Source organism: Platichthys flesus, chromosome 4 (genome assembly GCF_949316205.1).
Source record: "Platichthys flesus chromosome 4, fPlaFle2.1, whole genome shotgun sequence".
NCBI classification, from domain to species: Eukaryota; Metazoa; Chordata; class Actinopteri; order Pleuronectiformes; family Pleuronectidae; genus Platichthys; species Platichthys flesus.
Window position 1 is genome coordinate 11218207 of NC_084948.1, and position 123816 is coordinate 11342022.

Below are 123816 nucleotides of genomic sequence, written 5' to 3' on the forward strand. Positions count from 1 at the left end.
TAATTTGACATTTACTCTGACTTTTTAGTACGGTGTGGCCTGGGGGGGGGGGGGGGGGGGGTTAGAGTGGTCGTCCTCCAACAAGAAGGTTGGTGGTTCAATCCTCACTCTTCCCCACCTGCATGCCGAAGTGTCCTTGGGCAAGTTACTGAACCTCTAAACCGCCCCTCGTAGATGTTGAATTCACTAATTGTAAGTCGCTTTGGATAAAAGTGTCTGCCAAATGACACAAAATGTGTCCTATCTGCTAACATGGAGCAAGCAGGGTTTATGACCTTTATTGCAGCCAGGCACCAGGGGGTGATCGAGACTCTTCAACTTCACTTTTGAGGAGCAGTCATGTCGGCCATCTTAACACACTGTTAATACATATGTTTTTTATGTCTTTTAGAAGGATGGGATTTATCTCAGTTTCTCTATTTTTCTTAAAGTGTTTTCAAGGTTAATGCTATGCTAACTTCGTTTCTTAATTATCGTATGAAAAAGCACATTTCCCAAGCTATTGCTTGGGAAATAACATTCTTGTGACCTTTCATTCAAATTGATGCAGCTCACATCCTTTTTCATGACAAAGCATACAATATTCCGCTCCTGTTGGATCAGTCAGTGACAAGACGTATCATCTGCTTGAAAAAACACCACATCATCACAATATGGTCACTCACACACCGCAAATATGGAAAATACATTATTTAGATCAATTTTGTTTCTCCCCGGGTGCAGATTTTGGTGCAGAATGTCCGACTCGTCGACGTGCAGCAGGTCTCAAACATCAACCCTTCAGGCCAACCTTCACACCTCTGAGCCCTCTGAGACGTCCTGCCAGCAGATGGCAGAATCACAGGTACTGAGCAGCTCTTTGAAATGCACGTTTAAAAAATGGAAGTTACTTGTGAGTAGTGTTGAATATTCATTGAGAAACAGTCTTTGCTTTCCAGGATCCGATATGTTCACCTACCATTTATTTAAGGATATATTGCATTCATTATTTAAAAGAAAATTAATCTTTATTTATATTTTTGGGAAATATTGTTCGCTTAGGTGAGTTTATTGTTAGGTATAGTAAATATAAAACTACAACCCAACAAATTGCGTCCAAAAGTAAAATAAATCTGCTCACCAACACCTCCGGAGCTTAATAATTAACATTTTATATTGCATGTGTTTAATTCATGTGAAAACAATATTCGGTGTATATGACAGAAGTTTGCTTGTATTGGAAAGCAGCTTTTTATATTTGTTTCCAAAGGGGGAAAGAAAAGAATAACAAAACAAATTTTTTTTATGGTTGAGATCAGTATAAATTGAATTATATTATATAAAAAATAAGTATAAACTGTATCCCCCATGTTAATGATCACACCACAGACAACTAAGGTCAGGGACGTCTGCTTCACTCAGCAGGACGCCTTCACCCTGAGGACCGCAGCTGTGAACAGGAGGCACAGCGCTGATGGCATCATGGGTTCAGGGTCAGCCGTGGGCATAGGTCCCGTCGATTCCGACCGATTCCACCCATACCGCCGACAGTACGGGGATGGAGCATTGCCGACCGCAAGTTGCCTCCAGCAGTGCTCTTCTTCCTTCAGCTGTCTGCATGAGGGGTTCAGTCCAGACCCAAGTTCACCGGGGTCCAGCAGTGAGGGGCCACCACCACCCTGGGACCAATACAACAGCAGCATTCAGGTTCCTGGTCTTATGTGCTATAACTCACCTGGTATATAGAATCCAAGGATGTTGACTTCTACAAAGTTGAACATTTTCTCTTACTTGTAGATTTCGTACCCAGAGCTACCTGCTGTACCAGTGGAGCCCTCCTGCTTCCTGTCTCAGACTTACCCATCTTACAGCTCATCCAGGCCTCTACCACAGGTGAGTGAGCGATCATACATGCACACTTGGCTGCTGCAGAAGATGGAACGTATGTGATGAACAATAACTCAAGTGGCAGGTACATTGGTTTTCTTTCACGGTTTAAAAATATAACAGTTATTGATGAAAGACATTATAATGGCAGATGTTGTTCTGTTGTAAGAAAAGGGTGTTATAATTGATTATAGTTGATTTTATTGATTATAATAAACATACACTCAGTTAAAGCTTTATTGTGGCAGTTTATATATCAATATATATATATGAGTAAATCTAAGCTAATGAAAGAAAATGTCAAGGAAATATCTGAGCCCCATATCTGTATTTTATCAACTTCTGGTCATGATATGAATATGTGTGCGTGTGTATGTGTCTGCTTGTGTGTTCTCTGCAGGTCTCGTCCAGACCCTACTCTGACAATGAGCCACCCAACAGCTCCAAATATTCTCTCCAAAGTCTCTCCACTCAATCTCATCAGGAGGTCATCACTCAGTCCCTCTTCCCTAAACCCATCTACTCTTACAGGTGAAACTGCATCACACAATATATATATTTAACTCTCTAACAATTAAAGCATCAATCAATTAAAATGCTAATTAGAGAAATTCTTCTTCATCACTGCAGTATCCTGATCTTTATGGCTCTGAAGAGTAGTAAAACAGGAAGTCTGCCCGTCAGTGAGATCTACAGCTTCATGACGGAACACTTCCCATATTTCAAGGTACCACAACATGTATTTATTTTTCTAACCACACACACTGAATCTAACTAAGTTTGGACATTCATATTGTCTAAATCTGTCCAGTATTTCAATATATCTTATCATGTATTATTAGCATAACTATTAAACTAGGTTAATCCCATTGAGATGTGAATCTGAGATTATCTGAGATTATCTTGACTACACCTGGTTGTTGCACTGTTTGTCAAACATGTTTCCTCTCACAAACCTGTCGGACTTTGAACGTTATCTGGTCATAGCATTGTCAGTTCTCCTCTGAAGATGTTAGAGCTCAGATTTGGTTTTAACACTGTTTACTTTAATTTCCATTTACCTGTTTCCAAGCAAACCCCTATTTTTATGCAGTAGCACAAAAATTATGTTTCAAAATGAAAAAATTAGTGTTCTCAACCATTTTGATTACTGTCATAAACAAGCCGCAAACATGGTTGAAGTAACATTTTTTTTGTTAAAAAACTAAATCTAAAAATGCTAAAAAGGCACTCAGAGATAGCATACCTCTTTTAAGGCTAACGCTCTATCTGACCATATTAAAGAAACAGAAACATTCTTGGATTCAAGGATTTATTCCTATCTGCTCTGAAAGTCTGAAATAATTGTCTGAAGTCTGATATAATTGTCATAATAAGGACCTCCATCACTTGTCAACTTAAAATACTTCACACAGATAGGATCAGATCAGACTCAAGGCTTCCAAACAAAATACAAGTTGTCATATTTGTGCTAAGACTCAACCCAGAACAGACCAAACAAACCTAAAGCAGTACTACCAAGGTAAAAGTGTCCCATGTATGTACAGTATGATAACAGTCAGCACGGACCTGTAGCTGGAGCCAAGGTTAAATATATTATGTTACGTGTATTGAGTTGATTCTATGGGTTGATCTGAGGCCAGTGGGCCCTGTGTCATGAGTGCAGGATTTACACTGACTGAATTTGTATCTGTTTAAGAGGAGCTCTGTGTGTGTACTTGTTTTTGTTACCTCTGTAGGACCTTTTCCGATATAAACACTGACCTTGTCAGGACCAGCACACATCATGGGGACCATGAAGTTATAATGACACAGGTGGGACTGTCTTAATAAGGCAAATGTTAGTTTTGGAGGCCCTTGTTAAGGTTTGGTGTATGATGGGAATTGCGGTTATGTTAAGGTTAGAATTAGGGTTAGGTAAAGTTTAAGGAAAGGGTGTTGTTAGGCTGTACTCAATGAATGGAAGTCAATGCAAAGTCCTAACAAGGATAGCTACACAAATTTGCGTGTGTGCATGTGTTTGCACAAGTGGTTTCTCTGGTTTGGTAGATGAAGGGCTGATGTTCATGTTTGTAGTGTTTTGCTCAAGCCACATCTCTGTTGTAGCTGACATTAATTACCCCCATGAAATGATTTATGGCACTGTGCAGTGTGCAGCACCTGCAGCTGGGTGGCTCTGGACCAACTGGACAGAAGCCTGTAAAGGCGTGAGGCTGGTATGTTAATTGGGATGAAGGGCTTGTTTTGTGTCGCTCTAATGTCACCAGCATGTGTTAGCTACGTGAGTGTACTGTATGTAGGCAAGCTTTGTGACCAATCAGAAAATCAAGCCTTATCAATAGAACTTATCATTCTATTTCTATCCAATAAATTCTGTATATATTCCACCGTAATGATGCCTTTGATATCCACAGTTCTAATCATTTCATTTAGTCGAGATGGTAGATTAAAACTCATCATAAATCCACAAACCTATGATTTAATTATGGTGAAGAATTCATCTGCGGTGTCAGACCTTGGTTTGAACCCTCAGTCGTCACAAACGCGGTAGATTTAGCAAAGGAGTCAAGATATCTACAAATCTGTTCATATTCACATCTGGAAGGAGCTCAAAGAGTTGCCACCGATGTTTTATTCAAGAAGGCACCTTATTGATGGCTGCTTTCCAAACAGCTGCCTGTGACCTTGAGCACAGGCTGCAGAGCCATAAAATACACTTGACACATGACAGACTGACACTCACTGGAGGAAAGTCAGGTGGATTTAGCAAAGGCTTTGAGATTCATTGAAATAACTTTATGAATATTGTCGAGTTTGTGTGAGTTCAGTTAGGTTCAGAGCACACTTGCTATGGCACGCACACATAAATCATTGCAGATTGCAGGAAAATGAATACATGTTTTAATGTTGCCTCAGGGGAGGGCATGGTGCTGGTTTCTGTCAGTTTGTGAGAGTGCTCGGATTTGACTCATAGTCAGTGAAACACGGTCAGATTAAGGGTGAACCTGCAACAAGGCTGGACGCTTTGTTCATGAATCCTAAACAATCATAAGAGAATGATAAACATTTACATCAAATAAAAAAAAGAAAGATGATAGTGATTTTAATAATTTTAAAAAAAATGTAACGGTTTTAAAGGTTTGCTTGAATTTTTTTCCATGTTTGTGAAAAACATGACAAAGGGTTAACAGGTTCAAGTTCATCAGTGAGAGAACATTCTGGTTGACATTTTCTCAGACATTTTTTATGGAAAACTAGAATGCCAATCAAAAGAGTGCATATCCTCCAAGGCCGTATAGCCGGGAATTCATTCAGTTCTCTAAATGTGTTTGATATTTTTAGTTAAGGGCCATGAATTATTCTCTTAAAAAAAAAAAAAACGATCTAAAAAGAAACCGGGATCTGCCTCCTGCTCCGGATCCAAACCAATATTGAATAGATTCTTCCCTGACCCATACCACATCCTTCCACCAAGTTTTGTGGTAATCCGTCCAGTACTTTTTGCATAAGCCTGCTCATTGACTGATGTGAGTTTTTTGCCAACTGGTTTTTCTTCCTTACTGGTTCTTCAATGAAGTATCTGGTCATTACAAAGCTTGAGAGCTGTTTCTTTAACCTGTTTCATCCTCATCTGCGGCACTAAAACCTTCCCCTCCCCCGTCGTTCAGACAGCTCCCGATGGTTGGAAGAACTCAGTGCGTCACAACCTCTCCCTGAACAAGTGCTTTGAGAAGGTGGAGAACAAAAATGGGAACTCGTCCCGTAAAGGCTGTCTGTGGGCCCTCAATCCTGCCAAGGTGGTGAAGATGCAGGAGGAGCTGCACAAGTGGCGGCGCAAAGACCCCATCACTGTTCGCAGAAGCATGGCGAAGCCAGGTGGAACCCTTAAATACACTGAACAGCAAATCTATTACAGAAACTGAAAGTGAATGTTTAGAATTCAACATGATAAAGAATGATTTTTACCATGAATTCATCTCAGTGTGAGATTAAAGTCTAAAAAATGCACTTTACAGATGTTTTAATAAAACTGAATCTAATTGAACCTTGATTTGATCCTCACTTTTCTCTGCAGACGACCTTGATCGTCTTGTGGGAGAGAGACCAGACAAGCTCAGATCTTTACCTCCTTACACCAGCTCATCCCTCTTATCCAGAGGGACTCCATTTTACAGCACCTCCTCGTCTTCTTGCAGCCCGGCCCAGCTCCGACCGCCCTGCCAACCTGTGCGGCGTCCACATTACAACCATATCTTACCGCAGCAGCCCCGCTTCATCCCCCCCACATCAGCTTACCCCGGCAGCTCATTTGCCCTGTGCTCGCCCTGTGGACTGCAACCTGCAGCTAGAGGCCTGAACTCATCCCAAACAGAGAAGATGCCACCGGTTTATAATTCTGCTCTGCAGGCTGATTACAGTGTTGGCCCCAGGAGTATGCAGGACTTACTGTTGGAGGGAGATGCCAGTTATGATATTGACACGTTTAACTCCTGTCTGACTGACCTGCAGCTGCAAGGTATGACAGTGTCACAGAAAACCAAACATTCACATTATCAGAGAATAAAAGCTCACAGGTAGAGTCTGTTTGTGCAGCCTGATTTAAGATCACTTAAAAATCGTTGACATTTGACCCCCAAAAGCTAATGAGTTCTACTTTGAGTCCAATTGAATGTTTGAACCAAACTTGGATAAATTCCCTCAAATGATCCTAAGATGGTGTATTCACAAAAGCGTGATTTGTAGGGTCACTTTGAACTTTACGTTTGACTTTCAAACAAGAAATTCTAATCAGTTCATCGAGGGGGGCCGAATTTTCTCAAGGCATTCCATAGAAATCTTGTTCACAAGGTAGAAAATGTGTTTTGAGAGGTCACAAGAAAACTTGACTTTTGTCAGATTATGTTTGTGTTCATTGCTCTATATGACAAACTTCAGTTCTCCCTGTCTGATGCATGTTGCACAGGGAGCAACATGCCCAGGGATGCATGTTGCTGACGGTTTCTCCTGTCAACTCTTCACAGGGTTTCCTTGTTCTGAAAGACTCATTACCGGTAGTGATTGACTCAGTTGTTATTTTGGGTCTTGAATCTTTTTGTGCAATGTATGTAGTATATTGATGGTATCTTGGTTTGATTGTTTTTGTATAAATAGTATTGTTATTTTGTATGAAATATTGGAAAGAAAATGCTGATTGTTTGACAATTTGATCCAGAAGTTCCTCCCTGAACAAATTTTAAGATTAAATAATATTTGGATGAGGACATTTAGATAATTTTCGGGAATATGAAATAGTTTTGACCTTTATCCTTCAACAGCGAAATAATTAATTTCTGTGAACTCAGCATTTTGTCTTTTTGTTTTGTTTTAATACTTTCCAAAACACACCTTCCCTCTTTGGTTTCAGGACACCTCTGGGAGGAGTTTAGGGAGGACACCCTGATGTCAGATCCACAAGTTACCGCTGCATTGCTGTCCACCCCCCCTGTCCTGCAGGAGCCCCACATCCACACCGGCCGCCTGCAGGTGATGCTGCCTGTGGGGCAGACGTCACAGGTGACTGCTGTGGGTCGATGTAAAGCAGAGTATGATGACGAGGATGCCGGAGGTGACCAAAGCTTGGAGCAGCATGGACTTCATCCTGTGGCTTATTCAGGGGTGGAGAACATGGCTGGCTATCTGACCTCTTGTACCACATCCATCTCCTTAATGTAAAGACCTGACGGCGGATCATTGTCCCTGAGAACTGATATTTAACAGAATGTGAAAAATTATAACAAGCAGCTCTGTGCCAAAGTATTAGTCTGGTTCTCTGTGGAGGAAATGATGTAAACATATTCACTGTTCACATTCACAAAAATATCTCTTGTTACAGTTTTTCAATTTCAATTTTTTTCCCCCATTCTGTTTATTTACAAGAGATGATATATGGTTAATTAGCTAATGATATACAATATAATTGTAATAAAGTTCCTTATTGAATATGTTGTTAAATTAGTTTGTGAATTTAGTTATTTATTTACCTTTTATAAGCCTCATTGTCACATTGTTATACAAATGTTTCATTATTTTAGATTTTAAACTCATTTAAAAAAAACGTTGTCATGTGTAAATAAATGTTCCTATCATATTAAATATAATTATCACTTGTATAGTTTGCCCTTTATTTTTGGTCAGTTCCTTGATATCAGATTTATTTAATGTCAGGGTTTAGTTTTAACATATCAGAGTTTAAAAACACAAACACAAAACATGTTAATTACAGATTAAGACCCATTTATTCATCCCAAACACATGCACAGACATGCAAAGGCACACTCATGCAATTAGGGAAATTTAATCTCTGCTTTTGACCCATCTGGTGCAGGACACACAGAGCAGTGAGGGACCATGTACGGCGCTCAGGGAGCAGATGTTGGGGGAGTAAGGTGCCTTGCTCAGGGACACAGGGTAGGGAGACTCTTGGATTTTTGGACAGATCAATCCAGGTTCATCTTCTGTTGTCTCTCCGTGGGGTCGAACCAGAGACGAACCAGAGACCTTCTCTGCCCATAGTCCGTTTCTGCCACTAGACCACCGCCTCTCCTGAGGACGTCCTTTTCTAAAGCACCTTCAAAACAACTGACAAACCAGCAGTAACCGCAGTTAACACAACAATCAGTCTCTGATTAGACGGCTTCTCATTAAATACATTCAATATGATATTCTATTAAAAGCCTACCTGTGTTTATTTTGATATATGTGACATTACTGAGTCCAGTGTCATTGGATCGGTAGAAAACGCTTGTAGAAGTCGACTTGTCCTCAGTGTAATAGGACTGTTCTTACAGAAGATGGCAGCAGAGACAATTGGTTTTTCCTTCGTTATGACGCCTGATTAACGCTGAGGTAAAACCCATTCAATTACATTAGGTAAAATATATTACCTTAAAGTCTTTGGGTTATAATTAGTCCTACAGATTCAGGCTGTTAGACCTCAGGTTCTGATGAGACTCTCCAAGACCAAGAATCATGTTTAATTAATACATTAATTAAATGGGTTAAGGTTAATGAGACAATACAGCCCTTAAGGCCAGTTTATACAGCTTGTGAATATTAGATATTGCATTCATATCCATATTCATAGATTCTGGATTGTTTAATGGGGAGAAGAAGAAGACATTTAAATATATTTATAAATAAGGCAATTACAGATTTTTTTTTATTTTTATTTCTTTTTTTTTGTATTTAAACATGTCCGAAAGGTTTTGTAACTTGAATCCACGTTTTGGCGGCGAAACAATATTAACTGGACAACATCTGGCAACTCAGTTATTTTGTTATAAATATATTTATATATATATATTGTCTGTTCAGCATGACTTTTAACTCATTGTTTATTTATCTTGTTCTAAGTTTCATCCTTTGTTGAAAGAAAACACAACGTATGTAAAATCTTTGAAAAAAATCCCATATTTATTGCAGTGATGGTATCTCGGCTGTCAAAACTTTACATACTTTTTTTAATTTAAAACATTTATCATAAAATATACATAGTGCTTCAGTACTACAGAGAACATACTGATTATCAAAATTGATATCAGACCTTTGACTTTTGACTAATGAATGTTTTCTGACACTTCAAAATGGCTATCTATTTAAAAAATACTCCTGACGTTAGTAGTAGTACTATGAACCAGAGGAGGTAAAACAAATGACACATTAACAAAGACAAAGTACACATCTCTGTTTGTCATTCGACTGAACAATGACAACGCTCACAGTAGGAGGACTGAATCATTTGGAAGAGAATAACGTCTACAAATCTGAGAAGCTTCAGGAGTAAAAATGTAATGAGATTCTATACAAACTATATAAATATACTGTACATCCAAATGGATGATTAAACTTTTTTTTATCTCAATTTAAACTCTCTCTTTGTCTCGTGGTGTAATTCAGGACAAATATTGTCTCCTCATCCTTTTCACATTCACGACTATGAAAACACACAACATGTAAATGAATCCTAGTTTGCCTAATGATCAAGTGTAGCCCACATAAACACACTGAAATCGACAGCATGTACAGACACTGCATGTGTTTACTGCCCACACAGACACATGTGCACACAGACACACACACACACACGCACACACGCGCACACAAACGCACGCGTGCACACACATACATCTCACACACACACACACACACACACACAAACACACATACACTCATGCAAACTGTTGATAAAACTGGCAGAATTCAATGTTCCTGCAAAAGAGAGGGAGAAACTTGACTGAATACCTGAATTAGAATAGCATGTTAAAGTAACAGGAGCGAGACGAGAGTGGTTTGTCCAACAGCTGTGGTCAGACGTGGTGCCTGGATCATGGAAAATGTCTAGAACAGAGGGGGAGTGAAAGGGTGGAGGGTGGGGTGCCTTCCTAAGGCCCCCCACTGTAGGAGTAATCCGCCTTGTTGTGCATCACCAGCTTGTTGTCCACAAAGTAGAAGCTGTCAGACTGCGTCTCGTAAGGGTGCAGGATCATCTCTCGCACTGTCAGAGAAGAAGTACACAACCACATCAAATCCTGTTAGATCTGCTAAAGCATCTACGCGTGGGTGTATTTGTCTCTTGTGATTCTTCGGTGTGTTTGTGTGTGTGTGTGTGTGTGTGTCACACTCACTGATTTCCTCTGACAGTGCGGGGAACTCGTAGATATGCTCGCATGTGTTCTTGCTGCTGGGCATGCAGAAGCCAAACTCGAAATCAAAGCTCTTGAGCAGCTGATTGCGGAAGTAGTGTCTTTCGATCATGCGGAAGTTGTTGATGGGGGTGTCGCCCACTGTGAACTCCACCCTGCAGAGACACAGGGGGAGAAATGAAAATGTAAATCTGTGTTGTAAATAGGCAGCGCAAAGGTCAGGTGAACTTTACAGGTTACTGACAACTTCCATCACTTCAAAGTGATATATGGGTATCGAAGCAACATCATTTCAACAAAGTCCATCAGATTAAGAAATATGATCAGTCAGATGATCACACACATTAAGTGTTAACCTTTAAAAACACAATAACCCACCTTTGGGTTAAAGAACTATCGCACCCCAAAAAAATAGAAAGTTATAGTACATGACGTATTGCATCATGCACTTTACCCATAATGCCATGCAAAAAGCGGTTACTAACTGCAAAGATATTTTATGGTATTTAGCTTTAAAAAATACTAGCACTGCTCTTGGTGTGTTTTGGTCTTCCATCAATCCTTACACAATATTAATAGATTATATAGAAGGTAATATATCGCTTGGAAGTCACCATTATCACTGCAACAACTTATGAATTGGTTCGGATTTGTGACAGTGGTTCTAAATTGCCTTCAGAAAAAAAGGTACTTTGCTGCACATTTTATTTTTCTGTTTTTATGCCAGCATAAAGGCCACATTTTATTTAGACAGCGGACAATGGACAGTGGACAATGCAATTAAATGGGGACAGAGAGGACAGGTGAGCTAGCATTATGTTTGTGTCCTTTTAAGTTTGGTTCAGTATAACTTAGACTAGTTCTAAATGTGTAAAAGTTGAAGTCATTACTAACTGGTAAAATGAGAAGAATTGTAAGTGTTTATATCTGTGATCAGTGCTCTACAGGATTGCCCTGTTTCTGACCTCAGCAGCTGTTTGATTTGGTCAAACAGCATTCGCTATGCAGACCAGAGTGTGTGCATCTTCAAAGTTGTTTTCATGGTTTAATTTTCCTTCCAGAATGGTTTCCTGGAGTTAACCCAGCTTTTAAATAAAAGTTTTTCACGAATTGTGCTGCTTTGCTTTTTCTCCATCATTGGCTAAAAGTCCAGTGTTTAGAACACGTCAGTGGTGAGGGCAGTGTTTAGAAAAACTGGATTTATACTTAATCTATCTTTAAAAAAATGGTGGGGGGAAAATATAATGTTTTTCTTTAGGGAACACGTGTGACTAAAGCATGTCCACAGACTGAGTGGGTAAGTCGAACCATGAAAACAACCAACAGTTTTATTTTTTTGCCTCAATTTGTTTCTTTCTTCAGCCAATCTGACATAATCTTAATGAAGTCACTGTACATAACAACTCATTATTATTAACTAAACTTAGTGAATACAACTTCTGACAAAATTGACAAAAAGACTTTGAAAAATTGACCTTTAAATTGATCCCCCAGACAACAATCGACATGTATCCTTTCTGAGGTGCTGCTAATGATATCTTCAATATACACTGATGATTTTGATTAGATCTAGATGAGTTAGTTGTTGGTTTAGAATGAAATCTGCAGTCAGAGAAGAAGTCAAATGAAAACAGCACTCAGGAGTTCTGACAGTTATTTGCTGCCTGACTCAGGAGGTGGGCTGTTCTGTGTGTTCACACTCATCATCGTCAGCCCGTCGCCACACACTGAAGCCCACACGCCTCCTACATCTGCTGTGAGTCTTCTGTCAGAGCAGCAGGGGTTGAAAGGACACTATTGCATCCCAGTGCTCGTTCAAGGACATTGGTCTCAAGTCTTCATCTCTCGTGTGGAGGGAACAAACACACAGTGAACTTACGTGGCTCCAACCTGTCGCAACTGCAGGAAGGCTGGGGTGAACTGGTATCGCACGAAACGGCCGGCGTTGGGGTCACAATGCTTTTTATCTCCTGCTAAACAGAAAGAAAGAAAAGCATTTAAACAAAATCAAACTTCTCCGAATCCTTCATTTGGTTAATTTCATCAGGGGAGATAAATATGGCTATAGCTCACTGTACATGCAGTCAATATTAAGTTGACAAGAAAATAAATTCATTACCAATACTATTATTGTTGTATTAGCATATCCTTTACAAGGCCATCGGACAAGGAAAATATCCAACAAAACTATTTAAAATAATGTTTTGAAGCCTTCATTAACTAAACCTGGAAAAGATTTGTTGCAATTTGTGCGTCAGGTTTTGCAGCTGACCTGGTGTTGGAGGTTTAGTGATCTCAAACAGGACTGTCCCTGTTTCCATGTCACGGATCTTAAACCTGGTGAAGTCGATCATGTGGACGTTTTCTTCTGGAGAACAAAGATAATCTGCAAAACAAAAAAAAAAGAGAGAAAAGCAGCCTTTAGACTGTATACATGGACACAAATATATTACACACTAAACACACTTTGAATAAAGCAAACTTTATATCAAGCAGCATCTGTCCATTTATAAATTTGCACTAAAGATGCCTCTGTGACCTTTTTTTGATTTCTCACCTCTGTGACTTCACAATCCAGGAAAACAATTTCCCTCATATCAGCTTTTTCTCTATGCCTAAAAATGTTTACGTCAGTTACAGAGGCTAGACACTTTACATTCTTAAACCCTTGATTTTAATGTGGAAAAAACCCTTTAATGGGAAACAATAGACAAATTCAGAAGAGGAACAGAGGAGGGCTCTCTCTGCAGGATCAACAGAAATTACACGGTATCAAGTATACACAGCCCATATTTACTGCAATATAACGCAACATATTCACGTGTTATGGTGGTGGTAGAATTATGTACATACTGTGTGAATGGTGGTTTCATTTGTTTATTATTTGACTTTTGAATTGAATGTTTTTTTGAAGAATTACATTTGTAATCTGAAACTTCCAACATTTCATATCAGCACATGCTTCCCCTCTTGACTCTTGAATTTGAGAAATGGACCGTTTGCAGTATACCGGCGTTACAGTCGCTTTAACTTTACTTTTCTCTGAATGATTTTTAATTAAACAACAGATCGTCAGGTCCAGTGAACACAAACACTGTGGAAGAGTGTATCAGTATCCTGAGCCGAGGGACAGATTTGTCGCTGCTGACACTGAATGCGTGTGTTTGTGTGTGTGCGTGTGTGTGTGTGTGTGTGTGATGACCAGTTGGTCCATGTGATGGTAAAAAACAATAAGCCTCTTAGGCCTAATCCTGCCCCGTTGGGAGGGTAGTGTCTCACCCATGCTTACAGAGAAAGAGAGAGAGAGAGAGAGTACGCACCCCCCCTCTCTCTCTCACACACACACACTATCTCATTAGGGTTATTATTGGCAGTCTATGTTGCATAAGCCTTGAAGAGACTTTCTTACGGCTACTTTCACATGTAACACGTTAAAAAAAGACAAACGCGGAACATTAACTGAGGTCAAACGTTATACAGACTTTAACACAAACACACATGGAAGGTGATTCGTGTATTTCTGTGCAAGCATATGGTCATAACTACATCTTCTTCTGTTTCTGAGGGTTAGGGAGCAGATGGGCCACACCGGCTTTAGCCACCTGCTTGAAGATATTTATAGACCTTTTCATAGACTACAGTACACGGTAGCTGACACCTTGTACAAAAATGTCGCTCTTGTGAAACAGCGCTATTTAGAGCTCACAGCGGATGGCATATTTTGAGTGCTTGTGTAAAAGACAGATGAATAGAAACAAAAAAGTTGATCACAGAGATACTACAGCAACAATGTCTCGTTCTTGGGCTGTGACAGTCATGCAAAGAAAATGCAACTTATTTATTGGATCATTTAAATGCTAATATATTATTTACATAAGAGGTGGAGCCAGGCTTCATCGCTGTCCACCTACAGGCATGACTTTACAAACCTTATTACCATGTTAAAGCAACAGAGCATTGAGAGTGTGCTGATCCATGCCGCACCACAAAAACGGATCTAAGTAATTTTATTTATAGAGCGGCTTTCAAAAGGAGAATATCACAGAGCTTCACAATAAAAATAAAGAGACAGATCGAAAACTTGAGCTTCAAGTCAATTTGCACTGAGGTTCTGCTGTGATGCACAGCTGGTCAGCAGGTTGATTGGATGTATAAATCATGACTATTTATTCAAATGTATTTTGTATAAATCTCTCTGATGCTTATAAGACCTGTTATACAAAGGTGAAGTATATTATGTCTTCTTAACTTGTGCAATCATGGTTTTTATGTCTGGATGGTCACTCACAAGAAAATATTTAAGTAACTTTGGACAAGAAATGTCCAAAACTAAAATTATTCCTATTTGTATGTAAAAGCACTGCATGAACACTTGCTGCTGTTGCAGACACTGCAGCGTGGACAGGCCTCCTCCCTGGTGATGAGTTCATGTTAATGTACTGTCGATATGAGCGCAGTGTTTCCATGGTGAACGTCACAAGACTGGTCAAGAGATTTGCACGTAAAGCTGCTCCGGCTCAAAAACGCAGTCTCCTTATGTTGCTTTCCAAACAGCAGTAAGAGGGTTAGCGGGCCGCCACTTGATGTAGTGCCCTCTAGTGCCAGTTCATTTGATGTGAGGCGCTTATCTGCTCCGAGAATATATCTATAAGCCTACTGTTTGTCCGGGACCGTGTATTTTTCTATAGCAACAGCAAGAAAAAATAATTCACACGCTATTTATAGAGTGACTGCATGTGGCCTGAGTCACTGCAGAGTTAGTTTAAAGTGACCAGAATCAATTAAGACTAGAAGATAGTAACAAATTCATCAAATACTACGATTAATACATGTTAATACTGTACCAAACTACTTTCTACAGCTAACACATATCGACACTGCATGTCTGTTCACCACTAAGAGCACTAATATAAACACTACATGCATATATTTAATATGTAAATGGTTGAAGAGTCTCCATTTCCTCCCACTATCCAGAAACAAAGCCAAAATATCCCTGATCTGAACCATCTTGCACATTCAGAGCCAGATAGAATCAAATAACTAATCAAAGGATAAAAAAAACACTTTGAGAAACATCAGTGTGATAAGAAACTAAAAGAAGGGTTAGGTTTAGAAACCATATTTGAGGAACGTTTATGTGACGTTTACGATGACTTTTTATTTTGGTCCACGTCCCATTAAGTAACATGGGGGAGGCAGGATTTATTACCTAAACTGCAGTCTGCCACCAGGAGGAGGGCAATCGATACACTTTTGTCCAAATTTTTTGAGAACTGTCATGTCATCCAACTTTATATACAGTCTTTCCCATTTAAACACTTTCTCACAGCACCAGTGTTCATCCCTGAACCACATAGTCATGAATAAGAAATCTTCTCTCTCACTGTAAATTACAGTCTGCCAATAGATAATTAAAATCTGTTGGCTCTGTGCTCTGAATACATCTCGCGTAGCTATCAGTGAGCTCGCCCTCTCTGTGGGCAGATGACCGCGGGATGTATTTTGTGAATCAGACAATACTACTTGCCAAACCTGCTGAAAAAGACAGATGGAGCGTTTAATCTATTAGCACACCCAACAAAGTCACTTTCACGTAGTCCACTTCAAGAAATCCCACATAATCACATCACACCCACAGTAACATGAAGCTCAACACAACACAAACCCTCTCTGAAAACGTCTACCACTGAATCTGACCAATGTAGCCTCTTCGATAGGCTGATCAGTTTTTTAATTCCCGACCAAGGCCTTCTGTCAGTGATAACAGATCTCTATAGTCTTCCAGTTGGGGTCGTTTAGCAAATGTATAAGCACAATTGCGGCAAAATAGTTCCATTTATCAAATTGTAGATTTTACATTTTTGAAAAGATACAACACAGAGGAATCCAACACACACTTCATTAATTGACACATGATCAATGGCAGAATCTAAATGTAATCAATGGAAACAATATCTTACTCATGGGATTTTGATTGCGGAAATATTTTTCACTAAGAAATAGGTGTAAATTATCAAAGCTAATGACAAAAATCATGTTGTATCTAAACATGACTGTGATACTGAGAATAATTGAAAGACATCATATGGAAGCTTTTCATTAGGAACATAGGATGTAAGCTGGAAATGTGGGTGAAGAAACTGAGAAATAATTCCAGAAGCCGACAGAATTAAAAATCACACTCTATGAAGAATTGTTAAAAGAAGAGTGTGATAGTTTGTGAAACTTGCTTGTACTTGTTCGAGAAAACAGATCGCACCTTCGTGTCTGTTTGTCCTGTAAAGGGCTACAGCCAGCAGCCAGTTAGCATAACTTAGCCTAGCTATGAAATAGTCCACACAAAACCACAACCTGCTCTTGTTTTAGTTTTTTTATGGATTAAACAAATGAGATGTGTCAAGTTGTAAGTGTTAGTGCAATTCCAGTCTTAATGCTGGCTAAAAGCTGTATGTTCATATTGTCTTTACCACTGTTCCTTGAGTAAAGATGTTTTTTTTCTTCTTTTTTTAGTTACTTCCACTTTTATTTTGTTGTCTCCTATTTCAGAATACTTTACTTCCAATCGTTATCTTATTTCCCCTGGGTCCCACTGATTGTTTGCCCATGTCATTTTTACTTGTTTCTTGTTTTCTCCTGTATTTATACCAATTCACTGATCTACCAGAAATTTCTACTGTGGTCATTCTTTAAGTTAACGGCAAAGCTTTGTTTTGGACTCGCCTTAAGTCTCTGTGTCTTTGGAAACCTTTTCATGGTCGTGTTTTTACCTCCTTATACTAAACATTCTCGTAAAGACTGTTTTAAAACTTTCATCCTGTCTCAGAGTCCTTTCTTCTACCTTGCAACGGGAAAACCATACTGCAGACATTATTGCCATATTTTCTGTTCCTCTAACAGAAAAATACAATATAATGCTAGAAGGAATTAACCATTCAAATCTGCCGCAATGAATCACAATGTCTTGAAATGATCAGGGTAGATTGACTCCAGTACAATATTCAAAAACACCAAGCTAAACACGTTCGTATCCCATTTCTTTCTGTCTTTTTTCCTTTCTTCTTTCATATGCACAACACACACACACACACACACAAAATGCTCCACTTCACTTCCTTCAACACTGTCGCCTAGCAACGCTCCTTCTGATAGCACGCCAGCTCGATTAGTCCGTCTTGTTGCTTCCCCTCATCCACCTGGCTGCTCTGCAACAACAGGGTGCAGCAGCGAATCAAAGGAGCGTATCTTGGGTTCGACATCAGTGGTATGCAAATTGGAAATGTTCCTCGTCTGACACTTGATGAGCGTCGGCAGGCTATACCTGAGGCCTAGTATAGACAGTATAGATTGGAGGCAGAATATTAAGATATGTTTATATTATTGGATGGATTACAATATTCTTAACTGTTCCTGTGAAGAAAAAGATATAGACTCTCAGCACAGGTGATCTGACAGCATTAAAAACTACGGTCCTTCTACTCTCACTCCGAGGAGGATTGTTCAATTCTAGGTTTACTTTTTACGTCCTAACCTGATTTCGACTTGTTGATTTCTTGCATTAGAAACGATTTTTTATGAGGTTGCAAATATTGGATCATCTGTGTCAACACCAAAGTCATGGCAACAAAAACCAAAAGCAGATTTCTGTCAAATTTAACTCTAAACATAAATAACGTCCTGAAAAGATGTGTTTGGCAGCAGCCCCCATAGGGAGTAAAATTAGCACCGGGTCTTGAGTCATGATGTGTTCCTGTATTCAGATACTCGGAGTCTTTCTGACACCAAAGTGGCATTCATGAAGAGCAAGCCAGCTGCCACTTATAGCTCCTTAATCCCAGAGATTAGCCCGGAGTTACAGACTTTCAGCCACAGGGATTGACTTCACATGCCTTATTCTTTCCGTTTGACTTTGTGGTCCCGATCGGTGCCGAGAATATGTTGAATTAATGCCACAACATGAGGAAACACAATACAGGCATGTTGACTTCACATTAAAATAATTTATAGCTGCAGGCGGCTATAGTGACGTGAGCATTAAACCTTGTCCACATTGTGATATATAGTGCACCTGTGTATGGCAGGTTGTTTCATGTCTCCCTGTTCATATCACCTGTAGGCAAACTGGCAACTGGTGAGGTTCATGCAGAGGCTGCTCTCTGAGCAGCTGAATGCAGATTAGATTCTTATCTCTTGTTGCTCTCTGGCCTGTACCACAGAGCGGAAAAATAAAATAACGTACCTGGTTTTATAAGTCTAATCTAAACTTTGAAACATAGGGCCATTGATGAAAGAACAAAAAAAAACTTTGCTTGAGTCAACCTAAAACCAATAGTTAGACTCTCTGGCTATACGTTTATTAACTCTCTTGCTACGTGAGAAGATCAACATGACTTTCGAATCTGTCTTCTAAATATAAACTAGACACTCGAAATCTCCCTAAATCTCCCTGTCTCCTTCCTTGTCATTTCCACCGACATGATGCTTAGGTTGGACAGCTTGCTGCTTTATATAATGAAGGACAATTTTACATCTCCCCAAAAGTGAGACCAAATTGCAGCCTGGTGGGTGGCTACATTATAGGTCATAAACCCTGCCTCCTACACATTAGTTGATGAGACATGAACTAAAGAAAAAAGAAAAATTACTCGTCAAAAATATTAATATATACCTCAGAAATTAGTTATTTGATGCGATAATAACCGGGTGATACGTCATGATTGAAAGTCCAGACTGACTCGTGATTGGTCGAGTATGATTGGATGACATCTCAATTATGTGACCTCCGGTTCAATACTGAGCAGACTCAGGTACAAGGTGGCTACGTTCATATGTGGAATATTTTGGCTTCGTATCTGAGGGAGTGAAGAATGTAACATACCTCCAGGGTTTGATAGATCTGTTAATGAGGTGCATTGTTGAACCCCTATTCCCATCAAATCACGTGACAAAAGTTTCAAGCACTTATGTTAGCAGCGAAGTGGTTGAATGCTAATGTCAGCTTTTGTCAAATAGCTAATAGCTGATGGCTAACAAGCTAATGTGCCATATGTGTTGCTTTTAACCTTGAAGCATTGTTCAATTTCCCTCCAGACTCTCACATTGCAATGTCTTTTCTGTGGTTGATGAATAGGGGAACAGTTCATTTGTAATTATTTCTCTGTAGATTCTGTTGATACGATTATTTTTGTTATCTTCCTGCATGAAAAAATAAGACAAATATATTGAGATAATTAATAATCTTCGCCTGAATTTAACTGTACTCAAGGATCTGTTGGGTTTGTAATAATTAGGGTTATGTACTGTGGAGCACTTCATGTAACAGTAGCACGCTACAGAGTGTGTGTGCTTCAGGTGAACCCCATGACACCACTTCATTACAGAGTATTATCTAATCTCTGTGTCTGCCGGCACACACAGACACACACACACGCACATGCACACACACACACACACACACACAAACAAACACGCACACACTGATCTCTGTCACATTCAGGGTCAGACTTTGAGAGGAACCTTGAGGGACATCAATGATTTGTCTGTCTCACTTCAGATCACGCCTCATTTATGGACATGGTCAAAACGACTTCTGAGACACAGGTGCAGAATAAAAAGAGTTTCATTGAAATCCTATCATCTTAGTCATTTCATTTAACAATTTGAATTCTACATGAATTAAATGCAAACCCTAACCCGCCAGGAAATAATAAGCAATATATAAATAAATTAATGTGTGAAGTGAGGTCCCACCAACAACCAAAGAATTTCAGGTGCTCTGGTTTCCTACAATATACACGTCCAGTAGCCCTGAACAAACATCTGATTTTTTTATGTTTGCATCGATGTATGTTTTTATGAAGTCTCTAAATTTGATTCCGGGAGACAACGGTTCCTTGTGTGAGTCTTCTTTTTAAATGAATACGTCAAGGGCACCAAGCTCTGCAGGAAATAGAAAAATAGAAAATAGAGTAGGATTCTCTCTTTTTAGTGTCATCACTGTTTAATTTGAAATGTTTTGGCCATAGTAAAAACACATCACCTTCAATATGTATGTTTCTGGCCGGTGGTCTAAACCACTCGCTCCCAGTATGGGATGTACCCAAGGACCCATAAAATGATCTCAGGGGACATGATAGTATTAATGAAAAGCAGTAAACAAGATTTACACCTTTGCTGATGCTCTTCTAATCATTGGTGTTTTGTGATCGCTGTCTGGGCACTCTAACCCTTTTTTTTTGGGGGGGGGGTATCATTCTTTAGGCGATCTGGTCACAACCTATGGAAATGTAGCAGCAGTAAAGTTAGAAAACCATTGGCTTAGACTATAGCATCAAAGCATATGGAACTGTTGAAAATGCCATGAATATGTATATTTGTTTGTAAGTATGTATGTATGTTGGTATGTATGTACTCTATCTCTATCTATCTATCTATCTATCTATCTATCTATCTATCTATCTATCTATCTATCTATCTATCTATCTATCTATCTATCTATCTATCCATCTATCTATATAATGCTCTCTCTCTAACTCTCTATCACTCTACATCTTTCCATATTTCCATATATCAATAAATATCTATTTATCCGTCTCTTAATATTTCTGTATCTCTTTACAGCCTTATATATCTACCTTTATCTTTATCTCTCTCTATGTATTCAACTTTCCATATATATCTATCTCTATATGTTTATGATTATAATGCACCTTTCCAATGATACATTTATAATATTTGCCAGATAGCTACCTTATGATCTGACGAGCGTGTGTCTCTCAAGTGGATGTAACAAGCTTCTCTCTCTCTCTCTTTCTCTCTCTCTCTCTCTCTCTCTCTCTCTCTCTCTCTCTCTCTCTCTCTCTCTCTCTATGTCAAATCACTCTGAAAGAACAACCTTGTGACAGCTGTGTGAATTTCAGATTAACTACCGGCCACACCAATCAATTTTAATTAAAGCTGCCTCTATTGTGATGGTAGAAATCACAGAGCTGAGACCCCATCCAGCGCAGAACAAGGGCCGATCTGTGTCCCTGACTTATTAAGGCCAAATAATTGATGAGCTATTAGTGTAGAAGCAACCTTTAAGTCAAATATACAGCACATCAGGAGTTCAAATGTGGTATCCCATTACAGAATAACAATTAATGTTTCATATACTGTATGGTATCTGTTCCAAGAAAGCATTTTAGTGATGCTGTTGTTTAAGTGGGAATGGACAAAAAGGAACTGCTGAAATATTTATTTCAACAATGAGCAACACTATCAAGGCCTTTGAGAACAGTCTGTCAATCTTATTTCTGTTTCATATGAGTGATTGTGTCTCGCTCCTCTCTATGATCACAGGCTTTTGCCCCATCTTCAAGTTTGGCCACTATGAACATCTACAAATATCTTATTTTTCTTTTAGATTTAAGAATTCAATTTGTTGGGACCTTGACATACACTATAGAGATGAAACATACAAAAATTGAATAACAGCACCACCCCCACAGGACTACCCTGACAACTTAGTAAACTGCTTGGTAATGTATTTAAGGAAAGGGGGTTAATACTATTATAATTATTGATATGAAAAATGGCAAATTATCAGTTTATTGTTTACATGATGGATGAGTTATGATACGCAGCCAGCAAACAAACAGAAACACTGTCACTGCCAAATACATCTTATGTTCGTAACTGTTATCATGTGACCTTAAAATACATAGAATTACAATTACTATAATACCTTTATTTTATGTATTATAAATAATATATGATTAATATTTTACAGTTAAGTCAAACAAACAACAGTTTGATGTGAATATTTGTGGAACTCAGGAGCAGTGATCGACAAAAATGACGGTCTTGTTAGAAAAATGCTAACAAGGCCATGGGGGATACATTGATACATTCAAAGTATAAACACACTTTAATTTATTTATGAGTAATTCATTGATTAATTAATAGACACAGTGAAATGTATATGTCCTATATTATTTTATGTCCTAAATTGTGTACATTGGGAGAAACATCAAATACTATATGAGTATATATGAGAGACTCATTTCTGATTATTGGTTATTTTTAAGTTTAATAGCAATAATTGCTTTATGTAGCTCAACCTTATACACTTCTCTCCATCTGCAGACCAGTTATGAGGAGCTCTAAGTTTGTTATGAGTAAATCTTTATTTTTACGTTTGAATCCCCCAATTGACAGACTAAACCGCATTGTTAGAGCATTTTTTGTGATATTACTTTTAGCCATTTTTTTATTTATCAAAACATTCTGACTGCTCTCCTCAGTCCACTTCAATGCAAACACAATATTACATGATGGTTGAGAGATAAAAAAAATTCTCCCAACAAAATGACCCAGAAATGCAAATGCAAAACTAAAATTATTGTTATTGCTGATTGTAACTGAGAATTATTTCTATTTCAAACTTCTGTTGTCCGAGGAGAATTATTGTAATTCTCTGCATTATAAGGTCACAAATTGACAGTTATGAACATAAGATACATTTGGCATTGACAGTGTTTCTGTTTGTTTGCCTGGCTGCGTATCATACTGTAAATTATCCATCATGTAAACGGATAATGTGTGATTTTTTACATCAGAGCGGCTCTTCTCATCTGCCTGGATTATAATTCTCCTACCTCTCTGCCTGTGTGACAATGACGCGCTGCGCCTTGCTTATCAGCACTGAACCACCGTGACAAACTGGAGCCAGCCTGCACCAAAATGGTGGTACAGTATTTACCTCCCAAAAGCACAACTGGAAAAGTCATTTACCAACAACAATATGCTTTCCCTTGCAGCAGAAAATGATGAGTCTGAATTGTGCGACACTCAACGCTTCTCTCTGTGGTGTACACCGCTTGTATGGTCTGCCATTTAAAATGGCAGACATCCAGCTACGGTTCAAATCACCAGAAATGACATCGGAGACATGTGACAGATGCCAGCTTTGACCATTAAGGATTTATTTTAGTGGATATTACATTTACTGCTGTCAAAAGCCAAAATAAGATATGTGACTATGGCTGCATTTTAATGTGACCTGCAAGGTCATTAATTACCTGAGGTGCATCTTGTCATTGCAGGATGCTGTGTTACAGCCGTCCTGACATAATCCAGATTACATGTCAGTGGAGAGCAGAGATTACTGCACCATCATGAGTAATTTAGGTTTTATCACACTGATGCAGCACTGATGCAGCAGCGGTTATAAAAAATAGTTTTTATTATTGAGTAATTGAAAATGAATGCAAATCAATTTTTGCAGTATCAGAAAATGACAACAACTTTTCTGTGTCGTTAATGTATTTAATCAGTCCATCCATCAATTTCGGAGTAAAGGCAAATGCAAATATTTACATATTTTGTTTAAGTGGGTTTTTTAGTTTAAGAGCATAGGATTCAGAATAGCATTCAACATTGAAATAAAGGTTGACTACAATATTTTTCAGAACTTTAATACCAACTCATACCCTGATGATAGACTTTACACAAATTTAATGACCAAGATATTGGGTGAGGTTGAAAGCTCCCAAAAACGTTAATTCGATTTTGTGATTTAGGATTTTATTTTAAATTTAATTGTAAAGTAATGTTTTCTTAGTGATCTATACTAGTACATTGGCTGCTATGCTCATTATTGGACAAATTAAGAAGACTACACAAAATATTTTATTTATGGTAAATGATTGGGTAATGACACTTCCACAATATTTACAAAATGCATTAGTCTGACTGGACTTAATTAGCAAGATTCCACAAGCAATTCACCAATTATAACAGCAATCAGAAGAAAGTCATCCGTGTAACACTATATGATATTATGAAGTATGTCATGAATTGTAGTACTCATGAATTTTAGTACTCATGTAGTACTCATGAAACGAATAATAATAATAATAATAATAATAATGATAATAATAATAATAATAATAATAATAATAATAATAATAATAATAACAATATTAAATGGTATTTTACTGTTTCATTCTAGAGACACCTTACTATATATCATCAGTTAACAAATTAATAAAACCAAGAGTTAAAGTAGGATTAGAAGGAACACACCTAATAAATATGCAGCATATGTAACATGAGAACATGCTAAAATGCAAAGACACCTAGGGTCATGTCTGAACACAAGGTTGGACACAACTCTGCTGATTTTGGTGCTTGAAACCTGATCTACCTGAGTTACTCGCTGTCCTGTTTCCAAGAGCTAACGTGGGAACAGATACCATCATATATCAAACAACGTGCTGATGGTTTTATTCTCTTGTGTTTGTTACTCGTCTGTGAGGAGCTATAATCGGCAGGTCACATCTCTGGCCACCTGTTACCTCACAGCCACAGGTGCCTTGAGGAGAGACGAGGATGTGGCGAGTGCCAGGATGGTTTTTTTGGGCCAGGATTTGTGAAGCACACACATACACACACACACCTTCAATTTCTTTCCATGCCCACACACTCAGCACACAGAGATGCAAACCCCAACAAACACATGTAATCATACAGGAGCACTGATTGTAACCTGAACTCAGGTAAGGTCAATAAACTGTTCTCCTTATTAACAGAGGATTATGGGTAATGTTGTCGGGTCAGACTTTTAACCCATAGCTGTTCATTGACTTCCTCTTCTTCTAATCTATAGAGACTCATTGATGACCTTTCAGACTGTGTCGCTGTCCATGGTATCTATGTCAGCTTCCTCTGCACAGCCAATACAAACAGGACAAATACGCACAGAGTGTATATGTTAGTGTCAGGACACAGGGATAGGAAGCAGCAGCAGATGGGTGACATTAATCAGGCTTCAACTACAGTATCAGTCTCAGCAGGTTACACTCACTCTTGGTGATCTTCTGGAGCCCCAGCACGTCATCGGGCGTTATTACGGTATTTCTGCGCAGCTCTTCTTCGGTTGTAACCGGGATCCCCATGTCTGCTGAGATGCAGCCCTGCTGCACTTTCATGTCCAGCGGAAGAGGTGCTGTTTGAGTCGGCGAGCGACCTGACGGGGAGCCGGGAGATATGCTGGAGATGAAGATGATGGTGATGGTGATGATGATGCTCTCTCGGCGTCGTTCGCCGCAGGAGCCGATTTTACTTGCGTCGGGGCTTCTGGTGACGCGCAGGCTAATACTCTGCGCAGCGAACAGGCTCTGTGTGGCTACAAGAATAACTCATTCTCCGTGCCGCCTCCTCCTCCTCCTCCTCCTCCTCCCTCCCTCGATCCGGTAAAAGATAAAAATCAGCCCTTAGCTTTCCTCCTCCCTCCCTCCCTCCCTCGACCAAGGCTCATCGGCTCTCTCACAAGCTATTTAATCCAAATCCTGTGGCTTTAAACCGACCAGAGGTGCATGGCAGACACGACTGCGCGCATCGTCATCTGCACATACACACACACACACACACACACACACACACACACACACACACACACATACACATTCAGTGTCTTTCCATACTCACACACTCAGCACACAGAGATGCAACCTCTACAAACACATGTAGGCAAACAAACAGGAACACTGATATTAACCTCAGGTGAAGTCAATAAACTGTTCTCCTCATTAGCAGAGGATTATGGGTAATGTAGTTGGGACAGAATTTACTCGTTACTCAATGCTACCAACTTTATACAAGAAGTGTCCTCTAGATGGGAAAAATTGAGAAGAGATCCCCATGTACAGAAATAAATAGATGTCAGCTTCACTTTACTCCATAAACCTCAGTTTAATAAAATATCCTGGGCCTTGAATTGTGTCCATGTTGCATGCTTTTTATTTACAGTCTATGGTTGCATGTCTCAACATGTAAGCTATCATCACGTGGTCTGTTCTTTTTAAAACAGATTTAACGTTAATCACTTGTTGGCCACTAGGGGCAGTAGAACAACCTGCTAATCAACTTTTATATATTAAGTTATTATAAAAAACCTGTTACCCACAGTGAACAAACTATCATTTTTGGGGTGAAATGTTTCTCTTCCTGATGGATGGATAATAACATTTACCATTCTTCATTTCCTTATTTTGGTCTCCACCAGCTCCTGATGGATCCCCGGCCTAGCTCCACCTGTTAATTATTTCACTATATTCACCAGCTTCTTTTGTTGCCAACAGCGACACAAGAAATATCTGTACATCCTCATGCTCCCACAACCCTTTTAGTTACCTCCTAAGTAACGTTTCAGGCACAGGGCCCAAGACATTACCCAAATACACAAATATTAATCAAAAGTAGGTCAACACACCTTATCGATCAAGTTTGGATATGCTTGCTTTCATGAACTGTCTAAAAACAACTGCCTGACATGTCTGGCCACAACTTTTGACCAGAGCTAAGGACCGTTATGTCCTTTTAGAGAAAACAGAAAAAAGGAAAATGAGACAAATTTCCAGGTATGATATTTTTATTTCATTTTTTCTAATGGAAAGTTGCTTTCCAGATGCCAGCATCCCTGAGAAAGTGTAAAATCCTCTGGACAGCCCCATCAATGAGCTGAAACAGGCCAGCCATAAGGATATTCACATCTGCAACACACAACCCTGCAAGGCCACCTTTCTGTTGTTTAATCACAGGCTGGCCAGTACCCTCCTCGAGACACTGAGGTGAGGCTTGTGCTCTGTGTTGGGGAGATAGCGCCACCTATAGCCTGGTAACCTTACTACAGGGCATGCGCCGAGCTGAGAGCTGTTCATGGTTGAACTTTGTAAGGTGTGATATGATCTGTGTGTCCCTTAACTCTCTAAAGTCTGTGGATCTCACGAGCAGGAGATGATGAACAGGCTTATTGGCATCATTTCAGCATTAACTGAGGCGAATAAATAAAAATAAAATCAAAGGTTTGTAGGTGTGGTTGCGAATAGCCTTGAAACAAACTAATAAAACACAAACTATGACCTTAAATCTACTCATCCCCTTTATTCCCCCGTTCATAAATAGGCAGAATTGTATAATCTTAATGAGGTCTGTAGACAGAGAGCATTGCTACTGATTTTACCAGTGTTACAGTTACTCTGGAGGTCTGTGAAAATCAGAACATTATCCCGAACAGAATCATTCTCGATGGCACATACTCCCAAATCCTACCAGTAAAAGCAATAACAATATTCAAAAGCCATTAACTTGTATTAGCTAAGCGGCTCTTGAAGAATCTCCAAGGGATGGTTAGCAGTGTGGCTAGCCAGACCCCTTGCTATTCCCTTCGCCCACAGTCTGTTGGACCCCTCTTTATGCGGTCATCTCGAAGCAGCCCCTGCGATGCGTCTGCATGTCCCTCACCCTGCGGATGGACTGGATCTGGGGTTGGTGGGCCCCCCACTCATTCCAGTGCTTGTAAGGGCCCATTTCGTAGACGTATTGGTAGCCACGGTAGCCAGGGTACTGGTAGCCCACCCAGCTGTGTGGGGAAGAAGAGAGAAGTCGATGTAAACCACGAGACTATAATTATGTTGACCCAAATGTGGCCATGGAGGTTATGTTTCCCCCCCTGTCTCTTTGTCTGTTTGTTTGTAAGCAAGATGAAGTTGAAGAAAACCAAAAGTTCCATAAAACATCACATTTTGAGTGTGGGAAGTTTTGTGCAGCTTAGAAGTTAAATTTGTATAATCTTATCTCTCACCTATTTCTTCTGCTAATCTTCATAGTTAACGTTATACAGGTTCAAATGATCTCGGTTATGTCTCCTTAATGAAATTAAACTTTAAAATACGTGTGTATCACTTTAAATCTCTCTCGTAAACTAAAGAGAGGAGAGAAGATGTGACTTACGTTCCACCAGTGACCTGAATGCTGGCAACACGGTCCTGGAAGCCGTAGGACCACAGGCTGGGAATATCCTCGTCACACACCTCCATCTTACGACCCTCGAAGTTTGTGCTTTCATACAGGCAAATCTTATGGTCCTGGGGGTCCTGAGAAAAAAAAAACATTACTTTGTCACCATTTAAATTACGGACACTGTAGATGTTGATGTTGGTGTTTAAAGAGAATAATCTAACTCTTGTTTTAGAGACCAAGGCCAAACCTCTGGGGGTAAGAAATTTAATACTATTTTATTTATTAATATTTTAACAAACGTCACATAGAAATATAACGGCACAAACATTTGAATGTTATATGATAATAAAAGTTTTAGTCAAAAAATAAAAGACAGTGGCTTGGACCAATAATTACAAATGTCCCTAAAGCCATTAAAAACCCTGTCCTCCATACCAATAAAAGATGGACGAGAGAATAGATGGATGTGAGATGCAGAAATAGACAGGAAAATGCAGCACAAATATGTATATACTTCAAATCCTGCAGATCGAACTCTACTCACCATGCGGACGGGCCTGACTGACATAAAGCGGTCACACCTGTGGCTGTTGGACCAGGTGTCCCAGCGAGGGTACTCTCCCTTCTCCAGGATGAACATCTCCCCGGTCAAGTTCTGCTGCTCATAACCCACCCAGCTGGAAACACAGGTATTTTACTTTTAATCTCATGAGAAAAACAAATAGAAAGTTGTAACTTATATGGATGGAAATTTTGGTGGCTTACGGTCCATTCTCCACCCTGATGGAGCCAATCTTCTCAAGACCCTTCTCAGCCAGTTTACGACACTCTGCGGACAGGTCGATCTTACGACCCTGGAAGTTCTCGTGTTCATAGAGGTACATCTGAGTAATAGAAACAAGAAAAATGCTTTTATTTCTGTAGTCTTAATTAGTCCTTGTAGTTCTTGGAATCTGTTATAGTGTTACCTTTGAACTGCGCAGCCCGATGGTAGAGTGGCTGCCAATGCTACCTTGAGCCCCTGAGTGAGACATGATCAGTTCTGGAGAAAGCAGAGGCAAAAAAGTCAGAGGTCAGTCTATGTACTACAACACAGTATATGTGGCATTTAAAAGAAAATATTTCGGGAACAAGGATTCCTCTTGTTTGTAAGAGTCACTGGAAAGCTGCTTCTTTTACTCAAGTCAACATTTAAATTCAATCATCAACATCAAAGCTGCCTGAAGGCGCTCAGCAAATGTCATGGAGTGATGAACAACTTCATATTTAAATGTTATGAATGTCAATATGAAGATAGTCATGACTCTAACATAGCCTGAATGAAAGTAGTACTTGCATACAAACAAAATGTAACACAATATGCTCAACATAAAAAATAAAGGACAAGAATTCAAATAGCAAAAGAAAAAAGAAAAAAGAAAAGGATAGAAATATTTTTATAAAATGAGGATTATATAATGAAATCCTGAGAGAAAATGTGTATTAACAGGAAACTAATCAGAAAGTTATAAAAAAACTTAATTCAAAAGTATATGCATCATCATAAAAACAGGCAAAAATATAAATTAATAGACAAATAAATAAATAGATCAAATTAAACTGAAATTCAATAATATCAACTTAACGAAGGCTTTAAAGATCTGAGTTTCACTGTCCTCTCTAGTTAAAAGATTTTAGTCAATTTCACCTCTGACCACACCCAACGTCAGTGATGGTGTAACCACGCCCGAATGTGATGTCACAATGTACTGACACGCCCTGGACTACACGTTTACGAATCAGAACACATACGATTTACAAGGGTTTACGATTAAATCATTTTGTAAATAGCCCATTTCAACGTTTTTTCTCCTTGATGCACCAAATATAAATCTTGAGGATTTCTTTTTTTCCACAGAATAAAATGTGAAAATGAAAATGAAGAAAAGCTAAAAATCCTCTAGTATATGCAAGCATTGGTAGCAATATGTTGTCTGTATATCCAGTCAAAGTAAAGATTCCCAGTATAAACTCTGACATCGTTTCCTTTAAATTAGAGCAGGAATACTCAACCTTTCAACAAATAAACATCCATCCATCCATCTCTGGATCTCTTGCATTAATTCTACATCGGGACATGAGAGCAGCTCTAGACCTTAAAAATCACACCCTACTGCATTTTACATCATCTCAGTTCAAAGTCAAGTTTCAAGAGGAATCAATCCCTGTCAGGTTCTATTAGTCCAAAGACTGTGTTTACAGTAAAACCAAAATTTCCCCATAAACCAGTGATTTTACAGTTCTAAAAGAGTTAAAAGACCTGAGAGTGGAGACTTACACTTACAACAGCAGGTTGAAATGGACCGAGCGTTGGAGAAAGTGATTGACGCAGGCGTTGTGAGGGAGGTAATATATATATACATATTCACGTCCAGGCCAAGTCTAGTGAGGCAGGATTCTGGTTCCTGATTGGCTGCGAGCTGTTTAGAGCGTGGTCCAGGGGTTAGAGGTCGCGCTGCTTATTTGTGAAAGAGTTTTGCTGACTCTGCTGACTGTTTTGTTGTCCAACACCATTGTGGGGGACAGAGGGACAGTCACTGCCATCAGCAGAAAGCTTGCTTGGCTTTACACTATACCACTTTCACCTCTCTCACACACATGCACACACACAGAGTTGCCAACGCTCTCACCGTCTGTTCCTAACTTTATTTATTAATTGTTTATATATTTTCTCCCTCTTCTATTTTCATTTGTTCTGCAGTTTGCCTGTTATCTCTGTTTTTTTCTTCACCTCCATATTCTCTCCGTTTCTCTTGATCCTTGCTGCCGCTGCTCCAAGCCTTTGAGCCACTGAGTGTATGTAATGTGCTGACTGCAGGAACGACATCCATCTCTCTATTGTTTGGAGGAAGCGAGTGCTGGACGCTCTTTTGCTCATTACAGGCTGTATCCACATATGCACATTTCACATGTACATGCACATTGACATGCATACATAGTAAAATATGGTTTTCGGAATAATTGTGACCAAAGGGCCACAGATTCCTCTATAAGCAAGGCAAAACATTCAGATTTGCCTGCATGACTGTTTGCTTTGTGCTCTAATGATTGATTTTCCATGTTGGGTATAATGAAATTTGTGTTATTATATTTTCAAATGTTTGCAGACAAATATTACTAGATGATTTCTCTCAAATGGAACTTCATATGCAGCTCTCAAATGAAAGTCTGTGGGCAAATGATCACAGGATGAACTTTTTAAAAGAATTATTAGAGCATAGAACAAGAATCCAGAGGAAATATCATATTTTGTTTTTCCCAGAACAAAGAAAATAGCCAATGTCTCTTCTTATTCTAATAATTTACCCACTAAGGAAGTATAGAATCATTGTCAAAAAGACAATTTCATTGTCAAAAAGACAATTTCATTGCTACTGATCAAACCATTTTTGATACATTTTGTGGTTCATACAGGCCTGAGGCATTTGTGTTAAAAACGAGAGCAGCGGGACATTTAATTAGGTCAATGTTTTTGATTTTTGTCGCAAGGATTACGAGATTTCCTTATCTTTGCAAAACAAACTACTTTTCCAGTGACAACATTAGTATTTGTGTAGTATTGCTGGTCTACAGCGAATATAATGTAGCCTATGAAATATCAAAATAATAATAACAAACACTATATGTGTATGTGATGTATATGTAGCTGTGCAATATTTGTAAATAATGATAATGAGTTGTTTTAATATAAAATAATGTTGTTGTTTATTTAAAGTTTTGTTAAATTTGATATTAGTCTACAAAAGTCAACAGTTTAGAAGATATGGTAAACTTTCTATAAAATACAAGTTGAATGCACTTTCACAATAATTTTGCCCAAGGACTCTTTTAATCACAGTTATGTTATTTCAATAGAAAAGAAAGCATCACTTTATGTTAGTTTTACTGTTTAATGATGAGTCATATAATAGGCTGGTACTTAGGTCATTCATCACTAGCTAAATGTTTAGGTGTGCGTGTTTCTTTGTGTTCACTGAATGTCCCTTTGCATGTCCATCTGCACGACAGTGTGTGTGTGCATGACTGAGCGTGTGTGACCATAGGAGTCAGTGAAAAGGTGACAGGACCAGAGATGTGGGGTCAGTAGTGGTGGACATGAAATCGGAGACGGAACCTATGGCACAATGTGGGAAGAACTTTATGATACCACTTCTAAAATACAGGATTGTTGTGTAGACATTAGTCAAGGACATTTTTGGATCCAAATATCTTAAATGTTCTGTATGTCTCTTCCTTTTCTGTTTTCTTTTATACACACTGAGTCACTGTTTTTTATTTCACACCGAACCCAATGGCAGGAAAATCCACATGTGTGATGATCTGTTTCCTGCACCAGGCCGTTCCAGGACTTGGTCCTGCCCACTGGTCATGGCCCATTTGGAACATGTGCTTATCTGCACTGGGCACGGTGCCCTGAGTCCAGTACCACTGCAGCGAACTAAAGCCCAGCAGCTCAGCGATAAACAATGAGTGGACCAGCAATGTGCTGACTCCTGCCCTGAACCACGGGCCTGCTGCTCCTCAGTACCAGCAGGTATAAATAGCTCCACTTTCTCCGGGGCCAGGACATCGTTTTTGTGGAGCCCCCCTGTGCGCACTGAGCAGATATTCTTTGGGGGCGGTCAGGTAAGCCCTCCATCTCAATCCATTCATCATCCTGTTGACCATTGTCTCTTTACGTTTGTGGGTCTTTTGTCATTGTTTGTTCTGCTGAGCCACATACATGTATAGACTAAGGTCAGACATACTGACCGTGCACTAGGAGAACAAACATGCATTGTGCATGCATCAATGGCTGGCTCCAACAAGTGTGAGCGTTTAGTCGGCCACAAGAGAGCTTTTACACAGATATACACATGCAACCGGTCATGTGTATATCTGTTATATAGATTATAAATAATAATAAATGTGTGCTAAAGCTGTAACATCAGGTGGTACATCTATTTATATAGGCATACACACAGATCTGGGAGAGAATCATACATGCTTGGCAATAAATGATAAATATAAGCTGAGATGCATTATTTGTTGAGGAGATGATAGGTTGTGTTTGAACTGTGTAATATTTGTATTTATCTTCTCATCGCTCTTTACTCTGAAGGTAAAGAAGCGCTGAGAAACACAACAATATGGCTCTCAATAATCCCCACCCACTGGGACCATGGAAGGTGAGTCCTGTCATGAATGACTGACAAAATCAAAGATTAACAAATGTAAATTTCACATCTGGCCTGATTGTGTCCATGATGATGTGTGCCTCTGTGCATACACCAGTGTGTGCGTGTGGCATGTGGAAGCTACATGAATGCATTTGTGTCCCCTTCCCACCAGATCACAGTTTATGACCAGGAGAACTTCCAGGGTAAGCGTCTGGAGTTTACTTCAGCGTGCCAGAACATCATGGAGTGTGGCGTGGACAACATCCGCTCGCTGAAGGTGGAATGTGGAGCGTGAGTCCATCAAAATGCCAGGCAGAAAATTTGGCAAATATACCTCTCAGTGATGTATGTTTGAAAAATGCAGCACATGAACTACCTACTGTGTGGGTGTTAAGATATGATATAGGAACACCCACTCAATATCTGATAATTTGTATATTTTTGTTATAAATTTCCCAATGATCCAATGATGCTGTCCAGATGTCGTTTTATATACTGTTTGTCTGCTTGCCTGGGACAGCTGGGCAGGATATGAGCACTCCAGTTTCTGTGGACAGCAGTTTGTCTTGGAGAGAGGAGAATATCCTCACTGGGAGTCTTGGAGCGGCAGCAACGCCTACCACATTGAGAGGATGATGTCCTTCCGCCCCATCTGCTCTGCTGTGAGTGTCCGTCTCAATTCAACAGCTTCTGTTTTCCTCCATCTCACTTGTTGTCGGACTTGTGACTTGTCAAATCCCACTTGAGTTCAAATGTTCTTTATTTGATGGATCAAACTGACTCATTCGGGATGAGAGCCCTGGTTTCTAAAGAGTGACGAATGCTTTTCACAGCTGTATTGCAGTGTTATCTTATGAACTATTCCACACCCCACCAAATTAGATTTATAGTTAATATACAATATTTTGGTGAAAAATCTATGTTAGAACTTTCTGATGTTTTTTATTTTTAAGATGATTAACACAGAAACATAATAACAGGTAAAAATCTAATGATCCTAACCCTCTGGAGAAAATATTCAAAAGTATTTGTAGCATCAACTGAGCCATAATTTGATCCTCATTGGGGATCTATGATATATTGGCGTTCACTGTCCGATTATCAGAAACACTTTTCCCAACAAAGGGGTTGAGTTTAGGATCACACGCAGCACCGTCTCACTCCAGCTACCTTCCACAAAACAAACACAGTGTAACCATTGCAGTTTTTTTCTGTGAATAACTCTGACTAACTCTATCTTTACATAGCACCACAAGGAGTCCAAGATGGTGCTGTTTGAGAAGGAGAACTTCATGGGACGCCAGTGGGAGGTAAACGATGACTACCCGTCTCTGCAGGCCATGGGCTGGGGCAACAACGAAATTGGATCCATGCAAGTTCAGAGCGGCGCGTAAGTCTAAACCTCTGTATACGGATCCCACCCCCACAGGGTTCTGAAACGTGAATACTGATTTAGATGGATAGAATGGTAAATTATAACCCACTTCATCCATATGGCTTTGTGATGGAAAGCTTGGTTTCTATTGTTTACACACATACTTTATATATTTGAGGACGCTCATTGACATTCCCTGGCCCCTGACCCTAACATTAACCATTACATCTAAATGCATATCCTCAACCATTACCTTAACATTGAACTTATTATAACCTGAACGTTACAGCTAAATCTTAATCCTCCAACTGCCCAATGAATTTGTAAATGCATATAAAATATCTTGATTTAATAAATAAATTATGTCATCATTTTTTGATTATTTATGTTTCAGAAACATTATCTTCAGGTTCGTCTTTAAAATTGCACAGTTATATGCTAAATTTTTTTTCAGCTTATTCATTTTACACATGAAATTCTCATATCTTGTCATGATACTTACAATGACATTTGGGTTTTTCCCTGTGGTATTTATGAAATATATCCTACCATGTGCTATAAGATGACATTGTTTAATATAAGATTTAGCAGTTGGTTTAATAACATTGATAAGGGCAGTTTTTGGATAATAATTTATATCAAAAAGCTGTGAAGATATGCTTAGTTCCAATACATCCATATAAAATAACTGATCCAACCTCAGTTTGTCTTTTCACCTTTCATATTTCACATGAGTGAGATACTTTCATCAAAGTGGATTTCAAATCATGTACACCTCCCTCACTGTGTAAATCACACGTTTATCACAAATCTCCTCCTCCCTCTCTCCTCCTCCAGCTGGGTGTGCTACCAGTTTCCAGGTTACCGTGGTTACCAGTACATCATGGAGTGCGATCGTCATGGCGGCGAGTACAAACACTACAGAGAGTGGGGCTCCCATGCTCAGTCCTTCCAGGTGCAGTCGGTGCGTCGAATCCAGCAATGAGACCTGCTGCCTCCTCCTCCCCCGCAACTGCTCGCTCTTTACCTCCTCCACCACCTCTTCCTCGTTCTCTTCCTCCCTTCACCCAGTCATTCCAGCACTTTCTGGTCCTTTACCATCGAGATGTTAACAGCACTTTTGTTTTGTTCTGTTGCCAAATGAAAATGATATGAAAAGAATTAAGAAAGCCACCAAAGAGAAGTTCCTAACTGATGCCCCTCTGAGGAGAGAAGACGTGGGAATTAAAGCCTTCGTGGCGGCAGCAGGGTGGTGATGTCACTCAGAGGACCGAGATGAGTAAACATGGAGCAACCAGTGATCCATAAAGAAAGAATTGGCAACTTGAAATAAACAGAAATACAACACTCTGCTGCTAAACTCCATGATGCTCAGTTGTGATTTATTTCCTTATTTGTAGCTTTTGTGAAGTTTTATGTTTAAATACATTCACACTAGGCCTCTAGAATTTGTTGCTACTATTTACAGTCAAGATGTTCACATAATATGATGTTTTTTATGAAGTGTTAGCATTTGCTTCATACCTTAAACATAACAAGAGCTTCACAAGTGCTTTTTAATCCTTATATCATATAATGTGCATTTCCACACACAAAATTAAAGCACACACCTACAGCAATGTAGTTGGTTAAAATGTAATTGGTTACTGGTTAATTATTAGAAGTCAAGCACAGCAGTTATTTTGTGAGAATATGTCATCTGATACCATTGTGACAGAGAATAAACACTTAAATACTTTATCGACCTTTAATGTAATTGTCAAAATGCAAACAACTTAGAGGTATTGTAGTTCCTCCACCCGTTCACACAACAAAAACCATTATGGAGCTGGGCATTCCTTATAATATCTAACAGCATAACATAACAATAAGGAAACCACTGAAACAACACTGAAATTCACGCAGGCACTTATGGTTAAATCTGAGTAAACAATGGGCCATTAGTGAGCTTAATCAGTAACTACTTCATTATTCTTTAAACCGAACAAATTACACGCCACAAGGGAGACTTTAGTTTACTTTAATCTCTTTCTTTTAGTCTCTGGGGTGACTCAATGCTAAGTGCCGAATTATTGAGTGTATGGAGCTAGAAAAACTTGCTTGTACAAGTATAGGGGATATATTAGTATGTTGTGATTGATATTATAATGTAAGGCCGAATAGTGAGAGGAAAAGGTTAAAAAAGAAGGTTCAAACAATAAGAGACACTACCCAGGCCTGAGGCTTGTTTCTTTGCTTTATTTGATTTATTCTCATCCCTCATAATGCAACAGGGGGAAAGGATTTGCCCTGAGGCTACAGAAAAAGCCATGAAAATAATGCAATTAATTACAATTAGAAACCGACAGAATAAGTGTTTACTATGATGTTGAATTTTGAAATTGTAATTAATCTTTCAATAGTGCCAAAGTGTGTTTATCTTATTCTGCAAAGAAACAGGAGAAAGTTTGAGATTTAAAATGATTAATATAAGTTAACTGTACAGATTAGTGGCTGTGATAGCAAAGGCAGAAATTTGTTTCACCATAACAGTAAGCCAACTCAAAGTCAAGTTTCAAGTTGTATTTGTCACATGTAAGTAAACACAGGGTTGATGGTAGAATGAAAAGAGTTTAGTGGGCTGGACAAAAGACCAATTTTCAAAAAATAGAAGAAGAATACAATACTATAAACATTAGTGGCGGCAAATGTGGGAAGATTAATTGCAACAATTTATATAAGTGATCAATACTTTAATTAAGTTTTAAGATTAAATGGAAATAAAAACTACTGATACCCAGCTCCTCAAATATGAATATTTGTTCAAATAAACCTGTTTAAGTTTTGATTGTAATGAAGCAGGGACTCGGAACCTAATAGGGGAAATACTATTAGGCATATTGATGCTATTTAAAGCTATTTTGTAGAATAAATAACAAATTGTGTAAACAATAAAAAAAATGTAACCACTAACTTACAAGCTTTTTTTTGACTAGGCTAGTTAAGAAATGACAAAAATGGAAGTCAGCAGGCCAATAGAAGCTAAAAAGTTGCGGTATTGAAATGTAAGTGTCTTTTGCAAACCAATGCTAGGTACTCTACGTGAAAGTAATGAAGTACTAAAGGTTCAGTTTGTAGCGTTTAAGGACATCTAGTGTTGAAGTTGCATGTTGCAGCTGAACACCGCTCAATTTACCCTCCTGTTTGGACTAGAGCAAAAAACATGGTGGCCTCTGTAGAGAGGACCTACTCCAAATGTAAATATTAAGTATTTAAACATAAAGAGCCCATTCAGGGGGTAAAGAAGACAACAATTTGTGACATTTAGATGAGTAAACACAAGTGAAAACAACACTACGATTATTTCCCCTTTAACTAAATCCTAAACACTGGGATTAAGTGGGTTCTTGTAATTAAATATGGACCAAACATAAAATGGAGTAAACTGGGGCGGTATGACCTGGGCGTACTTGACAGATTAGCTACTCCAGTTACATTTGAGGGCACCCGAAACCTCTCAGGTTGTTTTTAATGGTATAAGAATATATAACAATAAATTGATATTTACGGGTGTTTCGACTCTCGGCACTAACTCCACCGCTCCACCTTAAACTTCGACGTCATCGCGTTAAACCCCGCCCCGGTGCGGTTAGCGGAAGTAGATGGAAACAAGGCAAAGGCCAGACGGACCGTCACAGCTGCTGGGAAACCCTGAAAACACAGCAGCCTGCGGGTTGTCCTCTGCTCCCACGGTCCGGACGCTGTAGGAGAAGAAGACACGTCAACATGGCCGACACATGGAAGCGTCTCCCCACCGTGCCCCAACTACCAGCGTCACTTTCCGCCTGTCTCCTCGCTCTGCTCCTCGTCTGCCCCGGTGACGCCAGCCGACACCGGATACGACGCCCCAGCAGCCCCGCCGCCGAGGACCCGGTAGAAACTTACGACAGATACTACGATTACGCGAGTCTGACGGGACGTCTTCAGTCTTTAGCCCAGACATACCCTCACTTAGCCAACCTGTCGAGCGTGGGTCAGTCCGTGGAGGGCAGGCAGCTGTGGGTGATGCGCATCACCACGGAGCCCGACGCGGACTCGCCGGGGAAACCTAAATTTAAGTACGTGGGCAACATGCACGGAGACGAGACCGTGTCCCGGCAGGTGCTGGTCTACCTAGTGGAGCATCTGCTGCTCAAGTACGGCGAGGATCCGCGCATCACGGAGCTCGTCAACACAACGGATATTTACATCATGCCCAGTATGAACCCGGACGGCTTCGAGAAGTCCAGAGAGGGGGATTGCATGGGCGACAACGGAGGCAGAAGTAACGCCAAAACCATTGACCTGAACAGAAGCTTTCCTGACCAGTTCGGCGGGACCAGCATCTCTCCAGAGGAAATACCCGAGGTCATGGCTGTGATCAGGTGGATCCAGGAGAAAAAGTGAGTTTAGGCTCCCACAGAGTTTTCCCTCCGACACCTTTTGGTCGGTTTTAGTGGAGGATTTGAAGAATGAGAAAATTGGTACAAACTTTTCTCTCAATGAGCAGCTTATTTGTTGTTCATTCATACCTCGGCGGCAGCAGCAGGTGACTCCGTAATCTCAGGAACAATGACTGCTCTGTGGCTCTGCTTCAGATGGATGTAGAGATTAAACAACTAGTTTGTATTAGGGCTGGAGGATATGGACAAAAATGATATCAAGATTAAAATGTTCATATGAGTCCATATCTATAATGAAGATGTATGTTTCAAGTTGTTGTTGTTTAAAGTTTTGCTTCAGAGTGAAGTTTCTGGCTCTAAACTCTTTATGTTCTGAAACCCTGGATCAGTCTGTCCATCAAGATCCACTCATGTCCCATCCCTCCACCAAATCAGTTCAGTAGATTTGCATGTTGCTGACCGACCAACCAACCCCTAACAAATGAGCAAACCAACCAACCATCGGATCAACCAACACGTGGACAGGGGCGAAAAACACAACTTCCTTCCTAGGAACAGTAACCCGCTGCCCTAGTTTGGAGAGAGACAAACATTGTTGTCATTTCCGTCTTTATTAGCACCTCAGGGATAGTCTCTCCCCACTGGAATCCGCAATGCTGCCTCTCTGGACAGCTTCAAAAAACATCAACACCACCACCTGTTCACTAAGGCCTTTTTGCTCAGTTAACGCTCCACCCTGCCATTAGTGTATTTCTCTCCTGTTTTGTGCGAATTACTCTCTTTCTTTTCTCTTTTGTCCCTACCGACACATGCAAAGCATCATTGGGTCCCTTGAGAGGCGGCATTTAAATTTAAGCAGCTATTATTATTATATTGATTGTTATTATTAATAATGGAACTCATAACAAAGTCAGCCTTCTCGGGACACCATAATAGTATTATATGTAAAAAGACTAGACTTCAACCCTGCCATGTGCACCACAATTAGTTTAGATAAAGCAGGCCTGTCGGCTGCACGCTCTACACAAAGCGGAATCCTCCTCTTAGAAACTTCACACTACATTACAATGTTGATTTCTGTAAATGCCAGGAGCACATTTTTCTCCTCATGACTTTTTTAAAGGGCAAAGTTTATTCCAGTACAATGCATCCCAACATGCCAGCTGAGGTTCAGTTTTTGTTACGTGTGAAAATTCAGCTGAATCAAATTTGAGAATTGACCAGTCAGAATTGGCTAAATCAACCAGGTGTCTCCCTAATTCTCTCATACCAAATTGCTTCTTGAAAGCACATCTAATGTGGACAGGAGGAACAATCAATGGGACTGTTGTGGTTTTGATGAATATACAGAATTATGAATACTGTTCTTCTTACACAGACTTGAACATGTGTAAAATGGTCTTTTAAGACAAAGCTAAACCCTCAATTTGTTTCTGTAGATTTGTGCTGTCAGCGAACCTGCATGGTGGCAGTGTGGTCGCCAGTTACCCTTATGACGACTCAGCCATCCATCAGCAACAGGGCCACTACAGCAGGTCAGAGGAGGACAGCCTGTTTCGCTACTTGGCTATGACGTATTCCCAGAACCACCCTGTGATGAAGACTGGTTTGCCCAACTGTCCCGATGCCATGGATGAAACTTTTAAAGATGGCATCACCAATGGGGCTCAGTGGTACGATTTACTTGGTAAGATGATGATCCATTATTCATTGTTTTAATGCATAATGTTTTGTGATAAAATGGATCAAATCATTGCAGTTGAATCTAGTAAAATCCTGTTGTTTGTCCAGGACCACTATTATTAGTTTTATATGAGCAGAAGTCAATTCAAACTCTTCTCACTCTAACTTGTGTTATTTTTCTTCTCATCATAAAGCCAAGAATTTGTCCTTGTTGAAGTGTCAGCATTTTTTAAACGTTTTGGCAAGTTGTATGCACAAGCTACAGCTTGTTTGAGTAGGCTCAAGAACAGAATTATCAATATATCCTTTACACATGCTGTAGCATAAAATTATGTTTTGTTGCCAACTTTGGGTAATGTTCCACCAAAAATCAGATTTCACATTTCTGTGCAGAGTCGTGATCACAGAAAACAACTTGAACACGTTTGGTGACCGAATACGCTCTCAGGCAAAGTCTCATGTAGCTCTATTGAGACAAAGCAAGTTCACGTTAGTACTGTTACACTTCATATAGCTGCATCGTAGAACATGTTTTAGACCAATTAAGACTTATTATACACATTGTAGAACTGACTGATGCCTCTTACTCATCTTAATTGTTAATGAACCCAGGATTATTTCAGTGATTCAGTCTCAGGCTTTTCATCAGTGAAGCTGAATAGTATGGCTTGGTTTCAGAGGTTTCCAGGTGTCGAAAGCACTGAAGTAGTTCACTCAACCCTTTTTAATCACTGTGATTTTCTGCCAAAGCCTCTAATTATTGAGACTGTCTGAGTAGTCGACATGTTTACCATTGAACTTTGCACATGATGTAGACAGCTTTCTCCGGGTCAATGGGCTTTTGGGTAAAATCTTCATAGTCGTGTATATTTATATATATTATGCAAAAATATATATGTATGTGTCCATGATTTCTGTATGACTAGACACATTTACTTAGTCACAAATATTAGTGTCAGCAAGTTTTAGGATCTAATATTGACATGAGTCTTAATCAGGCTGTTTACATAATTAGGGATTGACTGTTCTATTAGTACCTCATGTTAACATCATAGTTGACATAATCTCTTATTCCTAATTACTCGGCAGTCAGAACACTTCTGTCAATGTAAATGTATTGGGTGTCTTTTAGCAGCTTTAGTTAATGTGTCTTGTGTTGTTTCCCTGACTTCTACACTTCATTCAGCTTCAGGAACAGGGTTTATTTGTATCCCTTAGGCAGAAACTCTATCAGAATACTCACTGATTCTGCATTGTTGGTTTGTCTGTGGGGCCGATGATGTAATGTCTGCAGATTAAGGTTATTGTACTGCTTTTCCTGTTGAGTCTTGCTTTGTTGTGTACAGTTTCAGGTGACTGTAGTGCATACTCTAATCTCTAATTTCCCACAGATTAACATGCATTCGCCTCCAGACAGACTAATTAGTTTCAAATTCCCATTCAAAACGCGATTGTCATATCAGGACAATGTTTACGTGAGTCGGTTTTCATGAAAGCACTGTAACTCTGACTTTGTTCTATAAAGTGCCTATATGATGACCATCTAGTTAACTGTGGGTAACCTACAGGCTGTTAGACCTCATCTAATTCAACTTACTGTTTACCTACATCAACAGCCCCAAAAACAAACACATAATTTCAGGATTCCTAAAAAACTAAAACTAATTCCTGTTGCAGGTCACTTCAGATTTGATATTATGTCATAACATGTCACACTGTGTGTTTACCACCTCAAGGAAATGGGGCAGTAAATCATTACTCAAACCCTGAACAAACTCGTCGATGACAGCAAGAGTTTGCTTTTACTTTTCTGTGTAAATCTTGGCTTTTACTGTCATCAGAAACTAGAGGCAAGGCGAGTAGAGAACGGTTGTTACAGCTTGGAGATAACCTGTTTCTTTTTATGGTTTGTCAGTCTATATACAAGGTTCATTCTGTTACAGGATCCAGTTATTAAAACTCTCAGCAGCAGCAGCAGCAGCAGCAGCAGCAGCAGCTGTAGCTGTAGCAGCAGCAGGAAGATCCTTATCTCCTGATGAAGGCAGACAAGAAGAAGTGTAAATCAGTTGAATAGACAATGCTTGTATCTGTCTGACAAGTCTCAGTGGATGGAATGTCAGTGCTAAAACTGGACTGGTGGCAGATGGAACCATCAGGGGATAGTGTAACATAATGACCGGTCAGGGCAAAGAGCCAAGACCAGGAGTCAAGAACAGAAGGTTGTTTTGTGTGCTAGTCTGGAAGGACTTTGAAATAATGATGCATCAAAACCTTCTTGTGTACTTTTTTTTTTTTCGATTCACAGTTGTATCATTTGTTCAGAGCTGTAGGCTTTGACTTTTATTTTTGCCAACTAAGAATGTTATGTTTTCATTTTGTTTGTTAATCTGATAGTTAGCAGCAAGCTTGGTGGAAGAAAGTGGTCTGGGTCCAAAAAGAACCTGTTAAAATTTGGTGAAGATCCAGATCAGGGTGCGGATCCAGGAATTTTTTCACTTTCTCTACCATTGCGTGATAGGGTATTTTTTCAGATTTCTGAAAATGCATGCTTAGTTGACTGATATTTATAATTGTGTGCACGTTTGAAGCAGATGTAAATTAAAATCCACATGTAGTGAATTGAAATGTGGTTTCATGAGGGGACTGTTGGGCCTTGGCGGAGGTATGTGCTCTCTGAGTATCCCTATAGTTCTGACATGGTATATGTGGAAATCTACACGTAACTGCCTTCAGACGTATGAATGAACAAGATCAATGCTTTAATTTTACTGTTGGAGCGCTGACTGTGGCTCTATTGTGTGCTCAGTGGTTTCATGCTAATTTGAGGGCGCGTCAACGGATCTGTTACGTGGACAGGATATTGAAGGTTGGGCCCTTATTTGTCGAACTCTATCAACATGTACCTAAGAGATTTGCGTCAAAGACAAAGGGCTATTAGTGAATGGAGGAGGATTTTCCACAGCTCAATGCAGTGCTAGTTGTATTTTGTTCATCTTTAGAAGGGGATTCTTTTTAGATCCTGTTTGCTTATGTTTCCATAGCACCCTGTTGTGATGGCTGCCACCACAGAGGTTAAATCCTTTAATAGTTCACCCGACACGTCTGTATACCGGGGCTGTTGTCTCCTGGTCGACAAACCAAATTTTTTAATAATCAGACAATGTTATTAATGTTTAACAAAATTAGGGAAAGTCGGTCAATCAGTAGCCTTTCAGGGTTGATCCATAAATGTTGGAGGTTGGAGGGACAGACTTCCTGTGAAAATCTGATGTTGAACTCGTCCAACCTAAAGAAGATTATTAGGTTTTACTCATTTAATCATACCGCATTTTGGAATTGGCCCCAAAGCATCGGCGCCCAAAAATGCATGTCAGTCAAACTCAATTTACTAAATTATGGTAAATCCTTGGGTCATTATAATTATGATGTGATGACGCTTTCTCTTTGAGGCTGCTTATTTGTCAGTATTTGGTGAGTGAACACGTTCTTATACATTGAGTGTTGCAAAGTGGCAAATAGTGGCTGGTTTATTGGGTTCCCCTGGCCACCCAGCAGGGAGTCATGGCAACCCTCCAGACAGGGAGCCGCTGGCTGCCAGCTGTTGCTCCAGAGGGACGCCCGCTGAACAGCCTACCCTCCTGTGTTTCACTCTGTTTACCTTAGTGGAACGTAGGGTCAGCTGGTACACTGCAGATGTCATGGCTTTTTGCCACCTTAAACACTATCTTGAATTTGAGGAATTAAGGAGACAAAGACAGAAACCTGCCTGACCTGTCATTACTGGGTGTAACATTATGGAAGCTGGTTTCAGAATTTATTCTATGAGTGATGTTTCACTTGTGTTGAACACATCAGTTAAATCCCTGTATTTAGACATATCTTTGTCTTTTATATCATATATATTTTAATGTGTTGAACAATAATGTTTGGTCTGTGATATTTTTGGCCTGTTACCTAGGAGGGATGCAGGACTTCAATTACCTCCATGGAAACTGTCTGGAGATCACCATTGAGCTTAGCTGCTGCAAATATCCTCCTGCAACTGTGCTTCATAAGGAATGGGATCTGAATAGGGAATCCCTACTAGCCTACATGGAAAAGGTAGGAGGTATTTGAAGGATAGTGCTACAATCAAACCCTGCATGATCCCTGTGTCCTACAGTTTTTCATGTTCAGCAAACATTTCCATGGTATTAACAATGACACTGTCTTCCAGGTACATATAGGTGCTCGTGGATATGTGAAAGAAGCCGTCACTGGTACTGATCTTTCCAACGTCAACATTATGGTGGCAGGCATTCAGCACAATCTGACCACAGGAGACTACGGGGAGTACTACCGCCTCCTGCTCCCAGGAACATACAACATAACTGCTGTGGCCCCAGGGTGAGAATTAATATTGAACTTCAACTTCCATAGCAGCTTTTGAAAAATAGAATTCATGCATTGCAAAACAACATTAGCCTGGTGACACATTTTACCACAATTACTGATGACAGACAACAAGCAGTGTGTTCCACATGCTTGTTTCCTGTTCATTTTTGCAGATCAAAATGAGCAAAGCAGATTGTGCAACCAAGCACTCTGTGACTATCGAACAAGGAAGCTCAGACCGAAACGCATAACATACATTTTTCCTCTTTAGCGAAGAGTAAGACTTTGTCATTGAGGTGAAGAAAACAATTTTTCACAGGTTCACTGGTGAAGAACTTCCTGGTAGAGAGCTTAATTTTTCTTTTTTACTGCTTTCAAACTGTAAAATGTACTGAACTCTGAGATTTTCCTAATTTTCTCCAGAGGAGGTCCTTGTGTCTAATTGTGTTGCTTACTGGTGATTTTAAGGTGGACCTTAAGTCCTCATGCATGTGTTTTTTCTTTCCTGTTCACAGGTACACACCAATGACTTTTTACAGTGTCAAGGTCGTAGAGGACAAAGCCACAGAACTTAACTTTACCTTGATACCTGTCGTCAGTCAGGCTGCAGGCAGCAGCACTGTGCCTACGTCCTCTGTCCCATCCAGCAGTGATCCAAACATTACCACCACTACTACAGATGCTTCTAACTCCTCTCTAGCTGTGTCTAGCGGAGACGGGAACTACCCTTCAATGCATCCACCTGAAAATATACCCGTCCAGCCGCAGGAATTCCGTCACCACAACTATGCAGACATGGAGGTCTTCTTACGCAAGTACAGCAGCGAGTTCCCCTCTATCGTCCATCTTCATTCGATTGGCCGCTCTGTGAAAGACAGAGAGCTCTACGTGATGGTCATCTCAGACAACCCCACTGTTCACGAGCACGGTATGTGTTATACCTTGGCCACAAAGGACATGTGAGCGGCGTGTGTGCTTCGCTAAATGTCTTAGGTTTCTTGTTGGCGCCATTGTTATCAGGCTAGAGCGCCCACACTGCCTGCGTGAAATGTACATGAGCCACACTTCTCAAGAGCATCAGGGTCTCGACAATATTTTTCGCGTGCGGTTCACAGCAAAATAGACCCTTAAAATTGTCTCTCACCACAGTTACAATGTCTACATGTCGTATATGTAACACATAACAAATATTTGCATTACAATATTGATCAGCTATTTTTATTTACACACAATGAAGGAGTTCCTGTTAATGCTGTGTGTTAGTATGGATTTTTATTTTGCTTCTCATTCTTTGTCACCATGCCAGGTGAGCCTGAATTTAAGTATGTGGCCAACATGCATGGTAATGAAGTGGTGGGCCGAGAATTGATGCTCAACCTCATTGAGTATCTTTGCCGTAACTATGGCACCGACCCGGAGGTCACTCGTTTGGTCAACAACACCCGCATTCACATCATGCCGTCTATGAACCCTGATGGGTATGAGGCGGCCAATGAAGGTAAGAGAAAAGGAAACACAATGAGAAGTGTTCACTTAGGCAACAATAAAGTGATACTATCAGCCCAGTGTGAAATTCAGACTTACAACATTATGGAAAATATTTTACAGTACAAGTCAAGGAGTTGATAGATGGAGCAAAGGTATAACATACAGGACTAATTACTTCAGTGTATGTTTACAAAATGGCCGGACCACAATCATATACAGACACAAAGAAATGGGTGGTATTTTCTTTGTTCATATGATGTTTAACATTTAAGAGACCATCACAATTATTCATGAATTTGTGTTGCGTCAGTGTATCATCACCATCAAGCATACGTATAGGGACATTTCACAAAGTTGTTAGCTTCTGCTCAAACAAAGAAACAGGAAGTGCAGAGGTGGAAATTAATTCTTCAAGCAGGAAGAAGCTGTGGTTACAGATGCAGATAACTCTATTATTTCTTATTTTCCTCTCAGGTGATGTGAAGGGCTACAAAGGGCGCAACAACAGCAACAATGTTGACCTGAACCGCAACTTCCCCGATCAGTTCACATCCACCACAGGGACCAGACAGCCAGAGACTATAGCTGTGATGAACTGGCTGAAGAGCGTCTCCTTTGTCCTGTCAGCCAACCTCCATGGAGGCACGTTGTTACTTTGGTCTTTTACTGATTGTTGTCATTCAGATGTTTTTGTTGTCTCATTTTTGTGTTGTGTAATTCAGGTTCCTTGGTGGTGAACTATCCCTTTGATGATGACAAAGAAGGGTTAAGTCAGTACAGCCGGTCCCCTGATGACAAGGTCTTTCAGCTGGTGTCCAAAGCATACTCACAGGTAACTGGACACTGCTGCTGTCAGATCAGTTTCATGCTGGGATAAGCAAACTGTGGAGTTGAGTCCTCTAATAGAAGCTCTGTTTTTCTTTAGGAAATGTGGGCACACACAATGTTTACATTGTTTACATTGCCCACAATGTTTACATTGTGTGTGTTTACTTGACCAGAACAAATCTCGTTGTTGTGTTCTTACTTGTGTGTTTTTGTGTGCACAGGAGAATCCTCTGATGCACAATGGACACCCTTGCGAGGAACTGTACCCAGATGAATATTTTGAAAACGGAATCACCAACGGTGCAAACTGGTACAATCTCCATGGTATGTCTTTATCTCTCCTCCTTCTTACTTACCGATCACATATTTCTCACAGGAGTTCAGGAAAATCCGCCTTTATATTTAATTTTTTTTTTTTTTCATTCACTGAAAACAAGTTTTACTTTCACCTGGCAATTTCCAACTTCAAATATGTGTTATATATAAGTTTAGTGAAATGCTTTGTCTACATATTGTGTTTTCAGTCCAGCTTGAGTACTTGTGGGCTACAAATTGGTTAAGTTTTGCAGTTGTGAACATTTAAAGTAAATCTGGTTCATCCTTGCAGTTAATTATTTCTGAAAACAAAGAAAAACACATGACAATGTAGATGCTATAATCATATTCTAACAACGATCCTGCTACACACTGGCTTTACATGAATCCTTTACAACTTGAGGTGGACTTAAATGGAACTTTTTCCCCAAGGTGGGATGCAGGACTGGAATTATTTAAACACCAACTGTTTCGAAGTGACCATTGAGTTGGGTTGTGTGAAGTACCCTTTGGCAAAGGAGCTGCCTAAATACTGGGAACAAAACCGAAGAGCCCTTCTTCAGTTTATACACCAGGTAATATACATAAATCTCAAAAAACTGCCCCCAGCTTCCCTCTCACTTTAACTCAGTTTTGCATGTACTTATGTGGTTGTGTGTCTCTTTAGGTCCACACTGGAGTAAAGGGAACAGTGTCTGACAGTAGGGATGGTACAGGAATACCCAATGCTACCATCACTGTGGCAGAGATAGACCATAACATCACCACGGCTCAAACAGGAGACTACTGGAGACTTCTAGCCCCCAACACTTACTCAATCACAGCCGTTGCTCACGGGTAAGATTGCAATATCAGGAAGAAGAAGTAGAAACATATTCATTAATGTCATTAAAAATTTTAAGTTTTTAAATATTTTTCTCTGTGTTCAGGTACATCCCTCAAAGAACCTACGCCACAGTCGCAAAGGATAGAGTGGAGGTGGTGGACTTCAGACTGACACGTTTGCACTCAGACTCTAAAGGCCAGTCTCAAAACGGACCCCAACCCACACAGAACCCGTCTGAGAAGGTGTTGCAGAGCTTAATCAAAGAGCTCTCTCTGGGCCAGGGTTTGGAGCAGTTGGTCAAGAGAACAGCCACAGAGAGCAGCTTCCGCTACCATCTTTATAAAGAATTGTCAGAGTCCATGAGGGGCCTCACACTCAACTTTCCAAAAATTACATCCTTACATAGGTATGCAGGCGGTGCCTTCCCAACGCACATCATTTACCCTTTAGAGCACATTATTGTTTGTACTGCTGCTTTGTCTTGAACCAATATTTTGATACTGACCTATATCATTGTTTCTTCTCTTCGTCTAGACTGGGCCAAAGTGTAGAGTTTCGAACCATTTGGGCTCTGGAAATCTCTAACAAACCAGAGGAAGCTGAACCATCTGAGCCCAAGATTCGCTTTGTAGCAGGGATCCATGGCAATGCTCCTGTGGGCTCAGAGCTGCTGCTGGAGTTTGCTACCTTCCTTTGTATTAACTATGGCAAGAACCCAGCCATCACTAAGGTGTGTCTCACAGCCCCTGAGAAGGTGTTTGACATCTTGAACTATTAAATTACGGAGTAAATTATACAGCTTTTTTAAAGCCTGTTTTGGTTTTGTCTATTGGCATAAATTTTGTTTGAATAATGAAAAAAAATACTCTTTCTTCAAATGCTCCTTCTCCATTTTCTTTCCCTAGTTGATCAACGAGACCCGGATTGTCATCGTGCCTTCGATAAACCCAGATGGACGAGAACTGTCTGTTGAGAAACAGTGCACCTCCACTCAGGGTTTGACCAATGCTCATGGAAAAGACCTGGACACAGATTTCTTTGGTCAGTTCTATTGATTTGTGTATTTGTGCAACAGAGAGACCGAGACTGAAGAAGAGGATATCATTGTTTCTACGTGCATTTGCCATGGATAGCAAAACCTGCTCTAACAACTATTTCCTGTCCACCGTGTCTTTTCTCTATAAGGCAATGCATCACAGCGTGTGGTGGAGGCTCAGCCAGAGACCAGAGCAATGATGGACTTGATTCTAGAAAGGAGTTACACACTCTCTGTAGCTCTCGATGGAGGGGCCCTTGTTGCTACCTACCCTTATGACAAACCCGTCCAGCCTGGTATGCTATGCAGATAACTGCTTCTTACTGCTGCTTCTTTTTCAGAGTTTGTAAATAATCTCTCTTGTTATAATGGCAGTGGCATCATTTGTGGCCAGATTGTTTTAATATTTAGTATACCATCCAGTTTATTTCTATGACATTAACTAAAAACTGTTACGCTATCAAAAAGATGAACCCTCTTAAATTCGGTACTCCATGAATCTTCTTAATGCTACTTTTGAGCCAGAATAGCAACTATCACAGCATGAGTATTTTATCTAGAACCTGCTATGCTGTGCTTCCAAAATGATAAGCCTCAAGTCGTCTTGATTTGAAGGACACAAATGTAGCGCCACCCTCAGGACAAATATTGCATATATTGCACTTTAATTTATAAGGCTGCCTTCACTTTTGTTGTGTCCAACACTACACACAACATCTAGATGGCGCTAGTGGTGCTTTAGACTTTGTTTTGATTATATTACTTAAAATGTTGAGAAATCCATCTACAGCACTAATTTACTTATCCTCACAGACTTGACAGGCTTTTCATTTGCATAACTTGCAGAGTAGGACAGACTATTTTCACTCTGAAATAGATTAGTGTGAAATATATATATTTTTTAACTAGACACATTTTTTGCATTCTTTCATTTAATCAACTTTTAAATCTTTCCAGTTGAAAACGAGGGCACAATGAAGTACTTGGCAAATGTTTATGCCACAAACCATCCCAAGATGCACCTCGGAGACACCGGATGTTCAAATAATGGGCAGAGTATGAACTTCAGACACGATAAAAAGATATTGTCATCTTAGTCACTAATTAATCAATGGTGGCTAATGGAACTTTCCTGTCACGCAGCGGGCAATATCCCTGACGGAGTCATGAGGGCAGCAGAGAGACAAAGTCACATGGGGAGCATGAAGGTGAGTCAGAGTTGTTCCTGGCTTCACTACACAGTATATGGGTTTTATCAAGATATAATCTGAAATGAAAAAGCACATTATGTTTTTCAGTGCAGTGTTGAGATCAGTTTAGAGAGATCTCTCAGATTAAATGGGTCCGAAACAGGCCTCTGCTCAAGCACTGTCTCATGTGTCATCTTGTGTCTATGTTTCCTCTCAGGATTTCAGTATGGACTTTGGCCACTGTCCAGAAATCACAGTGTATACTGGCTGCTGTCTGTTCCCTCCTGTTGAGCAGCTGGCCACACTCTGGGCCGAGAACAAGAAGGCTCTCCTCAGCATGTTGGTGGAGGTATGAAGCAAGATTTCAGCACCCCAAGAAAACAAAAAAAATGGATCTCTGTGACATTGATGTTTTTTAGATGTGGAAACATGAAATTAGTTAGTGCGCTCATTTTAAGGCATAATTATTATTTATGGTTAAGACTCACATCAAGTATTTAAGCTTTTTGATGACCTGAATTTTATCATCAACTGCCTTGTAATTTCCCCTCCATTTCTACCTCCTCCAGGTCCATAAAGGTGTGCGTGGAGTGGTGAGGGACAAGAGCGGGAAGCCTATTGTTGGTGCAATCATTGTGCTGAACGGAGGTGTAAGAGTGTTTACTACAGAGGGCGGCTACTTCCACGCGCTGCTGGCTCCTGGCAACCACAACATTGAAGCTGTTGCCGATGGCTACCAACAACAACGTCAAGAGGTACACAGTTAGACACAAGTCATACAGTGTGTGGGCCAGGAATGTTATATTCCTCAGGAAGATGACCATGGTGGGATAAAACACGAGTGTCCTCTATTTGTAAACATACATATCATACAAGTTATGTATTACGTTTTCTATTAACGATATCTGGGAGGCTCAGATTCAGTCCTTGAACCCGACACTTTTTTTTTGTTCTTCTTACTTTGGTTGAAGGTTAAGGGCAGGGGATGTCAAATCTTGTTAAAGCCCTATAAGACCAACTGTGATTTGTGAATATGGGTTATACAAATAGTCTGATTGATTGATCTTCAGGAAGACTAAAGCAGACCCAAAATCGGTCTGATAATCCTCTAGTGTGCAGCAGGCAAACATTTTTACACTTATTTAAGTAGCCATGAAATTGTGTGTGGAGATAAAATACATTTTGCCGTTTGAAACATTCATAATCATAGTTGTAAGGTATCACTGTAATGAAAACCTTAGAAAAAAAACTGGAAAACATAAGATATGTCTCATGGTGTGCAACCTGATGCAAATGTTAAAGAGGCAGTGTTTTAATAATTTACAATCTATGAACAAAGGTTTCAAACCATTACACATTGGAAACACAAGCCTGGAACCTGTAGCTCATTGATTAACAGGTTTTTACAAAGCAAAGTAAAATAACACTAAACAACAGTAGCTGTTTCCTGATCAGATATGTTTCAATAACCCAAATAAATTAAGTTTTGTATTTGTGCCTCAGATATACACATGCCCACAGATGCTCAATAACATGAACTGGTTTATTTAACTAGTTACATTATGCCATGAATTAGTCTGGCTATGATTGACAGATTTTTGTGACAATAGCTGATGGAAAGTATAGGATTCTGCCCATTATGTAACAACATGAACTTTGAACATTGCCATGTCAGATGTTGATGCTTGCAAACCAAGAATTTGTCGGATTGAGTTCAGTCAACTCAATAGATGCAAACCCGATTTAACAGTCCAGCAATCACAGATTTTGATTTCTGAGGTTTAGCATAATTTGACTGTTGAACAGTTTGTAAGAAAAAACGTAACTTTCAGAACTTTTTCTTCAACATAATTGTTCAAAAAAACATTTGAAATGTGAATCTGTCGTCCACATTACGTTATAAGTCAAACAAAAAAGGACAATTAACAAACAAAGTACCAAGAGACTCGAAAGAAAACTAGCCTCTGTCATAGTAAGTCTGTGGAAGAATATTACTCCTTAACTGTCGATGTCTATGAAAGGTGTAGGACGGAGCACACAAAACTTCTCCATCACCTCTACCCTTCCATTTGGCTGTTCTGAAATCTGAAGCGTTGGGTAAGCCAGCTCCTTGAACAGCTGCTCCTTAATATTACGCCCCAGTTCCAGACTGTAGGCTGAGCGCCTCCCGCAGGGACTGAAGAGAAAGGGATCCACCATGGAGTGATATGTCTGCTGGTACTCCGGTACCGTGAAGCCGTGGATCATTGCAGGGCCCGGCAGAGTCGATGAAACATTTGTAGGGGGCTTCTCCTCAGGGGAGAGGGCTCCTTCATCAGGGGGCAGTTTGAGATCTGGAATAACAGCAGCGTTCCTTATATACCTGTCGTCCAGGGGTTTCTGAGGCTGCGTTTCACTCTGCTCACTCACAAAATCCAGATCATGACTTGGTGCCAAAACAGATGTCCTCTCCTCAATAGCATCCCCATATTTCTTAGGACATCGAATACTTCGTCTTAGGCCATAAGGACGCATCTCACACCTCTGCAAATTAAAGGCACATTAGGTTTAGTGGATGCCTCTGGTTCTATTGTGGCAAAAAACAACAACCAACAAACCATTCGAATAATGAAAAAAGTGAAATGTGCACTTACTCTTTGGTTGTGTCTTCAGATTGTTGGAAATTCTTCTCTCCTTAGTTTAGCATTTACTTTCCCCATATTTTAAACTGCATTTAAATAATTACTTGTGTAAATCACTTCAGAGTTTTTACGAGCCAGTGTTTAAATCCTATTTTCCTCTTACAAGACAACCTGCACTAGATGATACTAAGCAGTCTCACCTGCAGACCAGACGTGTTAATGAAGTCATTAACAGCCTCACTTCAGTGTTGAGCTTTAGCACAGAGCTGAGGGCATTTCACCTTTATTTGAAGAAACAGCCTGGATGCAGGACAACATGTGGTAGAGCCTGATATTTTCTTTAAGGGGTGCTCGTGTTCAGGGCTCTCATGTTTGTGAAAAGTTAGTAAGAAGGTTCAAATAAGTGGAATTACCAATCAAACAAAGACAAACTCATCTTGATGTTTTGAATTTCAAATGCTTCGAAAGTACTTTTCATGTCACATTTGTTCAACCAAAATAAATTGGTTTTATCTTAAAGGTAACAGGTTGCAGTTTATGTTCAAAAGCTACCACATTTCAAATAAGAGCAGAACCTTTTTTGGAGTTAGGAGTGTTTTACTATAATCATCTTCCAAGTGTCAGGAAGGCTCAGAGGATTACTGTAGTGTTTACTCTGTGTTCCAGGTGGTGGTATCGTCCTATGAAGCTGCTAGCTCCATCATCATTGAGTTTGACATGGACAACAATATCTTTGGGCTGCCCAGAGAGTTTGTGGTGGCCAGTGCAGGTAAGCATCAGAGTGTAGACTCATCGGGACCTGAAGGGCCAGGCCTGTTTCAGATAAAAAGATGGAAGTGATATTTGAGTGTGGATTGATCACAATGGTTTTTCTTATATATTTAATGACTTTTTTTCCAACACTGTCTTGGGTCGGGTTTGGACACCGTAAAACAGAATGCATGTCTCAAGAGCTTGGACAGAAAAATGTGGCACGAACAGCACTGAAGTACCTGTTGGTACCGTGCTTTGTAGCTCCTGCTTGGGAGGAGTCCATGAATTAAACAGTTCTCTAATGGTTTTTGACTCCATCTAGTAAATTAGTGCTGTGATCTTTAACACAGATGATTGGTACTGAATAACTCCTTTCTGAAATACTAATTATACTTTCAGTGTGTAGGACTGTGATCCTTCTTATGGAATCTGTCAGTGACTCTTTTGTTTAGTATGTCATATCATCTACAAATTAAACATAATTCTGTTCATTAAATGATTTACTATTTCAAATTGTTACTATACATGTTCTCCAAGCTATAAATTTGTGTATGTGTATATAGACATTACATTTAGCTGATGCTTTTATCTAAAGCAACTTACAATAAGTGCATTCAACCATGAGGGTAAAAACCCAGGACAGCAAGAATCAGTTGAGTACAATTTGCTTAAAAAAAGCAAAACTACAAAGTGCTACATGTAAGTGCAACATCCTCTTCTTAACCAAGGTGTAGTCGGAAGAGATGTGTCTTTAGTCTGCGGCAGAAGATGTGTCGACTTTCTGCTGTCCTGATGTCAATGGGGAGCTAGTTCCACCATTTAGGAGCCAGGAGTGCAAAGAGTTGTGAGTGTCTAGCTCGCGTTGAGGGAGCAGCAAGCCGATTGGCCGATGAGGACGGGCTGGGGTGTAAGGTTTAATCATGTCCTGGATGTAGACTGGACCCAATCCTTTCACAGCTGGGTACGCAGGTATTGGCGTCTTGAAACGGATGTGGGCATAGACCTGCTAATCAATTTTTCTCCCTCTGTGCAGCGGCCTCCATGACGGCACTGGTGGTGACCGCCTGCATCATCTGGTGTGTGTGTGCGGCCAAGTCTAACCGTCAGAAGGACGGCTTCCACCGTCTGCGACAGCACAGAGACGACTACGACGACGAGATCCGGCTCACGTCCATGGGCTCCAAGAAGTCCCTGCTCGCCAACGAGTTTCAGGACGAGAGCGAAAGTGACGAGGATACGCTGTACGCCAACAAAATCTGAGAACAAAGGTGCCAGTTTTTGCTGTTGGCTCAGCATTTTTTTTATTTTGATCTCCCGCCTGGAAACTGAACTTGTCCAACAAGGAATAGGTTGAACTTTGGGCACCATCCAAGTCCATCTTTACGACTTGAGATATGAGTGATAAAGACACTTTTCTTCTATTATACCAACAAGCTCTGCGCACTAGCTTTTGGTCACACAGTTATCAGTGCAACCAAATTAATAGTTAACAGAACATCATGCTGATGTCTGGAGTGAAGGGCTTGCTTTTTTTGCGATGGATCTCTGTTTAACTAGGTCAACAAGAGGACAGAGAGAAGGTGTTTAAAGAGGAGCAAGAGAATGGTTTGTTCCACTGTGGCTCTCATCCGTCCTTTGGTTTTTGATTCCCGCAGCTTTTTTATTTAATTTGTTTTTCCGAGCCATTCAAGATAGCTCTTGAAGATCGCTACGTGTCCCACCCGTCTGAGGAGTCAAGCCGCAAAGTCCAAATGAAACTTTTTCTTGTTTAGTGAATGTGTAAATGAACTCTGAATGAAAGTACTTAGTCCCACAGAATCTCCTCACTGATATCTGTCATCACTACGCTTTTCTTTCACAATGACTTCGGAGCTAGGAAGATTGCTTATTTTAGACGCTGTTGAAAGGTTGAAGTGTCCAAGCCTTTTGGGAGACTGAATCCAATACTGTGCCTTGGCTTCTGTAATGTTTACAGTCCAGCTGCAGTATTTAGTAGAAAGCAGCGAATAAATGACTCTCGGTCCATCCTATAATTAGGCGGTAGGAGAAGAGACATGATGATTAAAAGTCTAATGTTGCACTGATTCTGCACAGATGACTCTTGGTTGCCTGACCTGGTATCGGTGGTTTTATTTTTTATTTTACAGCTAGTCAAAGTTGTGGGCAAAACCCTAATACAAACTTCGGGGAGAATCTCTAACCATCCTCCTTGACAGGAACCATCCACAGTTTGTGCAGGAACCCCTGTGTGATGGAGGCCATCTTGCACTAAATCGAAGTGAGTATTGTCCCATATCATTGGCCATGGAAAAAAACCCAAGTAATTTAGAAAAGAATGTATTTTTTATTTAACAGGTTTGTTGAAGGATAATCCAAACTGTCTGTGGAAAATTAAAGCTTGACACTTGTCACATCGAGTCTGTACCCCGTTTTGAGTTAGGAATGCAAATTTTTACCACGTCTATAAATTACATACAAATATACAAATTATAAATCAAAATCCACGTAACTAAGATGTGATTTGAAGCTCTGAAAAGGCTTTCTACATTCAAGGTCTAATATCCACATTTAGAGATAGTCATAGTTTTTCAGGCAGTTGTCAGGGAGAGTGACAAAGAGGTTGATAAGCGATTGCCTTCATGGATTTTTAAGAACAGCGTTGTCTGGTATGAAAAAATGCAGTAATTGGCCATTTCTCATGATAAAGAAGCTTATTTGACTTCAAAATCTGAGCAGGGTGAGGGACATATCCAGGGAAGCTGGTTTATGTGCAAACATGCAAACTTGAGGGGTTATTAGAATAAGACGAGGTGAGATGGCAGTTGTTAATCCTTTGCTCACATATCTGTATTAGCCTAGAATTTCATCATGCAAATCATGGGAAGAGCCAAAAACCAGAAGACACTGGTTTTCCTCATAAGAAATCCATGTACAACTTGTCCTGACGTCTGTCCTCACACACACACAGTAGTTTTCATCAAATACACAAGACTTTGCATCTCTCAGTATATTCAAGCCTGGTGTCTGTGTAGAAAGACTATTATATGCATTCTTTTTTTTCCTACTCCATGTCTGTGAATGCCTGCTTATGAATTTGGAAAGATTAGCTTGCGTTAGGGTCATGCAGGGTTGGCTGTGAGGATTTTTAGATTAACTGGAATCAACTGTAAATACCGTTTGGCAATGATGGGGAATAAAAGTGCAATTCATGTGAACAATTAATCTACACGCAACAAAACATTTGATAAAGTACCTCTGTATGATCGTGACCTGCTAACATGCACAAAGATTCATTTACACAATGAAATAAAACCTTTCACTACACATCTGTTGTACTTGTGTTGCTTCATAATGTGCTGCTATTTTTAGGGCCAGAGCACCGACAGGCACTGACAGTCAAGCGCTATTGAAAATGTTAAGGATATTATTATTTTTCAGGCAAATTAATTGGCTTTTTGGAGCTTTAACATGCTCTAATTCTTACCAAAATTTGCAAAAAATTAGAAAGTGGTGAAAATTTACGTATTCTTGAGGAATTTTCAAGTGGCGTGGCAAAATGTCTCAACGGTGCCCCCTGAGACCCCTGGCATTCACATTGACCGATCTTCCCAAAAATCAACACATAGGTGTGTCATGACCAGACAAACAAAAAATTATGTTTCCTCAGGGTCATAAGGCCACCTACTGATCAGTGTAAAAATGAAGTTGTATTTATTTATTTTTTTCAAGAAAAAAGCATGCAACGCTTCAAAATGCATGTGCTTGGGCCCACTCAGTGCTGCTTTGAAGTTCTAGGTATTATAGAAATTGTATTTTATAGTTGGTACTTTCCATGGTCGACCAATCCTGGTTTTAGTATATATTTGATTTCATATAGGCATTATCTAAGACCTATAACAGTAGTCAATAATTTGGTTGACAGAATATTCTGATTGAACAACTGATCGATCAACTCTGGAAAAAGTGCCAAAAAACATAAAGGTACCAAAATGTCAAACTATGATTAACTGAATATCTTTGGGTTGTGGATGGTTGATCAAATAAAACAAGACATTTGAGGGGAGAAATGATTTGCTCGTCACTGACAAAGTTGGTCACATGTGGGGAGACATATGCACCAATTGTTAGTCTAATGATTCTATAATGTTATCATGGACCATATGATGGTAGATTGCTAATCAGAGATCGTGGATCCATTTTTCTAGTTTTATTATTGTAATGTGTGGTCATGCTTCAATTTCTGTCATCTTTAAGATCATTGTTCCCTCAGCAGTTGGACTTTTAAACCAGCTGTAGCAATGTGTGTATGGCACACACACATTTTAATATATTTTAGTTCAACATATATATTTGTATCCTTAATATTAATAATTTAATTACTTATTCAAATTCCTTCAATTTGTATCCAATATTTAGGGCCCGAGCACTAACAGACGCTGACAGACAGTGAGGCCCTATTGAAATTGTAAGGATTATTATTATTATTTTTAAGTGGCGAAAATTTACTTTTCATTTATTTTTGGAAATTTATTTATTATTTATTTATATAAAAAAAATGTTTACCTCCTTCGCAGAAGCGAACTGCAGACATCCTGCTCAGAGCAGACTGTGCATTTTTTTAACATAGTTAAGGATATTGTGCAAATAAGATGTAGCTGAAGTCCTGCCAATTTTAGGCGTAACTACGGTGGCCCTGAGAGCTCAACGAACAGCAACTTAAGAAAACACATGCAAGTTGACAAAACACAAGCAAAGTAAGAAAACAGCTCCATCAATTTCACAACACAACACAACACATTACAGAAACGCGCAGCAAATAGTCATACGTTCTGCAAATAGACACACGCGTTGCAAATAGACACACGCGTTGCAAATAGACACACGCGCTGCTTTCGTCTATTTGCGGCGTCACCATAAGTCCACAAACATACTTTTATAAATCATGTTAAAGACAGTGTATAGCGTCATAATGATGGCCACACCTTCATTTTAATAGTTAACCGGCAGGTGATGATCAGTTTTGGGAATGGTTTTGGTAAATGGTTTTGTATTTATATAGTGCTTTTCTAGTCTTGATGACCAGTCAAAGCTCTTGACAGTACAGTTTTACATTCACCCAATCACACACACATTCATAGAGTGCATCTATTAGCAGCACCTTGTTGTTCTATGAGGGGCAATTCGTGGTTCAGCAGCTTGCCCAAGGACACTTCGGCATGCAGATGGGGAGGACTGGGGATCAAACTGCCGACCCTCAGGTTGGAGGACGAACACTCTACCCCTCAACCAGAGCCTGCTTCCCAGGGAGGAAGCTTTCACTATCCACAAAAGAGAACATATCATTGTCTTGTTCAAGTATTAACAAGCAACCAACTCCATCACAACAAAGATATTAAAGAATGATAAAAGAGCTTGTTCACCTGCTTCAAGCTACACTCTAACTGTAGGTGTTTACTCACATAAGGGTGTTTTTGTAGCATAAAAACAAATGGAGTCGATTATCAAAGTGGGAGTGAAGGAGTTGTCTGGGAGTGAAGAAGAGCACTCCCTCTAAAGAGAACTACTACCAGACATAAATCCAAGTCATATATCCCTCACTGTCACGAAATGCTTCTTCTCCTGATCTTTGGGATGTTGCTTCTTCAGAAAGGTATGCTGATTTAAAAAAGGTTATTTCAGAGCTGCTATGCTTATAATTCATTGTGAATGTACTTTAGAGTGAATGTTGAGACTTAAAATGTCTTTGTCCAGCCCTTGTTGATATGAACATTTTAATTTTTTTAAAACTAATCTGAGATATGCCTTCCCTCAGTCTCCACTTTAAAGTGAGAGCACAATTTAGAGACATTCAGATACAGAAATGTGTAGAAAAAAACGTTCTTCTATCTAGAGCACTGGTGCATGTAGAGTCTCAAGGTGTTATGCCTGAAAGACTAAGCTTGGGGCTACCACCATATTTTGGCGGTGTTCCACCAGACAGACTCAGCTAAGGTTACAGGTAGAGTTTAGTGGTGTACTACCTGAAAGACTCAGCTGAGGGCGACAAAATCATTTCCTTTTAAAGTTTTTTATTAGGTCTTCTACTGACACGTGACACATCCCGGAAGTTGGTGACGTCGCAGAACAACAAAGATGGCAGGACTAGGAAGCAGCAACTACTGGGAAGGTAAGCGAGCGACATTAGACCCATTTTAAACACGACACTCTGTACAACCACACACGGGACACATTTCCTGCTGTAAACAGCCTGTTGGTGAGCGCAGCTGCCGACATGTTATTCCCATACGCCAGTGGTTTAAACACGTACATCGCTTCAACGGCCGGCGAAGCTAACAGTGGCTAACTCAGCGCGGTTTAAGTTAATGGTTTAATCAGTGTGGCTCCGCTTTCCGCCATGAACCAGCTCGCCACATGTCGAGTTAACGTGACAAATGTTTAAGTCAATAGATGTTAATGAACAGAAACTGCTTTCAACTGTTTTGTTAAAGAAGAGAATTGGTTCATCTCCTTGCTTTAATTCAAGTTAGTGAGATTGTTCGTTATGGTGGAAGAAATTAACAGTAGACGATATGCCATAACTATTTATCGATAATTATGACGATAAACGTCTCTAGCCAGATTTTTGCTCTGAGTAAAAGTTGTGGTTTTAAACTCTTATGTTTGAGCAGAGAAAAACAAACTCTAGCCAGCAAAACCTTTTACAAATCTTAGGTAGATCAAATATGTTATATCACTTCACCTTGCGAACACAATGTACAAGTTATGTATCGATATGTATATTAAACATTTGTTATGTTGCCATTGATGACAATTATGTTGCAATAACTGTTGATATTGTTTTAGTACTTAGAAGTCTTAGAAGAAAAATCACATATTCTTCTTAAGTAGAAAAAATCCTACCACACTTTAAAAACCCTAATGTGACCCTAACCCAAATTATTAAAGTAACCCAGTGAAGAACAGCTAGAAAAACACAACTAACATAACAAATCTGGAGACGTATAGTAACTAGAAGTAAAAGAAGCAAAACCAATACCATATGGAGAATAAAAAAAAAGGAGACACTGTAAAAATACACCATTAATACACAGTAATGGAATGAAATAAGTAGGATTGAGTTAATTTGGTTCTATCGGAGATTAACATTTATAAAACATGATTTGGTAACTTCTGGTCTTTGAGAGCAAGTTTAAGTATAACCTATCAGCAAAAAGTGGTTTTACCTGACATTTTCAATGGTAACTAACATATACCCAACATTTGTATTATATAGGTCACTGCGACGGGAATCATTTTGCACATTGTACATATTGTCAGGTGGTTTTATTTACTGTGTAACTATACTGTGTATTGTTTGCATCACCATTATAGCTTTTCCTAAATTATGATAAACAAAGTTACTAGCAACTACAGTGACAAAATACATGTAGAGCAGAGACTTACAACATTTTCAACTGAATTGTTGCAGAGATGAAGTGTTAAGTTGCATAAAATAAACATTTTGTAAACGCACATGGTTACTTTCCTCCAGTGAGTATTCATTTTTTTGTTTGTGTGTGTGTTTCAGACCTGCGAAAGCAGGCCCGACAGTTGGAGAATGAACTTGACCTGAAGTTGGTCTCCTTCAGTAAACTGTGCACCAGCTACAGCAGCTCCAGAGACGGACGTCGATCAGACACGTGAGTTAGTCTTCTGTTGTTTCCAACAGTTTTAGACAAAGTCTGTTTAGGTTCACAGTCATACAGGGTTTGAGATATTCTAATGTAGTAAGGAAATGATTTATATAATATTCTTTCACACAGACATTATTACAACATTTAGTTAAGACATTTTAAGATCATGAACAGGGAAGGAAAGGCTTTGGAGATAGTGGTGGAAGTTTGCTATCACAGTTAAGTGTTGTAAAGCAGATAACAATGTTAGTTTCCCACTTTAATGTCAAACCTACTTTGTATGCTATTTCATTAGTGTTGATAATTGTTTATCAACAAGCATTCAACTTTTCAGATTAAGTTTTTGTGCTTATCTTTACTTAAGTTTAGGAGTGTATCTAATATTAAGTGAAACAACCCGAATCAGTCATCTTTGTAACTTTTTCCACACATAAAAACTGTACAATGTTTTTAAAATTATTTCATGCATATAGCTTTTCAAATTATTTTTCTTTCTTTGATTGACTCCTCAAGGTCGGACACCACCCCACTACTGAACAACTCTACCCAGGACAGGATGTTTGAAACCATGTCAGTGGAGATTGAGCAGCTGCTGGCCAAAGTAAGTAAATTCTCCAGGGCCAGTAGAAAGATGTTAGCAAGTGTAGCACTGGATTTATGTCAAGGTTCTTTCAATGAGGAGAAAAGCAAACTGCAGACTCTGCTTCTTTATGTGGGCTAACATTCGACCCAGAATGATTTAATATAATTGAGTTCAACCTAGATCTCTACACTTTTCTGTTTCTCCTTGAGCAGTTTAAAGGCAAAAGAGTAGAATCTAATGTTTCAGTGTAATTTCTTAACGTAATGACGCCAATAGAATTGTCTGAATATTTAAAACGAATGACTTTCCTATGATACTATATATTACATCCTCAATTGAGAAGATGTTAATATAGCACACACAGTTTTATTTATGTTTTGCATATGCACCATATTGTTATCTTTTCCATCCTTGTGGCTATCCATTCATTCTCCATCCCTCTGTCAGTTAACTGCAGTAAATGACAAGATGGCGGAGTACACCAATGCCCCAGGAACGTCTTCTCTCAATGCCGCACTCATGCACACGCTTCAGAGACACAGAGACATCCTACAGGTTTGGCCTCAGATTCCTTTCAAATTTGACTATACTCCTTCTATTTTCAATACTCGTATGTGCTAAAACTTTTATTTTTCTGTAAAACATTGTAAAAAATTCACTGGCGAACACAACTATTTTAACATGAATACTTAACCTTGTTTTGTACTATTGGTCTCACCTGAGAGTGTTCTACTGCACACTCTTCATTTTCATGTTTGCTAAATTCTCAGGATTACACACAAGAATTTCACAAAACTAAAGGAAACTTTTTGGCTATACGGGAGAGAGAGGACCTGCTTGGCTCCGTCAGGAAGGATATTGAGTAAGTACTCTGATGAAGTGAGTGATATGTCCTTAAGTCATCCCCACATTTTTGTGCACTAATCAATCACATTTGATTTGTATAGCCCATATTCACAAATTACAATTCGTTTCATAGGGCTTTAACAGGGTGTGACATCCTCTGTCTTTAAACCTCAGCAAGAGTAAGGAAAAACTACTTAAAAATCCCTTTTACAGGGTAAAAATATGTAGAAACCTCAGAGAGAGCCACATGTGAGGGATCCCTCTCCCAGGACGGACAGAAGTGCAATATATGCCACGTGTAGGAAAACGTCATCAAGATTAAAGTTTTTAGAAGCATTTGATGAGGGTAAACATCCCGAAGAACAAGCCCAACATGACATGCCAAGCAGTCCTGCTGCAATCACAGTCAATGGTCAGCAACCAGCAGGACCACGATCCACCATCCGAACTAATGAACACACTGGTAAAACAAGACTGAAAGTGAATGGATTTGAATACATTTTCGTATCCATCCTGAACCATGTGATATTGTAACAATGTTTGAGAGGGTACTAGTTGGACGTCTGCAGACGGTTCTCGGTTGCCACTAGTCTAGATGACTGAGCTACTTTTACATCAGTATTTTCTCTGACACTAAAAAGTCCCTTTTACTTGTCATGATTTTATTTGCTCTGTGGTAGCAGAACATGTTACACCAACCTTCGGTTTAATCTGGACTGAACTCTACAGACAGACTTGAAAACATTAACCAGCCTGGCAACTTTACGGCTACAAACAACCCATAATGCATAACTGCAAAAGACAATAGTTCTACTGGTACTTGAATTTTGCTCAAAAAGAGTATCCTTTGTAATGAATAAACACATAATTTCCTCACTTGTGAAATAAAAGACAACCCCCATTTTTTTCTCATTTAGAAAATATATTGTCTAATATTGAAACCAATATAAAATCCTCACTCTCCAGAATATAAGAAAACTGTCTGCATAGTTTTCCGTTTATTCAGTTTATGCACTGCATATCATGACGGTTGGTAAAAAGCTGTTAGTGGCCATGGAAGAATACAAACTAAAGTATTATTCATAGTGGTGCTGTGTTGTAAACCTTATTCCTTAGAGGGACAGTTGAACCTTGACTTCCACTTGGCACACTCCTGAAAAATGTTGGCTATTAAAACTGGAGAAGAGTTATGTTCTCTCTGGCCTTGTGTGAGAAAGTGTGTCCTCTCCTCAGATTGGCTCAGTTGTGAGTCTGTGTATTGAAATGAGATGGAAGCTCCCCCAGACCATGACTCTTGTCGTTTTTTTGTAATGGCTTATTGATCTATAAGACGCAGTGGAGAGTTAACGGTGAGGACTGCAAGATTCCTATTGATTCCCCTCCATCCATCCTTTATGCAAATGGTATGCGGCTGCCTCATGCAGGCGCACACGTTCCACAGACCTCACAGTCACTGTATTAGATCATTATTTCTGATTAGACTCACATAACGCAACATTAAAATGGAGCTGAACCCCTAGTGTGTTTTTTTAATGTTAGCTTGTAAGGCTCCTCTCTGAATTAAATTTTTCCTAGTTTTTTTACTGGTAAAATTCTATATTAATATGTGGTCATTGATGAATATGCACATAGATGATTTTTGGGATATACATGCTGCTCCTTTGCGTACATTGACTAAAGTGCCTCTTTAGAATATTGTCTTCATATTGTAGAACTACTGGTATTATTGTTGCTTTTGTTTTAGTTGCTGCAGCCATCTTGTCCTTTATTACATATTCTAAAATGATTACATCCACCAAGGAGATTATTATTTTTCATGGATATTGTTGATAAAAAAAAAAAACATACATGCTTATATGGCTAATATGTATGCTTGTGTGCAGTTTGGTGCGAATACCAATACAAATCTGGATCTAGTGCATTAACATGTGGTTTATAAAGGGACTGTTGGGCCTTGGCGGAGTTATGAACTTTAGTGAGTCCCATTCTTGTTATTAGTATAATAGTAAGTAAGATCCCATTAACACCACGTTCAAGGAATGATCATGTTGTTGTATCCGTATTTTTTTTTTTTTTGCCGGCAACTTCTGTGGCTTGAGGCATAATGTTTTCAGGTTGTCTGTTTTAATCACTCAAAGATGAACTGATTGTAATTTTGTCGTTTAAGGGCCTGGTCACTGTTACCTCATTTTTTACGCTATAACTGAAGAATCTTTTAAACCAACTTCTATAATCACACGGCAGACCATTATCTTTTGATAATTCAAATTCAGGCTGCACCCAAGCAAACACATTCTAACTTTGCATCTACTCAGTAACATCCCATGAGGTCAGTGCTACATGGAACAGTTCACTCAATCTTCTCATTAAATAACACTGGTATGGATTTTCACTGACCCCTCTAATTGGCTGAGTGCTGATGATTGTAATGCGTAGAAATGAGCCAGTGTTGTTGGCCCTGTACTCAGCCTAATGATGACTAATGTGCCCTGGGGGCTGCTAATGAGAGAAGCACCTGAGCTCATATGTGAGAGAATTACAATGGCTGCTGTTACGGCAAAGTGCAATGTATCGAGTCATGACTTACTTGAGACGGTTTCTTCTGATAAGCAATATGCACCCATTCCTCCCCCATTCACCTTCTGCTGGGGGGCATGAGGAAAGATGAGAATTTGAAAAAACATGAAAGCCATGAAATGTTTGATTCTTATCATCTTTTTGTTATTGTTATTGCTGTTATGCAACTCATTAGAAAGAAATAGGTATTACTAACAGTTTTTTCCCCATTTCTTGCTATTGAGAAAATCAATTTGATAAATCCTCTCATTTTACTGTGCACATTACTCACAATTGTAAAAAGCCATCATGAGATAAATGTAAACTACAAATTTAACCTCCCCAAATCAAGAAGCAGGGATTCAATATTAAAATTGTTAAGTCTGAGACCAGTCAGTGTAGCTTAGGACTTCCATCTTAACAGCAGCATAACAATTAAATTCAGTATACTTGTGTCCATTATAATACACTACAGCATAAATTGTGTTTGAAAAGCAAAATGATATAGCCAGTTCAAATATGTGTCGACCTACACCCAGTTTTTAAATCTGCCGTTGATAAAGTAATGTATGTGTCAGCCAGGGCTGAACCTTTTCTCCTTTTCGTCAGGTAGAGGGCAGTAGAGATCTTGGGCATGGAGTAGACTTCAGGAAGCTGTTCGTTGTAGATGTTTATTAAAGTTGTTTACAATGCACACAAAAAAATTGTTAACAATTCAAACAAATAGTGAACATCGTATAATTTACCTAAATTTGCAATATGCTACAACGTTTTATTTTATTGATATTGTGCAAAGAGGGCTCTGTCAACAAAACATTCACGCACACGCATACATGTATACATTTCTTGTGCCATTAATAACAGTTCTATGGAGCTGAGCTGAGCTCCGACCTATTGCTCCCTCTGCACATGCTCTCATTTTAAATGTCAGCAACAAAAATGACAGCCAACCTGTGATTTACATTGGTGCCCTTTTTAAAAAGCCTTCCTGGAGTGAGGAAGCTGTCACTACAGGCAATTCTAGGCCCACAAAAGCAGCATCCCTGTCGGGGGGGCAGCCATGCAGCCCGGGCTGAAAGCAGCCACTGTGGAGTGTGCTGTGTGTGCACTGAATATAGTATTTCAACTCAGTGGCTATGAATGGTGCACTGGGGATGAAGTAGGCACATTTGCTCTTGGACCGCTTAGAGTTAGCTGGGTGGGGTAGGATGTTAATGGCATATGTGTGTGCAGACTCTTATCTTACACAGGTCCCCCTCCTCCCCTGTTCTCTATCTCGTTCTCTCCCAGCATCAGGGTGGGGCTGTTAAATGACCAGAAACCCGGGAGAGAGTTGGGAGTCAACTGTTTGTGGATGCTGAGAGCTAGAGTTGCATGAAAGAGCTGAAGAGACTGGGTGGTGCAATGTGTTTACTCTGTGAGTGGTATAACAAGCCATCCACTAACTTTGACTGCTTTGCTACAAATCGCTTGTATTCTTTTATTAACCTGTGGTTGTGTGGTGCTGTCAATTTGTGGATAGAAGCAGTCGTCTCTTACAAAGATAATGGTATAATTAGAATTTTACTCTGAATAATGGGCAATTTATTGGTTCTTTGTCTAATCAGTGGTTCTGCTCCTCTGGCTCCTCTGAGAACTGGGTTGTCTTGCTATGGCTCCGCTCAACAACAGGATGACTCTGCCCATCCAAGATGTGTTTTTGCAGTTTGCTTATAGGTTTAACATATTTGGTTAGCCAGGTGACTAGAAGGAACCTCTGCTTTGTAAGGCTTTCACTATGTTGGCAGCTCCTGCTGTCTATTCCCCTCTTACTACCTCCTCTTGCTCTCAACCAACACACAATGCTTATGTTGTTTTCTGTTCTGCTCGACAGCAGCCATTCTGGTGCTGTATTTGCTGTGTTAAGTTACACATAATGCAAACTGAATACGTCCTGCTGCTGCTGCTTCACATTAAAAGCTTTCCACTGTTGAACCACAGGAGGCTTTTACTGTAAAGCAAGTAAAGGGATTGCTTTCCTATTGGCGCCGTCTGCCATATGATAGAGGCTTCTAGAGGCAGAGCTAATTAAAAATAATTTGTATGGTTTTTTAAACAAGGATAAATCTGAAGGCTGGTGAAATGATTAATAGGAAAGGAAAAATACATATGGAAACCAAAATCTGTTGTCAGTTTTATCAATTTTGGGATCATATTGGATCCTTTGAACTCTAAATAAAAATAAAACGATGTGAGGAATAGCCATGAAATGTGAATCTGATGGCACACTGCTTGTTAAAACGCCAAAAAGGTTCTTAAAAAGTTTGTTGTATTTTAAAAGTCCACTGTATTATTAATTGTGTAAAATTTTCTCGACCTGTCAGAACACTAAGACTCTAGTTGAAGGTGTCGGAGCTGTGGCTCTGAAGTCTGGGTCTATGCAATGATTTTGAACTTGATGACATAACAAGGACTTGCCTCCTTGTGATTGCGCAAATGTTTTTATCACTTTCTTTTATCTTTTTTTTAACTTTGACTACAAAGCAGAGAACCTGGTTTAATGAAATGGGGGAAAAAAAGAACAAGGGAACTTGATAATAAATGCAAAATTACTGAGCATGTAGTTGAAATGTTTGCCACAGTAGTAAAGCGCATACATATAAATCTGTTTGTTCAGTAGGATATCAGATGATAAAATGAAAGATCACATCAAGATATTTGTCCTTTCGGTCGGTATCTCAGAAATTTTTCCTATTTTATAATAACATATCTGCTTTCCTTTTCCAGGACCTATAAGAGCGGATCCGGGGTCAACAACAGAAGAACAGAGCTGTTTCTGAAGGAGCACGAACACCTGCGAAAGTAAGACTCACTAGTTCAGCTTTATCATTCACTTAAGTTAAACAAAGCTGGTAACTGTAGAAACCATTGTTGTTGCTGATACAGCTTTATAAGCTCTCACACTCCTCAGCACTTCTTGTATGCTTTTACTTTCAAACAGATGGGAGACATTTTCATCATGTTGCATTCATTTATCTAGAGCTTGATGTATAATTCAGCATAGATAAAATAGAGTTGATTGTATGTGAGTGGTGTCTTGGGTAGTTATAACTAAAACCCACTCAGAAAGAATCAGGAGGGACAGATTTGGGGTGGTGGGGTCTTAAAAAGCATTTTTTTCTACTCTGACATGACTTGTCTTCGAAAGTGGCAAAAAGTTCTGCTTACTTCTTCGTACTGACACAGTAGGTCAAACCGTGATCTGCCAGCAGCCTAATTAGTGTCCTATCATTTGGCTGACTCTCAAGCACTGCCGAACAACATGAGGTGGGGAAGTTTGTGAAATCTGTGTGTGTGTACCTGTGTGTGAGAAGCCCCCCATGTGGAAAGAAAAATTAAATGTCAGCAGGGCACACACTGGCACAATGAAAACACCAGAAACTTGAGGTTTTAACATTGCATATGTTCAAGCATCCCATCTTATAATGTGGATATAAAACAGAGTGATTGGAACTCTATGTGGGTAAATGTTTGTTTTCTGTTTCAACCTCTCAGAGGAATAACACACATCTCACAGCACTCATCTCATTTAAAAACAGGCTTTACCTTCTCAGACATGACTCATGTTTATCCCTCAATTAAGATGCTATTAGAGTGACTTGTGCACTGTATAGAGCTAACTCAAAAACACAAACGCCTGAACAATACAAACACACAATTCAGTCTAATAAAATAACTACAGACCAAGAGCAATATTTAAAATGTTAAAAGTCTTATCAGTTAATCCGTGGCTCCAAGGTAATAGTTGTACCAAATATAAAGAGTTTTGGTGATATTCTATCTCTGACCACTAAATGTTACCAGCGTGTTTTTTTTTTCAAATTTACTATTTACAATCAGTAAGGTTCTTTATGTGGCAGCCCTCATCAAACTCATGGTTGTGGCCACAGGGTATGCAAAGCATGTAATCGCTGTGGCCCAAAGCTGTGAGGGGTACCATGAGGACAGCTGATCCACAGCGGCAAACATTTTGGGGGAACCTCTGTAAATTCTATGATTGGCTATGGGCTGGAGACTGCCCCATAATGTGGCCCCATGCCACCATAGCTTTTTACCCAAACCTTTAAAATTTTTAGAGGCTTCGTTGAAGAAAGTGTGTGTCATGTTTCATGTGTCATATATTTTCAGTCAGTCAGTTTGGTTTGGTGTAGGGCTGCCCCAGGTCCCTTTCTCCTGAGGCAGCCAAAGTGTCTTGAAAGGCTCCTGTTCAAACTGAACATGAAGTGAGAACGTTGTTGCAGGCAGCTGCATCACCAGCTATTAAGCTCTCGTGCCACTCCAGCAGATTTGATCAGGATATTGATGATGAAATTATTTAATTAAAACACAAACCATATTAAAGGGCTTCCCCACAACAATGACAATGACGGAAGGGGATAGATGGGATTGGAGATAAAGATCAAGTTACGCTTGATTGATCCTATTAGAGCCATAAAACAGGAAAGAGGGGCTGAGAAGTAAAGGGCATGTGTTCGTGGTCAGAGCAGTGGTTTGAAGTCTCACTTGAGGCAGAGCACGGATAGTCGCTGAAGACGAGAAATCTGGGCTAAAATGCTCATCATCTTCAGACTGTGATGGGTCTCTTTAAAACCAAGAAGATTTAAGGAAATGCATTTTGAATGATGAGACATACTTTAAGTGAACTTACATTATCTGTTTGTATCTAGAAAGAGTTTTATTCTATTTAACTCTCTGGTCATGTTATAGAGAGCTTGTCATTTTGTAGCTCAGCATGCAAATTCACTCTGCATTTTTTAGAAAGAGAAGATCTGCACACTCAATGGTCCTCTCAAAGGATTTATTTGCCAGTGACGTTTCTAGCCCGAAGGATCTTTCCCAGGCGTGTGTGGATTTTCAAATAGTTAAATATTTTCTTGATCCAGCACCCACTGAAAGATCTGGTTGTTTGGTTTTTCGGTGGAAAATGAAATGAATGAGCAATGCACATTTGCATAAGAAGTGTAGAGACTGTGTGTGTGTGTGTGTGTGTGTGTTAGAGTCTATGATATATTGGCATGTGATGGTACCAGCATGGCCAGGCTGATCAGACCGATAAGACTGATCACTTCTAAACAAACAAACCAAAAAGAGACGACGCTGCCAGTTAATCTACAACTGACTGGGGTGGTTGGCCTGTTTGCCAACTTGCTTTCATTCTCAGGAGAACCTAATCAGACAGATGCTGGGATTGATTTTTCAAATGCCTACTCTCTTGCTGGTACTGATGATCTTTGATATACAAGAGTTACTATTAAAAATCAAGGTCTGAATCAAATCATCCATTTGTAGAATGCTTGACACAGTTTAGCTTTTTGAGCAACTAAGTGTTGTTGATGCTTTTCTCAGTGTGATATCTGTCTCTCGCTACATCCCAGTATCTATTTTTCCATCTCTTTAGGCCATAAAGGTCAGTGTTCATGAATAAACTAGAGGGAGGGAGGGGGAAGTCCATTAAATGTTCATGCTGGACCAGTTCTAATGGCGGAGACCTAGATAAGGACTTCCTGTCAAACAGACACAGTGAAGTGAAGGGAATATACACTTCACATTGAAATATATTCCCTTGCATTTCATGTTGTGTTGGCTCTTTGTTTTTATTTGTCATCAAGAGCTAATGCCTGGTTTACAAATGAAGTGTGCAATTGTCCTTCAGAGGCAACTCCTCTTCCTCATGGCTCTGCATATTCATGACGTGGAGTCATCGGACAAGAGTTCTTGGACGAGAGAAAATATGCTTCTGCTCCCATCAAGTAGCATGTTTCCATTTCCATTCAAAATTTCTCACGGGATTAATAAAGTATCCATCTATCTATCTATCTATCTATCATTGTCCTTGTATGCAATTGGGCTCAACAACCAACAGTGTCCAAATTCCTCAGCGGGGCTTGGACCCTATCTGCTTGTAACCCTATCTGCTCTGTTTGTTTAATTTTAGCTGTCATGATATAAAAATTATCCTCTGCGTTTGTGTGATTCTGCAAGTATTGTACATCTATACTCAGGGCACCTTATGGCCACATGTGACAACATTAAAATAAGCAGTTTCTTTGGAGAAGGTGTCTGTCTGATCCAGTTGATTGTTAAAACAGTTGTTGCCAACCTAAATTTTTGAAATGCTGAAATGGCCAGAGTGCTCAATTGCTGCTTTGAGCTCTGAGACTGACCAAAGCTGAGTTTGGTCTCAGTTTGGAAGTTTTAGCGGTTCAGTTTGAAGTTTACATAATATGAATTTCAGACTGTTGGGAGCATTTTATATCTGAATAATTTCTCCTACCTATAAAGAAGACAAAGGTAAGCCACTAAGCCAGCTGACAAAGAGGTCCGAACTTTAGAGTACTTTGAGTGGCACGATTTCCGTTGAGTGCTTAAACCATGTTCAATGATTAGCTCGTATGTGGCAATCTATAATGATCTATTGAACTGCATTGTCCTGAGAGGGAATTATCAAGATTGAGATTGAGACCTTATCATCATCTAGTTCCAGTGAAGGAAGGGGCCTTTTTATAATTGACTCCAGTGGGTTTAAAGTGTTTTGCTGTTCATTTATATTCACCGATTGAGCTCTGGGTAGCTCAGTGTTTTATCTGCTGAAGGGTCTCCTCTTTGAACAATGATCATCTGTGAGCATTAGCAAAATGTTCTATATAACCTTACTTTTTTGTCCCTGCTGTCCAGTCACGGGTGTGACAGCCCTAGCAGCAGAACTGTCAAAGAAAAACTGTAGAAAGAGCTCCTGTCGATGAGAGCACATGCTATTCAATAAAATATGAACCTTCCCTAAACAATATTGTCATTCAGGTTTTCGTTCTCCTGTTACTTTTGTGTCTTTTATTACCTGAATGTTGCTGATATCTGTTGTGTGCTATCTCTGGCTCACAATCGTGATGAGTGTGATCAGGATGAAGGTTTTTAAATATCTGCTTTTCTTCTTTAAAATGGAACATTTTCAAAAACATAGCTTCCCAGTTCACTAGTTATCAGAGATTGTCTTTTCACGTCAGTCCTTTATTTGCCTCTCTAGGGAAGAAGTCTTCCATGAAGGTTGGTAAAAAGCAGCTTTACTCTAAGGAAAATAATAAGAATCTCATCTCCTTATAACTGACACAGTTTGCTGTCTGTAAGGGGTTTTCTGCTTGCATGAGAAAGTTATTAATGTTTCAGTTTACGTGGTTGATTGCCTCATAAATTGTGTAATAATTGAGTCAGCAGGAAACAAAGAACTAATTTGTTTCTTTGAGTGCTATTTCCACTAGTTGTGGAATTTCTGACAGCAAACAAAAAATGGCCACATGCATGTGGGAGTATTAAACAGTTGAAAGAGCAAAGAAGCTTCATATTGGGAAAGGCTATTAGCTTGGAGCTTATTAGCAATTTAATGACTGCAGCAAAACACCTCTGACCAGGGGAAACGGCAGGAACCCACTCGTGCACATATTCATGAAGGCGCTTCTGCTGCGGCTTGATGATTGACGGAACAAAACATAAATCCTTCCCCCCCCCATCCCCACCCAGCTTGTAAAACCTCCATGAATCAAGGCTCACCTCAGCTCACACCCACTCTTCTTTTCACTCCTCAGCTCATGGTTTACAAGGTGAACAATGTTGGCAGACAGACAGTCAAAGGTTTTGTTATCTCTTTCAGTTGTATGTCAGTCCACCACTGTCGCTTTTTTTCTAATAAAGAGATAAAGCCGCTATTAGGATACTGTTAGTTACTACGGGCCTTATAGTTAAATAAACATAATTTGTAGATTTTAAGGATTTTTGATATTAGTCATTTGTTTTTTTACAGAGGGAAAGATATATTTATTAGCCTGTTTTTTTACATCACAATCACCCATTTAAATTGTTCTTCGCTGCACCCCCTTTCTCCCACAATCCATTTGTACCAAACCTGCCTGCCAAGCCTCATTGTGAATTTTCTGCCAGTTGCCATTTCACCAAATGATTTTATTCCTGTAAACGGTTCGTGTTCTGTTTGACAAAGACAGAGGAGATGCTTTTACAAACAGCCGCCAAATCCCAGTTGAATGCGGAGCAGTGGTCCAAGAACAGTAGGTTGTCCAGTGTCCCTCGCGGTGTCCACAGTCTCAGTCTCGCCACACTCCCATATAATATAAATTGTGTTCTATTTCTAAAATGTCTCCCATCTTTCTCATTATCGTTTGATAACTATGTTAAATCCTAACTAAAATTAGCATTCAACAAATACATACATATCAGTCACCAAGTGAAATTCATATAAACGGGAATGATGAGTTTTTGAGATGAGGTCAGATGAAATTTGGACAAATAAACAAAGCCATTAAAGGTCAGTCCTGTTGGTCCGTCATCCGAGAGATAGACCTGCACATTACATGTCATTTAGGGACACTCAAAGTGATTACATCACAACAGCGTCGAAAATGTAATGTCCTCTGAGAGATCAGATGGTCATGATCTCCCGTCTGAATAATCTAGAATTGATGACCCACAGTCAAGTTGGGTGAGAACCCCTTAATGGTGTTGGCTGGTTTTGTAGTGTTGTCTTGAATCAAATAGTACAGTGCTCCTTCAATTTACCTTCTGAGATTATTAGATCTTCCTTGAAGTAATCATTTTTGATGAACTAAATCCTAATCTCATACACTACAAAAAATATTAAAAGAGGGAATTTCATAGTGTATACCAACGCCAAGGCATTCCATCATATTCAAATATGTCAGATTAATATAAACTGCTGGCTCAGCTCACATTCTAGCCAACAATGCATGTGCATGTGCAGGGCTTAATTTTATGTTTTCCCCTCGCTTAAAATGAAGATGGCTGCAGGGCAGAGAGGAGTCAAACCATTAATCGTGAAGAGACACTCATCCATCTTTATTTACATGTTTAACAAGTTAGCTAATAAATGGAGCGAGTGAGGGGCTGAGAAACCCCCCTCTACCTTTTGTTGGCATTCATAAGAATGCAATGAGCTGAACAGAAACCACATATTGGGCATTACAATGAGAATGTGGAACTATGAAATGCAATCCCTGCAGTTTTGCTTGTTTGGTTTGCTCTTTCCTCTCTGGAACATTATCCAAATTGATTCCAATTAACGAGTAAACTGCTGAGAGTATTATTTTTTATGAGCAACCTGAGACGTGTGTGTGTGTGTGTTTTGTTTTTTTTTCCAGTATTCACTGTTGGTCAGTAGCAAACATCTGACACTCCCTGTTTAATCATTATGCAAAAGATTAAGCTCCAGAATCTTAGTTTAGTCTAGACTGACCCAGGAGGAAAATTAAAAATTAAAAAACAATTACTCAGTGTTTCATGCAGAAGCTTCACAAAAACCCAAAATGAATGGGTCAACTGGCACATGCATACAAAGACGAAACCACACTGATGTAATGCTACTGGTTGCTATGATTGAGATGCAGAACCGACATTTACCTTTTTTGTCTGTATCAGTTTCCCTCATGTGATCAGAGCGCTGGGCCGGTTAACTCTGTATTGATCACTACCAATCGGAAACTGATATTGACCACTGCCCTCAGGTTGTTTCTTCTCATGTTTTTTTTTACCACACTGCCTCAGATCAGTAGCTAACCAGCCTCCTTCTCTCTCCTCCCCCTCCTTCTATCTTTACCTATAGCTCCGACCGACTGATGGATGACACAATAAGGTAAGACCCGCCATGTCCTGCACATATTTGAACGGGACAGCCTTTCCTCATTGTCTTTTCTACCTGCTAAACTTGTCTCAAAACACTCAGTGTACACGACATATGAAGCTAACATGGCCTAGACAGGGCCTTATTGATGTTGCTTTGACGTTTAACGTCCTTTGTTAGTTTGTTTCATCCCTGTGTCCTCCCAGCCATTCCCTTTTCAATTTTCATCCCCTGTAAAAACAATGGTCCCCTGGGTACTGTCTTGAGCAGCCATCTGATTGGTTGATTTAATCATTAAAATGGAGGACAAGTAAAAATGTTTATTCTACATTATTCTACAGCCTTCTTTATTTTCTGCAATGTTTTTCTTCATCTTTATTAAACTTTCTGCATGAGCTCAAGGGAACGTTGTGTATAAAAGTAAAGTTGTTTAGCATATTAAATGGTGCAAAGACGCATATTCTGATATTGACTTTGAATTTTAAATTAGACATGATTGTTCTTGTTCAACAGTTTATTGATAATTCAGAGAGACGTTAAAGGAAGTGTTTAACTTGTTTATTAACTTGTTAACTGTGCTTTGTCAATGTGACTAGATACTCTTCATGGTGTTCGATTCCCAGGTTATAATTCGCAGTAGACAAAAAAGATGCCCATTTCTTTTGTCATTTATTTCATAGGTAGATGATAAATTGAATGATCATGAAAGTCCAAATTATGTTCCATTCATATTAACATGAAAAGCACTGAGCAACTCATCTGATGGTCCTTTCATCTGAGGACCACTGTGACAACTCGGGAACCTAATCCTCACTTTTCTGTGGTATATACATTTATAAATTTATCTGTAAAAAGTCTAAAAAGGCCTAAATGTCTTAAACACATGTCACATACGTATGTTTAAAACAAGTTGTATTTTTAAGAATGTTTTTGAGGAGTGCATAGATTATAATGTCTCCGTATGTTGTGGTTCTGTCACAACAATAGAGCTTACTTTAATAAAGCAACAAAGTTCAACACTGAAACGATAGCTACACTTGGCTAGAACTACAGCCTGTAGTCGGGTAACCTTGTGTTTTCACGGGTTAGGTTACTTAACATGATATTCAATAATTCTGGGACTGCGATATTCCTTCATATTTTTTGTAATTGACAAAGGTACTCATTTCATACATTAGGGTCATATATGGGTCTTTAAAGTTGCAAATTTGAAACCTTCAGAGACCCTGTAATTTGTGATATTCGATTTAAATTAAAATTAATAACTGACTTCCATCAACAGGTTCTTTGACAACTTGAGTCTTCATCTCCAGTTTATTTTTAAGCAGCGATCAGTGACTAATCACATGTAACTATTGTGTGAAGTGAGTCTCTATTCTCCAGCTCTGATTCTCATGAGCTGGTTAACACTGAGATAAAGGCTTGTCCAAGTTGCTGGAGTCAGCAGGGACATTCTTCCTGACTGAGGAGAACATGATCCCCAAAAGACTGAGCCAGGCCAAGACTGCGGACTGTCCCCTCAGCAACCTCCACCCGCAGGAGATGCCATTACCTCACTCGCTCGCCCAACCCTCCACACAGTGCAGATTCTGACATCTACCGAGTGCACACATACACACTAACACAACACACAACTAATGACCCAGAAAACAAGCATGTTACAGATTTGTGGAACTGTCCCCTATTGATTGGTTTTAATGGAAATTTTTTCATAAAAATAGTCTTCGACAGAAAACACACACATCGTCACCGGTCGTTTTTGGGGACTTTTCATAAACTGTCATTTATTTCCTGAACATGTCCCTAAACATAGCCACCAATTACCTATAACCCAATCTAACCAGTGACCCAAAAATCAGGGACTTGGCATTTACCCCCAATTGGACAAACATTCCCCAGTTAACTCGTCTTTAGTTCGACATATGTTCCTTAAGGTAGCCCACTAAACACACACTTGGCCTGTTGCTCATCAACTTCATCATCCAGAAGAGTGAACACTCCAAGGTGATGTCATGTACTTGTTTTGATCAGCCTCCTGTTTGGCTCTGTCACTCAGGGATTGGAGGAGTTTGTCCAATGTCGTTGTCACCCTGCTGTTTAGGCGTTACAAAATCCTGTGTGCAGCGAAGAAAACAACTTTTTTATCAACTGTTTGTTGAGCATCACTATTTTGTAGATGTATAGGAAATTATCTTTGGTGTCCTTACCAAAGATGCAGATTCATGTGTTAACAGATTTTTGGGGACAATATGAAATTGTCTTTGTTTAATGCAATTTACAGGTGTCTCCAATGCTTGCTCTGTCACAGTTGCTGGCATGTGGCAGGATAGGTGATTAGAACTAGTTCTAATCTCAGTATGCATTTTGGCAACAGTTATTTCAAGAAATATATCTGAAGAAACTGTATCAAGCTCTTTTCATTAAGTTTTAACTTAAAATTATTGTTATCCCCTCAAATATCTTAAAAATACAATGAATGTCTGAATGTCAAGACGTTCTAGGTACATACATGTAGATCAGGTAGATGTGGAATGGTTGTTGGATTGAATTTCCCTCAAGTCAAATACTCTGGTAGTGACAGGCTCAAAAGTGGGCTCGATAACTCCTATTGATTATTTAGTGTAACAGATACAACCTAGCCTTAAACTTTTCCTGCCAACTGCCCAACGGAACTTTCCTGCTCTGAAAGTCGCTGAGGCCCCAGTTAGAGATGAAGGTCCAATCAAAGCATTTCTAGACCCGTTTAATCGTTTCACAAACACACACGTTGTAGACCCCCACATAAAGCTGCAGGAGAACATGATGATCATAAAACTACTTAATTCACAAAATAAAAGTGTTAATACGACAGCACAGAATTTTGCCATTCACCTGTTCACACCGAATTCATGTAGTATATCTATGTGCAGCACTTTCTCTATCACACATTAAACACTTTGAATCAGAATTCTTTTTATTGCCATGTATATTTGCACATACAGGAAATTGCCTTGGTGTGGTTGGTGCACTTTACAAACAACAAATTAAAAACAACAATAGCGAACAACATAACAATATAAAAAAACAACGATATTCACAGTTAAAGAGTTATGTTAAAGAGTTATGTTTGGGCTCAGTATCTTGCCCGAGGACAGCACACGGCTTCACCAGGTCTACCTCCTGAGCCACAGCTGTCCTGTAGGTGTTAAATTATGACACATTTTCATCTCCCAAGTGATTAGGTTTCATTCTTGTTATACCGGTGCCAAACAATGACGTTTTCTGGGTCTCATTGTTTTTTTTCCTCATTTGACAGGAATTCTTTGTCAAATGATTTTACCGTATATGGATAAATCCAACTTCCATTCAGGTGTCGACACCTGTCAAATATGATGAAGAGAAAAGGGAAACAAGTGTTAAAGCAAAGGGTCTGAAATGAATTCTAAAGTCATTGTGAATTTTCAGTTTGCCGAGAGATCTGTATTCCTGTTTTCTCTGTAATCATGGGGTTTCATTTAAATTGATGAGGGGAAATTATTTTCAGTTGTTTTAGAATAAGGCTGCGACATATCAAAATGAATATTGTCCAAAAGCACTGTATATTTGAAGTGATTCTGTCTCCTCAGTGACGGTTTAACATTTGAAACATCACCACCTCTGACCCTTTGAACTGACGCTCATTTCTCCTGAAACATCCCCTGGTATAATTGAATTTCCATTAAGTGGTTGGCTCATTTGCAGCCAAAGGTAATTCACAGTAATATTGACAGCAACCGCATGTGGGATTGTCACCTCAACTCGTCTTCCTCTGCCTTTTTAGTATTGCCATGGCGACCAAGGAGAACATGACCTCCCAGAGGGGATACCTGAAATCCATACAGAGCAGGGTCAACACATTGGCCAGTATCCTTTATGATGCTTCGAGTGTGTGCATGTTGCGGGGAGCCAACCTGAGGATAGCATGCAACAGATAGAGATCAATATGAAACCAAAAACTTTTCATTAAGATGTCTTCAGTTTCTCCTGCTACCCAGAAATGAAAACAAAATAACAATGAGTGAGGCCTTCTTGTGCTGATGACATCATTTGGAGCAAGAGTCGGGATCGAAGGATGGAATTGTGGTATCAAGGTCTCGCCGATACACAAACGTGACCAGCTGACAATCATGACTTTTCATCCCGTTTTATAGCATCAAATAACTAATTCAAACCATACCAACAGGAAAAATGTGCATTTGAACAAACATCAAATTACAAACAAAAATTATATTCCTGTAAGAATTGTTCACATAAGCTTGGTTATATACCACATTTTTTAGACTGCATGTGCGTGTAATGAACTTTGATTTGGTTCATTTCTCTTGGGCACTCATTACAAGATCTACCTAAAATGACAGAAACCATATATTAATAAACATGTATTTGATATGTGTTCTAACTTTTTTAATTGGCCCATCTTACATCCATTGACATGAAGGAGGTGAATTAATGGCCTATCCTGCAGTCAGCCCCCAGGGGACGATTGAGACATGTTGGCTTCGTTTTTGGGGAGCTGTCATGTCTTCCATCTTTAGAAACAGTTTATGATGAAAAGCATTCTTTGTTCTAAGATATCGTGCTACTTGTGTCCACTTTTGAAAAGCGTCTTTGTTCTGTGTATTCTAATGCCAAATTCAGGTATATACAGTTTCAAGATCTTCCTTAACTTTTGATTCCCAGACCGCTTCCCCACCATTAACAACCTCATCCAGCGAGTCAACCTGCGGAAGAGACGGGACTCTCTCATCCTCGGCTCAGTGATCGGCATCTGCACCATTCTCCTTCTCCTCTACGCTTTTCACTGAAAGCCGGGCCCAGTGAAAACTTTGAGGAAGCAGGACTGATAAGCTCTTTATAGCGTGGGACCCCTAGGAGACTGAGCTTGGTGACAGGAGGAGCCCTAAAGGCCCCTGAGCAGAAAGACACTCTCTACGTCCATTTTCGGGACAGATTTGACCAGCATGAACTACTGAACTTGTATTTAGCAGTGGGACAGATGTGGGGGCTGGTGGTTGGGATGCTCTTCTGCCAACAAGGGAACGGAGACCAAAATACAGATTTAGACTAGAGAATCTTATTTTATTGAAAAGTCACTTGGAGAGAGAGTCTGTAGCGTTGAAAGCGTGAAGACACTGCGTGTGATGCATAATTCTTTTTCACCGGTGAAAGGATTTTTAGTTTATCAGTACTTTTTAATTGATGGAGTGGGATTGATAGTTCGTCTGTGGGCTGTAAAATGTGAATTAATAAATTATTCATATCATTATGTGGAAAACAGTGTGTGACACTAATACAAACAAATCATAAAAATGTTTAATATATAATGTGAATTGAGCCTCTCATTTCTGAGTCAGATAAACTGCGAGGATAGCACAGCAGATCTCTTAAAAATTGACATCTACTGCATTTTATATTTAAAAGACATTCTGAAGCCATATTCTGTGTATTTATTATTATTATTATTATAGAAGACAGGGTTAAACTCTGGATTAAAATCTAACTTTGTTGGTGTAGTGTAGAAATATGAAATCCAGGCCGCTGTGTGAGAACTATCAATGTTTTTTTGTCTGACAGCCTCAGTTTGCGACTCGGCCAGTTTGCAAACAATTCTTAAAGGAATGAAAACAATTCTTGTTCTGTTTTACAGCACTTTCAGTTTCCAGAATATCTCACTTGCTTCAGGAGGAGGACCCTGTGTGTGTGCTGTGGACTAAATGGGGTTCAGACATGTTCGTAGACAGCAGAGGTGCTGGTACACTCAGCTCCTGAATATTTCAGCTGCTCAAACTGAACAGCACCCAAGCAGAACTAAGCACCCGGTCCACTCACTTAGAAAGGTCGAGCTACAGTTACGTAGAGTTTAATCTTTATTCTGAGACAGACGGTCTGGTGCTCTGCGTCTGTGAAGAAAAACCGACAGCTATTTTAAGCAATGTTTTTTTAAGTGAACAGCAGGGCTGATGTCCGATGACGGCCTGCAACACTTCCCCAAGAAATATCAGATAAAAGTGGTAAATTGTCCCAATTGAGGGGCCGCGTACTTCGAAGGGCACGTTCTATGCTGCGATCCACGTCACCAGCTTGTCAAGCCCTTAATGTTGTTGCCTAGGAACAAAAATACAGTTGGACACGATGTGAATGTTTTATTGCTCCTTGTTTTAATGTTTTTTAACATATTGAAGCTGTTCTGTGTATTTTAATCCTGATACTCAACCATTCGGACATCTCCTTGCTTGCCAGCACCATTACGTCTTGGAAAAACAGTTCATAACCAAAGCGTAATGAATCATGGGATAGTTTGGTCTGGGACGGATCCACTCGTTGAAGCCTTCTGGATGGGTGACTGTGACACAGTTGGTCTTCAGATGCAGCCTCCGGAGGGTTCAGCCCATGAATGGACACCAGGTTAAAGCAACGAAGCCCAGTTTGTTGGCAATATAGTCTACAACTTGGAAGGTGCTCTTTACACAGGAAACCCAGACTGAGACTTTACCTTTAATGGTTCGTACTGAGGTTTCCTTACACAGCTATGTTGTATTGTCAGAGCTGCATCAGTCCACTACACTCTGTAGTGTGTTGAGGGAGGGGGCTTGGAAAGTGATGAACGGTGTGTCTGCTCAGAGGCACAATGGTGTATCGGGACCTGCTGTATCAGCTATGTCCTCGGTTTAGATAATTATAAAAGCAACAACTCTACATAATAGTGCAATCCACTGCAACAGTAGTTAAGACTGCGGCCTTAAAGTGGAGCAATATCAGTACCTTTCATTGAGTCTTAATAAAAGACTCACTTATAAACACTTATATAAAACTAAATAAGTAATCAAAGCCATATTTGCTGGAACTAGCACTACCTAAAATGGCTAAGATGACCAAAACTATCAGCAAGAAAAATATATTTTACTTTTTAGGTTGGTTCATGTTCCGTCCACCAACATGGAGGAGGTATAGGGAGCCGTCATTCTGGGAATATATTATGTCATCCATCTTTATTTACAGTCTGATTTCAACGACTGTCAATTGGATTGCCAATTTTTTTTCTGTAGCATCATCAAGTTAAATTTGTCATTGGTTTCAATAATTGTAATAACTGAAAAACTAGTGACATCCCCCCATCCTCAGCTGTATGTTGTATTCAGAGCTAAATGGGAAATTTTAAACTAAGTTAAATGATGTATACAATTATTATTTATTATTATTACTATTATTAAAATCCTTACTGTGGTGTTGTGTTGATTCCGAGCAGCTTACCGTACTGTTACTCTTCTAAACTAATTTCTGTAGGTATACTGTACACGTCGTGAACAGTATTGTCAAGAGGCAACACTTGGACCATGCATGGTAACATTTATTCCAGACATGCAAAATGTACACTACAGATATGGAAGCTGGCACATACATTATACTGCAAAGGAAACACAGTCATATACAAAATGAAATGTACGTTATAACTGTTTTACTGACAGAGCAGTGCTTACAGGCTATAGACAGTTGACTCCTGACCACCAGTATCACAGATGGAGAATTTGAATGTTGACACGAGGCGTGATCTCCAGTGATGACAGATACGTTGTCATTTGGTAGCAATGTAATGTGACGCTTTTTTTCTTGCGTTTTGTCGTAAACATAAGGAATCTTTGGATTTTGCTGCTTTCAGATGTTTGGATACAGAATGTCATTTTTTTATGTACAACTATGAATTGGAATGGACATTTGATATAAACCCATTTTGCACAAAACATTGTGCTATATTGAGTTAATACTTGACATTTTGGCGTTGTTCAGCTTTAACGTTGATGATGTTTAGATTAAGAATCACTTAAGCTGCATAGTCTGACAAATTGAATTTCCCCTCCATCCGTAATTAGCTGGTGTTTCTCTTGTGTCACTTGTACGAGCCCTTTACCGAAGAACAACTGGAACTCAACACATGGTCATCACGTCACATTAAAGGGACTTAGTCCAAATGATTCCTGATTTAGATTTTATACATGTAAGAAAGAAAAACAAGCTTGAATGAACAAAGAAACACGGTGGCTTTAACTGACGCTAAGGGATCTTATACAGTGACATTACCTGTGCTTGCAGCAAAGTCTGTAATGAGTCTTTGTCTCCAATAAAATTGACTTTTCCAGGCGATCTTTCGTGCTTTAAATGCATTTTGTAACTTGGTCAAACTCAGACCTGCTCATTTACAAAAAATAAATGTGTGAGCTGGTTCGGCCCGTAGCATGCGTACATATTGCATAAATATTTTCCCATATAAATACATTTCATACCAATACAAGGAGAGGAGAAAAACACATTCAGTGAAACATTGGTATTTACCAGTCAATGTATAACAATGTAAGAATGGGAATTGGGAGCGATGTGTGTGGGGTGGTAGTAAAAGTGTTTAAGAAAGATGAAGGAAAACAGACACAACTAAAGCAGCCACTTTGATTTGAAGGTGAAGAATGACAGGGTGAGACAGAAAAAGAAAGAATTCAAAGATGGTGCGAGGTTTGGCATGCATATCTGTCTCTGCCGGAGCGAGGCAAGGTTCAGGAAATGTTGGAGACAGTGGGGAGAAGTTCAGAGGGTTCTTTTACACATTCTACAGTGGCCGGACTCACAATGTACACAAATCACTCCTCCATGTGCAAACTCGTCAGCCTCCCTGACTCCTTCCTAATGACGGAGATGACTAACAACAGTCCAAACAAAGGCAGAAGATTGGTTATCTACATTCAGGCATGCAGTTGGTCTCATTTGTTTTAATAAAAAAATAATTAAATTAAAATTAAAAAAAGATGTGTTCCCTCTCCCGTTTATTTAATCAAACCCTTGAGTTTCCACTGATAATCCAAGCACCAACAAAGCAGCCGTTGTGACTTAAACCCAGCACCACTTGGCATACAAACATTTTTATAAAATGTACATTTATATATATATATATATATGTTCATATACCTATATTTCAAATATTTGTAGCTTTATATGCTTTGAATGCAAGAATTTCAGTAAGGAATATATGAGGATAAATGCAGCTGTCCAAAATCCAAACCCAGTCCGAAACCCACAGTCAGTTTTCCAAAGGAGCTCCATCCAGCACGTAGAAAAAGTCTTCGCTCACTCTCCCCTCATTCGTGGATCATCTGCTTCATTTCAAGAAGTCCATTATTCCAAAAATGAAACTTTTATTCTCTTAACCACAATTACATCTGCATTTCCTCCCCCTCTGTCTTTTAACCTGACCTTTTTAACATCAGGCTTTAGGTTATTTTTGTCAAGCGAATGTTACTGGATTCTAATGCATGCAGCTTTGAGGGATTTGTAAATTTGTAAATCTGTTTACTTTCTGCAATAGCTACTCTCTCCTGTTTTGTTTTTTTGTTTAGCTTTCTGAGGTTGGTCTTGATGCAATAATATTGTAGCATAATGTTATGAATTGTATTTCTTTTTTTGTTGCCTCTGTGGTTTGGTTTTCACGGTGTTACGGGTTCCTCTCCCCCTCAGACTCTCCAGGTCATTGGGTCGCTGTTAGAGAGAGACAAGCAGAGAGATGGCGCTGTGATAAAGAGTCATGTTGGACAAAAAAAGACAAATAAAATTCACCCTCAAGCTCATATTTTGACAGGTTACGGTCCGGGGCTGAGCTGTCGGGATTGCTGCACCATACCCTACAGTTGGTGCAGTGCTAAATCAGTCTACACACATACTCTAACACACACACAGCGAAATATGCTGAGTTTGGACATAAAAATACACACATCTCATTCTCCTGCTGCAGTGTCATATATCACAATGTCATCGTAATGCAGGAGGTACACCTTGTTGGTGAACACTTATGGTTTAAGTCCTGGGAGTGTGTGCGTGTGTTTCAGTGTGCAAACACACATATCGTACATCATTTTCAACTGATAACCCTTTGAATATTCATAAGTTATAATGAGCATAACGTTTATGCATACATATATTAGATGTTAGTGAGGATTCTGCAGCAAATAATGACATGTTCAGACATTATTCCAAAATGGTTGTTTGTTGAGGTGACATCACTGATGACACTGCCTGTTTAAATTTGTCCTGTTTGTCTTTATTTTACGTACCTGCCACGGAGACGTAGACTATGACGATGACCACGCCCAGGATGATGGAGACGATGCTGAGCAGGCGAGCCAGTTTACCCAGCCTCTTGGCCCCGTCCATGTCGCCCGACTGGAGACTGTTTCTGGACTGGAGGAACACAAACGCACCATGTATTAACACATTCCCATCATAATGTTATGCAGGGCATGAAAAATGTTGCAAGACATCAAGAACAGATTGTGATTTTCCAAATAACCCTTTTAAATTAAGGGGGTAAATTTTTCCTGTCACGGTGTTTGAGACATCTAGTGTTGTGGTAATAGTTTTTGCGTAATCTTGCTAACAAACAAACAAACAAACAAGCAGGTGAAAACAAAACCTCCTTGGCAGACATTGTGTGACAAAGAGAGCAGATAGAATCAACACTAAACACAACTGAAATATTGGCGCCGTTTAATTAACCTCCCACCATTTTAAGGATAGGACGGAAATCTTAAGCTTCATGTTCCTGCCGTCAACATTGTTATCATTGGCAGTTGAAGAAAATCCTATTTAGCTGCAGGTGGAAAAATAAGCCACGGGGCAATAAAAGTCAGACAGAAAATTTAATTTTATTTCTTTTATACATTTATTTTTCACCATGTCTATTTAATGGGAGTTATTAGTGTTATTTCCACCTTTTTTCTTTTTCGTTGTAGTGACGTTCATGTATCATAAAACCAACAGCATGAAATACAACTCTCCACTGAGCCAGGACAAGTAACCAGCAACTCACAACCTTTATATTTCTGTGACAACCAGTGAGCAAGTGAAGAGGAACTAAACGTCTTGGCAGTTGAAATATTTATTATGTGGTTTTCAGTTAATCGATATTTGAGTCATTTTAAACAGTTGAAGGAGACAGATGTTGCACAGCGATGTTGACACATCTATCGTTTGCTGTAGAGTCGCATGGGATAAAAAGCCAACAATAATTTATTCTCAGCTGCGAGCTGAAAGAAATTGTCTATGTCAGATTGTCAGACTGGGATTGATGGAAAAAATTTGACATCCAGAACCAGTCGGATGGAGGAGGTGGGACCAGCAGCGCGAAGGGGTTGTATATCAACTTAATGTTGTATGTATAATGCTTTATGTAGGCTGTATATATACAGACAACATGATGCATGTGTATGAATGTTTTCATGTGTGAGAGTCTCTTAAATGATAAATCACTGATACAAATATTGTCTCTTCAGCTTTCCATGTGTTGAAAAACTGTATGCTTGCTGCATACAAGCAATCACAACAATTGCTGCAATCAAAACGTGAAAATGCCCTCAGGCTATAAGGTGTCTACACAAAATGGTCCTCACAAAGATATAGGTAGGCTACAACAAACACATGCAGGTACATAACATCTGACGCTTCATGTCTGACATTTCCTCATTATTTCATATTTACAAAGTAATTAATTATTTTACAAAAACTATTTAAGGTAGTTTATCAAATAGTAACATACAACAATCCATAATTCTACATTTGACCTTTGTGATACAACAATATTGAAAATAATTGCAATATAATTTTCTTTAATAGCTTAACTCCATAATTTATCAATTCAATGCTAAGGAGGTGATATTATGGTTTGTTCGACCAACTGTTGGAACCACAGCCTTTTGGGTTTATTGTGTGTGTGTCATATCGGTCAAAATGATCAGTGGATGGTCATATAATTAGTGTTTTAGTTTAAAAGATGCCTACGGAAAATGTGCAGAGATTCAGAAAGAACGTTAAAACAACTGCAGAATAACAGCCACTGACCGAACAGAGCTGCACTACTTCCAGCACCAAACAACAATAACAAGTTGCACCGAGGTAAAGCACAAATACACTGGATGCTGGAGGTTCTCCATGTGTTCATCATGCAGCATGAAAACACTGCAGACTTGTGGCAGGTGTGATGGTGCTGCTTTTTGACACATATCAAGCCACTTAACAATTAGCTTTTGAATGCCACAGGACAGCAAGTGGAGTAAACAAAACCTTGAAACTATCTTGGAAAAAAAAAGATTGACAGCAGGTTAAGTAGTACCCCGTCTGCTTTCAGTGTCAGCCAAGATCTACTTGAGTCTAAAGACACTCGACCATCTAATGTGAACACAGACTGGGTCAGCATCCTTGCAGGGTGGGTTTGACACTGTGGTCAAACTCAGAGGGAAAACTATTTGAAAAGCATCACTGACACTGTGTTAAACCGAGAGCCACAGCAGAGAGATATAATGAGGAAATCACACTTAACAGGGATTAGGTTCTAAATTGAAACCTTCCCTGCGATGGTCTGATGCTCCTGATGATGACATCTTTTAATTTGTAAGGCTGATGAAAGGTTTAGGAGCTGTCTCTGGTGCTGAACGTGTTTTATTCAACCAGAGGGCGTTCTGAGAAACAATAACTGATGACTTGATCACAGCTGACTTAATCAACCATTGCATAATCCAATACACTCTGTATATCAAATGACAATATGTAATGTGTAGTGTCAGTCTCAGCTGTCAATCATGATGTTTAACATTACATAACTAATCAGATAATAAACAACTTGTCAAAGCTTGAGGTTGATGGGCAACAACATAGTGTCAGGAGTGAGGCTACAGTGACGCAGACTCTATGACTCAACTGAATCCATGGACCTGAACTGTCTTGAGTCAACAGGCCGGGCTGGTAGCGGTGGTATGATGGTGTGGGGTATTATTGCTTGTCACAATTTTGGCCCCTTAATACCAATCCATCACTGTTTTAATGCCACAGCCTGTCTGAGTGTTGTTGCAGTTGTCCCTTAATGGCCACAGTTTACCATCTTTAAATGGCTAACCTTAAGAATAAAAATTCGATACAGAATTGAAATATTTCACGTCAGCTCTTGTACGTCAGTGTGAGTTATCCGACGAAATCTAGATCAATGCACATGTCAGAGATTTATCCCTCAAACACACACACACACACATGTGCAGGGAAAGGCTTCAGCTTCTTGTGCTTCCAGCACTGCAATGTGAAAACCCCGTCCCATTGGAGCCTTTTATTGATCTGGCCTCACATCAGAGAGAAGAGCAACATCAGCACCTTAAATCAACGCCAGCCCCTTTCAGAAAACATAGGGTACTTAGACCGCTCAGAGAAAAATGCTGAATAAAAAGAGGTCAATTCAAAAAATGATCAATCGTAATAAATAAAAGAAAAAGACAAAGAAAGGAATATTGTGTGTGTCTGTGTGTGTGTGTGTGTGTGTGTGTGTGTGTGTGTGTGTGTGTGTGTGTGTGTGTGTGTCTGTTTGTGTGTGTGTGTGTGTGTGTGTGCGTGTTGTGTTGAGGGGGAGGTACCCTTCGCCTGGCTGATGAATGTCTATATTGATTCACAGCTCAGTCATATTTGTTTTCTGAATGGGAAATTCTAACCTGAAAGTGTCTTGTCTAGTGTTCTTTGTCGTATCACACAAACGCAGACACACACACACACACACACACACACACACACACACACACACACTCACACACACACACGCACACACATTGTAGTGAGGACACTTATTCAGTCCCTATAGGCCCTTAACCTAACAGCCCTTTGAATTTGTGAGAACCAGCCAAAATGTCCTCACATTGATGGTATTGATCCAAAATTGGCCCCCATAACTAAAGACCCCCCCCCCCTAAACACACACACACACACATACACATACAAGCCCCCCCCCCCCCCCCCCCCCCCACACACACACACAAACACACACATTACTCTTTCTCCATAGCTTCCAGCAGCGGAAGGTGGAGGCTAGTAAGTGCTCCCTTTCTCTGTTGTCATTAATAATGTAGAGCCAGCAGCAGCAGCCGCCTGGCAGAGCGGGACTGTACAACCAGGAGCTGTGTGTAGGCACTGTACGTTTGTGAGATAAGTCGCCATTTTGATCAAATGAAAATTCTTGATTTGTTGTTCCCTGTATAACATTCCTTCTATTTTCATTTTCATTTTATTTGACCCTCTTAAAGTGATTGATATCACTTTCCTTGTTAATTTATAAACCTTAACATAATTTTTGTATTCATTATCTTAAATTTCTCTCAACCAAGAGTTCTTGGCTGTTGGTCGGATTCTTATATTTGGTTTGCTTAAACCCCTTTAGTCTGTTTGGGTGCGAGGAACCTCACAGCCCCTAGGAGCCACTAGGAGGGCTTCTAAGACCCAAGTCTTGTTACACTTGACTCTCCATTAAAATTGCAAACCACTCAAAGTGCTCAGCTGATCAGATCTACCAATGATGGCACCGCTCTACTTCTTGCATCCATAAAACGCGTTTTAGCTGCCGGTGCAACTCATACATTGTAATGGTATTTATATCTTGGTTAGTTTGTGAACTTGAAACAAAGATCAAGCAAGCTAACTAAGTGTTAGAAAAACAAAAACATGAAGCCGTAAAGACACTGGCCGTGATTCCATTATCACTGATTTAAGACGTTTGGGCTTCACTTTTTGGGAGCTGTCATGTAGTCCATCTTTATCTACGGTCTATGTGATCAAATTGCTACTTCAGTCTAGAGCTTTAAGTGTATTCCAATATGCAACATATACACAAGCAAAGTGACAGAAAAAAACATTGAAATGAGGGCATACAGGGTTTCTTGAGGTTATGCTCTTTAATAAATAATTCTGTTTTCTGTTTTAATTTTGAGCAGTTTGGCTGGAGGACTGTGATAGGCTTCATATAATTGGCCACAGCCGTATGAAGCTCTCCCACTATGTCTGCGAGTATTAGATTGCAAATAAGAAGTCATTTACCTACACGCACGCACACACACGCATTCACTCACACACACACACACACACACACACACACACACACACACACACACACATACACACAGAAATACACAGTCATCCATCTAGTGCAGACCTGCAAGTCCATATTTCACAGGCAAATCTGCCGAGCGTGCAATAACGCTCCTGCAGTTTGGGCCTTCCCATTACTGGGATAGGCTGGTATGGGCAGTAAAAACCTATTACCCCGGCCTCTCCAATCCCCATAATTGACTGCACCGTCTAAGCGTTTGCCAGCCGCAAGCCTTCCCCACCAGAGCATCTGTTAGGGATCTGTGGCAGCAGCCAGCTGGAAGTTGGCTTCTTTCAGTGGTCCTGCTGTTGAAAGTGGTGGCGGGGGTGGTGGATGATGATGGATGTAACTTTTTGCGCCTCCTGTTGTTAGCAGTGCACCATGTGCTAGTAGGGAAAGATGCTTTGAAGACCTTTTTTATGAGGCTTAATGAAGCTTCAACAGAGGCTGTAAATTACCATTAGGTATTATACACTGCACAATACATTACATCAGTTACCATTCTAACATTTCTTTTCTTTGTTTGTTTCCTGCAGTGATGACTCATCGAGTTAGTTATAGTTTTATGTTGCAAAATCTGCATTTCTGAAATGCAGATTTTGCAGGTGGACAGCCTAATGATAAGGATGTCACCACAACATAGAAACACATTATTTATGTCAGTTTGAAGTTAGGTGTAAGCCACTTAAGCTGCATTAATATTAACAGATGTCCTGTACATCTGATCGATACCAATATTCACAACTTATCACAAACCTCTGAGCCTCTTTAGCCGTTACTTTGTCCGTCTATTGCTCGGCAGGCAGTGTGTGGGGTATTTATCATAGCTTGTGTTGCTCAGATCAGCTGCATTCTGCTGCTGGAATAATGAAAGTGGAGATGAGGTCCAATAACCAAAACAGTTGTCCAAAACAGACTGAACGGCTCTGTTGGACTATAGGGAATCAGCAGAGCTGGCGGTTACATCTTTGTGTTTGTCACTTGTCTTTTTGTGCTACTAAGCCCCGCCAATAAATTGGACAAGATGGCTTTCCCTAAATTTGTGACATCACAAACCCTGGCAGTGGGCATACATTTTCTTCAGCCAACGTGTCGGAAAATCATACAGCTTTTTCTTTAAAAAAGGCACAAGGGTGACATGTAGTCATATTTCAACAATGTCGCTCTTGCGTACTGTTGCTTTGCGTTATGAAGATGCACCTCTCTATGTTTGGTTCGCCCTGATATTTCTAGAGACAATGATGATTTGTAAAATTAAGGTTGTGTGGGCAGAAATTTTTTTTTTTTTTTATGGGGGGAAAATTCTCTGCAAACACTAAGATAAGTAAAACTGAGGTGGATGCAGATTAAATACACTTGTCAGTGATATAACCACAACAAACATACTACATATACTGCTGAACCTTTTCATATCAAACAACTGTTTATGATAAAAAACATTTTCTCTTTCTGTTTTCAGTCTCCTTGAGTCTTGAGTGTTTCCTCTGATTTCAGCACATTACCACCATTTTCACAGAAGATGAAGTGTTTCCCTTTTCCCTGTTCGACTTTCCTGAAGTATCCATTTCACATGGGCATGGAGATTATTAGCACTTAGCAGTGATCTTTCATTCCGGGGCTGCATCGTGCGGTATCAACCACATTACTTTTGATCAATTTGTCCAAAGCGGGTGTAAACCTCGGATTTTCCTGCTCTGACTGACTCACACTTATCCGGCATTACTGCGGTAGCCGATTCAATTCCTTTCTAATCCAGTGAGAGGAGCTACTTTATGGCCATTTTTTTGTCTCTCTCAAACTCATCTGCCCTTGTAGCCAAAGATGTTTTGATCTTCTTTGCAATGGCCCGTATCCCATTTCCATACATAAGAGGGAGGATGTCGAGCACTGCCACAGAGCTGCCTAACTGCTGCAATCTGCCCTCTGCAGAGAAACTAAATTGACTTCTCTCGCCATTTATTGAGTTAGTGGGCAGCTCCAGTTTCTCCCTCCTTCACTCCTCTTTCTTATGCCCTCTGTCAAAGCCTCTCTCTCTCTCTGTCTTTCTCTCTCTCTCACACACTCACACACACATGGTTGAGATTGCTGCACCATTGCCAAGTGGCTGACTGGGGAATGTCACGATGATGGCTCTGTGAGGTACAGGCTGTCTCATGGATACCGCATGATATCCCCTTTGGTGTGTAGCACCCACAGGAGTGATATTACAGAACTTACGGTTTCACTGCATTGCCTCTGCCTTGTTTCTCTGTATACAGCTGCCACACAGTGTCACAAGTAGATCACACATGTCTTTGTTAAAAAGTCAACTGGAGTTACAGTAAAATCCTGACTCAACAGTTTCTAAAGGTGGATCTTAAAGACTTAAATTTATCTGCACCAGCTGATTCTCTGCTGCTGTTTCCTGGCTATACACATGTTTCAAGGGATCTGAGGGGCCCAACTGCAAACCAAATTAACACCGGCCCTGAATCAAACCTCTAAAATTACAAAGCTTCTGCCAAAAGATAGAGGCATGGGATCCGCTAGGGTTTTCCAAACATGGTGTTGTTGCAGTGTCTTCACCGATCATCCTAGCTTTGCCTACCCTGTTGCAACACCTCTGCTCGGCTACATATAGAGGCGCAGGCACATTATTACAAGACACAATGCTGGATTTTGTTTACGTTGTTGCAGAACTTATTGATCTATAAGCGAAAAGGTAACTTTACACTTGAATGTTCAGATCACAGCCTTTTATTGTATTTCGATCTGAAAAGGTTTGTTTCCTTTGGCTTTTGATTCTCTCCAATATCTAAACATTATCTCCTAATGTAAACATTAATTTCATCTTTGAATCCCTCTGTTAATATAACAGAGTTAACAAGCACTTACACTTAACTGTCGGGATGGTGGCAACTGAATATATATATAGTTATAAATATATATATATGTGTATTTCTATATATATTTCTATATATAGTTATATATATGCACCTAATTTTTATGTTATTTATATTTTTCGGTGAAAACTGACTTTGCTTTATTCCACAGATTTGAAAAAGAATCACAACCATGGAAGAAATGTTGAGGAGATTCTTAATACACCAAAATGTATGTCTCCAAATGACAATACAATTATATCATGTTCCTCAAAGATGTGAACTGGAAAGAAATACGACTCCATTCAAGGAGATTCGTGGTTCGTCCACATTAATAATTTTAAGTACTGATCAATAACCTTGTCTCTGCTGTACAGTTTCATTACCAGACGAACACTAGTATTAAAGAGATCTTATTTAACTGGAGGTTAATTTACAAAATAAAACATGTTGGATTTACCTGCAAGCAGTGGAGAAAAACATGCTCTGATATGTAATAAGAATGTTAATTATCACAGAGATTTTTCCGAACATGTGAGCCAGTTGCATTTGCAGATCTTATCCCATTAAAACCTTGATTGAATATGGAGGACTTCCAATCTGGAAGAGGAGGGCGCAACGACAAACGTACAGCTCTAACAGGCTGTGATAAATCATGGCAGCTTCTATAGGAGCTTCTTCTTACAGGATGTTTTATTATATGAGCTTGCACCAGTGTAATTTGAGGACAAAATGCAGGACGGTTTAAACTGAGTGTGCAGGGCAGAACACAACTTCGTGTTAATATGTTTTCCGCTTTGAGGAGCACTGGTGAAAAAAGAAATCATAAATATATTCAGCAGGGCTGTGAGGAATCGTCAGACACATAAAAGTGACATGTTTCCCTGCTCTCCAGGCAACTATTTTTTACTGCGTACGTCTCACCACTGCAGAGTGGCAACGGGACAGTGTCGGCTTACATTTTCAAAGACCCAGAGCATGCTGAACATGGATCTTTGTGAAGAGTCATCATTATTCCCAGTTAGGCTGGATGTAATCTTGTAGAATAACATGATTTGGTCCCTTAAAGAACATGCACTAAGTGGAGAGCAGTAGACAGCAGCAGTGTTCTGAGGAACAGTGTCTGTGTGCTGTGTCTCGGCTGCATCATTTATCAGTGTTTTGTGCATCGAGAAACTTTCAGTCAGAGAATGAATCACCTGTCGAAAGCAGACCTGAGTTCATTTAAACTCCCAGCAACGTGAACAATTTGGAGTGTGTGTGTGTGTGTGTGTGTGCGTGCATGCATGCGTGTGTGTGTGTGTGTGTTTATGTGTGTATGCGTGCGTGTGTGTTTGTTTGTGTGTTTATGTGTGTGTGTGTGTGTGTGTGTGTGTGCAGTAAGCTATATACTGGCAAACAATATTAATGACTTTCTCAGGAATCATGGAGCCATGTCCTGCCCTCATACTGGTATAGAAATGGAAGCAACATTTGGAGGAATTTGGGGATGATTGCATTTGAATAAGTTAAGTAAAAATAACTGAAATAACTTTTCTATTTATAACTATATCTGAGGGCCTCCTTGGATTTGATGTAGTTGCTTGAAAACAGCATTTAGAAACATTGTTGTTTTTATTTAAATAATGATTGATCCATCTTAAAAGTATACATAAGATATTTCTATTTATGTTAGGGATAAATACTCCTTAGGCTCTGATGCCCATCACAGATTCAGTTGCTCAGTTGAGAACAATATTCACATTCTCTTCAATTTTAGAATTATATGAAGATAGTCTATTATTAATAAAAGAGATAACATAAGCATACATAGGATATGTTGTTTTGGGGGGTTTCTTTCCTTATTCCTTCATACCAGTTACAAAACTGACATTTCTGAACCAGACCATGTTAATATCAAACATATTTTAAATTATTTGTTATTATGAAGGATAATACATGAATGTCCATGTTAACGAAGTTTATAAAGTTGGAAATGACACATTTAAATAAAAACCCTTCAAAACCAAATTTTTTTTACTCTTATTTCCTATTTAACAACTTGCTTCTGCAGATATTTAGATATGTGGTTTACACTCCCCAGACTCCAGATCTGAAATGTTACTGTTCCTCTGCATCTGGTCTTTATATCTCATTGACAAAACATACCGTATTTACTCATTCATCATATCTCTCTGCTGTTCCAGCCTAGTTCTTCCTCCAGGGTCAGACTAATACATTCATTTTCCTGGTAGTTCTGCTGACCCACACAGACAATTTACATTTAAGTGATGCTCACCATGATGGAGTAGACCAGAGCCACGATGCTGACGGGCCACACGGGGCAGAAGCAGGAGAAGATGACCAGTAACAGGTAATCCTTGGGCTTCGGGGTCTCCTGCACGGTGGCGTTCCCGGTGGAGGAGCGGCTCAGGCTGGCCTTGGAAGGGGAGAGCGGGGCGGCGGCGGTCAGCTGCCCCACGGAGCCCGACCTCAGCCCGACTCCGTGGCCGTTCTGGTCGGCGTCCAGGCCCTTGTCTCCGCCCACGTTGACCGTGAAGGAGGTGGACATCTTTACCCCGTTGCCTCCGGGCTCGGTTGTCACCGCCAGAAGCTTCTCCGTCTCTAGAGAGTCTGCCAACTGTGCGCCACCTCCTCCTCCTATTCCTCCTCCTCCTCCTCCTCCTATTCCTCCTCCTTCACCCAGGCTGGACTTCTGGAAGTCTGTGTCCGTGTTGATGGCCATGTTCAACTCTCACTTTTAGCAAATTACACCAGGGAATCTATGTTGTTGTCGTTGTTTTAAACTTTAAAACTGATCACAAATCAGGAGACCCCTTCTTTCCATAATAGACAATCAGATGAATGTGAACTGGATTAAAAAGTGATCAGCAGCAGATCAATGAAGTTAGACTACAGCGATGTGCTGTAAAAGCTGGGTGTGTACTGACTCTGAATGTAAAAGAATGGAATCGGAGGTGATCATTCTTTTCTTCACATCATTCCTGCACAGCATCAGATGAGTGATAACCTCTTCTTCTCTCATCCAATCAGTCAGAGGAACAGGTCCTGTCTCCCACCGTCATCCACTGCCACCAATCTCCTCTGGGAAGTTCCCCACACGTTCTTTGTTAATGTTTGAAGGAAGAAGGGATGACGATGTCCGGTCTCTCTCAGCAGATTGTCCTGAGCCTCTCTCCTCTTCTGCCTCCACGATGCAGCAGTTCAGTGACCGGACTCAACTTGGGACCGGTCAAGTCACAACCTGTGAACGCAGCACTTCCGGTGATTGAAGCAAAAAATAAAAGCGTCATTTGCCAACACGACGCTTCTGAATATCCTGTAAATGAGCAATAATTAGCCAATAACTAGTAATATATTCCATCCAAAACAAAACATGATCAAGTTCATGTAACTTGGTGCAGCTTGACTGAATTTAAGGGGACTGTGTAGGAATGTGATAATGATTGTCATTCCAGCTTGTAAATGCTTTAGTTCGCTCTCGATTTTTAAAAACTATTTCTGAACTGCTCAGTTTTGATTTTTTGTCGCAATATTATTATTTAGGTATTACGGTCGCACATATTTTGGGCTATATGTGGAATTACAAAATATTCTGTGTCATGCAATCTTGTCACATATGGTATCTTGGATGGCCAGCATGTAACTCCTGCACTTACAGTCCTTTACTGTTGCTCTTGGTATTGAGCAGGAGGATTGGTAACCGTTGAGGAGCTGCCTCAAACTGCAGCTCCTTCTGTTCACCGTTCAGTCCGTGGCATGACCTTGAGCACGATCACCAGATACGTCCCAGTGTAAGCTTTGTGAATGGGAAAACAACGTTAGTTTCTATGAGCAAAATCATTTGCCAAATGGAGTTATCAGTTATTCACTGAAACAGGAAGGAGTCCATCTCAAAAGGTTATGAGCTACACGTAAGTTAGAATTGAAATAACTCAATCCAACAGGGGATTGTTTATACAAGCAGCTTTAGAAAAACAAAACAAAACTCAGAGACACTTACAATTAAAATGCTTTTGTTATTTTGGCATTGTCATAGGAAATCTTAAGTCCACCTTTTTGCTGCAAGAAAGTTAAAATTATCCCATTATATATATATAATTCTTCCTCTCTATCATTTGTATCTTATTTTGTTGAATCCACAGCCGTTACACTTCCTGCATTCTTATAACTTGACGCATCTCATGATAGCTCTCCTTCCTCCTCCTGCCCCACCATTCCTTCTCTCCCCCTCTCCTCAGCATCAGCACCAATAGTTTATGGAGGGAAGCCTGCAGCAGATTGTGCTGCTATGCAGAATTTGATGTAGCCTCCGTGTTGTTGTCCGGGACAAGGTTTCTTAAGGCTCGGACAGACATCCCTGAATCAAATCAACTCTGTCTCTGTCATGTTAATAAATGTCACTGAGAAAATTATGTTTTTTCCATCTGTGAATGAAATTATATTCATCATCTTGCCACTGCACCTTATCTACCTATTTATCTTGTGTTTCTGTTTTTATTCTTTCTACCTAAATATATTTTATTTTATTCTATTGTATTGTATTTTATTGTATTCAAATGTACCGGCTGCTATGACGACTTAATTTCCCTTCGGGGATGAATAAAGTAATCTATCTATCTATCTATACAATTTATTTTCGAATAAAAGTCCATCTTTTGCAGTGTCTTAATCTATCCTTCTCAGACCGGGCTATCAGACGTGCAACAAATGTGGTTGTAATGGGTTGAATGCTAAGTTGAATGTTTAATCGTGATATTTTTTTCTTTACTCTCATCCTCTCCTATTGATTTCCCCTGCGTTAGACTGGTGCATTAGCGTCCGCCTCATTTGTCAGAGTGGCTGCTGCACTGCATTGTGACCTTTGGTGGTGATGAGGGGGACAGTGGTGCAGACGGTGATTCCGTGAATGAAAGTGAGCTCAGTGTGTTGCAACACTATCGATCTAAGAACATTCAAGTGAGTTTTTTCCAGTGGATTTCTGTGGTTCTAAGGAAACTCAGAGGAGGATGTGTGAGTCAGAACTCCTCATTTCCATTAGGCCTGTTTCATTTCTTTTCTCTCACCACTTTGTCATAAAGACTCTGCGGTAAACGCTTGCACAAAAGAGAGACAGGAGGGAGATGAACAGCAAGTACCAGCCACATCATTTAGTTTTACAAGCCCCCAGACTCCTCATGAAGATTTGAACGCAGCTCAGGACCAGTTCACCAGGAGGGTTCAGGCTAACCCTGAGGATGTGGTCACAGCTCCACCTTGTGGGAGGCCAATGTGCTTACAAGACTTTGAGACGTGACTTGTGCTTCAGTTGATTTTCTAAAAGTACTCTTTAGAAAGAACATAGCCAGCACTTCAGGTCTTTAGCAGAGGCCAGAGGCTGTCATTATTTTGAGACAGACAGACAAATGGTTGGTTCAGTTCCTTCAAAAATGTCAACGGAGTATTCCAGATCAAAACACAACGTTAAAGGACAAGTTCTACATTTTAGGAAACATATTTGCTCTTCCCCTGATGACTAAGTTTGATAAGAAGACTGATACAGCCTCTCACTGGAAATAAAACGAAACACCCAGGTTCTGGACAAAATGCAAACCATCTATCAGTAATTAATTACTTTGTTTGAAATCTTTTATTTTTTAATCCAGTCTTCAAATAATACATATCCCTGTTCACCTGGATTAAACAAAAGAAAAAGATTGTGTTATGTGACGAACTTGACCTGTGCTAGAGGTCTTTCTCTCTCTTGGACAGTGCTCAGCTAGTTGTTAGATAAGATAAGACAATATAAAGTAAACAAAGAAAAGCTAAACTAAGTGAAGCTAAACTAAGCGAAACCAAGATAATATAAACTAAACTGGCTCCCGCTGCCATTAGATTCATGGATTTCCTATCTAACTCTTGACAGTAAAGATAAACAAAGATATTCTTACTTACTATTCTTAAACACTATTTAATAATGTAATAATAATTTTCCAGGCAAATCATGTAATGCATTGCTAATAGTAGCATTCATGACATATTGCTGAAGAACTTTTTAAAGATAGTTATATATATGGGTGAATTTAACTTCGATGTGGTCTCAATCATGGTTTGGTAAAAAAAGGTAGATGGGCCTTAAGATTGGTGTTCATACAATTCCTGATTTATTGAACCAGCATCAAGGTATTATTTTATTGTTGGAAAATATCAATAAATTACATCGATTTGTTTCAACAATTTCACTCCGTCTTTGTCACATCACGTCACTGATTGCTCAGAGTCGCAGTCTGTCCTGGTCAGAACATTCCCTTGTACGTTTCCCTGTCCTCCTGGTTTTTCTCTTCCATGCGCATATTGAGCACAGCCAGTTCCTTCTTCACAGCCTTCTTCATGCGAGGGTCCAGGTCCAGCACCCTGCTGAAGTCCTGCCGGGCCTCTGCCTCGTTCCACACCTCCATGTGGGCTTTCCCTCGTAGGTAGAAGGCCTTCATTACGCCTGGAGGACAAGTAGAAGTAGTAGGACTGTGCATGATACTGTGCATGATAGTGTTGCTGAACTACTTTAAGAACTACTTTTAAGCGCTCAGGGTTTTATAGACACATGAGAAATTAAGAAAATGTACAGCCACAATAAAAACTCACATATGCAAAGACACTGTAAAAAAAATATAGCCAGCTTGTTAAAGTCTGGATAACCTGAGAGGCTGTAGTAAGACTTACACAGCACCCTCTTAAATCAACCAACTGGAATGTCATTGTGTACTTTTCCTGCTTTCTAAGGATTTTCTGCTTTAAAAACACCACTGTTACACCTTCAGCACACGCCACCCTAACCTGGGTGCTGATTGATGATGTCACTGGTGTGCTCGATGATCTCGTAGTACTCCTCCATACGGTGCAAACATTGGCAGTAGTTCAGGGTCAAGGTGTTGGCCATTTTCTCCAGTTTCATCCATGGGACCTCCCAGGATTTTTTCTGAAGGGTGAACATAGTGAATATCTAATTATGGTTTGGTTAGATTTTCAACTGCGACAAATAGCCAAGGTGAAAGGCCTACCTCCCACATAAAGACATTGAGAGAGTGATCCATGCATTCATAACCTCCAGTCTTGATTATTGTAATTCTCTTTATGTAGGCTAAGACAAATCCTCAATTAAACGCCTGCAGCTAGTCCCAAACACTGGCTTCCTGTTTGTCACAGGATCTTGACTTTTAACTTTTAAGTCTCTTAACGGACTGGCTCCGTCTTACTTATCCAAACTTCTCTTTATACACACTCCAGTTAGGGAACTGAGATCAGCCACTGAGCTGCTCCTTGACAAACCTCAGACAAGGCTAGTAACAAGAGGTGATCGCGTCTTTGCAGTAGCAACCCCCCCCCCCCCCAAACCTGTGGAACAACCAACCACTTCACATTAGATCCGCCCCGTCTTTAACCCACTTTAAATCGCTACTAAAAGCAAGCTTGTTCTCTCAGGCTATCTACTCGGGCTGAGTACATTTCATTGCGGCTAATTTTATTTATCTTATTGTATATCTTTTATTTTATTTTATTTGTATTATTGTACTTTAATGTAATACGTTTTTAATGTCCTTTTGTTGTACCATTACACCTGTAAAGCACTTTGGTCAACCAAGTTGGTTTTAAATGTTCTATATATATAAAATGGACATTGACATCTATGTCAATTCATACTGTAAGCCCATCCATCCGTCCATCCATTCAAATTTTAATGGATTTGAATCCATCCCTCCATCCATCAAACTATCTTTCAAATTTGAATTGAATCCATCCATAAACAAATGTTTTATAGAAGCAAAACATGTTCTATTTAACAGCATCTTATTTGATATAGTGACCTTAGTCTGAACATTTTTGATGCAGATGATGGCCTCCTTGTATTTTTGCGTCGCGTCCTGGTAGCGTCCTTGTTTGAAGAGCTTGTTCCCTTGGCCATGCAGCACAGGAACGATCTTCAGCCTCTCGTCATCGCTCAGAGCCCACGACTCCCTGTTGTACTCACTGGGCTGCTGCACCTGAAAAATGCACGGGAGTTTGATTTCACGAGTTTCATATTACATCCTCGTTCAAACCTATGTGGGTGTGCCCTTTCTTTTCTCACCATGAGCAGCTCGAGGACAAAGTAGAGAGGTTTGGGTTCCTTCATGAGCTCATCCAGGTCGTCGTAGCCAAGGGTGTGGTAGGCGAACATGTTAGCCATGCCACACGTGTGGAGGTGCCAGTCCACAGGATCTTTGCCTTCAGCAATGCGTCGCATACTCTTGGAGACAAGTGGGTAAACGCCAGTGTGCTGGAGAAGATGTTCAACACAAGTTATGAATGAAATCAGTAAATAATAATGGTCGGACTATTAATAGGTGGTCTCCTGAAGGAATCACCGTGAACTTCAAAGACCAACCCTGCCATCATTTGAACTGATCACTTTTTCAAATGTCTTCCTTTAAATGCAGCTTACCACTCTAAAAACTTTTTTTCAGATTTAAATGGTTATCATTATGTTATGACTTTTTAAATCTGTGTTTTCTTAGTCTGAAAGTTAGAAGGATTACACAACAATTATTGGATACATTACCATGAAACTTGGAGGAAGGTTATTTATGGGTTTGGCTTGAATTTTTTTTGTACTTTGTTCAGTGTTTTCAGATGGATAGATTTTCAATAATTTGAAATACTTATGGAATTTTGTGCAAATACAAAGTAAAAATTGGATTTAGGGAATTTTTGTGAATTGGTCCGTGGCGGAGACATGAACTCTACTTACAATCATTCTAGTTTTATTTTATCTTGCTTTTTATCATTAACCAAGTCAGATTCTTTTTTTGCATTTATAAAATCACTGTTGTTACATAGTTCTAATAACAAAAGCATAACGGAAAATAAATAAGAAATCATTTTTATTTTTTAATTCTGATACTTTTAAATCCTGGTCAGTGGACATGTGAAAATAAGTTATGCAAAGACCCCAATTCCTGTACTTACACATATGTTCTATTAATGAGATATATGATTAATCTTACATTAAGTTGATCAAATTAAATATTCATTATGAGCTGTTTGCGACCATCCGAGTCTGTTTCCTCCATTCAACATGTTAAGTAAGCCCTCCACTGGGCGGCAGTGACACTACAGAGGGTTTACAGTAGAGTGAGTGTCGAGCGGCCATGTTGCTCAGAGTGAGAGTGATGCAATGCTAAGCCTCAATCACATCTAATCAGAGTGGGGGGGGGGAGTCAGCGGAGTGCTGATTCAGCAGGAATCAGAGCCGATTAGAGGAAAGAGAGGGAGCTGCAGATTAATAACAATATAATGCCTCAATCCATCTGTCTCTGACACACACACACACACACACACACACACACACACACACACACACACACACACACACACACACACACACACACACACACACACAGGAGGTATGTTTGCATCACAAATATTCTGTTGGTGCGTACATGTTTATGTGCCAAATATCTGTGTGAGCTTTTATAACAGGGGGAGGTTCCACAGAAACAAACAAAAGATTACTCACACAGAATTATGCAGGGAATTCAAGCTGTGACTGGGTTTATGATTGTTCGTTAATATTCAAATATATTATCGTTATTATAATTATGTAAGTGTTTCTGCTTGGTGTAACCTCTTGATCCAGTTTTGAGAAAGTTGTGATCATCTGTGGTACGTCAACTCTTTGCAGCGGAAGGGTCAAAGTTCACCGGGGTTGAACTCCACGCAAAGTCATGCTGTGGATTTGCTTGCCACTGAAGGCAAATATTTTAATCACTTGCTCACTCTAACAGATTGGAAGTTAGCGGAAGGAGAAGGTTCGCCTGAGAAATATAATGTATAGTGATAGGTTCTCTCCTATAACCTGCCTCCATATTGGTTTTCTATTTTTATGACCATGTGAGCTATCTTAGGAGGGTTGAAAAATATGCTTGTGCTTCATGTCTCAGCTGTAAATGTATAATTGTGTCACATGAAACATGTGTTATTGTAATGATTTGTTGCCTGTTATTGAAATCAGAGACTGTGACCTCCACATCTGCAGCGTGATGTCTAACATGCACAGTCACGCGTCTCAGACTGTAAAAGATATAATCCTGTGTGCCTTAAAATCAATCACAAGACAAGGTCCCACATAAAAACACTCACAGTGATGTCACACCAGAAATCCGCCACCTCACCGATCCTCATCGAGGCTAACAGAGTCTCCCATATGTCCAGTTTGAACATGTTGCCGATCACGATCTCCATGGGCGTCCCGACCACTTTGCTGTCGTCTATTACTGTGCGTTCATCATCGCACAGCTGGGTGCGGAAGTGAAACGTCACCTGGAGGAAAAATAAACAAATTAACTGTATGAAGTTAGATTTTTAAAAGTCAAAGACAAATTGTTACTTGCTTCCTTATATTTACTGAAGGAGTCCAAACCACAAGCGTGTTGTGTAGGAGAAGCTGGTCCAACAGTGGCAGGCAGCTTACACTCTATCAGTCAAAGAGTTTGTTCTGGTGGGAGCATAGCTCATCTCCGGGTCTCTGCTTCACTACATTTAAGGCCCTTAAATCAACACTCAGCCCCCTTCTATGTGAACTCTCTTATAAATATATACACATATGTATTTGCTCCTTTGGTCCCATTATAACGTAGGCTCATTGCTTCTTTTATCTTTCTTTTTTTCTAGTTTATGTCTTTGTCCTCCGTTTCAACATGTAGAAGTATGTATTGTCATTTCCTCTTTAATTTATATGCCTGTGTATATGCCGTTTATATTCTCAGACAATTAAATAAATTGACAATTGCAAAACAATAAAAGCCTGTAGCAAAAGAATCATGAAGTTTCAGCCTGTTTTTACAACATCAAATGACTAAATAAAACCAAACTTACCAGAATATGAACACTTGAACCAACAGGGTGATGAGAACTATCTTAAATTACTTTTTAGTATGGTCCATGTCCCATTCACTTACATGGAGGAGGCACGTTTTAGACTGATCACTCGAAAAACCTCTTTATTAAATTGAAGGTTTTGTACAGCTTGTCAAAACAGTTAATCTTAGAAAGACTTGGAAGTAATTTCTTCCTTTCCACACATTAGCATTCTTTATGTTTGAATAATTCTCACATGACGCATCTGATTCAAACCATGTTGGTTTAAGTTCTGTTAATACTGTGCTCACTAAAGGGCCTTCGGGTGATAACCATCCTCTATCAACCTCTGCTGGCTGCCGGTGGGAATTGTAAAAATATAAACGTGCCTCCCTCACTCATCCTGCTGCTGCATCCTACAACTGCTGGAAACTGGCACAAGTCAAGATAATTACCAATGCATAAATCACAGGTAATGAAACCTTTCATACTGAGCAACAGCCCTCTGGACCTGGTGCAAATATAATACGGTCGTACTCTTCAAAGGCCAATAACAGTGGGTCTTGTTATGGAGCTTGGGCATATGAAGAAACATCCTCAGGGAAACACCGCACACAGTGCTTGCTCTTAATGTGCAAACAGATGATCTGATCCTTTGTTAGAAAAATCCGAGGCTGCAGAATACTCTCAGTGTTCTGTAACATCATGCCTCCGTCTGGACATCCTCTCATACCTTCACGCCTTGTAATTGTTTCACTATGCTCCGGATAACACTGTTCTGCTTTGTCTGCACACAGTCATATGTGCATGATAATCAAATGCATATGTTTGATTTCATTCGTAGCTCTAGTTAGATTTAAAGCATAGAAACAAGCTTTGGGAGTTTTTTCTGAATTCATCTTGTTTCATTGGTCCAGAACAAGATTCCTCATAGTTGCTGTTTATCTGAAACATGATTTAATTGGATTTGATACTCATAGTAAAATAGATATAGGCCCACACAGCCTAGTTTATATGTTGGATGACTGCAAAGCCTAAGTGAAAGTGCATATATATATCTGGTGCGTAGCCATAGATTAATGTAAAGTGCAAATAAAGTGTCAAAGGCCAACAGTACCTTTGCCCCCGTGATGAACTTAGGAATGTCTCCGGCGCCTCCATGCAGGATTGTTTTCTTGATTCCCTCTGATCCCAGCAGCAGGGTATCCTGCATATCCGACATCTTTATTGAAATGGCTCACCTGATGTTATCATGCACACACACAGTATATCTGGCACGTATCATGCAACATGTATCTGTATGAGCTGGAGGTGTTGTCCACGGTGGATTAGTTTGGGTTTGGGATAATGAGATTAGAAACTCCTTCTGGCATTAGTCAGTCATCATCAGCACTTTCTCTGAATCATCAACATCCAGAAAGGAGGAGATGAAGATTGAATCTAATAGAATAGAAAGACTTAGTGGCTATTGTACAAGAGAAAGCAGAACAAAATCAGAGTTCTGAAAAACAGTTTATTTACAATTTATAAAAATACAAGTTTAAAATCTGACAAAAGACACAAACCAATGAACAAACAACCAATAAATGAGTAATAATTTTGCGATTGCACGTAAATAATATTGCCTTTAAAAACAACAAATGATGATGATGAAAGTGAAGAAAGATTTTGGATGCTATTATTTCAGCAACATGTGCTTTACATGATCAGAGAACTGCAGTGTTTTGTGTGTGTGTGTGTGTGTGTGTTTTGTGTCCTTTACATTACATTACATGTCATTTATCTGACTTACATTTTAGAACACTCAGCATTTATGAGGGGCCATTTAGGGGTTCAGTATCTTGCCAAGGACACTTAGGCATGCAGATGGGATAGAGTGGGATTCGAACCGGCAACCTTCTTGTTGCAGAGCCCCCGCTCTATCCCCTAGGCCACGCTCTCCCCATATTACGTCCTACGTCCTCTTTCTAATATACGTCCTCATATTAGAAAGAGAAGGACATGGTTTCCATTCTGGAGGAAATTTCCTGGATTTACGTGGATGTGGTTATCTGAACAATGCCGAGAATACTGAGAAATGGAGCAGACAATTACAGTGTGGACTCCTTGACCTTGTCTTTGAAACATCTGTCTCCCATCTGGGTCATGTGTGCATGTGTGTAGCTGTGTTTGCATATGTGTGACTAATCCAAAGCTCCTGTAGTGTGTGTGCTCACAAAGTCTGCAAGCAGTTTGAGCGGGCAATTATTCTCGAACATTACCCAGTGTTAATGCCTTGCTTCGTTATAATTGCACAAATAGAAAAACCCTATAACTGCACCTTGGCACTGCTCACAATTGCATAACTTTACAGCCTGTGTTTCCTGTGTGGAGCAACATGAAGGAGAAGGTGTTTTACCAATAAATATCGGACACGGCTGCTGTCTTATCCCTGTTCAAATAAATCCTTGTAAAGTACTGCAACACTCTATCTGTAATGGTTGCCTTTTCTTTCACGATTATGTGACAAACAGGATTGGGTAACAGTTTGGTATGCACTTGACAGCTCTCCAAGGTAAAGAGCAGCTTTAGCACCCTCCTGTGGATGAGATTGGTAGAGCAGCAGGAGCTCTTCATATTGGGCCTTGTCCTGACAGTGTCTAATGTGGACAAGTAAATCCCCTGTGCGACATTTAAAGATCCAGTGTGTAAAATTCAGGTAGAAGGGAACTATTTACAGAAACTGAATATAAAATAATCCTACAAATTGTTGTTTTCTTAACCCTAGAATAGGCTTTTTACACACATCTTCATAATTCATCATTAACAGTCAAGGACTTTAACTTCACTTAAAACAAATGCTTGTTAATAAATTCCTCTTTCTGGATTTGGCTGTTTCTTATGGTTAACACTGGGACACTGAGAATGCAACATGGGCACATGGTGGGGGTGTTTTTCTTGGATGACAGGTTTGGGTTGCTATAGTTACAGCCTTTTACATTATTATCATATCCCAGAGTTTAAAAGAGCAAAATATGTCATTAATCTCTTTTGCTGGACTCCTGATTTCGGTATTTAGATCATCATTTTCAGAAGAGGCTTGTTTTGACGAGGGGGCTTGATTTAAAGGGCTATCGTGACCTCAGCTCAGAGAGGGAGATAACTCATTGTGTTTCATTCAACCTGTTGGAGAGGTAATGCTGAGTCAGGGAGTCAGCTGTGTGTCAGAGGGACTTCTATTGCTTGCGTAACACCGCCTACACCTTCCTCGGGCCTGTCTACGCGTGTCTAGGTACGTTTGTGCATATATGCATAATCCAAATTTGCCAGATGCACACTGTGGCGCAGGAAATCGAATGTGCCAGTTTGCTGAAGCGCATGCATTTACGTCTTTGAGAACAGGTTGAACTACCAGCTTAAAACCTGGTCTCCAGCATGCTCAACCCTGATGGAAACTCGTCAATGATGCATTAGTTCCACTTTAGCAAGTCATACTCTATTTATGGAAAGTACAGTCATGGACTTGCTGGGGAGGGGCGCACAGCCATTCATTCATATACATAACCCACACGGGAAGTATCCTTCCATGACGCATGACACACACGCACATCGCTTAATGTTTATGAATGTGTAAACCTTTTGTGCTGCTGCTGTGGGAATGAGGAAGAGAGAGAGAGAGACTGGGAGAAATAGTGGGGGAGGGAGAGAGAGAGACAGAAAGAGATAGAATCCTTTCTTTCCTCTGTCAGATTGACATGTAGAGCTGAGCTAGCAGATGCAAAAAGGAAGAGAAACTGCCAATAAGAGGAAACACACACACACACACACACGCACGCACAGAGATCAAAGCCAAGGCACCATGTATCCACCACTTCTTGGATTGCATATGGGTGTTTTACAGTTTGAGAAGTAATGACAGGATGAAGGGTTGTGCAGTGAATCACAGCCTTCCTGACTCTTACACAGAGTCACACATATTCATATTAGTCTACAGACCAATGCACAGATATTCGTTACACACTCTGTTCTGCAGAAAGATCACTCACATCTTAGAAACACAGCCACGGGCAAACTGTCCAGATGTTGTACCCTCAGCTGGAAAGATGGTTCACACACAAATACTTACACGCACACGCACACAAGTAATGGGTATTACAGAATTCATAACATCTAACATTTTGCCAGAGGTTTCATCTGTGCAGGCTTTGGAAGGAAATAAACTTTGAACCTACTGAAGCTTTTCCAACGATCCCGACAATAATGATGAAAAGTCCAAAACTTTTTTTGTTTATGATTTACTGGTTTGAGATGATCTGACAAAGCAGTTCCACTACTTTAGCTCTGCACATGATTGACATACTTGATAAAAATATGTAATTTTAGGAACAAAATCAGTTTGGTGAGATGTCACCAAGCTTTATTTAACATCTACAGTAATTTACAATTAAATAAAATATAGTGGGGGATTTTTAGCTGGTTTATAATCTCAAGAAACTACATGTTAATAAAAAGAGGGACGAGATTTTGGTGGTGGAAGCACTTTCCGGCCACAAGAGCACCTGGAAGAATAACACATTATACAAGATAACACAATATTGAACAAAACTTTCAGTATCCTCTCAAAGCATTAACTTGTAGGCTGCATCAGACTGATAAATCATTAAATCAAGAACTGTTTTAATTGACTTAACATGTATTGATGCTACATTTGTTTATTGTTTGTTTACTTTTGTTTTTTGGTTTTTAAGCAACAGCTCAATGGATTTACCACCAAGGAATCCAGGAATTTTATTTCCCTTTCTACAACATTTTCAGAGATTTCCAGTTGAATAATTTAAAGTCCTACTTTAAATATATACATTCTAAAACAATTTATATCAAATGCTAAACATTTAGTAAAAGGACATCAGTAACATCAAACAATGTACCTAGACTTGCAATGCAACGGTGTGATGCATAAAATGAATATGATCCAGCGAATATGCTTTTGATGTGACATTGCTTCTGCAGTGACTTGCATATATTGTGTATATATTTAAACAGGCGTCTGTGGCTGAAGGGTAGAGTGGTTGGCAGTTCAATCCCCAGTCTTCCCCAGCTGCATGCCGAAGTGTCCCTGGGCAAGATGCTGAAACCAGAATTGCCCCTCATAGAACAACAAAGTGCTGCTAATAGATGCACTCTATGAATGTGTGAATGTAGAACTGCACTGTAAAGAGCTTTGATTGGTCATCATCAGTCTAGAAAAATGCTATATAAATACAAAACGGACAAGTCAGTTGTCTGCAAAACCACTCGCAGACAACTGACAGTTAAACTGATAAAGGTGACGATGCTGAGTTTCTCATTCTTCTTTTCTCGTCTTCAGGATTAGGAGAGAGATTGTTACGATTTCCAGTCTGTCCCTCATATTTCCTCCACAGATTTGAAGCGGATAAGTGAGATGGCAGCAGAACAGTCGAACCAGTCAAATCCTCCGGGCGCAGACACTTTCATATTTGAACCTTTTGTTATCCAAGTGACTAAAATGCAGGAAAGCTGTGCACACAACATTCATTCATAGATCACAGATGTCTGTGGAATGTGAACAATCCCTCACTCGGCTTTTGTTTTTCCCTTCTGAACAAATTTCTGCTTGAATGAGAATCTCCTGCATCCTATTTCCATGTGTCCTCATCGCTATATATAATGTATTCATCATCAGATCACACAGGTGTTTGGGAAATTGTTTCCAGCCCTTGTTGTGTTCCACTCACACACACCATGTTCCTACACACATATTGCAGAAAATAGTTCCAGATTTGAAAAGATTGAGTAACAAATAGCTCAACGGAGTACCACATCATTGTTGGAAGGATGCAGTACTGGTCGGGGAAGAACCCATGAAATTTTGGTTGGGATCTTGATCAACCATGTCTTACAAAATGCCGCTGCCAGTGAATGATAATTTCTATAATAAACACAAAAAAAAACATAGCAAAAGAAGTATGTAACCTTGCATCACACTTCACATTTGTGGTAAATACTTGGTTCTGTGTTCCTCGTGTCAATCCGGTGTAATTGTGCAGTTGAAGATGTCGCTGACATGTGCAGAGCAGACCGGCGTCTGCGTGGCGAAGCAGAGATCAGAGGTCAGAGTCACTTCTCTCTAAATCGCAGAACTTTTGACACTGCAGTACCTGTTTTGACCAACAGGAGGACTGACGGATAGCTCATTAAATGTGTGTGTGTGTGTCGGTGTGTGCGTGTTTGTGTGTGCTGCTGTAGCTGTCCTGACTTGCAGAACAGCCTGTGCTCAGAGTGGTGTGAAGTCATGCAGCAGGTCACGACAAGCGAGAAGTTTAAGCCTGACCCAGAAGCTCAGATTCCCCATGTGTGAACATCAGTTGCTGCTCTTAAATGACACATGTACATTAGCTTCAAAAAAGCCAAACTACAAAGTGCTACATGTAAGTGCAACTTGACTTGATTGACCTAATGCATTCCCTGTATAGGTTTAATGAAATGGACATTGCTCAGCTTAGTTAACTGATTATTTCCTCTCACGCTCTAAAGCCTGCAATCCGTTATCTCATGCAGAAGGATGTGTAGTGTTTTTTTTTGTGCCATTCAAGGTCCCGTCCTGATCCATCATCCTCATCCGAGATGTTGGACTTTGGCTGTGTGCTTCTTCCCAGCTTCAGCTCCCCCTGATCGGGCCCCTGCCATCCTGCTCTCCGCCTGGCCCCGACCTTTAGCTACATACCAGAACACATAGCAGCGAGGACAAAGGGCAAATTCACACTCACCCTGTAGGGTCTATGCTTAAAATGGTCCTCACAAAGACATAAGTGCAGGAACACAAACAAGCACACAGATATATTTATACAGTCAATGCAAAAGTACTTGCTCTGGATCGCAGTATTCAGGAATGGTCAAGAGCTTTCACTAGAAAAGAGCAGAAACCCTCCTGAAATTGTTGAACATATTCAGGTTCAATACTGTAAAATCAGTGCTTTTAGTTTCATAATAATTTGTTCAGTAGTTTTTGTGTTATATTGCTCACAAATCAACCAACCAACCAATAAGTAGACAGAGGTGAGAATATAACCTCTTTGGAAAAGTCAGAAATAGCTTGAGATTAAAGTCAGTTTTAAAACAGGTAATTAAAATTAGATTTGTGGTTTGAAACAGTACGACAGACAAATGGAATCACCTCAATCAAATCCGCATTTCCTACGTTTGTTATTTTCCTCTGAAAAGCCTCAGTCCTGTCTCTTATTATGATAATATATGGATTCTGGGCTAAAGCAGCTATTTCCTTATTGGTACACAAGTATTTCCTAATCCAATTTCAAACCTGATCAGATCATAAGCAGCCATAATTCACGGCAGGCAGCAAAACCGTCTGTGGTGTGAGGAGGTTGATCCAGTTCTGAAGTGATGAGATTTCTTACCAAAGAAAAAACATTGTATTACACTGTATCATATGAAACTATATTACAGTTTATGAGAGTAAATTAGTTTTTCTCTTAAAGTTATGATTTTGTAAAGTCAGAGTTTTAGATTCTTTGTTCTTGTAATTCTGTGAGTTTTTCTTGTAACTTTATCACTTAAACCCTAACCCTGCTCCACATACTCTTTTTAAAACCTACTCTGGCCCTGATACATGTCGTACATCTCAAAGTTTAGACAGATGGTTCGATATTTTCTGATGACACTCAAAAACGTATCCGCTTTCCTGTATCACATACTGTGCTGTATATCTATGGCTGCATCTTGTCATATCCACGTGTCTGTAAGTCGTCAGAGGTGCCAGCAGTAATTGTAAGTGTAGTTTTGATGAGACACTGACAAAGGACAAAGCTAATCCTGCCCTGTCCAAGCTGAGAACTAATGGAGTTAAATGAGCTTATCAACCCAACAGATCTACTCCCACTGTTAACTTTCAACAAGAGCTCATGTCACTATAAAGACATCTGTACATCTGGATATGTCATATCTGCATGACATACATAAAGGCTAATTAGTTCATTACTTCACAACTACCAGCCAAAATATCGTTGTAAAAAATGTTGTTTGTGATTGAAAGTGAATAAATAAAATCAACCCTCAAAGGTTTACCTCTCTTATTGTTGCAAATGTGGAATTTCAACTCTGATTCCTTGATGGGTTTGTCACTGAAACCCACTTTAAATTATTTGCATTGGTACTGCACTGGGTATTGAATGTGCCCGAAGTTCAGCCAACAGAGAGCAACAGGATCGATCTTCCGCCAATGAACTCGACTAATCTGTTTGTTGGACCATGTCAGGGGATTAAGCGGGTGGTGTTCAGCGGCCATCCTGTCTGACCTCAATACACTTAACCTGGCCCAGTCCTTGAGACCGACGTCTACCTGTTCAGGAGCAGATGGATAAAGCTATAAAAAGATGCAGGAACTCTGAGATAAAACCCAGTTGGTGGCACATTAACAGATATGATCATTGAAAAAGGTCCACAAAAGCAGGTCCATTACATTTGTAAGTATAACATTGTTAACTTTTGAAAAAATTTAACGATGTAAACTACTGTTTTATTTAAAGAGCTTTATATTGTGTTTTGTTTTAATGTAAACCTACCTCCATGTATCTTTTTACGAGGAAAATGTTGAGGGCAACAAAGCATATTGCAAGATTAAAGTTGTAATTTTAAAGTCGTTGTATTACTTAAAAAAAACATTGTAAAAAGACCAGTAAAAAGTTGTAATATTATATGGGAAAACTGATTGATAAAGTTGTCATATAACTAGTAAAATACTGTAATTTCAAAATAAAATGGCTGTAGTTACATTTTGTATTATTCAAGTCATAATATCACAAGAAAGAAGTTGCAATTTTACTATAAGGCATGATTTTATAAGAATATATTTTTAGTATTACAAAAAAGTTGTACTATTAAAAAAGTTGTTATTTTGAATACAGTCGTTATATTACAAGACAAGAAGGATAAAGTCATATAATATTATGAGAATACATGTAAAGTAACTCATTAATAATTTCATATTCATTTACAGTCTAGTGGCTGTGAAACCCTGGAACCTGACCGAGTTATGTGCATAATGCATTGATCCTAACTACATTACAGTACCACATCCACTGGTCAATCTGCATGACTGAGCACAGACACAGGGAATGTGGAAGTCTTTGCCAACACTCCTGGGGGAGATTATCCATTCAGGAACCCCATTTCAAACGCAATGTCATTTCCTGAGTAAGGGAGGCCGGTGAAAGCAGCAGACATTTGACGGGAGAACCTGATGGCGAGCACGGCCTTGTTGGAGACTGCAGCGCCTGATGGGCTCTAATGTGGCCCATGTGCTGCGAGGTCGAGGCTGAGCTGGTCCTGCTCTTCACCAGCAACTACTGGCAATTTCCTCAAGTATGCGTGAGATGCACACAGAGAGGGACACTCCAAGATACACACACACACACACACACACACACACCCACATACACACACACACTTTTTCCATCCCAGTGAGTGCAGCGAGAATCAAAGGTCAGCCTGTTCCCATGTGGGTCCTGCATGTGGCGAGCAGACGCATACACTTACATGTATATATATATATATATTTATATGTGACACTCTGTGTGACACGGTGGTCAGTAAGCATCTTTCTGTGGAGTTTACACGTTCTCCTTGGATTTTCTCTGTCCAAAGACAGGCAGATTGAGGTTAGGTTAATTGGAGACTCTCATTAATCTGTGTGAATGAGCCCTGTGATACACAGGTGACCTGTCTGGGGTGTATCTTGCCCAATGTCAGCTGGTATTGGCGTTCCTAAAAAGAGATGCGTGGAATCGATAATGGATGTAAATATACATATTCCAGTGATCACAGATTCATTATTATGACATATTCACAGTTATTAAGCACTGATCTGTTATATTATTATATTAATTATTAAAAACGTTAGAGATTGATTGATACCACTATAATGTCTCTTCAACAAATATGAAGCTAAGACTTCAAGCCAGTTAGCCTCAGCATAACGATTGCAATCAGGGGTAAAACACTCACCTGGCTCCATTTGAGAACCAAAGTTTTAAAAGAAGCCAAGTTGTGTTTTATAGTGGGGAGTTTTATCCGTTGGACTACGTCTTGGCTAGGAATGGTGACTTCCTGTAGTCGTAACTGTGATTGTTGCCAGGCAACCGGCAAAAAAATCCATGGTGATATTGATCTTCTCATTTTAGTCTCAGCATGGGAACGAAGAAGTGTGTGTTTCCTAAAATGACAAACTATAACTTAAATTTCATAATGTGATTCAAAACCCCAGGCATGACGTTTAGCAGAGCACGGTGTGGGTTTATGGGGGATTGTGCTTGTGGTACACACGTGTACATCAAAAGCTGAACTGTATCCTAAAAAAAGAGATGTTTGCTGTGCTGCTCCAAAGTGCTAATGAGCAACAGTAGCTTAGAGATCCAGGCCCATGCTCACCAGCCTCCCTCTGCCTCTCTCTCTCTCTTACAAGGGATTAAGTTGTCAGGTTACATTGAACTCTGAGAGCCCTCCACCCAGACAAAACCGTCTTAAGGTGCAGGACGTCCAGTTATTTATAACTCTGTTGAGTAAGCCTCCGCTCTCTATGGCCCACTTCAGCACAGAGACATGTATGGGCCTCTGTGTTCTGCTGCATTATCAAGAACACATCATGTCTTTATGTATCTGTGTTTTCATCAACGCTGTATTAAAAAAATGTGATACTTCATCTGCATGTTCCTGTGTGTTCGTATGATAGTGTGTGTGTGTGTGTGTGCGTGTTTATGTGTGTGCATGGGCTGGATTTGTGTCTGCCATTTAACAAGATGTCTGGCCACTATTGCTAAGACTTTCCGAAAATTGCATAAGAAGCCTTCCCTGAAGAGCATCAGACTGACAAGAGCACCTTTCCTGACGTCACTGCACACACAGACACACACACACACACACAAACATAAACACAGACACACACATGCAGTGACTTGGCTGTGAGTGCAGACGATATTAAATTAAATTATCTCTAATTTGCTTAACCCTAACCCTAATCTAACTCAAACCCCAACCTCATATCCAACCCCTGAGCTAACCACAACCCAAACTCCATTGACGCCAACGCTAACGTAAAACGAGCACTAACACACACAAAGTGAAATATGAGTGGAGGGCGCAGGCGGCAGATTGCAGACACACAATACCGTGTTACACTATCCTGTGTCCCACGCTCACTTCCTTTCCCACTTTCTCTCTCTTTCGCCTCACAACCCACCTATCTGGAACTGAAGTCTATTTCGGGAGTTCAGTGCCGGCCAAGTATCAGCTGCAATGTGTAGAACACATCACCCCTATGAGACAGGATGCGCTTTGGCTTAAAGCAGCGTGGTGAGTGGGTGCATGGGCTACTTTGTATAGTCCTCTAAAACCTGGCTGTACATGGTTTCAAATCAGATTTGAAAGCTTTTGCCACATTATAAAGATAGATGTAATCTTTGATTTAGGGATCTCTCATATTAGATATAAGGGTTTAAAGTCTTGTGCAATGTAATGACACTTTTCTTCACAATATACAATATTCATGAAAAAATATAAATTTTGTTGATAACATTAGCAGTACTTAACACTTTATACTTCAGTTTATAGGTCTTTACATGATTCATGGCGGCCTGCACTGTGCACAGAAATATGAGAGAAAAGCCTAAAAAGACATAGATTCACAGTTACATGAATTCATTTATTCATTGTCCATTAATCAAAGCCAGGCTTCCCCGCATCAAACAGCTACATGAGACACAACAGACAACCGTGGTAAAAAATCCTGAACATTTTAAACCGAGACTGAACGACCCTGAAGAAAGACAGCAGGAGAAAGAACAGACCTCACCACATTTCAGCCGCTGTCATTTCTACAATTACTCTTGAATTTTCATGAGCCAGTTGCTGACAATTTTGTGCATTTCACAAATTTGTATTTTATTAAGCAAGTGAATACGCCTATTAAATCAAACCTCACCAGAACAGAGAAACCCCACCGGCGTCTGTCTATTCAATGGTGAATAATATAACTTTATTTCTGTATATCATGTAGAGACAAATGTGATAAATGCTGATGTTGGGCTTTCACATAGTTAGTCTATGGACCAGGACGATATTCAAATTAATCATAAATCAAACCTTGGAAATTAGCGTTTTCAATGATTTAGAACAGCAAATAGACTTTGGTCAAAATCCTTATCAATCACAATCAAATGACATGTAAAGGAGCTCATCATTCATATTTATTTAGTGTTTGTATTTATATTGAAAGCTTATTTTCAACTGTCCTTTACAGATATTTTTATTTGTACAATCTCAATGTCTGTGTCATTTTCTTTACCTGGCAGCTTCATATTTCACTAAATTGACAAAATACTTAAGCATAAAAAGTCTCAAATAATTTTATGGTTGTCTCTTTTTTCCAACCACTAAATCTTTAAAAATCTAAATAGAAAACTGTGTCCCTGAAATTGCAGCTTTAAAAGAATAAACTGTATTTTATGTCTGAATACAGGTCAGTTGGCTTGACTGTATGATGATATTTCTGTAACTATCAAAAGTCAAAGTGACGACCAGGCAGAGGGACGGAGACTGTCCGCATTACTCACATTTAATTTTGTAATTCACAGGAACAGATGACTTGAGTGATTATAAACACCTTTTTTGTGTCGAGAGTATCACTGTCACAATTTTAGAGAGCAGGTGGACCCAAATGCAGGAGAGAGGCAGGAGAAAGGTTCAAGGCCCGGCAGGAAACCAAACTGGAGAACTGAAATTGTCCAGGACAAAACAACTTGAGAACATCAACATGGAGACAAAACTGGCAGAGACTAATATGGTATATTCTATGCAGCCGAGAGGTTGATGATGTTGTAGAAGATGTTGATGATGAAGGAAGGACTCCGAGGACCCTGTACTTTCAGTATAACAAAGTTTATTACAAGAAATTACAGGGCAGGACGAGCATCCAGGTACCTGGAGATACACAAGCCAAAAGTGAAATCTGATTTGCAGGGGTCGAAAGCACATTTATATAGGGAGGTTGGTTCCGCCCATGACTTCAGGTAAAACACATCCAACATGGGATGAGAATGTCTGAGAGTCCAGAAGACAGGCAACATAAATGTAAGCCTGTCATTATGTTTTAAGCACATGCCAACATGTTTTACTTAACGAATACACAACACTAATAAGACAGACGGCTCGACTGTGAAAGAACTGAGGGCTTGACTTAAATACAAACTGAACTGATGTCAAACTAGAGACAGGGGTCAGCGGAAAAACAGGTGAAACAATGGCAACAAAACTGGAGGGAAAAGCACAAGGGCAGGGAGTTATTAAAACAGAAACACATGAGGGAGATCCAAATTTCAAAATAAAACAGGAAACACACAGAATTATTTTTCTTTTTAAAGGTATTCACTCCAGTTTTTTATGTTGGCTGGTTTGTGTTTGTGTTAGTTCTTCGCTTAGAATTGTGTTTCCTATGCGTCTTTGGTTAAAGTCATCAGGATCTATGATGATGGAAAGAAGTCAAGAAAACTATCATCCTGTCCTCAACAAGTTAATATGTTAAAATATTCACAATAAACCAAACCCAGAACCAAACTAGAATGGCTCTCACTAGAGTGCATACCTCCTCCAAGGCCTAACAATTCCCTGGACTATGAAAATATGTCTGATTATTTTCATTAGGATTTATGAATTATTCTCTGAGATATGAAACATCTGTTGAAACACACCCTATCTCAAGATGTTGAAAAGCACCTGCTTTTGATGGGTTCTTCCTTGGGCAACGCTCAATTTCATGGGAATTGACTAGCTTTTGTGTAAACCTGCTAATGTACAGTCAAACATAGACTGAACGATCTTGTGCTTCAGGCCACAAGGGTAAGGGTTAGGGTTACTTTTCCCGCTGGGGATAAAGGTCATGGAGGATTGAGGGAGCACGCTGCGCCACAGGCAGCGGTTGCGTCACCGCCAGTATTGAGTCAGGTGCACTCCGAAGGATCTCGCTGCCAGCTGCCGTCGAGGCAGGGATAATCTGCCTAAGCAGCTTTCACATGATTTCACCTACAGGGAAGAATTTAGGGGAGGTTTGTAAACCTCTCCAGACCATGGCCTTGGAGCTTCCTCCTGCTTTGACTTATGAGTTGAACAGGGCTGTGCTGCAGACACAACACCAGAGAATACTTCACTCTAAAAAATGCTAATTTGCAACCCATTCATTTCCCATGAGAATGCACATATGTGACACACCTATAAGAGGATATGTGCATGTTATGCATTAATGCTTCTTTCTCTTACTGTAAAACGTAAAAAAAAAACATTGACTTTTTCTCCATTAGCCACTACAAGTGAAATGAGTGATATTTAGGGAACACATAGAGAACAATCACATGTATACACTCAGAAAGACTGTAGGAAGTGTCTCTGATCTTCTTTGTGACAGTAACATGAAGTTAATCTATTAAGAGCCAGAGGTCAGTGTCATTGGCCTAATGTTTATACAGGCTGTACAAACATGGGACTGCTATTACATATTCCAAAGGGCACTGGCAAACCCAGTTCTTAAAGGAAAATCTTTTCTATTTGACTATTGGATTTCAATAGCATTGAAATATCTTATATTTGGATTTTAAGACCAAATTACTTTACCAAGAAAAAAAAGGAATATTCAGAGTTAAAGTTGAGATGAGACTCATCATGAAACCCAAGCCTGTCAATTTGCTTCTTATTCAAATATGTGTATTTTTGGTCTTCTATAGTTTTGATTTCAAGCAGACTTTCAAAAGCTCAGATAAATAACAGCCTGCCATCAGCAGATTGCTGCTTGATGTTGAAAACGTTGCAATAGTGAAATATTTGCCATTTGTAAAAAAAACGTACAGCTGACCTTTGGCACTGCAAACATTGCGTTATGGCGTTAAGCCTGGTTTGTATCATTAAACTTAACCAACAACACTGATATGGAGATGAATTGATTGAGATCTGTGCAGGATTCGGCAGACTTGAATCTTAGCCCAAAACATCATGATAATACTTGTTATGAGCCGACTGAGAAATTATAGTGCGGCACAATCTTATCGTCAGACTGTAAATTGCTTGAGTAAGGTATGCTATTTCTGCACACACTGGACGCTCACACCTTAAGAAGATTATTGTTTATGTTCTCACTGGCAGTATAATGTATGTCCCTGACAGGAAGTGACTAAGTCCATAAGCCTGGAGCAAAAATGTGCTCTGGTTTAGAGCTTAACATGTGTCGGAACTTCCAGTCGAACGAAAAAGGTTTGACAGATGTCAAAAACAAAATACTGGGACGGTAATTTATAGTTTAATGTTGACTTAATATTTGTTGTTTGTTGGAGAAGCTCTTAGAGCTGCAGAATCTAATGATGTATTTAAAAAAGTCTTGTGAGAAGAAACAAAAGCTTACACCTGGGTCAGACTGGATGAGTGACACGTGTGCATTGCAGAACGTCTTGCTGGTCAATTAGGTGTTATCAGGTTAGCGGAGACACACTGTCCCCTCAGCCAAGCTGTTCTTCTAGGGAGTTGGGATCTGGCTTTTTTCTCTTCATATGGCGCATTTTAAAGTAAAACATATACGTGAAAATGATATTTTACCAGTTTAAAAACACCTATTTGCAGCACTTCCTGGACCCGTTTCAGCTCCCCAGCGTCTCTGCTGACTGTTTTTATTTTTAAATATTTGAAGAAGATGCACAGCCTTAGTTGAGGACATGGGGCTACTTTTATTCAAGGGTGTACAGTAATAGCAGAGACTTCACATCACAGCTGGCACACAACATACATACTACAGTACAACGTATCAAGCCTTACATCATATGTCAAAAGCTTCACAATTAATGATAGAATATTTGCTGTATGACTGATGTGATATAGGTTGACCCAGCCCTGCTTTGATCTTGCTCCTCTCTGTTTGCAGCAGATGCCAGTTTGTCTCTTTCTGGGACACTCTTCGCTTATCCACCATGCACATCTGGCACAGCAGCTGGCAGGAGCACAGGTACAGGCCACCCAGGTGCAGTGGCACTGGTGGGGCACGTCTTGAAGAGTAATATTAGGAAAAAAAGAGGGTTGGCTGCACACACATTTATATACACCCAAGCGAATAGCACTGTGGTCGCATCCTGACGGGTGAGTCAGGTGGACTGCTCTTACTGCAGGTGCTTCTCCACCTGGCCACATGCATTCCTCCTTCTGCAATCTCTTAATGCACTCACAGACAGATTCCCTAGGAGTGGATCAGGGGAATCACTGACCTAAAGCAAATCTACAGAACACACAAGGTCAAGGCTAACCCTTACATGCACTGTTATGGCGCATTAATGCAGGGTACTGGCAGTGCTGCATGAAGAGGATCTACAGGAGAGGGAGTGGAATAATCCCGTGCTGGTGTTTCCCGTGTGTGTGTCTGTGTGTGTCTTTCAGTGAAGTCAGGGATTGTAGGCTGGAGGGGGTTGAGGAAAAGGTCTGCCAAGCATAAGGACATGAAGGTAAAGAGGAGCAGACAAGTGGATAAGGAGATTGGGTCACAGACAAAGAGCTAGAAGCCAGACCACATTAAAGGTTGTTGATAAAGACGATGATGCACCTCAGACAGGGAGCCTGACCAGCTCTCTGTTCCATCTGTGGTGTAAAGTAAAAGCTGGAGGAGCAAGAGAAGGCAGCTGAGAGCATGTGTGCGGACGGAGAGTAAGCCGGGGCATCTGGTTTTGTTAAGGCCCCAGAACATTCCTTCCCTCTGTTGGACTCTTGCTGGCAGCTTTTAAAGGGACACGTTTGCACTCATATCCTGCTCCGGGTATTGCCCTCTCTCTTGAAGTTCCATTTATGAGAGATGAGGGTCACGGACAAGATGTCTGTCTGTGCTCTTCTGCCTGACACTCAGGGTTGTTACAGGGGAGAAAGGTTATGCGTCTTTTATGACACCGGAGTAAAAAACAACTGTTTATAAGTTTCTTATTTATGTCTTATTAGTTTGGGTTCTTTTCAACATTCAATAGGATAAACAAAAAGAACAAGACGACAATCCTGGTTCTACAAGCTACTGCAATTTTTCTATGCATTAAAATGTATCATGTATTGATATATGTCACCTATCCATTGAAGGTTGCAACATTTATGGAGCCCAGTCAATACAGGACAAGACGCGGGTCACACCCTGGACGAGTGGCCAGTCCGACACAGCAATGAGCAATAAAAAAAAAAATTACTTTCACAGGCAATTTAGAGCCTGCAATTGACAGAGCCTGAAAGTATTTGGCTGTAGTTGGAAGAGGAGGACGAGGCCGAAGCACCTGGAGAAAACCAACGTAGACATGGGGAGAGCAAGAATAGCAAGTATCTAATTGCTGAGAGGCGACAGGGTTGACTACTGCGCCACTCATCCATCCATCCATCCACACCGCTTACTCTTTAAGATCACTTGGGGAGCTGGAGCCCATCACAGCTGAAATTGGGCGAGAGCCTTGGAACACCCTGGACAGGTCATATGCCCATCGTAGGGCTGACACAAAATGCTCCATGCTCAGTTTGGAGCCTAACATTCCTGTCTACATGTCTTTGGACTTTGGAATGAAGCCGGCGTACCTGAACATTAACCGTGCTGACACAGTGAGGGCAAACACACAAGAAGGTTCACTACTTTCTTGCAGTGATGCAACAGTGCGAACTCAATTTCACTATTGCACTGCTCTTTATTCAAGCTAAACATCTGCTGCTCATTTTCTGTGATTTCAAAACACTATGAAATAAATTCTGTTGATTCTAAATGTGCCCAAATATATAAATAAATGTGGCTTGACTTGACATACCTTTCAACTACCATTGATCTACCAAGTTCCATGTATTACAAGAGTAACTACAGCTCCCCAAGAGTTTTATTTTTTGACACTGAAAGGATTTCCTCCTTTGAAATCGCTGCGGAAATCCATTGCAGTTCTTCCCTTTATAATTTTTAACAAGGAACTGTATATTAAACCTGGAATTGGAGACACAAAAAGAATATGACTGCTGATACCTCACTTAAATGCAATTTATTGGATGATGCAAGTTGGGTGAAACTGAGAATTGTGGCAAACTGTGGAACTTCATAATAATGTACCATTAAAATGACACTAACTTGCAGAGTTTGAAAAACGCTAACCCCAAGTGAGAGAGAACTGTTCCCATGATGCAATACTTTTGTTACATGATACAGCAGGTGTCATGGTATGAATCTGAACACATGAACATGCCGCACAAGTGACAGGGTTTTTAAGCGGTGAGGGAATGTGTCTCTTATTTTATATGGTTGTCAGAGGCTTGACTTGATTCTGTCATTGTCTTGCCGCCGCTCATTCCTGGGGAGACTTCAGTGCAGGAAAGAGCCGACCACAACAGTTCTTCAGCTGGCAGCTTTAGTTGGTACATGAGGACATAAAGCTTGCCAGTGAAGAACTGCTGTAGGTCAGCCAAAGAGCACCTTGAGTTCCATATACATAAAACATAACCTGCAGGGAAAAAGTGAACAGAACATCATAGAAGTCAAGTTTTCTCCTGAAAAGGATCATTTGAAGCATTGATTTCTGTCTGCTATCTTCTTCCACCTGTAGCTAAAGCAAACACATCCTAAGTACCTATACTCCTATTTAAGTCCTCATCTCTCTAAAGCTAGGGTTGGTAATCCTGGACAAGCTAGCACAAGCAGCCTACACTTTGAGAAAATGCAAACGATACATCCCACCCCTTTTACAGAGCTACGCCCCCACAACATATGAACATATGATCTTGAAGGCTCCTTAAAGCCGACTTTTCTTTGACTCCCTTGCTAATTTCTGGCTATCGTCTTTGCTTCAGCAGTCTCTCCGGCCAACCAATAATTGAATTCAGTCCAGATGAAATGATGGTCATTTAATTCAATCCTGTGAGGGCCACCAGTACTTGCTTTATTTTTTTTCTTTGTTTTTCCAGATGACTTTATTTAGTGATGGTTATCAGGACATGAAGAGGATTTCAGCTAATTCAGACCCTTTGAGAGCCGGTATCAAGCAACCACTACGTGTTCTTCATCTTAAGGCGCTTCCACATTGCTTTAAACGTTTGGCTAGGGGGGCTGCCACTTGGCACTCAAACAGACACACTCCTTTCTGTGCTAGCTGTGTGAGGAACTTGTGGTTGGAAAGAGGTGAGGAGGTAGAGACAGATATACAAGAGAGGGAAACTTTACAACATTCTTTTGTCCTTATTTGTGAACACTGCGGTTTACAAAAGTGTTTAAATGTGCATGCATAAACAAACAAGCTGTGTGTGCGTGCACACCGCCATGGAGCTA

The 123816-nt window shown here is 39.8% G+C and overlaps 8 protein-coding genes across 10 annotated transcripts; 4 read left to right on the top strand and 4 right to left on the bottom strand.

Moving 5' to 3' along the window:
• The first annotated feature begins 736 nt into the window (after window positions 1–736).
• Window positions 737–7578, top strand: foxn1 (forkhead box N1). Its single transcript, XM_062386272.1, has 8 exons — window positions 737–844; window positions 1369–1686; window positions 1777–1872; window positions 2267–2397; window positions 2497–2593; window positions 5535–5742; window positions 5942–6382; window positions 7271–7578. The coding sequence occupies exons 1-8, from the start codon at window positions 737–739 to the stop codon at window positions 7576–7578; spliced, it is 1707 nt and encodes a 568-aa protein (XP_062242256.1).
• A 1719-nt stretch (window positions 7579–9297) lies between these two features.
• unc119a (unc-119 homolog a (C. elegans)) lies at window positions 9298–25706 on the bottom strand. 2 transcript variants are annotated; one of them, XM_062385232.1, is made up of 5 exons: window positions 25399–25706; window positions 12820–12933; window positions 12427–12520; window positions 10530–10702; window positions 9298–10399 (listed from the first exon to the last, which is right to left on the bottom strand). In XM_062385232.1, exons 1-5 carry the CDS (start codon window positions 25520–25522, stop codon window positions 10287–10289), a joined length of 618 nt encoding a protein of 205 aa, XP_062241216.1. In that variant the 5' UTR covers window positions 25523–25706; the 3' UTR covers window positions 9298–10286. The 2 variants fall into 2 exon arrangements, with proteins under 2 accessions (XP_062241216.1, XP_062241215.1); XM_062385231.1 differs by having other exon boundaries at window positions 12427–12517; window positions 25399–25693.
• A 1248-nt stretch (window positions 25707–26954) lies between these two features.
• crybb1l3 (crystallin, beta B1, like 3) lies at window positions 26955–30693 on the bottom strand. Of its 2 annotated transcripts, none has more exons than XM_062386135.1 (6): window positions 30658–30693; window positions 29303–29376; window positions 29100–29218; window positions 28879–29011; window positions 28326–28468; window positions 26955–27954 (listed from the first exon to the last, which is right to left on the bottom strand). In XM_062386135.1, exons 2-6 carry the CDS (start codon window positions 29366–29368, stop codon window positions 27786–27788), a joined length of 630 nt encoding a protein of 209 aa, XP_062242119.1. In that variant the 5' UTR covers window positions 29369–29376; window positions 30658–30693; the 3' UTR covers window positions 26955–27785. The 2 variants fall into 2 exon arrangements, with proteins under 2 accessions (XP_062242119.1, XP_062242120.1); XM_062386136.1 differs by having other exon boundaries at window positions 30652–30693.
• A 2214-nt stretch (window positions 30694–32907) lies between these two features.
• cryba1a (crystallin, beta A1a) lies at window positions 32908–36270 on the top strand. Its single transcript, XM_062386144.1, has 6 exons — window positions 32908–32999; window positions 33475–33541; window positions 33705–33823; window positions 34053–34194; window positions 34780–34922; window positions 35745–36270. The coding sequence occupies exons 2-6, from the start codon at window positions 33503–33505 to the stop codon at window positions 35890–35892; spliced, it is 591 nt and encodes a 196-aa protein (XP_062242128.1). The 5' UTR covers window positions 32908–32999; window positions 33475–33502; the 3' UTR covers window positions 35893–36270.
• Window positions 36271–38545: 2275 nt separating this feature from the next.
• cpda (carboxypeptidase D, a) lies at window positions 38546–57766 on the top strand. The gene is made up of 21 exons (XM_062385412.1): window positions 38546–39328; window positions 40768–41015; window positions 44970–45112; window positions 45228–45397; window positions 45901–46313; window positions 46692–46883; window positions 47348–47515; window positions 47596–47705; window positions 47923–48025; window positions 48449–48591; window positions 48684–48853; window positions 48946–49248; window positions 49377–49572; window positions 49748–49883; window positions 50028–50174; window positions 50836–50934; window positions 51022–51086; window positions 51286–51417; window positions 51638–51823; window positions 54356–54458; window positions 55476–57766. The coding sequence occupies exons 1-21, from the start codon at window positions 38673–38675 to the stop codon at window positions 55700–55702; spliced, it is 4110 nt and encodes a 1369-aa protein (XP_062241396.1). The 5' UTR covers window positions 38546–38672; the 3' UTR covers window positions 55703–57766.
• A 2740-nt stretch (window positions 57767–60506) lies between these two features.
• gosr1 (golgi SNAP receptor complex member 1) lies at window positions 60507–81232 on the top strand. The gene is made up of 9 exons (XM_062385912.1): window positions 60507–60608; window positions 62010–62121; window positions 62629–62716; window positions 63146–63253; window positions 63469–63560; window positions 68867–68941; window positions 75762–75791; window positions 79579–79661; window positions 80478–81232. Exons 1-9 carry the CDS (start codon window positions 60575–60577, stop codon window positions 80600–80602), a joined length of 747 nt encoding a protein of 248 aa, XP_062241896.1. The 5' UTR covers window positions 60507–60574; the 3' UTR covers window positions 80603–81232.
• A 2541-nt stretch (window positions 81233–83773) lies between these two features.
• Window positions 83774–96719, bottom strand: trarg1a (trafficking regulator of GLUT4 (SLC2A4) 1a). The gene is made up of 3 exons (XM_062385913.1): window positions 95866–96719; window positions 85889–86015; window positions 83774–85316 (listed from the first exon to the last, which is right to left on the bottom strand). Exons 1-3 carry the CDS (start codon window positions 96310–96312, stop codon window positions 85306–85308), a joined length of 585 nt encoding a protein of 194 aa, XP_062241897.1. The 5' UTR covers window positions 96313–96719; the 3' UTR covers window positions 83774–85305.
• Window positions 96720–99193: 2474 nt separating this feature from the next.
• aipl1 (aryl hydrocarbon receptor interacting protein-like 1) lies at window positions 99194–105760 on the bottom strand. The gene is made up of 6 exons (XM_062385914.1): window positions 105577–105760; window positions 103743–103922; window positions 101692–101880; window positions 101429–101605; window positions 100401–100542; window positions 99194–100062 (listed from the first exon to the last, which is right to left on the bottom strand). Exons 1-6 carry the CDS (start codon window positions 105679–105681, stop codon window positions 99863–99865), a joined length of 993 nt encoding a protein of 330 aa, XP_062241898.1. The 5' UTR covers window positions 105682–105760; the 3' UTR covers window positions 99194–99862.
• Window positions 105761–123816: the final 18056 nt, after the last annotated feature.

Bases quoted from the DNA above. Each gene is read 5' to 3' on its own strand.
- unc119a (XM_062385232.1), bottom strand. From the start codon at position 25,522: ATGAAAGTGCAGCAGGGCTGCATCTCAGCAGACATGGGGATCCCGGTT. The intron at 10,703-12,426 runs GTAAGTTCACTG...GTGTCTCTGCAG, and splicing joins TTGCGACAGGTTGGAGCCAC to GGTGGAGTTCACAGTGGGCG. The intron at 10,400-10,529 runs GTGAGTGTGACA...CTTCTCTGACAG, and splicing joins CGCACTGTCAGAGGAAATCA to TGCGAGAGATGATCCTGCAC.
- trarg1a (XM_062385913.1), bottom strand. From the start codon at position 96,312: ATGGCCATCAACACGGACACAGACTTCCAGAAGTCCAGCCTGGGTGAA. The intron at 86,016-95,865 runs GTGAGCATCACT...GTGTTCCTCCAG, and splicing joins CTCTGGTCTACTCCATCATG to TCCAGAAACAGTCTCCAGTC.
- cpda (XM_062385412.1), top strand. From the start codon at position 38,673: ATGGCCGACACATGGAAGCGTCTCCCCACCGTGCCCCAACTACCAGCG. The intron at 39,329-40,767 runs GTGAGTTTAGGC...TTGTTTCTGTAG, and splicing joins AGGTGGATCCAGGAGAAAAA to ATTTGTGCTGTCAGCGAACC. The intron at 49,884-50,027 runs GTCAGTTCTATT...TTTCTCTATAAG, and splicing joins CCTGGACACAGATTTCTTTG to GCAATGCATCACAGCGTGTG.
- crybb1l3 (XM_062386135.1), bottom strand. From the start codon at position 29,368: ATGTCTCACTCAGGGGCTCAAGGTAGCATTGGCAGCCACTCTACCATC. The intron at 29,012-29,099 runs GTAAGCCACCAA...CTGTGTTTCCAG, and splicing joins ATCAGGGTGGAGAATGGACC to CTGGGTGGGTTATGAGCAGC. The intron at 27,955-28,325 runs GTAAGTCACATC...TTCCCCACACAG, and splicing joins ATTCAGGTCACTGGTGGAAC to CTGGGTGGGCTACCAGTACC.
- cryba1a (XM_062386144.1), top strand. From the start codon at position 33,503: ATGGCTCTCAATAATCCCCACCCACTGGGACCATGGAAG. The intron at 33,542-33,704 runs GTGAGTCCTGTC...CCTTCCCACCAG, and splicing joins ACCCACTGGGACCATGGAAG to ATCACAGTTTATGACCAGGA. The intron at 33,824-34,052 runs GTGAGTCCATCA...TGCCTGGGACAG, and splicing joins CTGAAGGTGGAATGTGGAGC to CTGGGCAGGATATGAGCACT.
- aipl1 (XM_062385914.1), bottom strand. From the start codon at position 105,681: ATGTCGGATATGCAGGATACCCTGCTGCTGGGATCAGAGGGAATCAAG. The intron at 103,923-105,576 runs GTACTGTTGGCC...TTTTTCCTCCAG, and splicing joins AGTTCATCACGGGGGCAAAG to GTGACGTTTCACTTCCGCAC. The intron at 101,881-103,742 runs GTGAGTGTTTTT...CATCTTCTCCAG, and splicing joins ATTTCTGGTGTGACATCACT to CACACTGGCGTTTACCCACT.
- gosr1 (XM_062385912.1), top strand. From the start codon at position 60,575: ATGGCAGGACTAGGAAGCAGCAACTACTGGGAAG. The intron at 68,942-75,761 runs GTAAGACTCACT...CTTTACCTATAG, and splicing joins GAGCACGAACACCTGCGAAA to CTCCGACCGACTGATGGATG. The intron at 79,662-80,477 runs GTATCCTTTATG...TTTGATTCCCAG, and splicing joins CAGGGTCAACACATTGGCCA to ACCGCTTCCCCACCATTAAC.
- foxn1 (XM_062386272.1), top strand. From the start codon at position 737: ATGTCCGACTCGTCGACGTGCAGCAGGTCTCAAACATCAACCCTTCAG. The intron at 2,594-5,534 runs GTACCACAACAT...CCCGTCGTTCAG, and splicing joins AACACTTCCCATATTTCAAG to ACAGCTCCCGATGGTTGGAA. The intron at 5,743-5,941 runs GTGGAACCCTTA...TTTTCTCTGCAG, and splicing joins CAGAAGCATGGCGAAGCCAG to ACGACCTTGATCGTCTTGTG.